Here is a 120744-nt window from a genome sequence, read left to right as displayed (position 1 = left end):
CTTGAAGTACGATCGATATGTGGATGACACGTTGATTGTCTTGGGCCACATGGTAAAGATACACTTGATTCATGTCTAAATAATCTCAACTCACAAAACCATATCTATCCAGTTCACCACGGAAGTGGAGGTGGATAAAACTCTTCCATTTCTGGACACGTATAAGTCTATGAATCCGCTTACCGTGATGACGTCCCTGTTCCACACTGGCACAAGTGCTTAGTCAATTATGGAGATTGTGTTTAAACATAGCCAACGGTTTATAACATTTCCTTGAATGAACATCTCAAGTTTTGCGTCAATTTAAAATCAATAATACGATTTTGAATACGTGTATTAGCATTAACTTATTAGTGAACCCATCATCACTGCTGTGGTTTGCACACCTGATGATGATTGCTTGTGTTGCAGTCGAAACGTCGTGGGAATTTTATTGTTTTATATTTTTATTATTTTATTGTTTCCCTTCCACGTGGTGGTGACTTTACCGAAAGAACCATGAATATGAATCCCTGCAGGCACGAAAGCTTTAAATCAAAATAAAATCCCAATCTGTGCACAGGTGCCCTCCTCGTGAAATGTCGAGCGATTACTGACAACTACACGAACAGGACTTATAAACTCATAATAAAGGTTTTTTGGGTTAGATCGCGTTTATTTATAAATGTGTCGTAACCCTCCACCACCCGACACGGCCAATCAGCAAAGAAAAGTGTCACGTTGACAAAAGACAATTATTTGTCAATTATTTGACAATTATTTGTCTTTTGTCAACGTGACACTTTTCTTTGCTGATTGGCCGTGTCGGGTGGTGGAGGGTTACGACACATTTATAAATAAACGCGATCTAACCCAAAAAACCTTTATTATGAATAATATTGGTCGCGAAAGCCTACGTGTTAAAAGGACTTATAAAATCACGTAAAGTTTGGATTTCACATTTAAAACGATGACTGCTCTTTCGTATTGCGGATACATGTGTTCGGTGTCACGTGTTTATCTAACAATGTGCAGCACAGAGAAGCCACGGTAGCACAGGGCAGCTCGCTGGTTCTGTCGTGACTAGGGTAAGGGACATTTGTCGTCTTCTTTGGTTCTTTCGGTAAAGTCACGTAGAATGAGAATAAAATAATAAATTGATAAAATAAAATAACACAATAATATTCTCACGACGTTTCGGCCATTTATCAATTTATTATTTTATTCTCATTCTACGTGACTTTACCGAAAGAACCAAAGAAGATGAATCATTGCAGTCACGAAAGCTTTAAATCGGTATTTGTCGTTTACTACAAATCGCACCAGGTACTCATTTGAGGCTGAGTCGACCTAGGGGAGGCCTAGGACCGGTTCAGATATTCGTCACCAATGTTGGCGGTGAGCGCGAATGCGAACTCAGGACGCCGGGTTCGTAGTGCAGCGTAGCGCTAACGGCTACCCTACCGCTCCCCACCATACTACTACCTCTAACTGCTAGTTACAACACACGCGCACAAACACACTGCTAACCTAGCTACTGGTCATTCCAGTCCTCATGCTTAAGCACATTGTGAGAAATCAGTAGATCGGTGTGAAAGTAAAGGGTTCATCATCCTGACAGGGTTGTGAGGTTTGACGTCAAAGATCACCCTATCAGAATATTTTTCAGAATCAGAATCTGTGTTTATACTTCAGGAGGAATCCGATGAGCTATACAGCTCTTTTTTCGACGATGCCCATTCGGGGTACAGGGTAAGAAAGTTACACCAACAAACAACAACACGACAACAGTGCAACGTACAAGAGGGGTAAACAAATCACCCAAACAATGTGGTCCCTTGGTACCAACTCCAGCGAGTCTCTCTCCCTCGCTACCTTGACCCCTTGTCCTCCCTATAGCCCAAGGCCGTAATTATAATATATATTGGGAGGGGGGGGGGACATCCCCCCCCCTCCCAATATTCAAATATGCTCAAAAGGTCCCCCCCAATATATCGCTATGAAATAGATGTCTGTTTATATGATTGTGGTTATGGTTGTACTTTATTAATCCCTAATCTCTGCCATTACATACAATGAAACAAAAAAAGTATATAAAAAAACAGAGCAATATATTACGGCAGGGTACACCAGGCAGTGGTGCACGCATCGATCCAGTCTGCTGTGTGGGTCATGATCATAAAACACTGGATTTTGGTGAGACAAATGTGGTTAGGTCTGTGTGCGTGTGGTGAGCGGTGGTTCCAGTGGTTGACTCGCTGCAAACCCGGCAACCTGGGTTCAGAATCAGAATATTTATTCATACTGCAGGGGGAATCCGACGAGCTACAAAGCTCTTTTCCACAGATGTTCAGTAGGGGCACGGGGTAAGAATGCTTACACAAACAAACAATACAAAAACATGACAGTAGCGCAAACGATACAGCCTGCTGTGTGTGATGGTGCTCGTGGTGTTTGTGGCGTGGGTCATAATCATAAAACACTGGCTTTTAATGAGACAAAGGTGGCTAGGTAAGCTGTAGAGTAGCGGTTAGCGTGCTGCGCTGCAAACCCGGTGACCCGAGTTCGATTCCTGCTCTCGGCCAACACCAGTGACGATTTTACCGGAACCGGTCCTGGGCCTCCCCTCGGTCGACTCGACATCAAATGAGTATAGCACCTGCTGTGGTATGTAAACGTCGCCAATAGGGAGACAAAGGCGGCCGGGCGTGATGCTGGCCACCAACCCCCTCGTGTGCTGTGCCAGCCTTCATAGGTGCTGCTCGCTAATAGCACGTGCCCCGCTCGTCTTTTGAAGGCTACCTGGGGTGTCTTTGCCTTCGGTGTTTGACCCGAACTCCTGCCGTATCCCTTATATGTGTTTTTGCCCTTAATAATAATTGCATGCCACGGTTCGTGATTGGAAATTCAGTGATGATTCATAACACTGGCTGTGAAAAACCTCCTACGTTGTTTAGTCTGCTGTTTTCCCTCCCACAAACCTCCGTAAACTAAAAGTGTTGGATTTGCGCTTGTATGTGTGATAATGCAAATGAAACTTACCACAGAGTAACGTGAACATTTCAAGGTTCCGAAAACCCATTTCTTCTGAGAGTCGTATTCCTTTCGAAACGAGGCAATTATAATTGGACTTCACTTTCCTTATAAAAAAAGATTAGACTGAAGCAATTTATTATAAGTTGGCTTTCATGGCTAACAACTCGGGAGCGTTTAGGCTGTTTGCATACTCGTCTTTAAACACTTTCGCTACTTAGGCTCCCTTTGTTAAACCTCAGCTTAAACAATCTACAAGTCTCGGAAAAGCGCTGCTGTGAATCGTTGCAGTACGAAGCCACACGAAACGCATTTGCAGTGGAAGATTCAGGACCTGTTGTAAACAGTCGTTTAAGGTAGATAATGGCCAGGTGGAATAAATAGCCTGGAAAGTACGTGCTGTGGATTGGCCCAAAGTGAGATATCTGGGGTCATTTGGGGCAGTGGAATGAATTATACAGAGAGCCGCTGCTTCCTTGTATGAGGCCAGACTCAAAGTTCAACATCCGTAAGTTTTCCCCCACACTCGGTGATGTTTTAAAGGTGTTGCGTATAGGTAAATATTTCGTTCCCATGGTTAAATGTGGTGAGATGTTAACAAATTCCCCTGGTGTATAGGAGATCTTGGATTCAATCCCGACCCTGTATATTTGGAGTTTGCATGTTTTCGCCGTGGCCATGTGGATTTTTCTCCGGCCCTCTGTTTATTTTCCTCCACATTGATAAACAACATGCGTTAAACAGTATTTGGCTGCTATAAATTTCTACGTGGTGATAAGCCACTTTGTTGAGCTATCAATTGTGGCCGGGTTATTTCTAAAAAATAGCTACACAGCTCAACGGACCTTACCTGGTAAAATTAAAGTTTTTAAATAGTTTAGTTCTTTTGTCACCAATGTTTTCCAACAACCCTTTTATAAGCAGGGTGACTCTTTGACCAGTTTCTTATTTTTGACTCTCCATTAGCAGGATGTGGGCCACTCAATGATGTTGAGTTTCTTGGTGATGTAGATCAGCGCCCCCTTAAAAACCCCATGGGGCATGTGTGAGTGCAGCTTAATAGAACCCTACGCAGGGTCACTCAAAACCTGCTTCGGACACAAAGGACTCGAACTGTTACAGCCTCAATTCACTACACTATACACTACACTACTGTTACAGCCTCGCGTCACTATACACTACACCACTATAGACTCCTATGCACTACTATAGAATGCACAACTGTTACAGCCTCAAGTCACTATACACTCCTATACACTACACAACTGTTACAGCCTCACGTTGCTTCCCTGCTGACGCCTCCTCGGTGTGGAACTCTCCTATCCCTTCGCACATCCGCAACATCAAATTCACTTGGACTTTTAAGAAGCATCTCAAGGCCTCTCTATCTGTTTTGGGTCAGGCTAACGAGCAGCCCTGAGCTTGGGTCTGCGCCTGAGTTTGCGTCACATTATAAACGTCATTATTATGGACTGTGTTCACAGGCTGCCACAGTTATTGCCCCAACACCGCGGTAACGTTGAAGGATTTTTTTTTAATCGTGACCACAAATCTTGATAACTGAATCAAGGGGAGTGGAGGGGGGCAGTGGGCGTCCGATTGGCGTGCGTCGCTCTCATTGGCTAAGCGAATGATGATGCAGGCGGGGTGGGTGGGGTAGGTGCCTTGTGACGTTGCCTTGGCCGGTACTGCTGCCCTTGCGTGGTCTCACTCGTAAACAAAGAGCCGCGATAAACATTCGGTGTTTTTCGGTGTTTTTAGGTGTTTGCCGTGTTAAGCAGCGTCCGCCTGTAGATGTCTGACGCGCACTGACCTAAATACAGCTGATCACCGATTATCCGGCACGCGATTATCTGGCTTCCAACATTATCTGGCGGTCCCTGGCCGATCCGGCAAAACCGCTCCAAAGGCTGTAACCCGGTCCAGCGATCGGTACCGTGTGCGTGATTAAAAAAATAAAACTATCTACGCTTGATTTCAGTGTCAAATATTATATACAGTATCTTATACACTACATACAAACAAGTTAAATAATGAAAATGCTGCATGTATATACATCACGGCACGCAGAGTCTTCGAGATTGGAGTGGTAAGTAGGGTACAGTAAATATAGTAACTTTTAAAAGTAGGATATTTATTTTCGTCTATTTGTATGTTTATTTATGCAAATTTCACATAGTAAACACATAAACATGAACACAACACCTAAAAACATAATTTAATGCAATAATGTGAAAAAAAGCTATTGAAAATAATTATTTAGTTATTATCCGCCGATTTTGAAAATCCGGCGCCCTCCTTCCACCCCCCCCCCCCCCAAAGCCGCAGGATAAGTATCGATGATCGGCTGCGATAAAGTTTGGAGACGATGAGTAGGTGTACTCCGCGTTGTGTTCTGTCCTGCAGAGAAGTGGGCGACTCCACAGCAGCTGTGCACCAGGGGTTTGTGAAACGGCGAAACTTTATTTCAAAGTCGTCTTCAGAGAGGGCAGTGGCATGTCAGCAATAGTGGATCAGAAGCACCCACCACGTCACAACACTGCAGCTAGGTTCCTTTGTTAAATGGGATTCAGCGCCAGTGTTAACATTCGAGACCCAATTATTATTTTATACATTGAAATCAAATTGAATATCCAAGTCTTAATTGTGCATATCTTCAATACCACCAACAACTCAATCAACAGTCAATTGACATTACCGAGTTCCTGTCAGTCGATTGACATTCAAGTACTATCAATTTAGCAGCTATATATTATTGGCGATAATTTAACGTGCAGCTTACCAGGCACTAATTCCACTAAAATATAAATTGGGGACATGTCCCGTACTCTGCTGTTCACGTGTGGCTCAGGGTCCACATCCCTCATCACCGTTGCATTTATGTATAAAAATAATAATTAACTGCACCTGGCTACCTGTAGCTATGCAAAATAGCTTCGTAGGTTCCTATACACTACAGAGTGCACAATTATACGTGCGATTAATCACCGGCTACAGACGCATGTATTCAAAATGTCATAGCTCGATCCATGCTCGATCCATGCTCGAACACATATACACATGTATTAAAAAAATGTCACAGCTTGATTGACTACTGCTCGATCCGACACATGCAAGTATTCGTTATATCCTGTTACAGCGCAAGTGACGATTTAATGGCGACCTGCCCCACAAATAAATGGACAACAACATACACCACTGGACAGACGGCCCCCTTAATATTCACTTTTGGGCTGTATAGACAAACGTTTTAATACGTAAAAACGTCGTTCTTGACTTCATATAAAACAAAATTCCCATCAACCCTTGAAACAATGTTGCTATTTCCAAACAACATAAAGAAGACCTGATAATTTATTTGTATTGTTTGTGACTGCCTGTTGCCTGAAAGTTGGTTTGGTTAGTTTTGCACGTAGTAGGCTTTTGCGACCAATCTTATCCATAAGAGTTTTTTTTGGGTTAGATTGCATAAATATAAATCCCGACACCACCCGACAGTTAGGTTTGGTTCTTTGTTTTGCAATCGTTGTACACGCCAACTGAAGCCTCTGGGTCTCTGCTGTACTCTTGTTGTTCTTGATGCTCCCTTCTGCACACCCCCCCCCCCCCCAACTCCCAAGGGGTAATCACGGAGCAACAACGGCCACCATTCATCGCAAAAGTGGCCAGCATCTTCACCACGGCGGTCGAAATGTGCACTTTGAGGCCCGTCATGTGGCGTGCGGAAGGCTTTGCTGGGAGCAAGGTCGCGTGACAGAGCCTAGTGGTGGTGGCGTTGTTATGAGTTGGCGAAGGTGTGACTGGCAGGGGTCACACGTGGCAAGTCGACCGTGATTTGGTCGTGTTGAGGATGGACGATTGGTAACCGAAATATGTCACGTGGAATTTCCACGCTTGGTTTGAACTCGCAAATGTGATCATGATTTAATGGTCACTGGGTATGAAGACTGCTTTTTTGTTCGTTTGTTTGTTATAGGACAGGAGAGTGAAAATACCCTTATCCACACTGACACAGGGGTTCTTTGAGCATACACCATTAAGTTGCAATCAGTCTTCCGTTTCCCTCTTATTTGAGCGAAGAAGCGTGGGTAAACGAGAATAGGATGAATCGGAAACCACTCGGGGTTTAAGAATGTTCACGTAGAAAATAGGAATATCAGCAGGTCAGATTTTGGCTGGATAATAGGAAGAGTGGCTATTAGGAGGATTGATGCAGTTTCACTCTCTGGTAAGATATATTAATTCATTACCTCAAGTGTTATTATGAGAATTATCTTCACCTTGAATTGGCTAAAAGAACACTGCTGCCTGATATGGAAGGGGGCACAAACAGAGATGATCATGCACGTGCGGCCACCAACCTGGATAACTAATACGTGGCAGTACAGCAAGTAAATTGCCCACCCATTTGTAATTAATTTACCTGTTCTTGCCTCCGGCACCCGTTGGCTCTCCAGGCTACGTGTGCTTCTTCATCAGCCACATGGAAACACTCGTGTGGTGGATTACAGTTTGCACAAGGCACCGGAAATTTGAAAAAAGAGATAGTACTCCTCCCTTCATACAACACCTGGAATAAGTCAGCAGGCTGGAAGGGGGTCCTGAGACAGGACACAACCACTGCAGATTAAACGGGAGCTGGACTCGGAGGGGTGGAAAGAAAAAAATGCTCATTTAGGTCGCCTCTTAATGTTTTTCTTTTCTTTATACCAGCTGCTGTTTTGGTTATATCCCTCTCTCCCCTCATCATCGCTTCCCCCTTACTTAAAAAAAAAGTTACCCTTAACCCCTTCGGCGGGACCCCCTTGTATGGTTTGGGGCAGCGAGAACCGTCCCCCATCTTTCTACCCTCCCCCCCACCTGCTTTTCACAACCGGTTTGGCTTCTGGTTGACGGTGTGTGTGTACGTGCGTCACAACGCGATGCATGGGGCCTGCACATTCCAGAAATAAAAAATGATATAAAAAGTGATAGTACCAAGATCACGTGGCAACGAAGCTGATGGAGACTCAAACAGTCGGAGCACCGGTCAACGCTCGCGTATTTAAAAGGTTGCTGGCAAGCATCGCACTGGAAGACCTTATGGTTTATACATGCGGTGCCATGGTGGATATAATATGTTAACTCCATCGCCTGGTATACATGAGGTCGTGGGTTCGATCCCGACCATGACGCCTGCTATATATTTGGAGTTTGCGGTGTCTCTCTCTCTTTCCCCGTGATCGTGTGGATTATTCTCTGGGTCCTCCAGTTTTCCCCTGCACATTTAGAATCAACGTCACACATTTGAGAGTATTTGGTTCTCTATACATTTCCACGTGATGATGATACGCCACTTTGTTGGGCTATCATTTGTGAGAGCCAGGTCGCTTCTGAAAAAACAGAGCTGTATAGCAACTCAGTGGGGCCTTATACCTGGTATAAGAAAACGTTTAGTTAAGAAAAATTATAATACAACATTTAATACAAAACTCTTCTAAAGCGTCACAAGCTTGAAAAAACGTACGAAGTTTAAATTGTTTTTAAATAGTTGGGACTGACCTCGTACAAGAAAGTAGGGCCTGCCATAAAAAAACTCAACATTCATCGCGTGTCTAGCACTGGACCATTCCATGCCCTGTACTTTGTTTTCAGATTTTATTTTTTTACTACACCTGGGCCGTAAATATGTACGGTAGGTCATGGATCGACTACTGACTGTAAGTGCATTCCTGTGACCTTATATATTTGAGAAATTTACAATAGCTTGCCTTGTGCAAGTTAAAAGAGATAAGTAATGTATTCGTGTTTTAACTACCGAAGCCCCCGCCCCCGTGGAGTAAATCATAAGGAAGTTGCAGTTTAAAAGGACATGATTGGCTCTGCCTTCGTTTGTAAAATACAGAAATTCAAGTCAAGACGACAGAAGATGTTTGAAGAGGCTCGGAGTTGTAAGTCGGGTTTAAGATTTTTTTAGAAATCTGTCCAGTATTTTTTATACCATTCTTTAATACTAAATACTAATTTCGTGCTGTCAAGAGGAAATAGGGCTCAAATGAAATGGACTTTCGGAAACTTCAAATTTCCACAGTACTACTATTTGGTGAGTTTTATTACCACACACACACATGCACGCACAAGGATCAACATTTTCAACATGCGCAAGCTTGCTGGGTGAATAGTTTTGCAAGAAGTACCTGTTGAGGGCGTAACAATACGTATGAGTGACGTAACAATCGAATCTTCAGAATCAAAACCTTAAATTTAATGACTGGAGGAAATCCGATTAAGCTATGAACCCCTTTTGCCAAAGATGTCCAGTAGGACATTGGGTTGGTACCACGCCAGCAACGTGTTTTCTAGACAAAACTCCCAGATTCGAGCTCCTGAGGTCATCGCCACCACCAGCAGCAGTAATAGTTGCAGGCAGTGTCGCACTTCGATGTTTTACGGTCAAGTAATGCAACACATTCTATTTAGATTGAATCGCGAGCGGGAGAGCTGCCCTCATGAATAGCCAGATGTAGTAAAATTATTAAATTGTTGAAACATTTTTATTTTATTTTACCAGGTAAGGCCCACTGAGCCGTTTATCTCTTTTTCAAAAGTGACCTGGCCATCACAAATGATAACTCAACGAAGTGGATTATCATGATCACGTATAAATGTATAGCAGCCAAATACTCTGAACGAGTGATGTCGATTCTCAATGTGGAGGGAAAAACCGAAAAATCCGGAGAAGAATCAATATTACCATGGGGAGAGATTCATGCAAACTCCAAATATACAGCAGGCGTCAGGGTCGGGATCGATCCCACGACCTCCTGTATACCATGCGAGGTGATTATCATCTCCTAGCCACCGTGGCGCCCCCCGGGGTCAGCTTTGACATAAAAGTCAACGTAAAGACTCCCTCCACCTTTCTCACAACCATGGTTAAAACGTGAGCACCTAACCAGTAATTTGGTCTGTTGATATGGTCCAAACGTCGGTTTCTTGAAATCCTTTGCGGTGAACTCAAAGAAGGGTAAGCAAAGCATGTCCCTAGTGGTGGCCAAAAAACTGCGCTCCAATAGACGCACTTAAAATATATATTTTTTAAACGTGACCCCTGGTAAATACCATCTGGAACGTCAGGATGTTACGATGTAATGATCTGAGGGAGGATGTGGAAAAAACATTTTATAGAAAAAAAATACACTTGCCATAGGCACTACAATACAGCAAAGCCCTCAGCCTCTTGCGGGTTTAGCCTTTGTGGTTTTTGAAGTTTCTAGCCAAATGTAAGTGAAGTAAAGTTCGCCGATCATGGCCCCCCTGTGGCCCGACCATTCACGGTTGATTGTTGGGTACCAGATCTGGCATCGTATTGGACAGCCTCTGTCAGCTGGGTGCCTGAATGCATTTGACAAATACAGACTTGGCAGTTTCTTTAACGTGTAAAAATGCGCATGTAACATTCTAAAAGAAAGCAATGACAAAAAAATAAATATTGGGGGGAAATCATAATTTATGTGGCATCCTTTATCGTGAGGCAAATGTGTTTTGAGAAGCTGGAGTATTCTAACTTTTTATCGATTATCCCTCCCGTGTAGGTCTGATGACCTTGGGAGCTGCCCAAGTGGAGGTGGATCGGTTCGGGTCAAGAGGTCACCCTGAGATGTGCATACATGGGGTCGGAACGGCCCTCCAGAATAACGTGGCAGAAAGTAAACGGAGGCTCGCCAGTGACAATCGCGGTGGCCATTCCTGCAGGTTACACGGTTGGCTTCGATCCTGACCTTTTGAGCCGGTTGCACTTCACGAATCTCGACTCAGAACTGAGAAACGCATCCATCCGCATCGAAGACCTGCGTCCAGGGGACGCTGCAGACTTTGTCTGCAACTTTGGCACTCTTGATAACGGAGGCTACTCTTCGGCAAAAGTCTGCCTCTCTGTGAATGGTGAGCCGCTACAGTTTCTGTTTATACAATCAGAAGGTTGCGAGGTCATATACTAGTAACGCGCGCACGCTAATGCGCGCTCACTAACAGGCGCTCGGGAACAGGCACTCGCTGACGCATGCTCGGTAACACGCGCTCGGTAATGCACGGAAATGCACACCCCCGTAAGCAAGTTCTCTCTTCAGCCACTTTTCCCGAATCCTCCACCTCGTCGTCTACCTTATAACTCCCCGCATTCTGGAACCTTCCACAAGTCTCTCTCAGCGCCTCTTCCTCGTTTCCTGCCCAATATATCTTCGCTGGGTTTTCTCCAATCCGCAATCTCTTTTTTCACGCTTTTTGTTGCCACCATCCTCTTTAATTCTCTTACATGTCGTCCCGTGTCCACCCACCTAACCTCAGAGTGCCCTCTGCATGACCTTTACACGCCCAGTACGACACCACAGCGCCATGCGACACCATAATGTCTGTACATGGGACAATGTCTTCCAGGACATGCTAATATTACGTGGCCAGTGATGGTGTTTACAACACCACATACGGAGTTTTACCGTAACGTTGGGGTCACTGACCGGTAGGCCCCCACATGGCTTGTAGCAACTGCTTCAGAGCGCCATGGTGGTGAGATATTAACTACCTTGCCTGGTATAGAGGAGGCCATGGATTTGATCCCGAACCTAACGCCTGTATATTTGGAGTTTACATGTTCTCCCTGTGCTCTGGGTCCTCTGGGTTTCCCTCGACATTTATAATTAACATTATGTGTTAAGAGTATTTGGCTGCTGTACATGTCCACGTGATGATAAGCCACCTCGTTGAGCTATCATTTATGATAGCTCAATCTGGCTTACCTGGTAAAATACAAAATAGTTTAGTTTTGACTCTTGGCTTCACCTCCTTTTTGATCCACCATCACCCTGATCGTTAATTGAATCAACCGTCGTTTAACAGTCTAAACATTCCCGCGGCGAATCTATCAGTGTGGTAATCTTACGCCCCCATGATGTCACCAAAGTGAGGCCTAAGTTTTATTTAGCGAACTCTTTTACACGTGACTGCTGTACAGTTCGATCGCCAGATATGCCAGAACGATAGATAAATATGTTTGCCAATGTTATATATTGTGTGAGCGTAGACGTCAGCATCACATAGCCACAGAGCCATTTGACAGCCTCCTCCTCCTGCACGTGCAGGGAAACAACCACAATAACCAGTCCATGGCACGCCCTGACGGACTTCACAGCCGGAGGCGATGGTGCGCCATTGTTCTCCTGGCTGCCCGCATTTACACAGCGGGGTTGTCGCGTAGTAGTACGATGCCCCATTGATGTTCGGAAGCGGCACACACCCACACAACACCCTGGTCACACCGGAAGTGGTTCAACTGAGCCCACTGGCGCCTTGGGAGATCGAAGCCCGGCACCTGGATAGGTGGATCACTGATTAAGTCCTTGTTGGGCACATCCGCGCATCTCAATTCCTCGTACCCAGGCAGTTGCGGGTATCCCGCGTACTCGGGAGTCTTTGGGCTGCGGTAATGTCCACCACTACTGGGTGTGGGGACTTCAGAAGCACGGGTGGAGGCTTGATGATGTCGAGGTGAGGCTCATGTGGGCCTTGTATTTAAAACAAAAAAATCCCATAGGTTCAGTAATCCCGTGTGAACCCACTTTCAGCCTCACCCATCAAGAGGTTATTATTCTTTGTTGTCGATGCTCAACTGGCAATTCAAACTCAAGAGTTCCCACGGCAGGAGCCAAAATACGATGTCGATGATTTGTTCTCCTGGTATCGACATCGGCAAAAGTGTCATCCTTCCCTTCCGTGCCGCCAAGTTCGCCCTGTGAACGTTTACCTGGAGTTGAACCCTTCCAACCACAGAGATGGAACAGTGGGCAGCAGCTCGTGGGCAGGCGCTAGATGGATCGTTTGGTGATTTAAAAAATCCGTTTGGAATGGCGAGAGCATAGGGGGGAGGCCTTCATTCAGAAGCATACGCTGATGACTTTTCATTGATGATGACGATATGAAGGCGTTATTATAGTGATATGAATAGGGCATAATTATAAAATGGATAATATTTTATGACGTAAATATAACAGGTGATAATGGTGATTGTGCTCAAGTTAATAGCCCTGAGCCACAAATTTAAACTCTATATTCCTATAATGATACAAAGGAGGCATCCCGATATTGACATCCACAAAGTCACCGCATTTTTTCCATGCCCCAGTTCCCCCGAACTCCTCTCTGGAGTCAAACCCATTCCAGCTGGTCGAGGGCAGGGAGAAGGTGACCGTGGCCACGTGCGTCGCTCTGGGAGGACAACCCGCAGCCTCCGTCACCTGGAGCGGCCTCGATCATCATCAGGGCAGCTTCTACGAGACCACAGAGACGGAGCCCGATGGCACGGTGACAGTGAGGAGCGAGTACCGGATGGAGCCCACGCGCGAGAGCCACAGGCGGACGCTCACCTGCAAGGTGGAGCACCCGGCCCTGGAGATCCCGGTTGTTAAGTCCACCATCCTCGATGTCCACTGTGAGTGGAGCACCGTGAATTTATTTATATATAAATCCCCCAAAAATAATTGTAGCTATGTAATATCAAAGCAGTGAAAGTTCGTGGCAAATTTGCAACAGTCTGTGATAGATTGTGGCACTTTGCGGTGCACTGCGGTAATTAGTCGGACCATGCTGGTGTGACGTTTTCACAGAGTGAAAAATTTGCAGCCGGACTTTGCGAGTCCAGGCATGGGCCCGTTTGTGTTGTAGGGGTCGTCAGTAGCAGGGCCCACGTCTGTGTCCTCACACTCGGTGAGCCGTCCATGACAGGGGCTGTGGGGGCATGTGAGTGGGTAGATTTAAACCAAGAAAAAAAAGGTCCTTTGAAGAAATCTCAAAAAAGTAATTCTGCAATCTCAACGTTCACGAGTCCTTCACCAATAATTGGTGGATGCACTCACCGCTCTTTTTAGAGTTCCAAATGGACATTGTGTTTACACAACATGATGCTGATGGAACAAACTGGAATCAAATTGTGCAGCATATCTTTCAAACAATAGGTTATTAAAAGTAAATTTGAAAAAAAAAAACCGACTGGAGAATACCCACAAATAAGGGGGAGGGGGGGATAAACAAACTTATACATAATGACCGAATCACACCATTACATAAGATAAGGGTGCCACGGTGGTGAGATGTTAACTACTTCGCCCAGTATATAGGAGGTCGTGGGTCCGATCCTGATCCTGACAATGCCAGTATATTTTTTTAGTTAGCGTGTCTCTCTCTCTCTCCATCGTTACGTGGATTTTTCTCCGGGTCCTCCGGTTTTCCCCTACACATTTAGAATCAACGTCAGGCATTTAGATTATTTGGCTGCTATAAATGTCCTCGTGATGATAAGCTACTGCGTCAGATATAATTTGTGATAACCAGGTCGCTTCTGAAAAGGAGCTACATAGCTCAGTGGGTCTTACCTGGTAGGATGGGGATGGTTTAGTTTCATTTGTACGTATTTCGGTGATTTCTTTACCTTTCTTGTACTTTGTACTACTATTATGTTTTTGTACTGTTTGTTGTTGTAACGTTCTTATCTGCCCCGACTGTACAGCTGTGAAAAAGAGCTTTATAGCTCATCAGATTCCTCCAGTATAAATAGGATGATGGAAGCACATATCAAGGCGACTCCGTGTAAGCCAGAAAAAAATAGAGACTAAGCCTTTAGCGACGTTTGAAGGAGTTCTCGCGACTGAATCTGCACCCGTCCCCCTTTCTTATCTGCAGATAAACCGAGAGTGACTGTCGTAGAATACGACGGCGATCGGGGTCAGGGGAGACGAGGAACTCGGCTCACCTGCCGAGTGGACGCCAACCCTCATGCGACGCACTACGTGTGGAGCAGGTAAAGCAAATCCTCGTTTAGACATGTTTTCTAAAAGTTGCGCATTTAGCGGAAAAACAATTTTCCCCCTGAATAATATAACGAGAAAAATTTGCCGGGTTACGGCACTGGAATCGCACGGTGCTTTCATATACGCTTCTGCGGCCGTCTGGAACTGCTCTTTTGCTACATTCTTTTTATTATTATAATTTAATGCAAGATTGGCTTCTGGTTACTGAAAGAATACATGATTATAGGGTCACACTCATTACACACAAAGAGCTTGTCACAAATGAACTACATTACCTTGCTAATACCGTCAAGGAAAATAATTACACGAACTCCAGTCAACCTTGCAGCAGCGGCTTTTGCCTAACCATCGAACAAAGACGGTCACCACATCGCGTGCTTTTAGGTGCGCTTCTCTGGCTGTCTGTAACGCTATTACTTCGGATATTAGGAAGCCACTCGGAGCTATGGCGCTTTTAAATAATCTAAAGTGACAAACCTATTTCTTTAGGAATGCTTTTTGTGTTTGGTTTGTTGTTTCGCGTTATAACGGCGCTCGTTCTGCGTTGTGCAAATTTTTTTCCTGATGGAGGGAACCACGTTGTAGTAAAAAAGTGCCTTATCGCGAGAACAGCAATGCATTAAGCGAGGATTTATCGTAAGGGTTCGCATCTTTATTCCTAATTTCCTTAGCCACCTACGCTTCCACTTATAAAAAACCTGCACCCCAGCACTTGGGCTCAGTGTACCCCATTCCAAGGAAAATAAACAATGCCAAAGATCCCCCATATAGCCTAAAGCGATTGTTGGGGCAAGTTCTGTTAGCGAGCACCTATGAAGGCTGGCACAGCACACGATGGGGTGGGTGGTCAGCAGCACGCCCAGCTACCTTTGAATCCCCCCAGTGGCAATGTTTACACACCACATCAGGGACTCATTTGAGGCTGAGTCGACCTAGGGGAGGCCCAATGACCGGTGGTCGTGAGCGGGAAAAGTAGTGTAGCGCGCGAACTGCTACACTACTACTCCCCACCTTATGAAGGTGGCTTATAATGGCCACGTGAAGATACACTGAGCAACAGTTGCCGAGAACCGTGTCTTGAATTCACTTTTCAGCCAACCACAAAAGAAACCGGATTGCTGCCGCAAATGTTCCCTTTTTGAATGTCAGCCCAGCCCAGATGCCGCAAGAGCCCCTTGACTGGACACGGAAGTGGCATTTGTCCATTGTGACCAAGCTGTGATTACATTGTGCTGCTGACGGAGTCACGGCCCAGAGCCCTTGGGGAGAAACTCCCAAATGCGTGGGATGGGGGCTAGGCAATAGGCCAGGAGGCAGGGGCCAGTACGAGGCCAGCAACAGGGAGAAAACAATAACTCACAATGAAATAATAATGCAGGGGGATAAACCCAAAAAAACTGGTAAAATCAAGTTTTTCAATGCACACACTTTTATTTTCACTGTAACGTACAACATAAATTATTTTGACCCCAGATATGTTTAATTTTCTGTTTGCAAGCCACCCACTTTTATTCATGTGTGAATAATGTAATGAATTCTGGGGTCAACATAATGTATTTTGTACTTTAGAGTGCAAATAAAAGTGCGTGCATTGAAAGTCTTGTTTTTTGCATATTTTTGTAATGACTCTGTAGAGATGACATTGATGACTCCGCCTATGCCAACACTTGACCTTACAATGAAAGCATGCACAGTATTGCACAACAGTCTACGTAATGAAAGGTTGATTATAAGCATCACGGCTATTACATTTAGAATAACGATCATGCCGATTACAAAGTAGTGAAATGACATTTACAACAACACGATACGTATAACGCGTTTAATTTTCGTATTTGCGATCATTAAGTACTGTACGACCGACGGTAAGACAGAATGCAAGGCTATAACAATGCTCGCACATGGAGAACAGTGCATATTGTGAGACCGTTTTAAACGAGCACAGATTTAGCACTTTAATTTAAAGCATTTAAAGCAACAATCGTAGTGATAAAACTTTGTCAACCAAAATAGGGATAACATTACGGGATTTTTAAAACATGATCACGGTTCTCACCTGCTCGCTCATCTTTGGCATAACCATGTTGCCCTTAACGCCTCGGAAGGGGCGTGGCAAAGCAAACGATAATACTATTTATGATTATTATAGCTACGTAATTATTTTAATAATAGCAATAGTAATAATTATTATTGTAAGTGTTGGCCTCGCGCTAAGAGGGAACCACAGCGGCCGCTCCGGCGCCATAACGAGCCGCGATTTAAGCGCGGCTTCTCATTGGTCAGAGGCTCCCCAACAGCTGGCGCTCTGATTGGACGGGATGTTTCCCCATGTACCTGGGCGCAACCATTCGTGATTTGAAATGGGGGGTGGTGGGGAATGAACGAGGATTCATTATTTAAATGGTGGGGTAGAAAGTACGAATTTTAATCATTAAAATTAAGTGAAAAACACGAATAGGCCCAGGAACGGCAGGACCTGGACTGGTTCTGTGTAGGAAATTTCAGTTGGTTGCGCTTCTTAGATCCGAAGATATTGTGTCAAATTTTAGAAATAATATAAACAGACAACATGGAAAGTTCAATCAAAGTGTGTAACACTTAGCGCTCAGCAGCCTCACCCAAGGAGAATAGGTCACAAGCAGGGTCATCTAAATGGCAACTAAACTAAAAAAAAACTATTTAAAATTTTATTTTTTACCAGCTTCAAAAGGCAATTTTGATAAGCGACCTGACTGTCACAAATGATAGCTCAACGAAATGGCAGCTTATGATCATCACGTGGACATTTATAGCAGCCGAATACTCTAAATGCACGTTCATTCTAAATGTGGAGGGAAAAACCAGAGGATCCAGAGATAAATACACGCAAACTCCAAATATATAGCAGGCGTCGGGGTCGGGATCGAACACACGACGTCCTGTATACCAGGCGAGGTAGTTAACATCTCCTAGCCACCGTGGCGCCCACTATCTTTTTGCTCGTCCTCTCGCCTTCGTTATTCATGTTGTTTATATGTTACAAGTTACTGAGCACAGGCCCAGAGCACCTCGTGGCCACAACAAACAGCACTTTGAAGGTGTAACAGAAACGAGTTAAATACTTCTTTGGTTCTTTCGGTAAAGTCACGTAGAATGAGAATAAAATAATAAATTGATAACATAAAATAACACAATAATATTCTCACGACGTTTCGGCCACAACACAAGCGGCCTTCATCAGGTGAAGGGGCGAGACTGTCTGGTAGAACAGCGCTGTCCTACCAGACAGTCTCGCCCCTTCACCTGATGAAGGCCGCTTGTGTTGTGGCCGAAACGTCGTGTCCTACCAGACAGTCTCGCCCCTTCACCTGATGAAGGCCGCTTGTGTTGTGGCCGAAACGTCGTGAGAATATTATTGTGTTATTTTATGTTATCAATTTATTATTTTATTCTCATTCTACGTGACTTTACCGAAATAACCAAAGAAGATGAATCATTGCAGTCACGAAAGCTTTAAATCGAGAGTTAAATACTCTCTTGAATTGAACACTGTGATCATAAGAACTTGGGCAACGAGAGACGACGGTGGGAGGAAATGCCAAAGTGGAGGTGTGAGAGGAAATAAGCAGAAAGAGAAGTGGGGTAACCTGCATTTACAGTGAGTGAGTGTATGGGTGAGTGGGTGGGTGAGTTAGTGCATGGGTGAGTGGGTGGGTGAGTGCATGAGTGAGTAGGTGGGAGAGTGAGTGGGTGAGTGAGTGGGGGAGTGAGTAGGTGAGTGAGTGCATGATTGAGTGGTTGGGAGAGTGAGTGAGAGAGTGAGTGGGTGCGTGAATAAGTGAGTGGGTGAGTGAGTGCATGAGTGAGTGGGTAGGTGAATGAGTGTGAGTGCATGAGTGAGTGGGTGGGAGAGTGAGTTGTTGTGACCTTATCCACACTGATCACACTGTGGATGAGAAGAAGCAATCTGGTAGATCGTGTCCTCAGCACACCGATGCTACAATTTACGAATCTAGTGAGAGAGATTAAACACGTTAAAGGCGCACTACGACAGAATGGCTACAATAATGCTCAAATTAACAGAGCACTGAATGCCAAATCACGGTCGCAAAGCAATACTGCTGAAAGCGACCAGATTGTTAAAACAATGAAAAATTCCATATATCTCAGGAGTAACTGACAAATTAGCCCGTGTTTTGCAAAAGCAAAACATTACAGTAAGATTTGGTACAGTACACAAAATTCAAAAACTAGTATCTTGCACTAAAGACGCATTACCTAAACTATCAACAGAAGGTGTATATCGGATTAATTGTTCATGTGGCAGCTGCTACATTGGGCAGACGGGACGTAACATCAGTGTAAGACTAAAAGAACATCAGAGAAATATTAAATTATCTCAAACACAACTGTCGGCAGTGGCAGAACATGCTTGTCAACAAGGACACTCAATTGATTTTGACAATGTTGCAGTGGTGTGTAAAACTAATTATTACTGGCAAAGACTAATTAGAGAATCCATTGAAATTGAGAGGAACAAGAATAACTTTAATCGCTCTGACAGCTACCGGCTTAGTGCGGCCTGGAAGCGCATTATTAAATAATACACATTACATTTTGATTTAAAGAATTACTAATCTACAACTCATTACTAATCATAACCAATGACTGATTACTAATCGATTATATAATTACAATACCCCCCCCTCCGCCTCTAATCACTGCACCTGATATGAGTTAAGTGATGACGTCACCCTGCTGCTCTATATAAAACCGGGAGCAAGCGAGGGCTTTACCATTCTGGCGAAATGCCTGATGATGCTGGATGTATTTACCAGCGAAACGTCGTACTCAAACTGTAAATGTGGATTCACTCTTCAACACACCGGTGGGCTAAAGTAATGAATTATTTGTCTTTTGTCAACGTGACACTTTTTTTGCTGATTGGCCGTGTCGGGTGGTGGAGGGTTACGACACATTTATAAATAAACGCGATCTAACCCAAAAACCGTTATTATGAATTTACGAATGTCGTCAATGTGAGCAGTGACCACCGTGGTGACAGAAATAATGAGGTGACTCTGTTTTACGTTACTTTATTCACTACTGGGCCGGGAGTGTACGATTACAACCAAGGATCTCAGCAGTGCTGGCAACCGAAAGCTTAAACGGGCATTTCCAACTTCCTAAAAGTGACATACAGTGCCAGGGTTTGGAACCAGAATTTCTAAGTTTAAAGTTAAGTGTGTAGAATATTCTTTTGTGAAACTCCTGATAGAGAACGTCATCCAAATACCTCCGGGTTTTCTTTCCATATTTAGAATCAACATCACGCGTTTAGAGAAGTTGGCTGCTCTACATTTCCACACGATGATAGCCACTTCGTTGAGCTATCATTTGTGGCCAGGTCGCTTCTGAAAAAGTGCTATAGAGCTCAGTGGGCCTTTATACCTGATATATATATATAAAAAAAAAACTATTTGTTTAGTTTAAAAACGGAATGTATTGCACTATCGATGCCATTAGTTTTATTGCTGAAAGTGAAAACAAATTACCTAATTTAATTACAGCACTTCAGCTACCTATACCACGCACTGCACACCCAACTTGTTCGCGATGGTTTCCGCTCGAGTCCAAGCCACGCATCGTACCCCAAATCGCCCAAATCTGTTACTCTTCCTTCACCTCTTGAGATCAAAACAAAATGTACTTTAAAAACAAAAAAAACAATGTTAAACTTCAGTGTTTCACATACGATGGTGTTTTAACACATCACGGAGTTAGGTGTTTTACGAACCTCTCGCTTTGTACCGCTGTGTTATTATCTGTTGCGATTGTTTGCTGCAGGGATGGCGCTTCAATCTCCAGTGGTGCCCTTGAGAAGGGAAGCTCTCTTAGCTTCCGACGCCCGCTGGTCGAGTCGGGCTCTGGGTCATTCTCCTGCCGCGTCAATAATTCGGTGGGCTGGGGCGAGGCGGCAATTAAAGTTATAATCAGGTCACGTAGAGGTGCCGGTCTTGCAATGCCTAGAAGCATCTCTACTATCAGTGCTGCGTTCATTACAGCCATCTCTTCCACCGGTTCTGCTTTAACTTCGACCAGCCCTGCCTTAACTTTGACCAGCCCTACCGCCAATTCTGACTCAACTACAAGCCGTTCTACTCTCACTCCTGCCTCAACTACAACCAACCGTACCACCAGACCTGCCTTAACTACAGTCAGCCCTGCCACCGGTACGTAATCGGCTGACAGGCAGCTCTGCCCCAGCTCTAAATGTAACTATAGAACAGAGCCACTTCCATCGCTACAAAACGGCCATCTCTCTCTCTGCGCTCCTATGTCGGCCCGCCGATTTAACTGGGACGGACGAAAATTTGCTCCACCGCGACTATAGAACAAGAAACAACGCATTTGCAACCCGAACTTTCCTCTTGGTATAATTTGGTTTAAAGACTGGAATTTGAAACAGAGACAAAAAGTGTGTCGTTCCAAATTCGTTTTGGAGAAGTCTGTTGCACTACATTCATCCATTCAGGTGCAAGCAGGAGATGTTTTATATATAGCGAGTAAACAAATAGTCCTGAAGGCACCCAGTGTCAGAACAGGAAAGCCAAGCGGACGTTTGAGCCTGAATTAATGCTTTTAATTGGAGATCGCCGTGGTATTGAAAGTTGCGAGGTGTGCGTCTCGGACCTGGCAGCTGCTTTCAGTGCTTGTAGAGGCATTCACTTTGCAGAACGAATGTTATATAGGCTTGCAGGGCTATACTAAAATTTAACGATAAACACTAATTGTTCCAGGTAAGCCCCACTTAGCTATGGAGCTCTTTTTCAGAAGCGACCTCGCCGCAAATTTATATCAAGAATGTGGTTTATTGCGTGGAAATCTATAGCAGCCGAATACTCTAAATGCACGTTGATTCTTAATGTGGAGAGGAAAAAACCAAAGGACCCGGAGTAAAATCCATGTGACCACAGGGAGAAAATACAAACTCCAAATATACAGGCGTCAGGGTTGAGAACGAACCCACGGCCTCCTGTATACTGGACGAGATAGTTAACATATCCTAGCCACCGTGATGATGATGAGAGAAACACGCAAACTCCAAATATACAGCAGGCGTCAGGGTTGAGATCGAACCCACGTCCTCCTGTATACTGGGTGAAATAATGAACATCTCCTAGCCGCCGTGATCATGATGAGAGAGAGAGACTCACAAACTCCAAATGTACAGCAGGTGTCAGGCTTGGGATCGAACCAACAACCTTCTACATACCAAGCGAGGTAGTTAACATCTCGCCAGTGGGCAAGGAGGCAGTGCTACTAAACCCATTGCTAACAAACCTCTGTAGTCCGAGGTCTAGACCACCCACTTTCACAAACCGGCACTGACCAGCGTGACAAAGTGTGGGCAAGCAACCCCACAAACCCCACAGCTAGGGGATTTCCTCATACTAGAGTCCACTGACGTGGGCCTGTGTGTACAAATTGCAAAGTTATCCCGTGTGTGAATGTCTGATAACAGCCGCGTTGCTGTCTTACAGGTGGGGTTGAGCCCTGGGTTGTAGCCGTTGCCGTCGTAGTGCCGCTGATGGCTTTGGTGGCAGCGGTGGGAGCCGTTTACTACTTCTGCTTCCACAAGAAAGGGAAGACATTCACGTGCGTGGGTTACTTCCTGTCGGAACTTGTTATACGGGTGTACTTCGAAGTATGCTTGGGTTACGTTCTTGAACATTTGAACGTAAAGCTAAATATATATAGTGTTCAGTGAGTCTTGTTTATAAAGGGCTGGTGGTGGTGATAGATGTGTTCCTGAAAAGTTCCGCGTTAATCGAAACACTATTTACACCCATAAATAACGTAGCGGTGATGAAGTCTGGCGAGATACGATTGTACTACTACTACCTCTACACACCATGCAGTGAGATGACAGGACAAATAACTGAGGGTATGCTGCTACCCGTGTTGCTGTATCATTCCACTGTATCATTCCACTGTATCATACATAATGAAAATGTCGCTCTTAAAATGTAGCCATCAGAGCTGTGATATTCCACAACTAAGTTTAGATATTAACAATTCGGTCATGTTAACAGTCTTAACGCTGCAAGCGTGAATACAAAAAAATATCCTATCGTCGTCTTCTTCATCATCATTCGCATGACATTTTTTCTTTAAATGAGCAGGCTACAATTGTAGGTTTAATGTAGTACACCATTCCATGGCATCCAGGGTGGTAGCTGAGTGGAGTAGTCCACTCGTTCCACCAGAGTACGCGTGGTTGTATTTGGGTAGCTGATTGGAGTCGTGCATTTGTTCCACCAGAGCATGGGTGTTGTATTGGGCAGTCACGAGCGATATGTCTGATGGTTTGCACCTCACGGCATTTTCTTCAGCTATGAGCCAGTGTTTTATAGCTCTGTGACATTCATCGGAGTAAAATGTGTCAATGAAAATGTACGCTGCAGAGGTAACTCTCCATTTTACGAGCGTTCACTTCACGACACTTTTTCGTTCGCGCAATTGACGATTTGTGGACGCTTTTCGATTCGTGAAGTCGCATTTGCGCGTGAGCGAAATCTCACTGTGGCCACGCGCACCTCTTGTGAGATCGTCAAACAAGAAGGCATCCCGGAGGCTGCTTCACCCATCAGCGATGGTGTCCCTGCGGCAGCGGCGGCGGCAGTAATAACGCCTCCACAACGCATCTCCCTCCGGTCATCCCAATACGTTGCAGGATCTTTTGGCGACTTAGGTTAATATTTGTAGTTTTACATGAATTATTAAACAATCGTTTTCATGTTCATGTTCTTTATGATTATTATTTTTACACGGTGAAGAGTGTTATAGGTGGTGTATATTTTTAGCGTAGAGTTGGAATGACTGTCCTGAACACATCCCTAATTTTCTTTGAATTAAATTAATGGGAGTTAGCCGTTTATAATTTACGGAATTCCGTTCTATGGCGAGTTTTTTTGAAGAACCGCATCCCTCTTTGCAAATCGAGTGATACGCCCTGTACGTGCATCGTGGTGACATTTCTCCTTGCACAATCTCTGCAGGCGAAAGAGCAAAGATGAAAATTACCAGCAGAGGGCTGCAGATGAAACCGTGAGTGTTTGATAAGCGACACACAGTGACACGGATCTACACCACAAATACCTCTCTTTATGAACCACACAATACGTTGCTGATCTGATCAAGAAGCACAGATAAGTACAACAAAGGTTTATTTTCCAAAAGAAGATTTCATCTGTCGCATCGAAGTGAATCAGTATCGTTGGAAAAGAATGTTTTATTTTTCAAACTATGTTTTCCTCTAAATGCTCACCCCTCTAACCCCACGCCCCATTCCTACTCTCAGCAGCAGCAGCAACATCAGCAGCAGGACGACCATCATCAGTACGAATACATCGACGGGAAATTCCCATCCCACAATCTGGAGTTACAACAGCCACCCCCTGGCAGTGCCGAATTCTTCAATGTGCATGCAAAAATCACTTCCAACTGGTATGTACAAGCATTCCAAACAGTGTTATGTCGATTGAAATATCAGACTTTTATCTATGATAGAGGTTTTTTTGGGGTTATATTTAGCATAAATATAACGTGTTGTTAAACCCGCCAACACCGACACAGCCAATTACGTTTTCTATTTTTAAGAGGCGCAGTAGACCCAACAAAAAAGGGACTTCTGAGTGCAGTACAAATAAAAAAAAATCTCTAAGTTAATCTTAACGTATGGCAAATTGAGTAGGTTTTTAGCATAGGCGGAGTTTGACTTCTATTTTTGGGGGGAGGAGCGGACAGGGATTGTTTTGTCCTTCATATTAGGAATTGTGGCTGCATGTAATTATTTTTTAAAATCTTAATTGCAAACTACTGAAAATCAATGTATAAAGGTGTCCAGTTTGGGGTGGGGAGTGGCATTGCCCCACCCCCCGTGCCACCTCCTCACCCCGCACTAAACTCTGTTCATGGTTTGTATCCTTTTTTTAATCAAAATGGGAAATAACCTCAGCGATTAGGAGCAGTTTCTTCGGGCAAGGGAGCCTTCCAAATCTTGAGGGCTAACAAAAGGAGCAAAGCATGGGCGCTTCACTTAGTCGGATATTTATTTTAAATGTACAGTATTTTCATTAAGTTGTATGTAGTGTATAATGTACCATATATAATATTTGACACTGAAATCAAGCAAAACTACCTTTTTTGTCATGCACACGGTGCTGATGGCCAGACTGGTTCCAGCCTTTGGAGTGCTTTTGCCAGGTTCGCCGGATCAGCCCCGGGACCGCCGGATAATGTTGGAAGCCCGATAATCGATGATCAATTACTTACATTTTTTCCATTTTTGTGCATTAATCTTTGAAAAAAAATTTGCATTTAAACTTTTTTAGGAACCACAGAAAACATTTGGATGAGAAAAACCTGAATTCTACTGAATCGGTGGGTGAATTTATAAGCTAAACTTACTACCTGCCTCGGCCATGAACAGTGTCTGAGCAATGTGATATCCATGTGTGTGTGTTCATACATACAGTAGACTCGATTATCCGCGTGTGGTTTATCTGATTTGCAGATTAACCACGCCCCTGAGATTTTGACATTATTAATAACTCATGGATTTCCCATGAATAAATAAATTAATAATAAAACAGTTTTACATTGTCAGTCTTGTAAATGTTTAATACATTTCACGTGCTTAAACTGAACAAAAATATCTGCTCTGAGGTAATCCGAAATCCATGTAATCGCACCAACACTACAGTAGTTGCAAATCTTTACAACAGTGGGCGGAGTTTGATTGAAGTTGATAGGCGTGGTTCTGCTGTCACTTAGTGGGTCAAGTCTTCTGCTGGGTGGGAGCAGAAAAGTGTTATGACTGAGCACACGCATCGATCGGGTCGGTATTAGTTCTAAATTGAAAGAGTATTTTCTTAACTTTACCTATATTAGTGGATTATAGCATAGAGATCCGCGGAAAATTGTATATATTTTTGGGATTAACCGCGATTTTTGAATTATCGGCGGCCATCTACTGAACACACTCCTATAGTGTGGCGGTTAGCGCGCTACTCTATGAACCCGACTATCCGATTCCCGCTCGCGGTGAACACCGGTAACGATTATCTGTACCAGTCCTTGGCCTCCTCTAGATTGACTCAGCGTCAAATGAATACCTGGTGCAGTGGTGTGTGAAAATCACCGCTAGGGAGTAAAAGGTGGCCGAGTGTGGTGCTGGCCACCCATCCGCTCATGTGCTGTGCCGGCCTTCATAGGTGCTGCTCGCTAACAGCACTTGCCACAACAATCTGTGAAGCCCACACGGGGGAATCTTTGTCGTTATGCATGCATTAAATTTCCCTGTTTAGTAATCATAGACTGCCATGGAGAGAGCTGTAAAGTGAGCATCTATTTGGGATGAGGTGGAAGTGGTGATTAGCACAACAAACAGCTCCCCAGTGGTAAAATTGAAATATGCACTAATTTATTTTATGGAAACGTTGACCTAGAGAGGTCCAGGAAAGTTTCGGATTTCACCGCAAACAATTGAACCATGGCTAAACAGATTTCAGTGCTGCAAACCATTTGCACCACCGGCACAGACACAAACGGAGAAAATAATAATCCACTCGTAACATTTGAGTAATTTGTACCGACATTCAACATCTAATTGCGTGCGTTTTGACACCTAATACCTACCCCATTGCAGAACCCACAAAACCAACAGGGCGTTCACTACCAGGTAAGCCTCACGCTCAATGGGCGACGCTAAGTAAAGATGCCTTTGTTGAATATTCTTTCGTTCGTTCGTGTCTCAATCCGTTTGTCATAGTGAGGGTCCCGTAGGCAGCGTGTAAAGTAAGGTTCGTCCAGGCCTCCCTTTCCCTGGCGACAGACTCGAGGACTACATTACTATACACTACTACACGATACACTACAATATACAATACTATACACTACACTACACATTACCATACACTACTCCACTATACACTACTATACATTACTATACACTACTACACTATATACTAACATACACGACAACACATTACAAAACACTACTACACTATACACTAATATACACTACTATACACAGCATCTAGCTCTTCCTGGATAATTTCCAGGTGTTCCCAGGCCAGCTGAGCGACATAATCTCGCCAGAATGTCCTGGGCCGACCTCGGGGTCTTCGCCCAGTGAATACACTATGTAACACGATTTTTGTCCCTGGGTAGTAACTGTTATTTGTTAATTGCTTATGCCTAAAAAGTATAGAAAATGGCTATTATTCCCCCACAAACGTTGCTTTTGTGTGGAATAATAGCCATGGTTCAGGACAAACCAATGGAAAATAGTACCGTGCCACGCACATTTGAGTTGGGAGAAAATGGGACTTGATTTCAGTACGAAATTGTACATTATACCTGTAGCGATGAACTCAAATGAATCAACAAAAATGCAATTATCTTTCCTTTTCATTTCACAGCCTCTGAAGCCGTCCACGGAGAAAACTTACGATAAATTAAACCATCCCACATACGAGAATGTATGAGACTGAGCACTTTCAGCACATTGCACTAAAACGACACGGTTCAAACCAATGTATATGACTTTAATTAGAAGTTGAATTTATTCTGGAATTGTGACGCGCACACGTAATAAGCACTTTGGAGGTGGAGTTGGTGGATACGATAGGATCATGTTCGGTGATGGTTCTATCTTTAAGTCGTCCAAAGTGAGGTGTGGGAGAAGGACAATAAAAACACGAAAAGCAGTTCTAAAAAAATGAGTTTTAAATCTAGGCTTATCCGTGTGGACTTTGGGCATGGATCTCCTTGTATATGCGGTGGGTTTATTCTGGCTCTCCAATTTATAGCCCATATCATGAAAATAACAGAAAATGTACTCAATAAATTTGCCAAACATCTCAAGCAGAACTATGCGAGCATCATTTGTAAGCAGTTTGAGATGCAGGTAGACCAGCACAGCGCGTGTTACAACTTTAATGACTCTCAGACAACACGAAATAGAGGGTTGCTTTATTTTGCTTCACGCAGATTACTTGGTCAGGGATGACACGCAAGTGGCGATGAGGCGAAGACAGCATAGACGCGACGAAAGCGACGAAAGTGATGACGCAAAGACAGCGACAATGCGAAGACAGTGACGGCGTGAAGACAGTCGACCCCGATCCCACGGCAGCCCCGAACCTCGCCTATCTCCCCGTCTTATCCAAGGCGTGGCCCTCACTCCCCCTCTGGCCATGCCCGCATTTTCGAACTCTCTAGAACTTCCCAGATGGTTCCCTTCTCATAAATCCCCTCTGTTAATATTCACCCCTGTAATTACTCCCCGTAACCGCTGGGCCACGTCCTGTACCCACAGTCTCTACACATGCACTGCCTCTATACAACTAATAATACATTCCACCACAAAAAGACTAGAGGCTCTACAGAACTTGCGGAATCAATTTGAATTGACATGGCCTTCCATCCGTCAGTCCCCCCACCATCCATCTCTCGAGCCAGCTAAATGAATCCAGAAAGCACAGCTACAAAATACGTGTTCCTCACATCGGGTGCAACGGCAACGTCATCGCGAGTGAGAGGCAATGTCACAATGACACGGGTACAAGCCAATCGGGAGGCTCGAATATCCCACCCAATCAGGAGGAGGGAGGTTTTTTTAAGTGTGCGTCAGCAGGGCTACGTGCTGACAGCAGAGGTCTCTCTCCGAATCAGTCGAGCGGCATTATCTTTTCATCAGTTGCGTGACGCTGTGTGGAAGCTACCTGGTCTGTCGGTCTGCACGAAGCTTCAGGTTTTCTCGGCTATTGTCATTCCCTCCATTCTCTATGCTTGCGAATCGTGGACTCCCCTAATGGAACATCTTCACCGGTTAGAAACATTTAGGCTGGCCTGCCTACGATCCATCTAGGGTTTAACCAGGCTGGATTGTGAGGAGCTCACATATCCTTGAAAGATCTAGACAAATTCCCATCGGTGAGCTCCTCCGGCAGGCAAGGCTGCATTGGCTGGGCCATGTAGCCCACATGCCCAGCCACCGCATGCCTAAATAACTTTTTTTCGGCCGGATTAAGAGGGCTAAACGGGTCTGCCTTGTGAGGCTTTTTCTGTCGCGAGGGTAGACTGAACTTGTTTTTGGCAATTTTAGTTGGCACGCCGATTTTTTTATTTCCCTTTCATTCTGGATCTGCGAGGCATGGGCATGCAGGATGAATAAAAAATGCTTTTAAAAAACCTGAAGTTACGTGTGCATATTTGCTGGTGCGTACCGCGTGGAGATTCTCCATTGTTGGGTTTAAAAAATTGATATTTTATCTTGGGATTAATTTAATTAGTTGTTCTAATGATCTAATCGGTGTTGGTGTGCCGAGACACCAGTTGCGCACGTGGAGAATGAATCGGTCGTGTGATAACAGTGCACAGTCAACGGGTGTGCTGCGTGGACATTCTTCATTACTGTGTAATGACCGAGAATTGAGGAGGGTGTGGAAAGAGACGAGACAGGGAAGCCAGGGAGACGCAGTTCCGGCGGAGGGAGGGCAGTCCGGATGTGTAGGGTAGGGGAGAGATAGGGAGGAAGTGGAAGACAGACACGTGAGTAAGGAGGACAGCGAAGGACACAAGGGTCAAGGAGGAGAGCGACGGAGACAAGGATCGAGTGTCGAGGAGGAGAGCGAGGGAGTGGGGAATGGAAATGTGGTTGTTAAAACAGACACGCGAGACAGGTGGCTGTATTTTCGTTATTTTTTATTGATAAAGGTTTGTTGTTATTAACATAGACGCGCACGAGAGCGACAAAAAGGACCCGCGTGGCTGTATTTGGTTATTTTATTGACAGAAGTTGGACGGCCGTCTGTGATCTGTGCCGGCCTTCATCAGTGCTCGCTCGCAGCACTTGCCCCAACAGACTGTTAAGGCTATACGGGGGATATGTGTTGTCTTTGTTGCACACGTGTGTGTGCTGGCGTATACACACGTGTGTACTGGTGTGTGCACACGGTTGTGGGTGTCTGCACACGGGTGTGTGTGCTGGTGTATACACACGGATGTACTGGTGTGTGTGTGTGTACACAGCTTTTGTTCGACCAGAAGGGGCTAAACGGGCGTGACACGGGCTAGATAAGGGATGGAATGATGTGGGTATGAGAGGATATGGAGCTGAGTGGACATGCCAATGACTGGTACCAGCGGTGTCAAGAGGCTTGTGAACGATGCTGGCTACTGGACAGTTGGAGGTAGTCGCCATCCAGCAATAACGGAGGGCAGAGGAGCGACGCTCACAACGAGCCAGAACACAGCAAGTTGGCACAGTAGGGAGTACAGCTGCCATCTGCTGGGTCTGTTCCGTGACCTGTGAGCCGAGCCTTCGACACTTCACGTGGCCTCAACGTGCACGTAGCCTGGCACAGGCACCGTTGTGACATCACCGCCACTTAGCGGCTAATGGCGGCTGTTGTGAACACGTGTTGGTGTCAGTGAGCACGTGTGGGTGAGTGCGATTGTGTGGTGTCTGTGCTGGGAAAGGGGGTACGACCAAAGCGTTCCCGTGATCGCGGCGAGCCCTTCTCTCTCGCGGGTTTAGCTATCGCGGTTATGCTACAAATGTTTTATTGAGATGCTCGACGATTCGCAGTTGACCACGGTATTCCTTGTACAGTTTGCATCGTAAGGAGGCACTGTACAGGTACTAACTGCACTCTGCTTGAGATGATGCTCCCATGGAAGAACACGCGTCATCTTGGCTCCAGGTCATCTCTGTCTTGTCTCTTCTTGTCTTAATCTCGTCTCCGTCTTATCTCAATCTTGTCTCCGCCTCATCTCCATCTCGTCTCCATCTCTTTGGCAGATGTAAAATGTCTTACGAGTTTAATTTTAACATTTTTACATTGACACCTGTCCCACATTAAAGTGGGACAGTTGTTTTGCAGAGGTTACATTCCTGATTCAGGTATAAGAATAATTGTTTCATATGTTTATTGAGTAAAACACGATGAATCTAATTTACATATTGTTTAAAAATTTGATATAATTTTCTTAAATAAAAAAGTACGTATTTGGTTTGTGAAGTATTAGGAAATATCGGAGGCACTGCATATTTTTGGGGGCAGATGTGTTCGTTAAATGTTAAAATATTTCTTATTAAATGTTTGTGAAATAATGTTAAATGTTTTGATTTAAATCTTTCGTGACTGCAGTAATTCATATTCTTAGTTTTTTCGGTAAAGTCACGTTGAAGGGAAACAAAATAATAAAATATATATAAAACAATAAATTCTCACGACGTTTCGACCATAACTCAAACGGTCGTCTTCAGGTGTGTTGGTTCGCATAAATTTATTTTTAAACGGCGCATTTATTTATTTACGTTGCGCGTGGCGCTAACGTTTTTTTTATAAATAAATAAATGCACCGTTTAAAAATACATTTATGCGAACCAACACACCTGAAGACGACCGTTTGAGTTATGGTCGAAACGTGAGCATTTTTTATTGTTTTATATATATTTTATTATTTTGTTGTTTCCCTTCAACGTGACTTTACCGAAAAAACTAAGAATATGTTAAATGTTGTTTGAAATGATAAGCGGCTGTTATCACAATTGAGATTTGGGCAGACTTGGCGCCTGAGGAATTCAGCTATGGTGTTGTGACATGGAGGGTGTTTCTGATCCGCATTTTCTGATACGCCACTGCCATTCTGAAGAATTTTGAAAAAAAGTTTTGCGTTTCACAAACCCCTGGTGCTGAGCTGTTGTGGAGTCGCACATTTCTCCAGAGGACAGAATACAATGCAACGTCTATACTCAGTCTCAGAACTATTTTATTGTTGCTGTGGGGGTGAGCTGTGATGTGCCTTGCTATAGCCTCTCGCTGCCAAATGTGTATACAGACATCTTTTCGTGGTCTCCTCTGTTCACCACCAATCTGGGAACATGGGCACATTTAGATGGTGTGTGACCATGTATCTCGCTAAAAAGATAATGCGTCACGGCCAGAAGAATAAATGTCACAGGATAGCAGCCAATAGAGAAAGATGCGCCCTCGATAGTGCAACTTCCATAATTATACCACATGAGCATCCCCGCAACTAAAGTGAACAATCTGCGTTAATTTTCTGTAGCCATATTGTCAGAAAATTACTTCGTTGAAGACAGGACTTGGTTGTCCAAAATATAGGTAAGGGACAACTGGGAACGAATCTTCTGTAGATAAAAGACGCAGATCATCAGTAAGTAGCTCCTGCTGACAAATCTCGTGCGATGAGAACTAATCAGTGGACGGACAAAGACGGCCAGGAATGGTGCTGACCACAGCAAATTGTCCACTGTGCCGAACTACCTCTCCTGGTATAAAGGAGGTCCTGGGTTCAATCGCAAGGTGGCGAGATGTGAACTACCTCGACTGTTATATAGATGGTAAGTTTGATCCCGACGCTGAAGCCTACTGAATATTTGGAGTTTGCATATCTCTCTTCCTGTGGTCGCATGTATTTTTCTCCAGCTCTTCTGGCAAGTCACTTCATTGAGCCTTCATTTGTGACCAGGTGACTTCTGAAATAGACCTATATAACTCAACGGGCCTTACCTGATAAAATAGTTGTCTAATGGGTGCTCGCTGGCAGCACTGTTACAGTCAGTCTGTATACGGTATCGACGGGGAAATTTTTCATAATAAAAAAGTGTATATCTCAGTGGTCTTTGCCTGGTAGGATGGGGATGGTTTAGTTTTATTTGTAGGTATTTGGGTGATTTCTTTGCCTTTATTGTACTGTGCACTACTATTCTGTTCTAGTATTGTAATGTCCTTACCCCGTGCTCCTCCTAGATATCTGAGCTCTATGGCTCATCGGGTTTCTCCAGTATATTCTTATTCCAATATACATCTCATATACATATCAGGTGCCTGTAACGGTACGTCACTTTTGTGACATGAGATTTTGCGGGTTTCGGTCCATAGCTCTTGTACCCACACCGCTGTGGTTTAGTTCATGATGGGGACCCCTGATTCATGTGACCGTGTGCGGAGTATAACAAAGATCACTGCCAGTATACTGCATAATAACGGTGTTTATTTTGAATTCCAAATTTTAATAGTTATTAAATTGTTTAATGGTGACAAGTTTGCTACTTTCCCAGGGGAGTGAAAATATCTGCAAATTATAGCAACCGAAATCACCGTCATAACAGCAACAACAAACAACACAATCCTATAACCCGACAATACCGGTTTCACGGATTGCTTCAAATATGAACGCCGACGGGTGACAATTGCGGAGCAGCCATCCAGGGTACGTATTAAGTGCTCCCCCAGTTCTTGAACAGATTAAATAAAACGTCTCAACGCTCGCAGGAGGTCACCTCCCTTCTTCCCCGCGAGTGTCCCCGGCTGTCAAAGCCTCGCAGTCTTCAGCATTTGGTTTTCTGTGACGATCCACTCCTGAGTGGCGGACAGGTGAACAGAACCACTGTCCACAGTAAGGTGGTTGCGATCGCAAGCCAGCAATCTGCCGTCACCAACAATCCTGGCCCCAAGACGAAGCTCGCTTACACGGCGCACAGGTGAGCAGAGCAGTAGCCCATTGTAGAACTCAAGAGTTGATCTCGCATACGGGCCAGCGACCTGCCATCACCCACACCCCTGGCGCCAAGACGATGCTTGCTGTGATGACACACTGGTGAGCAGACCAGCTGTCAACAGAACCCCAGTCGATCGTGTCCACAGGCCAGCAAGTTTGTCGTCACCACCACTCCCGGCTCCAACTTCAGACCGTCCTCTTTAAGATGGTCGCCTCATCCAAAAATGGCAGCGAAAATTTACCTCCACAACAAAATGGCCGCCTCACCAATACACCTTGGCGTGCCACGGCCATGACGCGATTTGAATATCTGACACCCTACGCCGTTTCTTTTCCACCTGACATTTTGCTCCGCCCCCCAAATTTTCCTCTGTCACTACCTAGCTTATTCCAGACCCATATAGCCCTCACTACAGCAAACCCAAATGTTTTACCCATATAGCCCTCACTACAGCAAACCCAAATGTTTTAACTCGTAATCTCTATGCCGCACGGTCGCCCCACGCGTCCCTCGCTTCTTCTCTCGTCACCTGATTCACCTTACTCAAGCTCCAACCACTCCTGTCAATCTGAACCCCTCACTGATCAAGTGCCACCCTGCTCCCAAAGCCATCCCTCTCTGTCACAGTGCCAATGTTAATTCTGTGAATCGAAATCACAAATTTTAATATTCGAGTCGACAATGATGATGAGCGGATAAAAACATGAGGAATGATGGACCCATCACTAACGACTGCTGCCCTCCAGGGACACAACCAAGGGTGACGGACACCCAACGAATTTTCTGCGTCTTGAATGGAGACGCCGACTGATGTGGTTTGTCTCGTTTGTAGAGATTGCAGCGTGCTGAGGAATATGCATTTCCATACATATGTATGTAGGAGTATATCAAACGATATTAAAAAAATTAGTTCACCAATTGGGCTTACCTGCGGTTGGGAGAATTGCACGCTTCTCACACCAGCGTTTGCTGTTGTGGCGAGCTGTTAACTACCTCATCTGGTATACAGGAGCTCGTGGGTTCAATCCTGACCCTGACGCCTATTGTATATTTGGAGTATGCGTGTCTCTCTTTTCCTCTCCTTTGTCAAGTGGAATTTTCTCTGAGCCCTCCGGGTTTCCCCTCCACATTGAGAATTAACATGCGTTTGTGAGTATTTGGCTGCTATACATTTCAACATAGTCACTTTGTTGAGCTATTATGTGGCCAGATCGCCTCTGGAAAAAGAGCTCGATAGCTCATTGGGCCTTACCTGATAAAATGAAAAGTTTAGTTTAATGGGTGATCGCTGACAGCACTGTTTATTTAATAACTAAGAGTATGACTAAACATTTGAATGCTTTAGGACAAATTATAAAATCGCCTGCTTCTGTCATCGCACCTTCACCACCGGTTCCCCGCCTTACCTCGCTTCATAATTCTCTCCTTGCACTGAAGCTCACCGTAGAACCCTGCACAGCAGCGTCACTCAAAATCTGCATCAGGACACCGAGGTCTCGAACTCTTACAGCCTCACGTCACTATACACTACACTAAACTTTCACAGCCTCTCCAAGCTCAGGGCTTTCGAACACCACTGAGCTTGGCTCCACGTCTCTGAGTTGTTTACTTTTTTGCAAAATCTGGCGCGTTATAAATGCCATTATTATTAGCCAGCTAGACTGAGATAATTACTACATGAAATCCAATGATGTCAGCCACGATTGAAAATCCAGAACTTGCAGTCAACGAAGATGAAATAAAAAAACGTGCCGATACAAAACCATACTTTACCTATGACGAATCATCGTGTAAATTGAATACTCGGGGAAACACGTTGACAGTGCAAACGTGCCAAGTTAACAGTTTTGTTTTGCATCTTGTTGGTGCATGTGTGGCACATTAGGAAGGGACCACTCTTTTAATTATATCCTTGTGCAGCAAGGGAGTAAAAGTGTGGTTCTATGAACGTCCTGATGTGCTGTGCGGTGCGTTAGTGCGTGTGTGTACAGCAGCATGTGATGACTGAGTTGGGCCTGTAGGTGGCTGGCAGGGTTAATGATTAACCGCGCTTGTAAACCCGCCACATGGTTAATGGCGACTCGGAAGAAATGCTGTTGTGTGACACACGTGTTGGTGCATTTTACAGGTAAAGGACCCAAAGGTTGTTTTTGATCGTTATATAAATGTTCTAGACTTGTTCTAGACGTTAAGCTTGGCTTTGAATTGTTCGTTTGTGATATATGCAATTAGAGGGGTTTTAGCACTGTGCATTGTAAAGGGATGATGCACTGTAATTACCTACTGTCATTGTAATTCTTTAACTCTAATACTGTTTAGTCTATAACCATGCCCATGTACCCAGAGTATGACTACTTGCAATGCTATTGAGAATAGAACACATGTAAATAGCAAGCTGTACAATGGTGATATACAGTACGTATACTGTACACATACAGTACATATAATGGGTGTAAGACACCGAGATAAGTGGATGGTATAGATAGACATACAGCTTAGGATTAAAGTAATATTCGAATAGTGATGTGCAAATGTGATTGTCAAAGACAAAGATGGTTTATCAGTAGTAGAATTGGGTGTAAGAGAAAACTGTGAATGATTAACCGCGCTTAAAAACCCGCCACATGGTTAATGGCGACTCGGAAGAAATGCTGTGTGTGACACACGTGTTGGTGCATTTTACAGTGTGACAGTGCTGTTCTTCACAAGATTACAGATTAACCACAATAAATGTGCTTGCCCTCGATTTGGAGCACTTGCCCATGTCCTTCATTTCGAGTGTGCAACACATGCCACGTGTTCAGTGTGACGTTTCCTCGAGTAGTGACGCGTCTTGTAGGCCACGGTTTACTCCGGACACGGTGACGGTGGTGCACGTGATGCAATAGCGGCTCAAGGATTGGACTCGAAGTCACAGCAAGTGTATTTTACAAAGCATCGCGTTGGAGGGACCCTATTCCATAGCTGCGGGCGGTTATACATACGATAGACTCGATTATCCACGTGCGGTTGATCCAATTTATCGATTAACCGCGCACCTGAGATTTTGACGTAAATTACTAACCAATGGATTTTCCCTTATGGCCAAATGAATAATGTTAAAACAGTCATACATTCTTATTCTTAGAAATGTATATTACAAGTCATGTGCTGAACATCACTACCACCCACCCCTTAGTGTGCCGTTAAGGCTATACGGGGGGATCTTTAAGTTTATCCGCGAGATTTATGCACATCAAAGGTTGAGGTGCGACCTTGCATCCCGAGCCCACACCACACCACCGTTTCAGTCAATGACACGGTACATACAGGGACAAAACATATACCCACGAAAGGTCAAAACTAACCCCTGTGATAGCTACATTGGTATAAAAAGAGGCTGGCCGCAATAGGTAGAAACCATAAACGATGAAACCACGATATTCAAGCAGGGTCTCCCGTACGGTATTCTAAAGTAATTGAACCGACTTAAGGCACCTCGCACCACTGCAACCACTAGGGGGCATGATCTTACATGTAAATCATCACGTTCACTTATACATACCTGTTACACAAGTGACACCTTTGTCTCTGGCCTCAGCAGCAGCAACATCAGCAGCACTCTCATCCAACACTCTTTATCCTTGTTGAGTGTCGAGTCGATTCTGGTTGAGGCGACCTGCTGATTTTGGTCTACCGCATTTTGATTCCAAAGACCAGACGTTCTATGGGAGCCAGATATTTTTTTGTGGAATTCCTTTCCTCCTTGACGCATGACGGAATATAAAAAGCGTACATTTTTTTTAATAATTGCGCCTTAAACACTCACATGTTTTTATAAAATGATTTACATAATTTTACGTGAAGTGCTTTAAAAAGCCGAGTTTATTAAGATTATTTAGAGGCCAGGCCATTCCAGTCTCAACCTTGAAACACAGTCACCTCACACACAAAATGGCCGCTCTCTGCCAAGATGGCGGACACCTCATGGCCTCATCCATCCGATGGCTTGTCACCAGAATCCACTGTCTCGGCCTCGCTGTGCGCTGCGTTGCACCACTATCCCAGTAGATAACCTCGCATTCAATAAACCTTCAGAGCCAGGGTGAACATCCGACTCCAAAAGTATTTGATTAATTGAATGAGGTAAAACTGATGGAAACACACAGCACAAAATACAGCATCTATTAATACACTTTGGTTCTTTCGGTAAAGTCACGTAGTTAGAAATAAAATAAAAACGAATCACGACGTTTGGATTGCAACATAAGCAATCATCATCTGGTGGGAAAACACAGCAAAAATGTTTTCTTGCTGATGATGATTGCTTGTGTTGCAATCGAAACGTCGTGATTTGTTTTTATTTTATTTATTTCTAACTACGTGACTTTACTGAAAGAACCAAAGAGTATGGATTGCTGCAGTCATGAAAGCTTCAAATCAACATCTGTTAATACTTGGTAATATCAATAAAATGAATGAACACTGCAGCATTATAACATTGTCTTAGATAACATGAAACTCCACAATAGGTCCTAGATGGACCAGTCACCTACATTATCACTGAATAGCTATACAAGAGAATAAGCTACTGTGTTGAATAAGGGCACATCGTGTAATCACCATACTGCAGTCTAAATGTACAGCACTGCACATACCACTGAACTGTGGATGAGATACTTCTTCATCCTTGCTCTCAAGATCGCATTAAAGTTACATGGGTACAAGTCTGACTCGACTTATTCAATTACAAGTAACATTCACAATAATGCAAGTGGCAGGCTTCATTGTTAAGTAGGCCTCATTTATCGTAACAATTTAACGGCATTATAAAGGCATTTTCAGCATTATAACGGCAATCCTAACATTATAAGAGCATTCCCAGTATTATAAGAACATAAACGAACTTGCAGACAATGCTTCTTAAAGTTCCACAATGAACAGATGCACCTGTCTTCACTGAGACACTATTTGTGCCTCCATTTTGTGGCCTGTGTCATAGCTGACACCCTGCCTCATGGCTTAAGAGAATATGAAATTGTAAGTTCCTGGTCACGTGACCAAACTCAACACCATATCAGGAAATTCCTGTGTACGCACACCCCCACACCTGCCGTGAGGCAGAACATCCACTTCTGGAGGCTATGACTCATCACCGTTTAGTACATTTTTCTCTGTATTTGCAGGATTTCTACCGACTTCCAGGAGAGAGCCCCCCCCCCCTTCCCCCACATTGGACAGTCTGGACTGATGCATTAGTTTGTTATCCTTCCAGCGTACCTTCGATTAGCACGGTTGGCTATGTACGGCGTGAAAGAGTTCCAAATACACACACATCAGGGCCATATGATCCAGGGGACAGGATAGGCTGGACCCCACAAACTTCTTCTCTTGGTTGTCACTCCCGTTACTATTTTTGGTTCCAGGAGCTTTGAGTACTTGATTGGACCTCTAGTGATTTTGGTCCACCTGTTTTCATCCAGTGTCGCCAAGTGAACAGCACGATGAGGTCTAAGCAGTGTGCACATTTGTACTTCGATGTTAATAGTGGGGTACAATATGTTTTAGTATATAGCAGCCTCTCAATTATCCACGTGCGGTTTATCCGATTTGTGGATTAACCGCGCACCTGAGATTTTTACGTAAATTACTCATGGATTTCCCTAAAGCCCAAATTAATTATCTAAAAAGTTATAAAGTTGTTCTTGGAAATATGTATTACAAGGAGAGTGCTTAAACCGTAATCCACGTGATCACCTAAACAGTACAGAAGTTGCATATATTTAGAACAATGGGCGGATTTTTGATTGATTTTGATTGTCAGGGCTCTGCTGTCCACTTAGCAGAGTCTTCTGCGCGGGAGCAAGAAAGTGTTATCACTGAGCATGTGCATCAATCAGTCGATCGTTCGTTTTTGGCATGGAGATTCGCGGAAAATGGATATTTTCGGATTATCCATAGTTTTGAATTATCCGTGGCTGTCCTCCCCATCATTATCGTGAATAATCGAGAGTCTACTGTGTATATATTTACATAGGAAAACATCACCGATTCTCAGGAATTGAGATGTCTGTCAACATTTTTGTTGTTTTCATAGAGTGCGCGGAGACCGGAGTGTCTGTATTAAACCCATCACATGAAAGGGCGCAATGCTAAACTTTGCACGCAGATATATATGTAACCTATTTGCTATACTGTTATATGCCGGTAATTTAGCACTCCTCCCAATACTTACAAGGCTCAGAACATGATCGCATTGTGATCCAAAACATTATTGCACGTGTGTATGTATGTCTGTGTGTGTATGTGTGTGGACTTGCTGATGACTGGTACCAGCGGTGTCAAGGTCGGCCTCTGTGGAGGAGGCTCGTGAAGGATGCTACTGGGCAGTTGGAGGCAGTCGCCCTCCAACAACAACGGAGGACGGAGGAGCGACGCTCAGAACAACGAGCGGAGCGCCGGGTGGCTAAAGCACAGCAGGTTGGCACAGTAGGGGACACAGGTGGTGCATCAGCTAGTCAGCTCAGTCAGTCGACCCGTGGCACCTGGGTTTGCCCCGTGACCTCCTGCCAGCGGGTGTTCGACACTTCACGTGGCCTCAGGGTGCACATGCCTGGCACAAGCGTCGTGGTGACGTCTCCGCCACTTAGTGGCGAATGGCGGTTGTTGTTGTATGTGTGTGTGCTCGCTAACAGCACTTGCCCCTACAATCTGTTAAGGTTATACGGGGGATCTATTTTTTGTGTGTGTGGGGAGCAGCAGTGCAGCAGGTTAGTGCGTTGCTTCACTAATAATTTGGCGATTTGAGTTCGATTTTTGATCACGACCAACACCAGTGATAGCGATTATCTGCACCGGTCATGGGCCTCCCCTAGATCGACTCAGCCTTAAATGAGTATCTGGTGTGGTTTGTAAACATGACCACTGGGGAGACAAAGACAGCCGGGCCTGGTGTTGGCCACCTACCCCCTCGTGTGCCGTGCCTTGCCGGCCTTCATAGATGCTACTCCCTAACAGCACTTGCACCAACAGTCTATGTCTATATGGGGCGGGGGGGGGGGTCTTTGTGTGTCGCCATGGCCGGAAAAAATGTAACTGCCGATTGTACTCCGTGCTCTTGAGTTTTGAATTCCATGTAATGCATGCCGTCGTTGTGTTCCCGAAGTGCTCAGTTTCAAGCGTTCGCGTACGTGGGGTGATTTAATTTGCCATAGGCGTTCTCTGCATGCGGCTTCAGAGGCTGCAAAATAAAACAACACATGCATTCTCATTTAGAATCAAATGTGCGTGAAGGTGTGCCTATTGGTCTCGATTGGTGGGGCCCCTGAGCCCGAAGCTACAGAGGTCATGTTTCTGATTAAATGCTCACGTGGAGAAGTTCCGGATTATAGTGGTACACGTCGTCGATGATTCTCATTGACCAACAGGCGCAAGTTTCTGTGGTCCCGCCATAGCAATGTGGAATTGGCACCACTTGATTCAGGGCCCGCAATGGAAATGAGCACTAAGCCATGCTTTGTCTAAGCGGGGAGACGCTTTGACAGTTGACTTCGACGTTTTTTTCAACAGTGCATAGACGATAATTAATATTTCTTAAAGTCATCCTTATTTATCATTTCACTTGGTGTGTGAAGCTTACCTCGTAGTGACTGGCCTCTTGGTTAGGTGGGCTCTGCAATAGGATATTTTGTGGAAAGCACACGATTAGGCATTGGATTCTGCTGCAATATTTTTTGGAGCAGAAATTACTTTAAAATCAAATGTTATCAATGCAGTAGCATTATTGTGTCCGTGTGGTGCTGCAATAGTCCACATTGCACAGCAATTATATTTTGCCTTGATTAAAACCGCATCTTCGCAATATATTAAAAGCGTCGTCTGAACGTATTCTGGACCTCCCCTAGGTCAACTCAGACTTAAAAAAAATTATCCTGATTAAATAATTTGTGAGACAAAGGAAGCTGCATTGGCCACTCCATCCTATAGACCTTCACAGGTGCTCACATCACTTTTGCTGTCAGTCTATGCCAGCTGATTGGAGATTGGTTTATCTCCAGCACAGCTTGTAAGACAGTTGGTAGACATATCAAGGTTAAAAGGTCACACTGATATAAAACATCGAGAAGTTAACATTGATGCCACCACTCTCTGCCATCGATGCTCTGTCTCTGCTAAATATATCAGCTGTTTGCGCAGTTAACACTTAACCTGCAAGGTCTGCTCTGAGTGCGTCTTGGCATCTACCCAGTTTTCTGGCTCCTGGATGCCACTCCAATGCCCGTCTCAAAAACCTGCCCACCCCACCATCCTGCACATGCGCCCCCCACGAATCGCAATCTCCTTGAGTGTCTAAAAACACTTCCCCCACTTCCCCGAATATAAACTTACAACCTGTATATCCTATCCTGTCATTAAATTATTGGTATGTTATGCACGCACACAAACTCAAAAACCCGAACACTTTTGTCACAGTGACCAGAGAATAGAACACATTAGAATTCATGAGGTCTTTAGTAAGAGAAAAGGGATGAATTAAGCGTTGTTAGATGTGTAACCAGGTAGTTTCTCAAAGACATTTGAAATTTCTGATTGTATTAATATTGATAAAACTCCTCTACCCGAGCTATAAGTGTTCTGATACTTGCATTGTCTTTGTACTGTTCGCCTTTTGGCGTTCTCTTGTCTCACACTGGTGGCGAGACAAGGCCACAAAGAAGGCTGTCTCTGGTGTAGGCCAATCAGTTTGAAATACATTGCATATATTATCAAAGCATGTTTGTTTGCATATTTTTCCACAAAGTACGTGTGGTTAATGGAGACTTGGTCTTGATGCCTTGCAAAATATATCTATTTGGTCTTTGAATATCTTAACACAACTCCTCTTTATTTTACAGAAAGGGTATAACTTATTATAATTATTATAATTTTTCATCATTTCTGATTATATTCACTGTGTTGGTAGAGGCAGAACTCCGATTTAATCCACCCACCGTTTCAGTAGAATTCATTATTCTCTCATCCAGATGTTGCATGCGGTTCCTGAAAAGAGTGAAGTTTTTGTTTGTAAGCGATAATTATTTTTTAAAAGTGAAACTATGAGTCATTTGAATAGTCATGTTTGTCCGTCTTCCACAGTGGGGGTGTGCTTCCAACATTATCAGGCGGTCCTGGGCCGATCCGACAAAACCGGCAAAACCGCTACAAAGGCTGTAACCAGTCAGGCGAAAGGCTATGCGTGTGTGGCAAAAAAGTAGCTATGCTCGATTTCAGTGTCAAATATTATATACGGTACATTATACACTACATACAAATTAAACAATGAAAATACTGCACGTATATACATCACCCCGTGCAGAGATTGCAGTATATACAGTAACCTTTAAAAGGATAATTATTTTTGTCTATTTCTATGTTTTTTTGTGCCAATTTCACATAGTAACCAAATTAAAACACTACAAAAATATATAACAACACAGAAAAACATAATGTCATCTAAGAATGTTCAAAAGTAAGCTATTTTTATTAATGATGTAGTGATTATCCCGCGTTTTTCTTTAATGTTGCATGGAAGGCAGGTACAATACATCTGGATTGGTAAACTTGGGTTGTGATTCCAATTTTTAAGAAAGGGGACCAAAGGGTGTGCTCCAACTACAGAGGGATCACGCTCTTCAGCCTCACAGGTAAAGCCTACGCCAGTGTCCTGTAGAGGAGGCTCCTCCCAGTGGTTGAGCCTCAGATTCAGGAGGAACAATGCGGATTCCATCATGATCGTGGAACAATGGACCCACTCTTTTTCATCTCACATATTTCAGAGGTCATGGGAGTATGCTTCTTCAGTCTACCTCTGCTTTGTAGACTTGGAGAAGGCATAGGACCGTGTTCCCCGCAATGTCTTGTGGGGGGTGCTGCAGGAGTATGATGTACCGTTGCCGATTTTGTGTGCTATCCGATCCCTCTATTCCCAGAGTGAGAGCTGGGTCCGTATTCTTGGTGTTAAATCAAAGTCGTTCACTGTGGGTGTTGGACTCCGCCAAGGGTGGGTCTTGTCTCCACTCCTGTTTGTGATTTTCATGGACAGGATATCAAAGGTGCAGCCGAGGTATGGAGAGAGTATCCAGTACGGTGGCATGCAGGTGGCATCGCTGCTTTTTGCAGATGACGTCCTCTTTTCCTTGTCAGTCTGTGATCTCCAGTGTGCACTTGAATGGTTTTATGCAGAGTGTGAAGCGGCTGGGATGAGGATCAACACCTCCAAATCCGAGGTCATGGTTCACTCCCAGAGATCGCAGGTACAAGGGGCCAAAATGAGGTTTCTCCACAAGGTTCTGGGCTCACTCTCCATGATCAGGTGAGGAGCTCGGTAATCCAACATAGCCTCAGAGTCGAGCCACTGCTCCCCCTGGAACTCTACCAGGCAGCACATCCCACTAGGAGAAGATCCTAGGACTGGCCCAGGACACGCTGGTGGGACTATGTCGCTCGGCTGGCATGGGAACGCCTGACAATTGGAAGAGCTAGAGGCCCTCGCCAGGGATAAGGAGGTCTTGATCGCCTTGCTCAACATGCTGCCGCCGCGACCCTCACCAGGGCAAGCGGATTGAGAAATGAACAATGTCAAGCAATAATAATCATATCACCAAATGCTTATATATGGAAACAGGTTAATGCTTCATTATCCTACTGCTTTGGCCAATTTTTCAAATTTAAACTTAGTCGTGGACATGGTCGGCTCTGAGAGATCAGCACTTGGCATTTGGTGCCGATGGAGAGATGGTGTCACGGTGGTGAGATGTTTACTCCTTCGCCTGGTATGCAGGTCGTGGATTCGACCTGATCCTGACACCTATATATTTGGAGTTTGAATGTCTGTCTCCCCATGGATACGTGGACTTTTTTCTGGGTGCTCAGGTTTTTCCCTTCACATTTAGAAACACATTTAGAGTTATTTGGCTACTAAACATTTCCACACGATAAGCCACTCCATTGAGCTGTCATTTGTGGTGGCCAAGTCGCTTCTGAAAAAGATCTATATAGCTCAGTGAGTCTTACTTGGTAAAATAAAAATAGTTTGGTATAGTTTGTTTGCTTGGTAAACCATTATTCATAGAAGAGACACCTATTTAACAGGTTCTGTTGGTTCGTCTTGTGCATCGTTCCCTCGACATGATACGTGAGTCTTTGGCTTCGTTTTTTTTACCCCTACGCCACGCGTCACTGCGTTGCCAAGTGTTAGCAATGGCTCGTGGGGTTGCCAAACGTCAAGAGGTGCAACAGATTGTCAATGGACATTTGCTGGGGCGTTTGCTCCTTTTGCCCTCTTCCCGTTCAGGTGAACCACGTGCAGGTTATGGTAATTGAACTCTGGTGGGGGTTGCAGTCATACGCACACAATAAAAAAAGCAATGATAATACATTTTGGAACGAGCAAGTACGTAATTTGCATAGCTGCTGCTGACAGATTAGCCAATGGGGAAGTTATATGGCAGTGGTTAGTGGTGAAAACCATGAACCGTATTTAACTGAGAAACAGAGATTGAGAATGGTGTCACACTGATAGACTGTGTTGAACTCTGAAACTTCTTTCAATAATTCTCAGTCGGAGTGACGTTCCTCCAGAATTATTTCCGAATTTACAAACATTTTGACACAGGAAACTCACGTGACAGGACTGCCTTTCTTGCGGAAGAAGTAAATGGCTCCGACCACGGCCACCAACGCCATCAGTGGCACTACGATGGCAACAGCTATGATACAGGGCTCATTGCCATCTGTAAGACAACAACAACAACAACAACAAATGCTTTTCATCATCACAACACTTGTGCCATGCTAGTTGCATGGCGCCCCTGCCATAGGAATGTGTTATTTCGACCACTGGCTCTGCAGGGTTGGAACTTGGAGATGCACACCTCATTTTTGCACCTCTCAATGCTCATTTGAGCAGCAGGAGATCACTTGGACTTGGTGATTTGTAATCTGCCTCAGCACATCACAGGATCTAATGACGCAAATGCATTTTCTGAGTGTGTGTCTTCAAGCTGACCCGGTCATGTTGTCTCATCACAGCCTCTTGTGGTATCTCGTGGTCGCTCAATCTATCTCCGACGAAAATAAAATAGACCACTTCATTGAAGATTAATGTTCTTACTAACCTCGTTAATGAAATAAACACCGCTTACTGATTGAATTCACCACCTCATTCCCTAAAGTTTTTATGAATATGCAGATGTAGGTGCCACTGTCTGAGGCACACGTTGATTGAGATCGAAATATCGTTACTGTCATGGGCAGCAATCACCAGATAAAATAACATCAGCGTACATAACATGGTTGACCAATAAGGAGCCATCCCTCTACCGTACCTGGGCATCGATCAGCCTCCCATTGTATCTGTACCAGATGGAGATTCCTCTGGTACTGCCATGGAGTGCTTCTCAAACTATTTGGTCGAAAAAGTCGTTATATAATGTAGGCACCAGAGAACATCCCAGTCACACCCCAAGGTGAACAGGAAATGGCTCTGACTACCGGTCAGGTAGTTTTTACTCGGGCCTTCCCACCATTATGAAAGTCTTCGTTGGTTCTTTCGGTAAAGTCACGTAGAATGAGAATAAAGTAATAAAATAAAGCAATATTCTCATTCTACGTGACTTTACCGAAAGAACCAAAGAAGATGAATCCTTGCAGTCACGAAAGTTTTAAATCGAAATTATGAAAGTCCTTAATGATTGTGAGCAGACAGTCAGCGACTCTGAAACCATGAAAAATAACCCAGAGCCCAGGCCAATTCATGGTATCATAGGCCTTGACCAGGTAAATAAAGCAGAGATATAAGTCCTGTTGCAATTCTCTTCATCTCTGAAGTAGCAGACGGACAGAAAATATGGCATCTGCGCATCACCACGCTCGCCTGAAACCATATTGGGGCTTTGCAAGCCTCTCCTCAGTGTGCCTGGTAAGGCAATGTTGAATGATCCTTACCAGGACCTTTCCTGACACACTGAGGAGGGAGATGCCTCTGTAGTTCTTACAGTCTGTGCGGTCCCCCTTCTTAAAGAAGGGGACCACCAGGGCATCCTTCCAATTCTGCAGAACCCATCCAGTGGTCCAGTCTGATATTATGATTTCATATAGGGCAGTCTGCACACAAACACCACTCTCCTTAAGCAGTTCACTTGGGAGACCTTATCTGCCTGGCGCTTTTCTTGGTCTGAGACTGGATCGCCTTCCGTACTTCCTCAACAGATGGCACTTCAACCAGCCAATCACAGGGGTTGACTACTTATTCCAATATTTGAGACACCACAGTGTCAGCAGGGTCATCTCCATGTTTCCCCATTATGTTTCTGAGTTGAGGGATTTTCCCTCCCCCAATATTTCACACTAATGCTCAGCAAACCTACAAACCTGTTCGTAGGGGTTGGAGATCGGATCACTTTTCTTTCCTCGAAGTATGGTGATAGGTGTGGCGCTGCAGGTTACTTTTTTCATGGAATTAAAGAGTGATTTGTGATTGCATTGCTACAAAGGCAGATTTGATCTCCTCAGCAACCCACGACCACCACTCATCCTTGAAGCGCAACAATGCTCTCTGAACCTCCGAGTAAAGGCTGTGGTAAGCCTCCTCATTCTCCGACGTAGGATGCTGTAGATGGTGGGAGTGGGCCTGTCGCTTTTCTCAGTCAGTCAGAACACCTCCTCCATCAGCCAGGGTCTCTGGGGAGGTTTGGACCGCATACCCAATGCAGTCTTTGAAGCTGCATGAGCCACAATCCTAAACCTTGTCCATTTCCTCTCGGCATCAGGAGGAGAGAGGGACGATGGCAATCCCAGCTGCAAACGATGATGAAATTCTCGCTTGCTGAAGATCACTCAGATCCAAGCAGTGGATTGACAACGTTATTTCCAAATTAAATCAAATTTAAATCGAATCAACCAATCCCTGAATGTCCGCCACTCGCCAAGTGAACGAATGCCCAGTTACCCGGCGGTGGCGTGGGCTGACCTTGCGCGTGGGTGATGTTGACTTCGATCTCGCCAGCGTCCGAGCCCATGTAGTTCACAGCAATGCACTGGTAAATCCCGGAGTTACTCACAGCACGATCTAGAGTCAGCGTGTTGTGGCCAGAGCCATTCATATGTGTACCATTCCTGCAAAACACAACAACACAACAGAAGCGATAACATCAGAAACACATTTTTGTAACATTACGCCCAATTCCCCTCCCCACACAGTTGTATATCGATTTTGCGTGTATATATGTTGAATGTCTGTTGTTACGTATGTTATGTATGTTTGTTGTACGTATCTTGTTACATATATTATGTATGTTGCATGTTACATAGGTTATGTATGTTTTATATGTAATGTATGTTAAGTTTGTTATGTATGTGTGTTGTATGTATGTATGTTGTATTATATGTTATTTATGTATGTCGGTATGTATTTTACATATATATGAATGTTACATATATTATGTATTTTCAGTATGTTATGTATGTTGTATGTATGTTGCTACATATGTCATGCATACATGTTGTATGTATGTTACGTATGTTTTGTATGCACGTTGAACTTCTTTCCCACGGTACGTAGCCAACCGTGGCTAAATCGGAGGTGCGGGGGTGGTGGGCAAAGGAGGACAACAAACTCCGGCATCGTGGCGTGAGATGAAGAAGCCATTCGCAAATCTCATAGAGCAGTGCCAGCACCCCCCCCCCCCCATCGCGTGAGAGAACGATCCGCGGAAGCGGACGTCGGAGAGCTACCTCCGAGATGCCCTTCGAGCGACCTCTGGGCGCTCACACAGTCAGGGGCGCAGCAGCACTTCCCCCAGCCGCCGTGCCACTTGGGAGCAACGTTCGTAGCACGTGACGGTGGAACAGACACATTATTTTGATTCTCAGGAGCTGGAATTTATCCAAATCAAATTTCACAACCATTTCTTTTAATAATAATACAAGTTATTTTTGGGTTAGATTGCGTAGGTACAAATGTGTCGTGAAACCCGCCACCACCCAACACTGCCAATTTAGTAAGGGTTTTTCACATAAACGAAACAGTTACTAGTTCAGCACTAACCGTTTGCATTTTAGAGACCTAAACCCACAACAAAATTTAACAATTCGAGTAGACCTTGACGTTTCGTGTTCAATTGTTTTTTTAAACGTTATATTATTTGGTGTGGTCATCGCTGAACGGGGCTGAGATCGTCAACTCGCTACACTCAAGAACCCACTTTAAATCCCGGGGACCGTGGCTGAAACTTGGAATTCCAACGCAAGGGATTTCTGCACTGCCAGTTCAGCACTGCACGACTTCTGGCCGGCTCAATTTTTGCATAACGTGCCGTTGGGATGAATGTTTAAATCATCCTCATTCATCCTGAAGCACGGAAAAGCAAAGAAACACAAAATACACCCAACGCATGGAAAAATTTTCATAACGCAAATCGGACATAACGCGATCAAACGGAACTCTCATTGCACAAGTGGGAATAAGCAGTTGCGCGGCTGCCTGGGCATAGGATCATCATCGCCCAAGGCATTGGGATCATGCTGGATGCTTCTAGATGCTACCCATGCACCTCCAGTCTTGGTTCGGCCCTGCGTTACACATCTCGCACGTTATCGTGGACTGTGCTTTACCCCCTATATTACATATTTATTATGACGTGATTGTTCCATATAACGCAGCGTTCTTCAGGAACACAACTACGACTGCTACTGTCCTTATAGAACAGACTGTCATGGAAAATTCTAGATTTAAAGCTTTCGTGACTGCAAGGATCCATACTCTTTGGTTCTATTCGGTAAAGTCACGAAGGTAAAAAATAAAACAAAAATCACGACGTTTCAGCCACAACACAAGCGGCCTTCATCAGGTGAAGGGATCAGGCTGTCTCGAGGACAGCGCTGCAGTGAAACACAGCCACGCTCAGACCGCGACCTTTAAGCTGTGTGCGAGGAAACAAGGTGCCTTGACAAAGGAATTAGCATAAAAATTAGCATTTGATTGGCCGACTTAGCATAGAGGTGGTGTACATGTGGGTGCACATGCCGGTTGGCGCGGGGGGGGCGTTTACCTATTGATGGTGTGAAAAGGGAATTTAAGAGCTGCGAAAGTTTGGGGTACCACTACTTGAAAAATATACTGTACCATTGAAAATTAGTTTAATGTTTGGTTCGATTTAGAACATCTTTCCAATGGTTGCTTAATTTGAAACCATCTTCTCGGTTGAAATTGTGTCTGTGTTTGTAGATCTGAATTGCCTCGTGAACAAATCTCTGATAAAAAAAAACCCGTGGGTTTGCAAAGAACCTTGGTATCGAAGAAAATTATATCGTGATTACCCACAACGCATTGTGGGTGATCACGACGTTGTGGGTGATCACGATATAATTTTCTTCGATACCAAGGTTCTTTGCAAACACACGGGGTTTTTTTTTTATCAGAGATTTGTTCACGAAGCAATTCAGATCTACAAACACAGACACAATTTCAACCGAGAAGATGGTTTCAAATTAAGCAACCATTGGAAAGATATTCTAAATCGAACCAAACATTAAACTAATTTTCAATGGTAAAGTATATTTTTCAAGTAGTGGTACCCCAAACTTTCGCAGCTCTTAAATTCCCTTTTCACACCATCAATATGTAAACGCCCCCCCCCGCGCCAACCGGCATGTGCACCCACATGTACACCACCTCTATGCTAAGTCGGCCAATCAAATGCTAATTTTTATGCTAATTCCTTTGTCAAGGCACCTTGTTTCCTCGCACACAGCTTAAAGGTCGCGGTCTGAGCGTGGCTGTGTTTCAATGCAGCGCTGTCCTCGAGACAGCCTGATCCCTTCACCTGATGAAGGCCGCTTGCGTTGTGGCCGAAACGTCGTGATTTTTGTTGTTTTATTTTTTACCTTCGTGACTTTACCGAATAGAACCAAAGAGTATGTCATGGAAACCCTATCGCGAAACACTCCGACTGCGTGGCGTTTTTTGCGGTTTGTGCGGTGTAGCTCGGGAGAAGCACGCGAAGCGATAGGCAAGACATCGGAGCGAATGATGCACCATGTGTGGTACGCATTGCAAAGTGGACCGGAGAGCAGCAATCACCATTACCATCATGTCGTGAAAACCGGATGTCGGATTGACGATTCCTATTTACTATTTTTTCATTATTTTTAAAAAATATTTATCTATATTTTACCAGGTAAGGCCCCAACTGTGCTTATGTAGCTCTTTTTCCCAAGTGACCCGGCGATTACAAATGATAGCCTGACAAAGTGGCTCATCATAATCACGTGGAAATTTAAAATCAGCCGAATAACTCTAAATTGCGTGATGTCGATTCTAAATGTGGAGGACTCGGAGAAAAATCCACGCAACCACGTGGAGAGAGAGAACACACAAACTCCAAATACACAGCAGGCGTCAGGAGTTGGAATCAATCTCAGACTTCCTGTATACCAGGCGAGGTAGTTAACATATCCTAGCCACCGTATCAGGTCGCATCGTGAGAAACGACATGGTGGCAACCTTTCTCACACAGCAGAACCCTCACCTCATCCACGAGTACTTCGCGCTGGGATTGGCGTCGGCACGACAGCTGAGAGTGACCTTGGCGCTTCCCTCTTGCATGGGGCCAGTGACTCCACTGACCGTCACCTCCGGCTTGTCTGCAAATGGTAGAATACGCAAACTTTCCCACGTCACTACTACTTCTGTAGTGTTTCTGTGTTGTTTGTTATTGTTTGTTGTTGTAAACGTGCTGACTCTGTGCCCTGTACTGGACACCTGCGAAAAAGAGCTTCGTAGCTCATCGGATTCCTCCAGTGTAAATATTCTGATTCTGATTTGGCCAAATTTGGACCACAAAAATTTACCTGCAAATTTGCTCAACTGGGATTCCACGCACACAGCAGTAACATCACCCCCCTCCCGCCCACCACTGTGAAACTACTGCAGACTATATCTGTGAAACATCGCGCAGTCCTACATGATGGTCCTGAACATCATAAACGGTGCGAACACCAACGATTTGCTACATTCTTTTTGTTATTTTAATTTACTGCATGTCCGTCCAGTGCTCGTGGAGCTGCATTGGCTTCCGGTTGCTGACAACGAATACATGATTATAAGGTCGCACGACAAAGTGTTCGCCCCAAATGAACCACAATACCTCGTTGATCTCATCAAGGAGCACAAACCATCATCACGTGATCTCCAGTGGTCATCCTCGCAGCAGCAGCAGCGGCTATCGGCTAAGCCATCGAACAAAGACGGTGGTCACCGTATCGTGCGCTTTCAGATTTCCTTCTGCGGCCGTCTGGAACGCTCTTCCTTCCGATATTAGGAAGCCACTGGAGTTATGCATTTTAAAATCTAGATTGAAAACGAATTTATTTAAAAACATCTTTTTGGCGTTTGTTGCCCTTCCCCCCGCACCTTCGATTAGCATGGTTGGCTTCGTACGGTGCGTGAAAAAAGTTCAATATACTTACATAGATTTAAGTGGAGCTTTAAAAACTAACCCATTGTCAGGGATGGTAAAATACCTGGTACATCTCAAGTGTGAAACGATTTCATCGCCCAGTACTGACGGACTAATTTGCCATTTGTAGGCCAGCACTGAATACACCTTGTGCCACATAGCGACAGCTGCCACTGGGGGTCCCCAGCAGTGTTCAAACGCAGGGATTAAGTTTGGGTACCCCCACCTCTTCCAAGTCATCTGGTTTGTGTGGAAGAGTAGGCCAAGTTTCTCTCGAGTGGGAGGGAGGTCCTTATGTCAGCAGTGGTTTGAGCAAGCAATTGCAGGGCTGTGCCTTTACCCCTTATTATCCGTATGCAGTGGTACATTGTCTTGTGCTTACCAATACTCTGTAAAAACTATAAACTAAATTATTTTTATTTTACCAGGTAAGGCCCACTAAGCTACATCGCTCTTCTTCAGAATCAACATAGCTATCACAGATTATAGTTCAACGAAATTGCTTATCACCATCGCATGGAAATGAATAGCAGTCAAATAACTTAAACGCGTGGTGATGGTGATTCTAAATATGGAGGGGAAAAATCGGAGGATCCAAAGAAAAATCCACGCGACCATGGGAGGAGAGAGACATGCACATTTTCAAATTTCCAGCAGACATTAGGGGTCTGGATTGAACCCACGACCTCCTGTATACCAGACGAGGTAGTTAACATCTCCTAGGCAATACGGTGTGGTAGGAAACACCACTCACAGTGCACATCGAGAGCGACGATTTTCTCGATCCGATTGACATTCCCAGGCTGCGTCACGACGCACGCGAGCGACGCTTTGTGCATCTCCTTCGTCGGCTCCAACCGCAGCTCCCGCGTCACGCTGATGGTGCCATTTTTGTGATCGATGATGGTGCCCGCGTCAACCTTCATGGCGTCAAAGTGAAAGTGGCTCCCCGAGACGTTCTTCAGGGTCCAGGCTACACTCGCCGCGGGGTTCCCGTTGGCCGCTACGCAGGTCGCCGCCAGCTGAGACGCGCCGCCACCGGACACCAAGGGAGCCGGGCCCAACGCCAACGTCACCTCTGGCGTCACTGAAACAATGGCGACGCAAGGCGGCGGAGGTCGTGAGCACAGTGTCTGGGTTTGTTGTCGTCTCTGTCCGTAATATCACCGTCGTCGCCGTCGTCATTGTTGTCGTCGGCTATTGCCAGGTGGCTCGGTGGTGGAGCGGCTGGTGATCTGAAAGGTTGCGAGTTCAAAACCTGGTTGTGGGTTTCACTCAGCCCACCATTCCCTCGGGGGTCGATACAACATATACCACTTTGTGGGCGAGTCAGTGGCGGTTGTCACGTGGATGAACTCAGCCCTGCCCTAAAAATGTGGATTTTTTTTCGCCACTGGCTCTGCAGGTCTGTAGACTGGAGATTAGCACCGCCTCTCAATGCCGATTCCAGTTGGTAATTCCCATCATGACTAGGGCTGTGGATTTCGTGGAGTCATTCTCTTCGTGAAATTATGTTATTAGATTATAATATAATGAACTTAGTTTTATAAAGTATATTTAAAATGAGGATTCTCAAAGCGTTGCACTTGTTAAAAATTAACGATGTTGACACTGACACACCTGGAAAAACCCAATCAAAATAACAATAAAACCAAAAGATAAAACCGAAATGAAAAATATATAACTGATATAACTGATTATTGGTGGAAGCCAGGGAAGTTACTATAAAAAAGGTTACAATATCCAAGAAGTCCAATATCCAAGAAGTCCAGAAAAAATACAAAAAGCTTTTGAAGAAAAATCATCTTTTCATGGTTGATTGTTTTACAGATATATATAAAAATGTTTAATTCAACATCCCTCCTCACATCATTAAATTTCAACATCCTGACCTTCTGGACGGTTTTTACCAGGGGTCACGTTTTAAAAAAGAAAAATGTAAAAATAAACCCCCAAAGATGAAGTGGCTGGGGTGTACCCAGAGAGTCGGGAGACACTCAGCCAGCATCGCTTGAGAGCCTGGGATTAAAATTCGAATCCAGTATCAGCTGCCACAACCCTGCTTAGACCAGGTGGCCCGGGTGACTTAGAGAGTTACACACACTCACTCTCTGGTCTGGGTACCACTGCTCTGGACGGCTAGGTTATTGTTCTGGACTCAGGTGTTTAAGACTGGTCTAAGGTTGTAGGAATGGATCCCATGTACGTGTGTTGTATTCTTCTTCCTTGTCTGAGATTTTCGATGAGATAGCTCCAGTGCTGAGATTGGGGCCTGAATGAATTCACCCGTTGAGTATGGGGGAGGCGGGAGGATCGTGATTCTTTCACTAAACTCGATGTCGTTTTCCTGGCCCGCTAACTTGATAGTCCTAAATAAAAAGCTCTTGCCGTGTCAGTCCCCCTTTTCGGGGTTGGTTTAAAAGAACCGACGGAGTCAGGGCTCCAGATGTTGTTGGGGAAAAGCTCCCCACAGCCTTGGGGCATAGCAGCATGAAAGCCAGCCATTCTTACTTGTTACATGTTGGTGTTGGAAAATCTGACTTATATGCTTTTTATATTTATTATTTAGTGACTTTTTCACCCTTTTTTAATCATATTTTTGCACTCCTGTCGTTGTAACCCGTGCCCCACTTTCATATTCCACTTTCCTGTGGCAGGGCACAGAATGTTCGTATTTTATTCAACAACTGTACATGTCAAATTTCGATTTAAAGCTTTCGTGACTGCAAGGATTCATCTTCTTTGGTTCTTTCGGTAAAGTCACGTAGAATGAGAATAAAATAATAAATAGATAAAAGAAAATAACACAATAATATTCTTACGACGTTTCGGCCACAACACAAGCGGCCTTCATCAGGTAAAGGGACGAGACTGTCTGGAGGAAAGCGCTGGAGTGAAAAAGCCACGCTCAGATCGCGACCTTTAAGCTGTGTGAGAAGAAACAAAGCGCATTGAGAAAGGAATTAGCATAGAATTTAGCATTGAAATGGCTGAGTGATTAGCTTGTGACTGGTCACAGAAATGGCTATGTTAAAGTTAAAGTATACACATCCGTAGAGGCACCCCTTGACAAAGGAATTAGCATAGAATTTAGCATTGAAATAGCTGAGTGATTAGGTTGTAACTGGTCACAGAAATAGCTATGTTAAAGTCAGAGCATAACCATTCACAGAGGCACCTAGTACAAATCAAACAGGAGAATTTATCATTGAAATAACTAGGCGAATTTAGCATTGAAATAACTGAGTGATTAGCTTGTGACTGGTCACAGAAATGGCTATGTTGAAGTCAAGGCCTACACATCTGAGCTATTCACAGTAACTGGGTATACACTACAATATATAATGAATACTATATAGTGAACCAATAAAAAACTAAAATATAAATTACCTCAATGTTATCAATAAACTCTATATATTCTCCAATCAGCTAAGCTACCAACAATAAGTCGTTATATATCACAATGCTATATGGCGAAAAAATGGGTAGATTCTTACCCTCAACTTAAGCACCACGGATAGCTACGAGCCCCGTTCAAACGGACGAGTTCATCCATGGTCGGAACAGAGGAGGGGGAGAGAGACAGCTGCGAGGCGCTGTTATACTCCATGTTGTAAACCATACCATTAACCGTGGTATGAGAGGTATTATGTGTCAATGCCAGCGAAAGAGCAGCGGTCTGAAGGTCATTGTAAAATACAATTAATTAAGAACGGAAAAAAACTGTACGTGTCATTATTTCTACGATGTTTGTTTGTGAGTCTCAATACCCTATTTTCAGGAGGGTGTGGCCACGGTGGCGAGATGTTAACTACCTCACGTGCTATACAGGAGGTCGTCTGGCCCACCCCTACTGGACGTTTGTGAAAGGAGAGCTTCTTCTGTGGCCTCAGTAAAATATTCTGAACAATGACATGAACTACTTTCTTTTCTCGTTAACCTCGTCAACGAAACGAACCACTTTGCTACCGATTGAACTCACCGACCACGATGAGGTTGATCTTCGCCTCCAAAAGCCCTGTCATTGTCATGAATTTGCAGATGTAGGTTCCGCTGTCCGAGGCACGCAGCGTGCGGATTAAGATGGTGGCATCGTTGTTTCCTTGGCCAAGGAAAGTCAGGCGCCCTTGTAACGTAACATCAAACACGTGACTTTTATCATCATGGCGACTTGCTATGTACACACGCTCTTGATTTGTTTCCTTTTCCCATGTTATCCGTCTGGCGGTCTTGCTTCCCTTGTAGACGCAGCGCAGCTTCGCGTCTCCTCCGCTCCCACCGGACGCTTCACTGTCGTGGTCGATCTTCGATGTAACACTCTGGGCACCTGCACAGGCAAAGGGACAAAGACATACATATACACACACATATACACATACATATATACACACATATATACAAAGACATGATCACATACACACAAAGACATAAACACATACACACAGAGACATATACACAAAGACAAAGATATCCCCCGCGTAGCCTACACGGCGTATTGGGACAAGTGCTCTCAGCCAGCACACAAAGATATATACATACACACAAAGAGATACACACATACATGCACACATACATACGCACATACATTTACGCAAAGAGATACACACATATATGCACACAAAGACATACATACAAATGGATACACACATACAAAGACATACACAAATACATACATACACACAAAGGCAAATATCCCACGTATAGCCTAAACAGGGTATTGGGACAAGTGCTTTCAACCAGCACACGAAGACATATACACACAAAGAGATACACACAGACATACACAAACATATACAAAGACATACACACATACATACAAAGACATACAATCAAAGACATACATACACATATACATACAAAGGCAAAGATCCCCCGTATAGACTACACGGCGTATTGGGACAAGTGCTTTCATCCTGCACACAACCGCCGTTCACCACGAAGTGGCGGTGACGTCACCACGGCGTTTGTGCCAGGCCAGGTAAAACGTTTAGGCCATCACGTGAAGTTTCGAAAGCTCGCAGCTAGCAGGAGTTAATGGGACAGACCCAGACGTTTCAGGCAATGGGCGTCCTCCATAGCGCATACATTTGTTGTTGAGTGCGACTAAGACGTTGGAGTTTTTAGCTGCTCTTGTACAACGCAGCAGCAGCATCACCACCACCAAATAATGAATTAAACATGGAGCATGCTGCTCTGGGCATATTGAGCAAGCCATCATCTTTCGACATTTTCCATCCCAAGGAAGAAAGATAAAAAAAAACAGCTGACGAACTTCAAACCTGTCACTTATTGTCTTCAGTTTATAAAAAAAATAAATGTAACGTTAAGGTAAGACGTGGAATAAATAGAGAAACCTCTGTGTACCCCTACCAGCCCTATCCCTTGTCAGCTGTGCACTCATTTTTTTTATTTATGTTGAAAAGTCATTTCTTTATAACTACCTTTTTGTATTAGTTTGTTGTCCTTCCCCCGCACCTCCTATTAGGGCGGTTGGCTACGTATGGTGCGAAAGAAGTTCAACATACCTACATTAGCGTGTATACACATGGGGAGTGGTGGAGGAACAGTTAGCGCACTGCACTATGAACCCGGCGACACGGGTTCGATTCCCGCTCATGGCCAACACCAGTGACGATCATCTGAACCGTTCCTGGGCGCTCCCCTAGATCGACTCAGCCTCAAAAGGGTGCCTGATGTGATGCATAACACCACTGCAACTCGGGAGACAAAGGTGGCTGGGCATGGAGTTGGCCACCCACCCTCTCGTGTGCTGTGACGGCCTTCATAGGTGCTCGCTAACAGCACTTGCCCAAAGAGTTTTAAGGCTATACAGGGGATCTTTATATTTTGGTTGTATACACACCGTGTGTGTGTGTGAGACAAAGGCACTCAGGCGTGGTGCTGGCCGTCCAAACCCTCATATGCTACAGGGCCCTAATAGGTGCTCGCTAACAGCAATTGCCTCAACAGTCTATTCAAGGAGATACGGGGGATCTTTGTATACACAGGAGGAAGTCGTGGCGCAGCAGTTTGCACACTCGCTACGAACCCAGCGACCCGAATTCGATTCCTGCTCACTGCCAACATCGGTGATATCGGTCACAGCGGCGAGACGTTAACTACCACACCTGGCATAAGGAGGTCGTGGGTTTCATCGCGACCCTGACGTCTGCTGTATATTTAGAGTTTGCGTGTCTCTCTCCCCGTGTGGTCCTGTGGATTTTTTCTCCGGGTCCCTCGGGTTTTCCCTCCATGTTTATAATCGACGTCACACGTTTAGAGTATTTTGCTGCTGCTTTAAATTTCCACGTGATGATGATGATACGCCACTTCTTTCAGCTACCATTTGTGATAGTCTGGTCACTTCTTAACAATAGCTGTATAGCTTGGTGGGCTTGCTTGGTAAAATGATATATATATGTACTGTTCCTGGGCCCTGCCTTGGCCGAATTGACCTTAAATGAGTACCTGGTGTGGTGTAGGTACGTAAAAACTGGAGGGACAAAGGGGACCGGGCGCGGTCCTGGCCACCCACCACCCCCTCGTGTGCCACATCGGCCTTCATAGGTTTCTACTCGCGAACAGAACTTGCCCCAACATTCTGTTAAGGCTATAGGGGGGATATTTGTCTTTACGTGCGAATACATAGTGTGCCGATGTGGTTGGATATGTGTGTCCGTGTATTTGTGTACACGAGTGTACTACTAAGAGGTGGGGTCCTTACCATCAGCCCCACCAAATTTGGGTATTTTTTGTGGCACCAAAAACTCCATCACCTCAACTCCCCATTGGCGATGGTGCAGCTGTGGAGAGAGTGGAGAGGTTTCCATATCTGGCTCAGTGTGCTTATGGACCAGCTCCGGTTTGACGGCAGAGGTCTCAGTCCGAATCAGCCGAGCAGCATTTTCTCTTAATCGATTGCGTAACGCTGTGTGGAAGCTACCTGGTCTGTCGCTCCACACGAAGCTTCAAGTCTTCTCGGTTACACTTAATGTCCCACCCTTCTCCCCGCATCCATCCTGGGTTTCACCAGACTGTATTGTGTGAGGAGCTCACAGATCCTGGTATAAATCTGGACACAGTCCCATCGGTGAGATACTCTGCTAGGCAAGGCTGCGTTAGCTGTGTCATGTAGCCCGAATGCCCAGCCACTGCATGTCCAAACAGCTTCTGTTTGGCCAGATAGATGGGGGCTAAACGGGAGCGCCACGGTGTGCAGAAGAGATGGAGTAATGTGGTACTGGAGGATGTGGGAGCTGAGTGGACTTGCCAATAACTGGTACCAGCGGTGTCAAGATCGGCCTCTGTGGAGGAGGCTCGTGATGGACGCTGCTGGGCAGTTGGAGGCAGTCGTCCTCCAGCAACAACGGAGGGCAAAGGAGCGACGCTCACAACAACGAGCGGAGCACCGGGCGGGGTAAAGTGCAACAAGTTGGCACACTAGGGGGCACAGCTGGTGCATATGCCAGTCATCTCAGTCAACCCATGGCACCTGCAGGATCTGTCCCGTGACCTCTTGTCAGCAGCGAGGTTTTTGACAACTTCACGTGGCCTCAAGGTGCACCTGGCCTGGCACCAATAGAACCGTGGTGACGTCACCGCCACTGAAGTTACGAATGGCGGCCGCAGTTGTACGCGCGCGTCCGAATATTGATGGGACATTTCAAAACTGTGAAGGAGGCGTAAGTGGCTGCTTCTGTATTTTAGATCAAGACTTGGGTTAGAGGAAATTAGTCAACGTGTGGCATTTTACACGAATAAAAATGCAACTTCCATTTCCATGTTCTGCCTCCCTACCCCCGCATGTGACCCGTTCACTTCCTCTAACGAAGCAGGATATAAAAAAAAGAGGTAGAAACCTTGTTCTTCAATGCATACTTTTATTTACACTTAAAAGTAGAAAATTAATTATTATGACTCCAAAATTTATCAAATTTGATGTACTGAATATAAGTGAGTGGCTTCCTTTTCATTTTTACTTTTCTTTATGCAAGCCACCCACTTTATTCCGCATATCAAATTTGATCAACTTTAGGGTCACAATAATGTATTCTCTACTTTTGAGTGCAAATAAAAGTGTGTGCATTGAAAAAATAGCTTTTTACCTTATTTTTTTCAGTGAAAACTATTGTAACTATTTAACTGCTATTTTATTTTACCAGTGAAGACCCACTAGAGCTTTATAGCTCGTTTTCAGAAGCGACGTGGCCACAAATGATAACTCAATGAAGTGGCTTAAACTGTGGAAATTAATAGCAGCCAAATTCCTCGGAGAACACGTTTCTAAATGTGGAAGGAAACCCCGGAGGACCTGGAGAAAAATACACGCGACCACGGGGGGAGAGGGAGACACAAACTCCAAATATAAAACAGGGGTGAGGGTCGGGATCGAACCCACGACCTCCTGCATACCAGGCGATGTAGTTAACATCTTCGAGCCACCGTTAGTCTGGTAGGCAGGCACACAAGTGATTCGGTAGGTAGCTAGACAACTCCGTAGGTAAGTAGTTAAGGTACGTCGTTCTGCAAATAAGCCGTCCGGTGTGGTCGACAAATCCCTGTGCAGCTGCGACCCCACACAACGCAACACACCTGAAGCGAGTGTCACGGTGAATAGGGCATTTGTCTTTAAATCGACATCTGAAAAACTGATAGCAAACTCACCCAGAGTTGCAGACAGGAGGAGCAGCAGCTGGACGGCTATCATCACACGCTGTACAAAGCAGAGTGTTTCCATGCTCGCACGTCCGCCTTTGTCTCTCCTCTCTCCAACACCAGCACACACAGACACTAGAAGTCACTCGCTCGCTCGCCTTTCTCTTGGCTCTCACTTTGTATGCAAGGAGGAGGGGGAACGAACAATCGAAGCGGGGAAGAGGCCACGTGACGTGGAGGAAATTATTCCCCGGTTGAGTAATCGAAAGATATAGATTCGCTCCAAAAGTAATTACAGTGATCATGATCAATGTCGATGTTAATGTTGATGGTGCTGATGATGATGGTAGTGATGGTGATTAATGTTGATGTCAGTGGTGATGGTGCTGATGATGATAGTGATGGTGATTAATGTTGCTGCGAGTTGTGATGATGGTGACGGGTAGTGGTGATGATGGTGGTGATGTTAATGGTAACGATCAAATTACCGTTTCTTATTTCTGACATATCCTTACAGCTGTTGCACAGTTGACTCCATGCCTCCAAGCTCTGCTATAATTTTTCCCCACCACCATCTGGGTACTACGGTGGTGAGATGTTAGCTACCTCGCCTGATATTCAGGTGGTTGTAGGTTCAATCCCGATCTTGACGCCTGCTGTATATTTGGGGTTTGCCTGTCTCTCGCGTGGATTTGTATCCGGGTCCTCCGGGTTTCCTGCCACGTTCACAATCAACCTTACGCATTTTACAGTTTTTTGGCTGCTATAAATGTCCACGTGATGACGATAAGCCACTTCATTGAGCTATCATTTGGGACGTCGAGGTCGCTTCTGGAAAAGAGCAATATATAGCTCAGTCGGGCTTTAACTTGGAAAATAAAAATAGTTAAATAGTAAATAATATAAATGGCAATCTTGATTTGAAGCTTTTGTGACTGCAGGGATCCATACTCTTTGGTTCTTTCGGTAAAGTCACGTAGGTATAAAATAAAATATATCACGACGTGAGAAATTAGCATGTAAATGTAAGATCGGAGAGCGGCCTCCTCGACGAGGACACAGAAGTGGCTATATTAATGTGATAAATTAGCATGCTAATAATGCTTTCCCACCTGATGACGGACATTTGTGTTGTGCCCGAAACGTCGTGATATGTTTTATTTTTTTGAGGTTTCTACACGAGTAGAACGTGGGGTTTCTTCACGAGTATAAATATTCAGGTTTACACATTAGTAGATATATTAAGGTTTCTACATGAGTAGAAAGTGGGGTTTCTACATGAGTAGAAATATTGAGGTTTATACTTGAGTAGAAATGTTGAGGTTTCTACATGAGTAAAAATATTGAGGTTTACACATGAGTAGAAATATTTCCAAATAAGACTTTGAATCAGGAACAAGTGTTCTGACCAAAGTGAACTGTCGACATATGACGTATGAAACGTTTAGCAAACAATTTCGGTCGAATTGAGCAAGCCATCATGTTTGACATTTTCCATTCCGAGGAAGAAAAAATAAAAAAAACCCAGATGACTAACTTAACATCTGTAACTTTTTTTTTTGTTTTTCGTTTATGTATTAAAAAGTGTAAATCGAGAGAAATCCCCGTCTGTTTACCCCCCTACCAGCCCTATCCCTGTCAACTGTTCAACCCCTAGCGGTCCTATATACTAAAGCCATATATACGCAAGCCATATATGGCGCATGATGAGAAACATTGTCTCCATGGAAGATCTACAACTGGTTAGCGGCCGTCAACCCCACATTGGCGTGAACACTTTTAAACTCGCTGCTGAACTGTCCCTCTTTGGTAGCGCCCAGTGTTTATCGACGGCCTGCCACAAGCTACGATCATTAACATCATCATCGAGTGAGATAGACCTCCACGCTTGATCTGGCCAAGGTCAATAAAGCCATGCGTCAAAACACAACCTGGAAAAGCATGTGGACTCAGAGAGAATCCCACCTGTTGAAGTCTACAACATATCTTAAACTAAACAAACATTTTTTTTTACCAGGTAAGACCCACTGAGTTATGTAGCTTTTTTTCAGAAGCGACCTGAACTTTAAAGATGCCCAGATTGTATATACAAGAAGAAGGGTGACCATTCCAATTGTCACAATTGCCGTGGTATCTCACTTCTTAATAGTACTGCTGGAAAAATTCTGGCAAGTGAGTGTTGTGTTTTAATATACATCTCATAAATATCGCGTTTTGTATGTACATTATTTGCATTATAAAGCTTTATTGAACACTGCATCACGCCCCAAAGTTAATATATGTTTATTTTGTAAATGTTGATATACGCTGAAAAATGAATTAAGGAACCTAATCGAGACAGAGAAAGGGGAACCACACAAAACAGGAAATATGGGCACATTTAAGAAAACTTTTTCTTGCAATAACATTTAAATGGCGTGTCACCATGCGTCTCACTAGAAGAATAATCATGACTGGACAAGACCGATCTTATCACGCCACCGTGGGCTGCCACAGTAGCTAGGAGATGTTTACCTCGCTTGGTATACAGGAGGTCGTCAACTGAGCATTGTCCTTTGTCAACGTGACACATTTTTTTACTGAATGGCCGTGTCGGGTGGTGGAGGGTTGCGACACATTTATAAATAACGCGGTCTAACCCGAAAACCTTTATTATGAGGTCGTGGGTTCGATCCCGACCCTCACACCTGCTGTATATTTGGAGTTTGCGGTGTATTTCTCCCCATGGTCACATGGACTTTTATCCAGGTCCTCTGTTTTTTTCCTCCATATTCAGAATCAACGTCACACGTTTAAAGTTTTTGGCTGCTATACATTTACACGTGATGATAAGCTACTTCGTTGAGCTATCATTTGTGTTTAGGCAGGTCGCTTCTTCAGAAGACAGCTACATAGCTCAGTGGGGCCTTACCTGGTAAAATAAAAAAGGTTAATTATTTGTGGAATGACGAGCAAAGGAGAAAGAGAAAATGTGCCCTCGAAAGCATGACTACCATGGAGGTGGTGCGATAGGAATCGGGCTAACGTGCCGATTCCAATCTCGCACAATCTCCGTTGTGGCATTGCAGGGATTTGGAGCAATGGCAACATCGTACATTTGTGACTTCCACGTCGACTTCTGAAGATTTGACAGATTTTCTGGTGATGCTGCTATTGCTGCATCGGCAATAAACTAAAACTAAAAATTATTTAGTTTTTATTTTGAAAGGTTAGGCTCAACTGAGCACTGCAGGACTTTGAGTTATGGCGATATCGTTGGGGGGAGGCTGGATTTATCTAACAGTTGATAGAGCAGGGCATTATGATAATGGATCATTCAGATATCTAAGGTTATTTGAAAGAGTATCACGCGGTTGAGGGAACGTAAATTACAGACCCCTAGGTCGACTCAGCCTCAAATGAGTACCTGGTGCGGTGTGTAAACATCATGGCCACTGGGGGAGACAAAGGCGGTCGGGTGTGGTGCTGGCCACCCACCCCCTCGTGTGCCGTGACGGCCTTCATAGGTGCTTGCTGAAAGCACTTGCCCCTACAGTCTGTTAAAGCTACACGGGCGATGTTTGTCTTTGTCCGCGAGATGTTTGCACGATTAAATGATTAGCTGGTGATGCTGCTGCTAGGGTGGCAATGGTGCACAATCAATAATGAACAAAGGCACGCTCAACACGTTTGTCAATCACACTGCGTGGGACTTAAAAAAAAGCAATTGGTAGTTAATTAATTATTCGTGGGGGGGAGGTGGCGCCGGATTCTCAAAAACGCCGGATGATCACTTTAATAATGATTTAAAATACCAAATTTTTGCACATTCTTGTACTACATATTTTTTAGGTGTTTTGTGCATATATTTTCGTGTTTTACATTTGTTTACTATATAAAATTGGCATAAATATACATACAAATAGACAAAAATAAATGTCCTACTTTAATAAGTTGCTGTATTTACCGTACCGTACTTGCCACTCCAATCTCGAAGACTCTGTGTAATGGGGTGATGTTCGTAGTACTACTACGCTGTTGTTCAAACAACTTGTGTTTGATGATAGCCGGACTGATGCAGCTTTTAGACTGGTGCTCTTGCGAACGCTATATTACACGCACTTTTCACAGGATCGCACTGCGTACATTTTGTGTTTTATAACCGGAGTTATTCGTCAAGAAAAATGTATACACGCGCAGCCATTTCCATTGTTTAAGTTGTATGAAGTGTTTAATGTACCGCATGTAATATTTGACACTGAAATCAAGCATCGCTACTTTCTTTTGACACGCACACGGTGCTGATCGCCGGACTGGGTTACAGCCTTGGGAGCGGTTTCGCCGGATCTGCCAGGGACCGCTGGATAATGTTGGAAGCCAGATAATCGGTGATCAACTGCATTTGAGTTTCTATTGAAAACTCACCTCTTCAAACTGGCCTTCACACCCTGGTTCTGTTCATTTCCTCCTTTCCATACACGGCGACATTTGGATATATATACAGATTAAATGCGCCTTGGCAATGTAAGTTGTTATTATCATTATTGTTATTAACTGAACACAGTACATGACATAGGTCCCTCCCTGAGCTTGGCCAGTTTGAGTCGGGTGGCGAGTGATGGAGAACGGTGCAGGGTTGGATTGCAGATCCCCGATATTCGTTTTTTTATCATAAAATATCAGTCTCGGCATTTATGCCACCGATGTGCCCCGGATGTTTTATGCGTATAGAATGAACCAACGAAAAAAATCGCTTCTTGTTTCCTGTAAATGTTATGTTTGCCAGTTGGTGTGGCTAGTTTGCCACCACCACCTCGTGGGCCACAGTGCCGACCTTCATAGGTGCGAGCTAACAGCACTTGCCCCAACAGTCTGCTCAGGCAAGACCATACCTGGCAACCCATACGATTTACCCGTATTCTTGTACAGGGAAATTGAGTTCAGGTCTATACGGTGTACAGCCGTTTCAATATTGGCAAAAGTAACATTTTGTCAATTTGTATATGTTTCTCCATTGTGATGGGACTTTGACAGATGAACGTTGAGATTTATAAGGACACGGGGTGACCAATCAGGTCTGAATTGATCTGTAATAAGTTAGGCGCTGATAAGGGCTTGATAAGTATGCAATACGGGGGGTCTTTGTCTTTGTATTGCTATTTGCTAAAGGATTCGGAAGAGGGAACTCTGATACTCTAAGCGTGAGGTGGAGAGCAGCTGAAATGTGTGCACTTCAGTAGCTAGCACGTTCGGGGTCGTACAATGCTGGCAGCGCATGCGTGATCCATCATTAGTTCCCAAAATATTCTCCACACCATCAGTCTGTGCGCGTAGCCTATTAAATGTGTCTACAACAAAGGTATTTATTTATGTGCGTTTCAACATGCATCAAGCGTTTTGCTTGAAAATGCAAAGGAGCTGTGTTTTATCTATGAGACCTTTTTGGACAGTATCAAAAATGATGAAAAATGAGAATAGGTTTTACCCTTTCTGGCAATAAAACAGCAGGTGTTCAAATAGATATATATTCTTGGTTCTTTCGGTAAAGTCACGTAGAAGGGAAACAATAAAATAATAAAAATATAAAACAATACAATTCTCACGACGTTTCGACTGCAAAACAAGCAATCATCGTCAGGTGTGAAAACCACAACAAGAAAATTTGAAAAAAGTGGCGGTTATTTTGAACGTTAGCACCACGGAGAGAGATTTGACAGTTTGTTCAGATGGACGAGTCCATCTATTGATTTAAAGCTTTCGTGACTGCAGTAATTCATATTCTTAGCTCTTTCGGTAAAGTCAGGTTGAAGGGAAACAATAAAATAATAAAATATATAAAACATTAAAAAAATTCTCACGACGTTTCGACCATAACACAAACGGTCATCATCAGGTGTGAAAAACCAACGGCAAGAAACATTTGAAAGAAGTGTAGGTCCGCATTTATTTATTTTTAAACGGTGTATTTATTTATATAAAAAAAACGTTAGCACCACGCGCAGCGATTTGGCAGTTTATTTAGAAGGACGAGTCCATCTATGTTCGGAAAAGAGGAGGGGGGAGACGAAAAATTAATGTATGCTGTCTGAAAGCCACCGTAAGCGTGAACAATCAATTAAGACCTGAAATGGTTGATCAAATCCTTCCAATGATTGCTACGCCAGAATCCATCTTCTCGGTTGAAATTGTCTCTGTGCTTGTATATGCGGATAGCCTCATGAACGAATCTCTCATGGTAGCTAGATGGCTTACAAAGAACCTCTGTCTTGGAGAAGTCAATGTCATGTGAGCCTACTGAATTATAACAATGATCTGCCACGGCCGAGGTGTTGGTCCTGCCGTGTTTAAGGTCTGCTTTGTGTTCACGCATGCGGTCCGAGACATGGCGTTTGGTTTCTCCAATGTAACTACTACCACAGAGGCAACTTAGTTTGTAGACACCAGGGTACTGTATGTCCGGAATCACATCTTTTACAGACGGAACCAGATCACGGATTTTATGTAATGTGTTGAAACGGACCTGGATCTTGTGTTTATTCAAGATTTTGGAGATATTTTTTGTGATCCCCGCAATGTAGGGTAAAGTTATGGTTTTGAAAGGCTCCTCAAGAGCGTCCTTCTTCATGGTTTGAGTGATAACTTTGCGGATTGTATAGTCGGAGTAACCATTAGCCTTAAGAGCTTGGTGTACGTGCTTGAGTTCACTGCCTATATGTTCCTGGTCGGATATGCATTGGGCTCTATGGTACAGAATCTTGATAAATAAATAAATGCAAACCGCCACTTCTTTAAAATGTTTCTTGCCGTTGGTTTTTCACACCTGATGATGACCGTTTGTGTTATGGTCGAAACGTCGTGAGAATTTTTTAGTTTTATATATTTTATTATTTTATTGTTTCCATTTACCGAAAGAGCTAAGAATATGAGTCCATCTATGTTCGGAAAAGAGGAGGGGGGAGACGAAAAATAATGGATGCGGTCCAAAAGCCACCTTAAGCGTGATCAATCAATTAAGACCCTAAATAGTTTATCAAATCCTTCCAATAATTACTAAGCCAGAATCCATCTTCTCGGTTGAAATTGTCTCTTAAGGTGGCTTTCAGACCGCATACATTATTTTTCGTCTCCCCCCTCCTCTTTTCCGAACATAGATGGACTCGTCCATCTGAACAAACTGTCAAATCTCTCTCCGTGGTGCTAACGTTAAAAATAACCGCCACTTTTTTCAAATTTTCTTGTTGTGGTTTTCACACCTGATGATGATTGCTTGTGTTGCAGTCGAAACGTCGTGGGAATTTAATTGTTTTAAATTTTATTATTTTATTGTTTCCCTTCTACGTGACTTTACCAAAAGAACCAAGAATATGAATCCCTGCAGTCACGAAAGCTTTAAATAAAAACCCAAATAGATACTTTTGCAAGGCATCAAGTCTGTATTCACCACCTGAGTTATAAGTGTTCTGATACTTGCATTGCCTTTGTACTGTTCGCCTTTTGGCGTTTTCTGGTCTACTAGCACTGGTGGTGAAACAAGGCCATAAAGAAGGCTGCCTCTGATTTAGGCCAATCAGTTTCAAGGACAATGCATTAATTATATACAGCGTGTTTGTTTGCATGTTTTGCCACAAGTATCTGTGGTTAATCCAAACTTGATGCCTTGCAAAAGGTATCTATTTGGTTTTGAACATCTTATCACCTATTGTATTGCCAAAAATGGTAAAACCTATTTTTTCACTTCCCAATGCGGTATTGACTGCAATATTGGTGTACTTATGTCATGCTGATGACAATACTATATTCTATCATAAAAAAATCGTGTATATTTTTAAACATTCTTTTTTATACGTTATGTTTTGGCTTGGGTCTAATTGTGCACGCTCAACTGACGTTGGCTGTAATTGGCCTTGGTCCCTTACGTTATGGCAAGCTTCGGGGCCACTTCTTGGAGTCGTGGAATTCTGCCATTACTAGTACATTTCATAAATGCGTATTTTTTTATATTCCTTATTTAAACTGTTTTCTTCGCTACAATCTTCCACTGTTTGAATGGCAGTACTAAGGAACTGAACTCCACCTAATCTGTAGTCTAATTTGAACTGCCATTAACGAAGAGGAGCCTTTCAAAACCATCACTTTACCCTACATTGCGGGGATCACAAAACATATTTCCAAAAGCTTGAATAAACACAAAATCCAGGTTCAATTCAACACATTACATAAAATCCGTGATCTGGTTCTGTCTGTAAAAGATTTGATTCCGGACATACAGTACCCTGGCTTCTACAAACTAAGTTGCCTCTGTGGTAGTAGTTACATTGGAGAAACCAAACGACATGTTTCGGACCGTATTCGTGAACACAAAGCAGACCTAAAACACGGTAGGACCAACACCTCGGCCGTGGCAGATCACTGTATAATTCAGTAGACTCACATGACATTGACTTCTCCAAGACACAGATTCTTTGCAAGCCATCTGGCTACCATGAGAGATTCGTTCATGAGGCTATCCACATATACAAACACAGAGACAATTTCAACCGAGAAGATGTATTCTGGCTTAGCAATCATTGGAAGGATTTGATCAACCATTTCTGGTCTTAATTGCTTGTTCACGCTTACGGTGGCTTTCAGACCGCATCCATTATTTTCGTCTCCCCCCTCCTCTTTTCCGAACATAGATGGACTCGTCCATCTGAACAAACTGTCAAATCGCTCTCCGTGTTGCTAACGTAAAAAAAACCGCCACTTTTTTCAAAATTTCTTGCTGTGGTTTTCACACCTGATGATGATTGCTTGTGTTGCAGTCGAAACATCGTGAGAATTGTATTGTTTTATATTTTTATTATTTTATTGTTTCCCTTCTACGTGACTTTACCGAAAGAACCAATAATATGAGTCTCTGATTCTTAGATATCTGTTTAGGGAGGGTCCTGTGCAGGGATGTTTGGCCAATTCTTGAAGTGAGTGTTTGGAGTTGTGTGGGATGAAGCCGGAGTACCCGAGGAATACCCACACATACGAGGGGATAATGCTCGAAGTTCCATACAGATAGATTCAGTAATCCATCTGTCCGTCAGGCTTTCTGTACCGTTGGGGCGTGGCATCTCTCGCTAAGGTGATCCATTATATAGTTACAGTGAGGGAAAAAAGTATTTGATCCCCTGCTGATTTTGTACGTTTGCCCACTGACAAAGAAATTATCAGTCTAAAATTTTAATGGTAGGTTTATTTGAACAGTGAGAGACAGAATAACAACAACAAAAATCCAGAAAAACGCATGTCAGAAATTTTATAAATTGATTTGAATTTTAATGAGGGAAATAAGTATTTGACCCCCCTGCAAAACATGACTCAGAACTTGGTGGCAAAACCCTTGTTGGCAATCACAGAGGTCAGACGTTTCTTGTAGTTGGCCACCAGGTTTGCACACATCTCAGGAGGGATTTTGTCCCACTCTTCTTTGCAGATCTTCTCCAAGTCATTAAGGTTTCGAGGCTGACGTTTGACAACTGGAACCTTCAGCTCCCTCCACAGATTTTCTATGGGATTAAGGTCTGGAGACTGGCTAGGCCACTCCAGGACCTTAATGTGCTTCTTTTTGAGCCACTCCTTTGTTGCCTTGGCCGTGTGTTTTGGGTCATTGTCATGCTGGAATACCCATCCACGACCCATTTTCAATGCCCTGGCTGAGGGAAGGAGATTCTCACCCAAAATTTGACGGTATATGGCCCCGTCCATCGTCCCTTTGATGCGGTGAAGTTGTCCTGTCCCCTTAGCAGATAAACACCCCCAAAGCATGTTTCCACCTCCATGTTTGACGGTGGGGATGGTGTTCTTGGGGTCATAGGCAGCATTCCTCCTCCTCCAAACACGGCGAGTTGAGTTGATGCAAAAGAGCTCCATTTTGGTCTCATCTGACCAAACACTTTCACCCAGTTGTCCTCTGAATCATTCAGATGTTCATTGGCAAACTTCAGACGGGCATGTATATGTGCTTTCTTGAGCAGGGGGACCTTGCGAGCGCTGCAGGATTTCAGTCCTTCACGGCGTAGTGTGTTACCAATTGTTTTCTTGGTGACTATGGTCCCAGCTGCCTTGAGATCATTGACAAGATCCTCCCGTGTAGTTCTGGGCTTATTCCTCACCGTTCTCATGATCACTGCAACTCCACGAGGTGAGATCTTGCATGGAGCCCCAGGCCGAGGGAGATTGACAGTTCTTTTATGTTTCTTCCATTTGCGAATAATCGCACCAACTGTTGTCACCTTCTCACAAAGCTGCTTGGCAATGGCATTGTAGCCCATTCCAGCCTTGTGTAGGTCTACAATCTTGTCCCTGACATCCTTGGAGAGCTCTTTGGTCTTGGCCATGGTGGAGAGTTTGGAATCTGATTGATTGCTTCTGTGGACAGGTGTCTTTTATACAGGTAACAAGCTGAGATTAGGAGCACTCCCTTTAAGAGTATGCTCCTAATTCTAGATTTAAAGCTTTCGTGACTGCAAGGATCCATACTCTTTGGTTCTATTCGGTAAAGTCACGTAGGTAAAAAATAAAACAAGAAAAATCACGACTTTCTGCCACAACACATGCGGCCTTCATCAGGTGAAGGGATCAGGCTGTCTTGAGGACAGCGCTGGAGTGGCTGTGTTTCACTCCAGCGCTGTGCTCGAGACAGCCTGATCTCTTCACCTGATGAAGGCTGCTTGTGTTGTAGCCGAAACGTCGTGATTTTTGTTGTTTTATTTTTTACCTACGTGACTTTACCGAATAGAACCAAAGAGCATAGTATGCTCCTAATCTCAGCTCGTTACCTGTATAAAAGACACTTGGGAGCCAGAAATCTTTCTGATTAAGTGGGGGTCAAATACTTATTTCCCTCATTAAAATGCAAATCAATTTATAACATTTTTGACATGCCTTTTTCGGGATTTTTTTGTTGTTATTCTGTCTCTCACTGTTCAATAAACCTACCATTAAAATTATATACTGATCATTTCTTTGTCAGTGGGCAAACGTACAAAATCAGCAGGGGATCAAATATTTTTTTCCCTCACTGTATAAGAATCAGTTTGTATCTCCCACAGTTATTGTGTACCTTCTTAGTGAACAGTCCACATAACACAGAGCTACCTCCGAGATCTTTTTAAGTGACCTCTGCTCCACACAGTAGAGTAGCACTTAACTGTCATTTAACCATCTCTGTGTCTCTGTCTCTCTGCCTCCATCTTACTGTGTCCCTGTGTCTCTGTGCCCCAGTTCCACCGAATGTCTCCCTGGAGTTGAACCCATCCCAGTTGGTCGATGGCATGGGGCTGGTGACCGTGGCCACGTGCGTTGCGCAGGAAGGACAACCCGCAGCCTCCATCACCTGGAGTGGCCTCCATCAGGGCAGCTCCACCGAGACCACAGAGATGGAGACTGATGGCAAGGTGACTGTGAGGAGCGAGTACCGAATGGAGCCCACGAAAGAGAGCCAGGGGCGGACCCTCACCTGCAGGGTGGAGCACCCGGCGCTGAAGCCACCTCTAGTGGAGCTCTCGACCACCCTCGACATCCACTGTGAGTGGTGGGCATGATAAATCAATGAGTCAGAAAGTCTGGTTGTCGCGATTGTTTAAATATGCTTAGATTGGTGGTCATATCCATTGGCAGCCCTGAGTCCATTCGAGACATTCCACTTTGTTATTATAGATATAAAACGAATTTATTTCGAATAGATGTTTGTGTTTAGGCTGTTGACGTTTCCTCCACATCTCAGATTAGCACGGTTGGCTATGTACGGTGAGAAAGAAGTTCAACATACATACGTACATCATGCAAGAGTAACAATGAGCATCATAATGTTGGGGGGGTAACACTGTGATTAGCGCGCTGCACTGTAACTGCCCCCTGCCCCAGATCTTTGAGACGTGAGGTATTTGCTGAAGAAAAAAAACGCGGATACATTGGAGTAATGATGTAACGTCCTGTAGCAGTGGATAACCCCCTGGCTAAGTTTCTGTGAAATCTACAGTTGCCTCTGATAAGAGTGAATCAAAATTGGTTTCTTGTTTTTGTCCTGAATACCCCTCAAGTGATTCTCCACCACTTTTATAACTGAAGTTTGCACGTGAATTCGACTCGCGCAATATGTAGGAACTTGTGCATGTGCCCCCATTCGCAGACAAACCAAGTGTGAGCATCGCTGGCTACGACGGCGATTGGTACGTGGATAAGGAAGCAGCTTCGTTGACTTGTGAAGCAGACGCGAACCCAAACATCATGCACTACCTTTGGGACAGGTAAGGGACCACAAGAAACTGTCAATACAGCTACCTCTTGTTTTATAGCGTGTAACTCGGTTGGAGTTAAGGATAGAGCAGACTATAGAACCTCATTCTCACATCCACATATTTCACTGGTTACCATACATTATATTTGCAATACTACCATACATGTATTACAGATAATGACATCCTATTTAAAAAAAAAATAAAGTTAAACAAAAATATTTGTACACGTAGTGAGATGTTTGAATGTGGCGGCGTAACTGGGGCTTGTGGAGGGGAGGAGTGGAGAGAATTGGTGGGATTACTGGAGAGAGAGAGGGGGGTAATGGAGATGATGGCGTGATCGAATGTGTGCACCAGGAAAAGTTCACGTCGACAAGATCTTCAAAATAGCACACGAGAATGAGATGCTGATGCCGCTTCCCACGCTTGTGGTTGTTGTCATACTGCTGCACTTCAGGCAGCATTGCTACTGAACTTTGCTGCCTGACTAACGATGAGCTCGCAAGCGTGTCCCGTACACCATGGCCAACGCGGTAGAGCACGTCATTTCAATGATAGTGCGCGAAAAACTAAATTAAGTGTAAATTAATCAAACGCGCTATTTCACAATCGCGTTACATAAACGCGCATAAAACGCGAGGCGACTGTATTTGCCATTGTTACAGCCCTTTCTCAAACAGTGACTAGATGTAGTTCTTCCACTCCCTATTCCGTGGCTGTTATGCAACATGTTTTGCCATACTGCTAGATTGAAAACTAATTTCTTTAGAACTGCTTGTGTTTAGTTTGTTCTCTTTTCCCCGCACCTCAGATTACCACGGTTGGCTACCTATATGGTCCAAAAGAAGTTCAACATACATACTGTACATCTAATTACATTTCTCTTCGCAGTTTTTGCAGCAGTGTAATCACACGATAATGACCACGTGTCGTGCTCCCCGTGTTGTGGTGTGGTTGCTCTTAGGCAAGACGGCTCCCTGCCCAACGGGACGGTTGTGAGCGGCAACTCCCTGTCCTTTGAGCGGCCGCTAGTGGAGTCAGACTCTGGGTCGTTCTCCTGCTGGGCCAATAACTCTGTGGGCTGGGGCGAGGCGGTGGTTATCATTACCATCCGGTCAGGTACAACTACGGCTGCTACAACCACCGCTACTACAACAACTATATCCACTATGCCCATGGCAGCCACAACACCAGGTATCAGCGCAGATACATCAGCAGCTGCTTTCCTTTGTTGACATCCCACCGGCCCCTCATAGGTTTGTTTTTCCTTTGGTGTGAAGTCTGTAAATCATGAGAACACATTAAAAACATTTGGGCAGGCCAGAAAAGCAAATAGATTTAACAAAACAAACACACACAAAGCTCTGGTTGCGTGTACTCTCAAAAGCTTGGTCTCTGACAAAATGGCTGCAGTTATTTTGAACTGGTGGTTTTGCATCAGGCAGACATATATTTTATACATGTGTAGTGTGTTACTCACACCGACACGTTGTAACAAGTCACCTGCTTACACTTTATTCACATATTCTTGCACCAGTTGTAGGCAATCCTATAACTATCTATCCCGTCACTTATGTTTAACTTCTCCCCACTCTTGTCTACCTTCCACGTCACTCATGCTGCACTCAGCAGCGTCTCTTTAACTCTTGTCAGGCCGGCGCCTGTCGGCCCATCAATCAACCCTTAACTCCCGTCTCCCTGGCAACACCTCCAGTCTCAACGTGCACAACCAGTCGACCCCGTTTGCACCTGCTTCACCCCTTAACAACTGGCGGTTTGTCCGTGCAACTCCATGTTGCACACGCGCACCTGTTTGCCCTCAGTTGCCCTCAGTTAACTGTGCACTCCGCGTATTTCACTCCTCTACACGTGTAATGACAGGGTGACACCTGCTGGCCTGTCAGGGTAATTAAGGTTATAGCTGGATTACATAATGCCTTATTATGAAGGGGCGTATCCGGGGTAAAGTTTAGGGGCAGTGTCAGTGGGCATTCGCTTGGCAACGTCACGTGCGGTGAGGTAAAGTGTGGGTACTCCCCACCTTTCCACCAAGACGTCTCACTGGCGCAGAAAAGTAAGCCAACATACCCATCAGGAGGGGCTCTCAAAAGGAGGGGGGAGACGCTTCCACCAGCAGTGGCGTGGGTGAGCAAATTGCATGGCTGTACTGTTACCCAATTTAACATCTATGTAAGATTAAAAATGACCCGCAGATGTGTTTGTCTTTTGTAGGTGGTGGTGATAATGGTGGTGGTGGCGGCGGTATAGAGCCCTGGGTCATAGCTGTCGCCGTCATTGTGCCACTTTTGGTTTTGGCTGCAGTGGCTGGATCCGTTTTCTTCTTCTGCTTGAAGAAGAAGGGGATTCAAGCAACGTGAGTTCCCAATGATTGATTTAGATCAAGGTGATGAGTGTGTTCCTGCTCATGGACAAGAGGGTTGGTTGGACCAGTGTTGCCAACTGCTTGAAGCAGAATGTAGCAAAAAATACAGGATGGTCGCCAGAGCAGTGTTGTCACCTATTTATTGTATTTTACCAGGTAAGGCCCAATAAGCTATATAGTAGTTTTTCAGAAGCAACCTGGCTATCACAAATAAAGTGGCATGTTATGTGGACAGCAGCTAAATATGCTAAACGCGTGATGTTGATTCTAAATAAAGAGGGGAAAAAAACACAGGTCCCAGAAAAAATGCACGTGACCACTGGGAGAGAGACACCGCAAACTCCAAATATACAGCAGGTTTCAGGGTCGGGATTGAATCCACGACCTCCTGGTATTCAGGTCAAAAAGGTTCCTAAAGTAAACAAAAACAAACGTAGACTTTTCATGGGAAGAAGAGTTTACAATATCAGAAGATACATCAATGTTGACCTCTACAGCCATTGCTGCACAGCCATCAATGGTGCTATGGGCGGCAATGTGTCCCAGCGGGTAGCGCATTCGCCCCCTGCTGTTGCAGAGGTTGCACGGTTCGAATCCAGCAGCGGCCCTTTTTTACATACCGAGGCAGGTGTAGGTGTATTAACCGTGACGAAACCGTGCGCCGCCAAGATTCACCGTGGACAGCACGGCTCGGGATTTTGTTGTTATCAATGTCTAACGTTTGTCTGCAGGAGCAAGAGACGACATGGCAGAGACGCTTCAGAAAGTTCCACACACCGACCGGTAAGCGGCGTCCATGCTCGACACAAACGACGATGAGCCGGAGTGATTCCCAGTCACGGCGATTCCCACCCGGACTGAATCCCAGCTGCAGCGATTAACAACCGGAGTGATTCCCAGCTGCAGCAATTCTCAGCCGCTGCAAAAGGAGAGTCGAAGTGTCGCGATGCTCGCCGCCCTTTTTTACAGCCCTGCTGGAAATTCAAGACTATGAAACTAAATTTTGATTTAAAGCTTTCGTGACTGCAGGGATTCATATTCTTGGTTCTTTCGGTAAATTCACATAGATTGCTTGTGTTGCAGTCGAAACGTCGTGAGAATTTTATTGTTGTAATAGGTTTTTACCCTTTTAGCTGGCACGAAAAAAACTGACACCTTTATACAAGGGATCATGTTTGCAATAACCACAACACAAGCAGTCAAAAATGCAAATAAAAAGAAACAACTCTGATAATGATATGCACTGTCCTTGAATTTGATTGGTCCACACCCGAGACGGCTTTTCTTATAGCCTAGTCTCCACTGGTGTTGGACCAGATGACACCATAAGGCATACAACTCATCGTCGCTCCGTCCTCGTTTTTGACGCCAAGCAACAAGGCAAATTCCACTCTACTCAATGGAATACAACTCAGACCTGTGCTTTGTTACTACAGATTAAGAATGGCTTAGCCTTTGCCCACCACGTGCAAAGTTCTGCCTTGGTTCCCACACAGCCAGCACAAGTCCGTGATCATCCATGTTGGCGACGAAATCCGAGTAATAACCAATCACACTAAGACTCTGCTGGAACTTCGGATTGGCAAAATGGCCTGGTTTTATGGCTGCTGTGGAAAATTATATCCACCACATCTTACTAACCCTGAAAGTTTTGAGCAGTTCATCATGCTCGTGAAGAAAGCCGCCAGAGATGCGATTCCGCAGGGATATTGGAGGTCCTACACTACCGGATGGACTGCGGAAAGTGGAAACCTTCTCCGAGAACATCAAAGTGCGAGTGACCCAGAGATTGTAACAGTCCTTCTGGAGTGGCTAGATTCTGCCAGACGAGCAAAGTGGGCAGCGTTAATGAAGTCTTTTGACTTCACGCACTCCAGCCGCAGAGAATGAGGGTTACTGTGGAAGCTCGGAGCGCCACCTGGACTCCTAAGGAAACAGCTAATGGGATAGCTGTGCGCTTCTCGACAATGCAAAAACAATCGAAAGTCAAATACAAGAATGCGCTGTAAAACAAGCCACAACAGATATACTCTCCACCAGTGACCAAAACTCTCCAGTGTCTGCAGCTGTACTTCCAGAAGAAATAGATGCCGCACTAGCGGCGGGTAAAGCCACAGGAAAAGATGGTATTTACCCGGAATTCCTAAAATATCTCAGCAGCAAATGAAGAACCTGGCCGGTGAAACTTAAAAAAAAAATAATCGCCACCAGCAGGCTACCAAGACTTTGGAGAAAAGCAAAAGTCATTGTTCTACTTAATCAAGGAAAACCTGATGATGACCCGCACAACTACAGGCCACTCTCTCTTTTTTATACACCAACGACATGCCGGTCACATTAAGCAGCAAGTTCATTTACGCTGATGATCTAGAACTGGCTAGCCAAGCAAAGCCATTCAAGATATCTTGAACACTGACCTAAAGAAATTGGAAGATTATTTATATTCCTGGCAACTTAAGCCAAAACCAAACAGGACACCATCCTCAGCATTCCATCTCAGCAACGCGGAGGCAAATGGTACACTGAAGATCGAGTTTTGTGCTAAGATCATCCCCCGTGATGCACTCCCAATATACCTTGGTGTGGTGCTCGATCATTCTCACTTTCAGGAGACACATTAAGCAGTGGAACAACAAGATAAAACCGGCACGAACATCATCCATAAACTGTTGGGAAATAGGTTGGGGCTGTGATGCACGAACACCATGAACTGAGATTAGGAAGCCACTGGGAGCTATGACACCTGTAAATAATCTAGATTGACAAACTCATTTCTTTGGGACTTATTTTTCCATGCACTTTGTTGTCCTTCCCTCGAAACTCCGATTAGCATGGTTGGCTATGTATGGTGCGAAAGAAGTTCAACATACATACATGAATAAGTACCTGCAAATATGTTCTGGTGACATTCAATCAGTATACTTGACGAGCATAACTCAAACGCACACCACCACCTTCATCATCATAAACTTTTCCTTTCCTATAGTTGCTTAACATTTGTAAGGTTTGAGGGTTGCCGAAAAGAAAATCCTATTCAGGAATAAATAAATAGGCATCTACTTATCCAATTTAACAGCTCCGTATGAGTTCAAATAGCACACTCGACTGTAAACTAACTAAAATTTTTATATTACCAGGTAAGGCCCACTGAGCTTTTTAGCTTTTTTCAGCTCAAAGAAGTGACTTATCATGATTGCGTAAATTATAGCAGCCAAATATTCTAAACGCACTTTTATGACTGTGGAGGGAAAAAGCAGAGAACTCGGAGAAAAATCCATGCAAACTCCAAATACACAGTAGGTGTCAGGATCCATATCAAACCCATGACCTCCTGTATACCTGGCGAGGTAGTTAACATCTCACCAACGCAAATGCTAAACTCCCATTGGAGAGGAAATGTCAGAGGGGGGAGGAGCTGACTTAGAGCATGCCCAATGGAATTTGAAGGTGGAGAACGCTCAAATCTGATTGGTTGTCAGGGAAGACTGAATGGATTTTTTTGGGCGTACGGTTGGTGACCGTCTTAGAGGAGATTAATGGGATCAAATGATTGGCCTACGCCAGAGATGGACTCCTTCATGGTGTCGTCTCACCAGTGTTAGGCCAGAGAACACAAAAATGCGAAATGGCACGAAGGAATGCCAATATCAAAGTATCAATAAGCTCGGGTTGAACAGTTATAGATAGGTACAACAAATGTTTATTGTACAAAAGCAGATTTCATCCATCGCATCGAAGTGAATAAACATCTTCTTAGTTTTTTCGGTAAAGTCACGTTGAAGAGAAACAACAATTTTTATTGTTTTATATATATTTTGTTATTTTGTTGTTTCTCTTCAACGTGACTTTACCGAAAAAACTAAGAATATGAATTACTGCAGTCACGAAAGCTTTAAATCAAAATTTGAATAAACATCGTTTGGGAAAGAATTGTAAAAATTTTAAACTATGTTTTCCTTTTAATGCTGACCCTTCTAACCCCACCCCCCATGCCTAGTCTCAGCAGCAGCAGCAACATCAGCAGCAGGACGACCATCATCAGTACGAATACATCGACGGGAAATTCCCATCCCACAATCTGGAGTCACAACAGCCACCCCCTGGCAGTGCCGAATTCTACAATGCGCATGCAAAAACCACTTCCAACTGGTATGTACAAGGATTCCAAACAGTGTTATGTCGATTGAAATATCAGACTTTTATCTATGATAGAGGTTTTTTTAGGGTTATATTTAGCATAACTATAAATGTGTCGTTAAACCCGCCACCAACGACACAGACAATTAGGTAAGGTTTGTCACGTAAACAAAACATGCCAATTCGTTACTAGTTCGGCACTAATCGGTTGTGTGTTAGAGAATAAACCCACTACAAATACAATTCGTGTACCGTTTTGCTGGTAATTACAACAACAACCAGCATCATCAGAGAACAGTCAGAGTTGTGGAGAAATCCTGTTATGGGTTTACTCTGATCTATTATTGTTATTATTCTTTTTTTATTTTACGTTTTCTTTTTTAAGAGGCACAGTAGATCCAACAGAAAGGGGCTTCTGAGTGCAGTACAAATAAAAACAATCTCTAAGTTTATCTTAACGTATGGCGAAGTGAGTAGGTTTTTAGCATAGACGGAGTTTGACTTTTATATTTAGGGGGAGAGGTGGACAGGGTTTCGCTTTGTCCCCCACATTAGGAATTGTGGCTACATGTAATTTTTTTAAAAAAATCTTAATTGTAAACTACTGAAAATAAATGTATAAATGTGTCCAGTTTGGCGCGGGGGGGGGGGGGGGTTGGCATTTCCCCACCCCCCATTCCACCTTGTTATAGTTTTCTATATCTAAATTGGAAATAATCTCAGCGATTAGGAGCAGTTTCTTCGAGCAAGGGAGAGTTCCAAATTTTGAGGGCTCACAAAGAAGCGAAGCGTGGGCGCTTTGCTTAGATAATTTGTTTAACCTACAGCATTTTAATTGTTGAAGTGGTATGTAGTGTATAATGTACCATATTTTATATTTGACACTGAAATCAAGCAAACTACATTTTTGTCATGCACACGGTGCTGATGGCCAGACTGGTTCCAGCCTTTGGAGCGGTTTTGCCGGGTTCGCCGGATCGGCCCAGGGACCACCTGATAATGTTGGAAGCCGGATAACTAATGATCAATTACTTAAAGGTTTTCCTTTTTTGTGCATTAATCTTCGAAAAAAATATATCAACTATTTTTAGGAACAACCACAGAGAACATCTGTATGAGAACAACCTGAATTCTACTGAATCGGTGGGTGAATTTATAAGCTAAACTTACTACCTGCCTCGGCCATGAACAGTGTCTGAGCAATGTGATATCCATGTGTGTGTATTCGTACATACAGTAGACTCGATTATTCGCGTGTGGTTTATCTGATTTGCGGATTAACCACGCCCCTGAGATTTTGACGTAAATTAACGTGTGGATTTTCCATTAATACCTACATTAATAATCTAAAAACAAGTTAAACATTGCCATTCTTGGAAATGTTTATTACATTTCACATGCTTAGACTGAACAAAAGTATCTGCTCTGAGTAATCCTAAATTCATGTAATCACACCAACACTACAGTCGTTGCATATCTTTACAACAGTGGGTGGAGTTTGATTGATGTTGATAGGCGTGGTTCTGATGTCACTTAGTGGGTCAAGTCTTCTGCTGGGTGGGAGCAGCAAAGTGTTATTACTGAGCACGCGCATCGATCGGGTCGATATTCCTTCTTAAATTAAAGAGTATTTTCTTAACTTTACCTATATTAGTGGATTTTAGCATTGAGATCCGCCGAAAATTGTATATATTTTTTGGATTAACCGCGATTTAAAATTATCGGCGGCCATCTACTGAACACACTCCTATAGTGTGGCGGTTAGCGCGCTACTCTATGAACCCGACCATCCGATCTCCGCTCGCGGCTAACACCGGTAACGATTATCTGTACCAGTCCTTGGCCTCCTCTATGTTTACTCAGCGTCAAATGAGTACCTGGTGCTGGCCACCCATCCGCTCGTGTGCTGTGCTGGCCTTCATAGGTGCTGCTCGCTAACAGCACTTGCTACAACAATCTGTGAAGCCCACACGGGGGAATCTTTGTCCTTATGCATGCATAAAAATGCCCTGTTTAGTAATCATAGACTGCCATGGAGAGAACTGTAAAGTGAGCATCTATTTGGGATGAGGTGCAAGTGGTGATTAGCACCACAATCAGCTCCCCAGTGGTAAAATAGAAATATGCACTCATTTATTTAATGGCAGCGTTGACCTAGGGGAGGTCCAGGACAGTTTCAGATTTCACCGCGAACAATTGAACCATGGCCAAACAGATTACAGTGCTGCAAACCATTTGCACCACCGGCACAGACACACACGGAGAAAATAATAATCCACTCGTAACATTTGAGTAATTTGTACCGACATTCAACATCTAATTGTGTGCGTTTTGCCACCTAATACCTACGCCATTGCAGAACCCACAAAACCAAGAGGGCGTTCACTACCAGGTAAGCCTCACGCTAAGTAAGGATGCCTTCGTTGAATATTCTTTCGTTCATTCGTGTCTCAATCCGTTTGTCCTGGTGAGGGTCCCGTAGGCAGCGTGTTAAGTAAGGTTGGTCCAGACCTCCATTTCCCTGGCGACAGATTCGAGCACTACATTACTATACACTACTACACTATACACTACACTATACAATACTATACACTACACTACTATACATCACCATACACTACTCCACTATACACTACTATACATTACTATACACTACGACACTATACACTAACATACACGACTACACATTACAAAACACTACTACACTATACACTAATATACACTACTATAAACAGCATCTAGCTCTTCCTGGATAATTCCCAGGTGTTCCCAGGCCAGCCGAGCGACATCTCGCCAGAGTGTCCTGGGCCGGCCTCGGGGTCTTTGCCCAGTGAATACACTATGTAACACGATTTTTGTCCCTAGTAGTAAGTGTTATTTTTTAATTGCTCATGCCTAAAAAGTATAGAAAATTTATATTATTCCCCACAAACTTTGCTTTTGTGGGGAAGAATAGCCATGCTTCAGGACAAACCAATGGAGAAGAGTAGTACCATGCCACCCACATTTGAGCTGGGAGAAAATGGAACTTGATTTTAGTACGAAATTGTACATTATACCTGTAGCGATGAACTCAAATTAATCAACAAAAATGCAATTATCTTTCCTTTTCATTTCACAGCCTCTGAAGCCGTCCACAGAGAAAACTTATGATAAATTACACCATCCCACATACGAGAATGTATGAGACTGAGCACTTTCAGCACATTGCACTAAAACAACACGGTTAAAACCAATGTACACGAGTTAATTAGGAGTTTAATTTATTCGAGAATTGTGACGTGCCCACGTAATAAGCACTTTGGAGGTGGAGTTGGTGCATACAATAGGATCATGTTCGGTGATGGTTCTATCTTTAAGTCGTCCAAAGTGAGGTACGGGGGAAGGACAATAAAATAAAAACACGAAAAGCAGTTCTAAAGAAATGCGTTTTAAATCTAGGCTTATACGTGTGGACTTTGGGCATGGATCTCCTTGTATACGCGGTGGGTTTATTCTGGCTCTCCAATTTATTGCCCATATCATGAAAATAAAATGTACTCAAATTTGCTAAACATCTCAAGCAGAACTATGCGAGCATCACTTGTAAGCAGTTTGAGATGCAGGTAGACCAGCACAGCGCGAGTTACAGCTTTAATGACTCTCGGACAACACGAACTGTAGAGGGTTACTTTATTTCGCTTCACGCGGATTACTTGGTCAGAGATGACACGCAAGTGGCGACGAGGCGAAGACAGCATAGACGCGACGAAAGCGACGAAAGTGATGACGCAAAGACAGCGACGATGCGAAGACAGCGACGGCGTGAAGACAGTCGACCCCGATCCCACGGCAGCCCCGAACCTCGCCTATCTCCCCTTTTTATCCAAGGCGTGGCCCTCACTCCGCCCTTGGCCACAATCCCATTCTCGACCTCTCTAGATCTTCCCAGATGGTTCCCTTCTTCTCATAACTCCCCTATGTTAATATTCACCCCTGTAATTACTCCCCGTAACACACATACACACACAGACATGTAATTATCGGTGATCAGCTGTATTTGAGTCTGTATTGAAAACTCACTTCTTCAAACTGGCCTCCATGCCTAATTTTGTTTTTATTTCCTCCTTTTCATACATAGCCAAATTGGGATATGTATACAGATTAAATGCATCTTGTAAATGTAAATATTTTTCATTATTTTTAACTGAACAATACATGACATAGGTCCTGGGCTTGGCCAGTTCCGAGTCGAGTGGCGAGTGATGGAGGACGGTGCAGGGTTGGATTGTAGATCCCCGATATTCGGCTTTTTAAATAAAAATAAAACATTTGTATTGGCATCTATGCCACTGATGTGCTCCGGATGTTTTATTCATATGTAATGACCGAGATAACAGACCACTTTCCTGACACAAGCGTACGGTCAGACAAACAATCAGAAAGTAGTCCAAGGCCTCCCATTGGTGCTTAGATGCCTTCACAGTGATTGGTCGGGAGGAAAAATTGAAAGGGATTGGAGGAAAGATTTGATAGGTCAAAAGGCGGGAAGCAAGGGTAGACTGCAGAAGAACAGTTGAGAACCTTTGGTGGGGAAGGGTCAGGATTGGCCAAAGGGAGTGGGGTGGTTGAAGCTTCCAGAGAGGGGGGCTTGGGAGGTATAAAAGGAGGCAGCACAAGGAGAGGGAACGTTGGAAAGAACACGGAGCTCGTCTCATGAACCAAGCCTGGCCATCGTTCGTGCTGTGTCTGAATAAAAGGCTCTTAAGGAGTCACCACGTGTGTTGGCGTCACTACACAGGTCCAATGAATCAACAAAACAATCGATTCGTGTTTCCTGAAAATGTTATGCTTGCCAGTTGGTATAGCTTTTTCACCATCCACTCCCTCGTGTGCCACAGTGCCGGCTTTCATAGCTGCGAGCGAAGAACACTTGCACCAACAGTCTGTTAGGCTATGCGGGGGATCATTGTATTGCTATTTGCTAAAGGGTCCGGTAGAGGGAGCTCTGATACTCTATTCTAGCGTGAGGTTGAGATCAGCTGAGGTGTGTGCACTTCAGTCGCCAGCACGTTTGGGGTCGTACAACGCTAGCCGTGTCCCATCAATACCTCACCAACTCTTCTCCACAGCATCAGTCTCTGGACGTAGCCTATTCAATGTTTTCTACAACAAAAGTATTAATGTGCATTTCGCAATGCATCAAGCGTTTAGCTTGAAAATGTAGAGAAGCCGTGATTTATCTACGGGACCTTTTTAGCCAGAATCAAAAAAGATGAAAAATAAGAATAGGTTTTATCCTTTCTGGAAAAAAACAGGAGGTGTTAACATGTTCAAACACCAAATATATATCTCTTTTGCAAGGAATGAAGTCTGAATTAATCACTCGAGCTATAAGTGTTCTGATGCTTGCGTAGAGGATGTTCGGGACATACTCACACACAAACATCACACAACCACGGGTTACGGGTCACGGGAGGGCTGCCGTGTTCGACACGCAATCCAATTATTGAGTGGAGGAAGTCTGATCGGATTGGCCCCAGAAGGGTTAGCAGTGGGGAAAACCCGAGAAGGATTGGCAAGGGGGGGAAACCCTGGGAGGGTTAACAAGGGCGAAAAGCCCAAGAAGGGAATGAGTGTTAAGAAAGGGGGGAAGACGAACTCTATAAGGGAGAGCATTTGGAGGGTTTGGTTTACGATGATGAGTGGGAGTATGGTGTGAGTTGCCTTGCAAATAAAGATCCTGCCTAACCATCTAAAATCTCCTCTTCACTTGAATTGCCTTCGTACTGTTCGCCTTTTCATGTTCTCTGGTCTGCTGACACTGGTGGTGAGACACGGCCATGAATAAGGCTGTCTCTGGTGTAGGCCAATCAGTTTCAAGGACAATGCGTATATTATTAGAGCGTGTTTGTTTGCATGTTTTGCCACAAGAACGTGTGATTAATGTAAACTTGATGCCTTGCAAAAGGTATCTATTTAGTGGTTGAACATCTTAACACCTATTTTATTGCACGAAACATTAAAACCTATTCTTAAGCGGTGTTTTCTTTGCTACAATCTGCTGCCTGAGTGGCAGTACTAGACAACCGAACTCCACCTAATCTGTAGTCTCATTTGAACTGCCATTAATTAAGCCATTGCAGGTGATAGAGGATGCGGGCTGTCCTTCCTGAGGGACACACGTGGCCACATTAACCCTGCACCATGATCCATAATATATCTTTTTGATTGAGTTAGATCGCGTAAATATGAATGTCGTTAAACCCGCCACCACCCGACACAGCATGATTAATATAGTTTGTCACGTAAACAAAACGTGCCAATAAGTTATGAGTTCAGCACACCGGTGAGGAGAGGAAATCCACATTTACAATTCGAATATGACGTTTCACCGGTAATTATAACCAGCCTCATCAGGTGACAGCAAGAATTGTGTTGCGACCTTAAATGGAGGGGGTAAATGTGATGTCAGAACTTGTGAACCAATCAGGTGCGAAGAACAGAGGGGTGGGGTAGAGTCCGACCGAAATTCGGTTTCGGCACCGAAAGTTGTCAAATGGCCTCTTTCGGCATACTTTCGGTTTCGGCTGAAAGTCAATTTTCTTACTTTCGGTCTGGTTTCGGTTTCGGCCAAAACTGATATTGAATTTCGGTCGTCATCCGTCAACCGAAGATCTATTTTTAGAAAATAACGCTAGTGCTACGTCTATCACGCTGCCTTTAATTTCTGTAAATTCCGTAATTAGTCTTGTCCAGAAAACTAGTTTTGCAGAAAACTTCAACATTATTAAAATTAATTGAGTGCCCCAGTTGGCATGAGTGTTCTGCAACTGCCGACAGTTATGTTTGGGAGTATATTTAATATTTCTTTGGTGTTCTTTTAGTCTCATGCTTATCATTCGTCCCGTCTGACCAACATAAGTTTTTTTTCCACAGCATAAATTAATCCAGTACACACCTTCTGTTGTAAGCTTTAGTACCAGATATTAGGTGTTGTATTTTTATGTACCGTGCTGAATCTCAATCGGATGTTTATTTTTTTCCACAAATATGGCGAGTTTATTAGTTGCTCCCAATTTCAACAGTATTTTTAAAAAATATATTGTTTGATCAATTTCAGCACTTGCGCTATTTGATTTCATTTTGGCATTCACTGCCCTATTAATTTGTGCATCATTGCAACCATTAAATTGCAGCGTTTCTTTAACATGTTTAATCTCCTCAGACTATCACCATCTGCCACTTTCTTAGCCCGATATATGAGCATCTTCATGAGAGAGGATTTGTGCGTTATTTTACCAATTTGGTCATGCCCAAGCAGAATATCCAGGAATGGGAGAGTTTTATTCACCTCCACTTCCATGGTGAACTGGATGGATGGGTTTTGCGAGTTGAGATGATTTAGGAAATTAATTAAGTGTATCTGTACGTGTATATTTAAATCGGTTCCATAGTAAACTAAACATCTACCGCTAAGTGGCACGACCGTTTTAGGCAAACCATTTGATAAACTTAGCCGGTTGTTTAAAAGTTAAACCCCTAAACATAAGACGGAAACAACTTAATACTTAAGTATGGATCATCTTTACAAGCATTATCATGCCTTTCTCCCATTACAGACAGACAGAGATATGGAATTTAACACGTTCAACCTTATCCGGAGATCGCAAAACAACGAGACAAATGACAGCTGAATCTCAAATAAAAGCCACAACCCTGGTAGCGACAAGTAATAAAATCGCTAAGTGTGCTTTACTGTTCTGCCCATATGTTTATGACCACCCCCACTAGCCCAGCGCATCTCTTGAACAATGTTTTCCGTGTCTCGCTGGTTAATGAGTGACGAGGGTTTATCAATTAAGGAGGCGCATGGTTAATCACACAGTCCCAAGTCCACGGCGCTGCCATGAGTCCGAGTGAGCTCGGGTGGTGCGCGTCGTGAAAACCAGTCGACCTCCAGGCAGGCCGGATGAGTGGAAATTCAAGAACTTGGTGCTGCCCGTGTGAAATATGAAAGGGCCGCTTCGGCTATTGGTGCTTTACGGTAAGCCTGCTTTGATAAACTCACGACTCCATGGGATTTTCATTTCGCGTGGCTCTATATCGGTGTTTTAGTTAACTTATTGTACTGGAGTGATGGGGCTTTTTTCAGTGCAGCTCCCGAACATTGGAACGATTTGCTTTAGCTCGTAAGACAATCAGAGTCGTGAAATATATTTGAATATATTTAAGTCTGTCTTGAAATCTCACCTCTTTCAACTCGCCTGTACTCTACCGCCGAGTCCTGGCTGTTTACCCTGCACGTTCTGTTTATTTCCTGCTTTCCATACACGGTGGTGGCACGTTGGGATTTATGGATTAAATGCGCCACTTTACAAATGTAAATGATTATTACTCAGCTGTTCTAAAATTGATCCCGACCCCAACTTCGTAACCTTCTTTACCGAGTTTTTAAAAAAAGCTAAATTCTGTTGTTCACATTTCATTGGCATTGTAGTGTCTATGTTATAACGTGTGTATCTGGTTAATCTATTGAAGGTGGATTGTTTCATATCTGGACCGTGACAGATTGTGGTGGCTTGGGGAGGCGTTAAGATTTCATGGAGTGCCAATTACTGACTGTGATGAAGCTTTATAATCAAAGTACAGTCCGTTCTCCTATAACCTGTGTTGTTTTCATTATGCGAATTGGATATAACGCGATTAATGTATTCGGGAACATTTTTTCTTATAACGCAGATGCGAATTGGATATCACGCGATTAAGTGAATGGAATTACATCGCACGAGTAGGAATAAGTGGTCATACGACTCCCTCGGTGTAGCATCACACAAGGTGGGATGCTGCTGGATGCTTCTAGATGCTACCCAAGCGCCTCAGTCTTTGTGAGATGCCTGTGTACGCATCTCACATGTTATCGCGGACTGTGCTTTACCACCTATATTATATATTACAGCGCGACTTTACCATAACGCCGTGTTCTGCAGGAACGCAACTGCTACCGCGTTATAGGAGAACACAGCTGTATTTAGATCACACAGAAATCACCCTAGGTGCTAACTCCAATCCCTTCTCCCTCCCCTTAGATTACGAGGTGGATAGTCGCTGTTGGTAAAGGATCTTGGTTTATGACCCAGCTTTACACATTACTAAGTGTCGCCCACTCGTAATGTGCGATGGGGCTCATCTCCTGGTTCGCTCGTTGCTGCCGCATGAAGCCAAAACTCCCATTAATTAGCGTTGATCAAACATCTCAAAGCGATGGTGGTGGCTATGCACGTGCAATCCAGCACTGTGGAGGGGGCGAGGGTTGGTGGATCACAGAAACGTTGTGATGTGAAATTCACTACCTATGGGTGTCGAGCCGACATACCGTGGCTCAATAAACTAAATTATACAACAAAACTAATTTACGTTGAACTTCTTTCGCACTGTACGTAGCCAACCGTGTTAATTGGAGGTGCGGAGGAAGGACAACAAACTAAACACAAACAGCAGTTATAAATAAATTAGTTTTCCATTTAGATTTAAAAGTGCATAGCTCCAGTGGCTTCCTAATATTGGAAGAGCGTTCCAGATGGTCACAGAAGTGCATCTGGAATCATGTGATGCGATGTGCTGTCCGGGAGAAGGGACAACAGTGCCATGTGTGTAGGAGTTCACATACATCCTGTCTCTCGATCCACTGCTGGATGAAGCTCTTCCTACACTTTGCGGGTCGTGATGGTTATTTGACCATACTTCACCACGCTGGTCAGTACGGGTTGGTGAAGGTGGGGGGATGTACAGGATAACAATAGATTTGCTACACTGCCCTCTGCCAACCACTGCCTACAACACCAGATTGTCATGCATGGTAAAACTATAAACGTTTTATTTTACCAGGTAAGGCCACACTGAGCAATGTAGCCCTTTTTCATAAGTGACCTGAACACAAATGAGAGCTCAACGAAGTGGACATATCACGTGGAAATTTATAGCAGGCAAATACCATAAACGCATTTTTCTAAATGAGGAAAAAAATCAGAGGACCCGAAGGTGAAATCCACGCGACCACGGGGAGAACATGCATACTCCAAATATACTGCAAACGTCAGTGTCAGGAACGAAGCCACGAGCTCCCGTACACCAGAAAAGGTAGTTAACATTTTGCCATTGTGACGCCCAAAATGGCAAGATGGTGATCACCCATCCAAGCACTTATCCAGGCTCTAACCTGCTTGGCTTTTATGATTTGATAGGGTCAGGCGCATGCCGTGTTGTTTGCTCAACAGCGTATATGAGGCCATTATACTGTTTTTCAGTCATCCTAACAGTGCTATATGATATTGTGTTACTTTACAATTGCAATGCAGTCTGAAGGAAAGTTGAATAAAGGTATAAGTGTAATCATGTCTGGGTAGAAAGGATGAGCAGATGCTACAAATTGCCAGTTTTGCACAATACAATGCTTTTACCAGATGGGCATTGCATGGTATGCAATTTTAAATGTTTAACCGTTCAAAATAAAGATGTATACTGGTACGTATTGGAGGTCTGAAGACAACAGCCTGATGGATCGGTCGCTCGTGGGGTCTTTAGAAAATAGAATTTCAGACTGCTGTGTACTTCACAACCCTATAATAATCGACTCCACTTTCTCCATTATATCCCTGCAGGTCTGGTGACTGTGGGATCCTCCCATGTAGACGTGGAGCAGTTCGTGAATGGGAGCAGGGGGAAAGAGGTCACTCTGAGATGCATCTACACGGGGTTAGAGACCCCTGGGAGTATATCCTGGAAGAAAGGAAACGGAGACTCCTCAGTGGGTATCGCCATTGCCCTTCCCAGTAGTTACAGAATTTACAATACCAGCGACTTATTTGGGCGACTGAACTTCACAAACCTCAACTCTCAACTGATGGACGGATCCATCCACATTGAGGACCTGCGTCTGGGGGACAAGGGAGACTTCACCTGCGCCTTTGCCACTACTGATGACCCTCAACCTGAAGCAACAATCAGCCTCACTGTGACCGGTGAGGCGTTTTTTTATCATACACACTATGTATCAGTTCCACATTTTTTTTTATAATTACTCCTTTTCCTGCAAGCGTATTTGTAGCTCTCAGTAGGAAAAGCTTCGTGAAAAGTTCCCTTGTTCTGACGACGCTGTTCTAAACAAAACCTTAATAAAGTCCAAGTCTGTCCTTGCTCATACGAGCATAATGATGGTAACAGTGGTAGAACCCTAGGCAAGTGGGCTATCACCACCCCCAGCCCCTCACTCAAGACTCTGGCAGCTGGTACAGGACAGTCCTCGCTTAACGCATGGTGGCGTTCACACTATAACGCGTTTTCATGCTGTGGTTCGATTGCCTGACCCACAACTAGAAGTTTGCTTGTTCAAATCCAGGTTGGAAGTCGAATCGGCCTACTAGAGATAGGCTATCGCCATAGGAATGGAAAATGTCCACTACTGGCAAAGGATGCCATTCAAGTTGAGCAAAGCCCCACGTTCATTGGAGCTGAGAGACCGTTTCACCCTTCATAGACTCACAACCCTTCCCACTTTTCATAGAGGCCACTGGGTCCACCAACTTCCCATAGAAGCCCTCCACTGTTGGCCATCATCATCATCATTATATGCGGCTGATGAATCCATGTCATTCCTCTCCATTCCAGTGCCTCCTACTCCACTCCAACAGTCCACATTTTTCTCGGTAATCCTATTATTTCTGTTCACTTCCATGAGTGTTGCCATTGCTTTGCTAAATTCCCGTTTGGTGGCACGGCGAATATAACCTTCATCCCTTCTTATTCGAGAACAGTCCATGGAAGCAGATAACCGAGCGACCTCTGAGCTTCCTTTAAGTGACCTCTGCACCACACAGTAGAGGGCAGCACTTAACTATGTAACCGTCTCTGTCTCTCTGCGTCTCCGTGTCTCTGTGCCCAAGTTACCCCGAAGGTCTCCCTGGAGTTGAACCCATCCCAGTTGATAGACGGCATGGGGCTGGTGACTGTGGCCACGTGCATTGCTCAGGAAGGACATCCCGCAGCCTCCATCACCTGGAGTGGCCTCGATCAGGGCAGCTCCAATGAGACCACAGAGACGGAGCCCGACGGCACGGTGACGGTGAGGAGCCGCTACTAGATGGATCCCACGTACGAGAGCCACGGGCGGACGCTCACCTGCAGGGTGGAGCACCCGGCCCTCGAGTCTCCAGTGGAGTTCCCTACCACCCTCAACATCTACTGTGAGTAGTGGACATGTTAAAAAAAGTCAGAAAGTCTGGTTGTCGCGATGTTTGAATGAGCTTGGATTGGTGGTCGTCTCCATTGGCAGCCATGAGTCCATTTTAAACATTCCACGTTAATATAGATTGAAAAATAATTTCTTTAGAATGGCTTTTGTGTTTAGTTTGTTGTCCTTCCCTCGCACCTCCAATTATCACGGTTTGATACATATGGTGCGAAAGACGTTCAACTTACATGAATACATCGTGCAAGAGTAACAATGCCCATTATTTACCCAGAAATGTATCTTTTATTCTTAGGCTTCTGTTTAGGGAGGGTCCTGTGCAGGGATGTTTGGCTATTTCCCGTAGTGAGTGTTTGTATTTGTGTGGGAGGAAGCCAGTGTACCTGGGGAATACCCACACATACAAGGGGATAATGCTCAAAGTTCCACACAGATAGATTCAGTAATCCATCTGCCCATCGGTCTTTCTGTTCTGTTAGGGCGTGGCATCTCTGGCTAAGGTGATCCATAATATAGTTTTTAAGAATCAGTTTGTATCTCCCACAGTTATTGTGTCTCTTCTTAGAGATCAGGCTACTTTAAGTGACGTCTGCTCCACACATTAGAGGGCAGCACTTAACTGTTATTTAACCGTCTCTCTGTGTCTCTGTCTCTCTGTGCCCCAGTTCCCCCGAACGTCTCCCTGGAGTTGAACCCATCCCAGTTGGTCGAGGGCATGGGGCTGGTGACCGTGGCCACGTGCGTTGCTCGGGAAGGTCATCCCACAGCCTCCATCACCTGGAGTGGCCTCCATCAGGGCAGCTCGAGCGAGACCGCAGAGGTGGAGCCCAAAAGCAAGGTGACTGTTAGAAGTGAGTACCAGATGGAGCCAACGCACGAGAGCCAGGGGCGGACCCTCACCTGCAGGGTGGAGCACCCGGCGCTGGAGCCACCTCTAGTGGAGCTCTCGACCACCCTCGACATCCATTGTGAGTGTTGGGCATTATAAATTAATAATAAGTCAGAAAGTCTGGTTGTCGCAACTGTTTGAATGAGGTTAGATTGATGGTCATCTCCGTTGGCAACCCTGAGCCCATTATAGACATTCCACGTTGTTATTATAGATTGAAAACTAATTTATTTAGAATGTATTTTTGTGTTTAGTTTGTTAACCTTTCTCCTGCATTTAAAATTAGCACGGTTGTCTATGTACGGTGAGAAAAGTTCAACATACATACGTATGTTGTATGTATGTTGAAGGTGTTTGCTGAAGAATAAAACGCAGATACATTGGAGTAATGATGTAACGCCCTGTGTCAGTGGATAACCACGTGGTTAATGGGATTAATTTGGTGGGTGATTCCTGTTATCTGCAAGTTTTTGTGAAATCTACAGTTCCCGCTGATAAGTTAATGAACATTGGTTTTCTTTTGTTGTCCAGAATGGCCATCAAATGAGGTATCACCACTTTTACAATTGAAGTTTGCTCAAAGTTTGCTCGTGAAAGCGACCAGGGCAACGTGTATGGACTTGCGCATGTGCCTCCATTCGCAGACAAACCGAGAGTGAGCATCGCTGGCTACGATGGCGATTGGTACGTGGAGAAGGAAGGAGCCTCGTTGACTTGTAAAGTGGACGCGAACCCTAACATCACGCACTACCTGTGGGACAGGTAAGGCACCGCAATAAATTGTCAATACAGCTACCTCTTGCTTTACGGCGCATAAATCAAAACCGTGTAAGTTAAACGTAATTTTCCAATAAAAATCTAGGAAAACAGTTGGACTTAAGGGTAGAGCACACAATCGAACCTCATTCTCACGTCTACATATTTCACCGGTTACCATACATATTATATTTACAATATTACCATACATGGATGATAGATAGTAACAGTTTATTTAAAGAAAACATAAAGTAAAACGAAAATGTGTTTCCACGTAGTGACATGTTTGAGTGCGTAACTGGGGCTGGTGGAGGGGAGGAGTAGAGAGAGTTCATTGAGTTACTGGATAGAGTGAGAGGGTCGCCTTCATCAGATGATGATGGTGGTGGAGTTGGTGGCACGTTTGAATGTGTGCGCAAGGCAAAATTTACACGGAGAAGATCTTTAAAATGGCGCACGAAAATGAGCTGCTAATGCTGCTGCCCACACTTGTGCTTGTTGTCATAATGCTCAACCTCAGGCAGCATTGCTATTGAACTTTGCTGCCTGACTAACGATTAGCTCGCAGCGTGTTCCGAACACCATGGCCAACGCGGTAAAGCACGTAATTTCAATGATAGCGTGTGAAAAACACAACTAAGTGTAAGTTAATCAAACGCGCTATTTCACCATCGCGTTACATGAACGCGCATAAAACGCGAGGCGACTGTAGTTGCCATTGTTAGAGCCCTTTCTCAAACAACGACTTGATGTAGGTCTCTCCCCCCCCAACCATTCCGTGGCTGTTATACAACATGTTTTGCCATACTGCTAGATTGAAAACGAATTTCTTTAGAACTGCTTGTGTTTAGTTTGTTCTCCTTTCCCCACACCTCAGAGTACCACGGTTGTCTACATACGGTCCGAAAAAAGTTCAACATACATTCAATTACATTTTTCTTAACAGTTTCTGCAACAGTGTAATCGCATGATACTGACCATGTGTCGTGCTTCCTGTATTGTGGCATGGTTGCTCTTAGGCAAGAGGGCTCCCTGCCCAACGGGATGGTTGTGAGCGGAAACTCCCTATCCTTTGAGCGGCCGCTAGTGGAGTCAGACTCTGGGTCGTTCTCCTGCTGGGCCAATAACTCTGTGGGCTGGGGCGAGGCGGTGGTTATCATTACCATCCAGTCAGGTACAACCACCGCTACTACAACCTCCGCTACTAATATAACAACTACTACAACAACTACATCCACTATGCTCGTGAAGCTCTGCGTTGTATGTACAAACACTCTCAAAAGCTTTGTCTGAGACAAAATGGCTGCACGTGCAGTTCTTTTGAACTGGTGGTTTTGCATCAGGCAGAGAGAGCTCTTGTTCATGAAATCTAATTTTTTAGTCATTGTTAACACCTCTCAAAGCTTGCTTTGTTGAAGACTGTCTGCTTATTCTTCGTATGGCTGATGTTATTGATGCAGAGTTTACTTTAGTTACAATTCAATTGGTCAAGAAATCTCAATACAGAACCAGTCGAAGCAATTGACCAGAATTAAACACCCACCCCCCCCACCCGGGACGTTCATCTGTAGAAGGTAACTATTAGAAGCCAACAACCAAATTTCTGTGAATGTGCTCCATCTCACCAGATCTCAGAAACTAAGCATCGTCGAGCCTGCATAAGGTATCATAGTGCAAGTACTGTAACACTCTGTACCAGTGGGTAAGTAATTTGTTGCACAGAACCTGACTTGTACATTCACACTTTTATGCTTCCCACCTTCATCAACTTACACTGACCACCATGGTGAAGTATGGTTACGTAACCCTCAGGAAATCCAGTACAGGTTTGGAGAGGCCTACATCCAGCCATGGATTGACAAAATGGCTGTGCCTTCTTAGTCTGCATCAGATCAGTGGCATTGGTTCAATATAAACAAACTCCGTGCCGGTTTTGAAACTTAGTGTCTCATCAGCGGAATCAGGAGTGTTTGAACAAATGCTGGTTAGCTCTTGCACTTTTTTGGTCACCCATCCAAACAATAACCAGGCTCAACCAAATGTAGCTGTTCCACCCTGTCCCTCTCCTCCCGTCGTGAATGCTAACGAGGGGGACAGGTTGGCTAAATAGACAACAGCAACATAAATAAAAATAACAAAATTCGGAGACAACGAGTAGGTACTCCATAATATAGTGTTTTTGTGTTAAATCGCGTAAATGTAAATGTGTCGTTAAACCCACCACCACCTGACACCGTCAATTAGTAAGGTTTTTCACGTAAACAGAATATGCCAATTTGTTACTCGTGTAGTGTCAATGATTCAGAGACAGAGTTTATAGGAGGCACCTTCTTTATTAACAACTTCCACGGTCTCGTCCACACACTCTCCACAGTAGCTCAGCCTAGCCTTCACTTGCGAAAGGGGGGGGGGGGATATTAATGAAAGGCATATAAATTACAATCGGTTCCATTGCCAGTTGGATTATTTATATGGTAATCAATGTACATTATGCATGCACATTATGCAAGTCTATTGTCTGCATATAGGTAATTCCCATTGCGAGTTGAAACGATGTAGAAATTCGTTAAGCGTATCTTTGCCGTGTGGCCAGACCACCAGTGTGTCATCCACGTATCTAAACCAAGCAGATCGGTTTTAACGTGCTTGAAGCTATTGCTTCTAAATATTACATGTACAAATTCGCAATTACAGGAGATAAAGGGGAGTCCATTGCTGCTCCTTCCTTTTGTTTATAGAAATCACCTTTCCACAATAAATAAGTATTCTTTAGACAGTGTTCAGCTATGCTCTTTGGTTCTATTCGGTAAAGTCACGTAGGTAAAAAATAAAACAACAAAAATCACGACGTTTCGGCCACAACAGAAGCGGCCTTCATCAGGTGAAGGGATCAGGCTGTCTCGAGGACAGCGCTGCAGTGAAACACAGCCACGCTCAGACCGCGACCTTTAAGCTGTGTGCGAGGAAACAAGGTGCCTTGACAAAGGAATTAGCATAAAAATTAGCATTTGATTGGCCGACATAGCATAGAGGTGGTGTACATGCGGGTGCACATGCCGGTTGGCGCGGGGGGGGGGGGGGGAGTTTACCTATTGATGGTGTGAAAAGGGAATTTAAGAGCTACGAAAGTTTGGGGTACCACTACTTGAAAAATATACTGTACCATTGAAAATTAGTTTAATGTTTGGTTCGATTTAGAGCATCTTTCCAATGGTTGCTTAATTTGAAACCATCTTCTCGGTTGAAATTGTCTGTGTTTGTAGATCTGAATTGCCTCGTGAACAAATCTCTGATAAAAACCCGTGGGTTTGCAAAGAACCTTGGTATCGGAGAAAATTATATCGTGATCACCCACAGCATTGTAACAATGATCAGCTACGGCAGAAGAATTCGTTTTGCCGTGTTTCAAATCTGATTTGTGCTCGTGCATTCGGTCAGAGCAATGTCGCTTTGTCTCCCCGATATAGCAATCACCGCAGGTACAACTCAATTTGTAAACCTCGGGGTACTGGAAGTCAGGAATGACATCCTTCACGGATGGGATCAGATCACGAATTTTGTGTACTGTATTGAACCGGACCTGGATTTTGTGTTTGTTTAGAATTTTGGAAATCTTTTCAGTAACGCCTGCTATATATGGTAGTGTGATGGTTTTGACCGGAGTATCAAGTGGTTGTTTCTGTATGGAGGGAGAAACAGCTTGGCAGATGGTACGGTCAGAGTATCCATTCCTTTTGAGGGCCAGGTGTACATGTTTTAATTCACTGGTCAGGTGGTGTTGGTCCAAAATGCAATGAGCCCTATGGTATAAAGTTTTGATTAGATAATTATTTTGGGGTGGGTGGTGGTGGGAATCAGGTTTCAAGTAGGAATTTGTGTGGGTGGGTTTCCTGTAGACAGAATCCCCCAATGAGCCATCAGGTCTCCTCTCAAACAGAACATCTAAGAATGGTAGCTTGCCATCTTTCTCCACTTCCATGGTGAATTTGATGGCGGGATGTCTGGAATTGATGTGGTGTAGGAAAAGGTTCAGAGCTGGGAGGCAGCGCTGTCCTCGAGACAGCCTGATCCCTTCACCTGATGAAGGCCGCTTGTGCTGTGGCCGAAACGTCGTGATTTTTGTTGTTTTATTCTTTACCTACTTGACTTTACCGAATAGAACCAAAGAGTATGGATCCTTGCAGTCACGAAAGCTTTAAATCGAGAAGTGTTCAGCTAGTCGTGGGATATATTTGGCTAAACCTGTGTTCATTACCAGAGTATCGAATCATTTAATTGACTCTTTGACCGGAACCCTCGTGAACAGAGAAGTCACATCAAAACTTACGAGAATATCATTAGGATTAAGCTAACTATCTTTAATGATATTTATGAAAATATTTTGAGTTTTTAATTAACGAATTTTGAACTTCCTGTATGTTGAAATGTTCGTACCGTACGGGGTCAACCGTGCTAATCGGAGAGGAAGGACAACAAACTAAAAAAAAATCAGTTCTAAAATAAATTCGTTTTCAATTTAGATATAAAATCGCATAGCTCCAGTGGCATCCTAATTTCGGAAATAAGAGTGTCCCTGATGGCTGCGCAAGCGCATCTTAAAGCGTGTGATGCAGTGTGCTTCACGGGATAAGGAACAAGAGTACCATGTGTGTAGGAGTTGAGATACAACCTGTCTCTCGATGACCTATTTTGCCACTCAATCGATTACATGTAGCAGCGCACTACGCGAAAGGTTTTAGCTTTGTTATGTTTCAGGAGGTTCAAGAGTATTATACATTTTTGATGGAAAACTCTGGCCTCCAGATTAGTTATTTATTTTGGCTTTTGAACAGGTAGCAACTCTGATTTTATTTCAGGCCAATTTGGATTGCAGGTGAAAGTTACAAACATACCTGGAGTGCCGTAGTTTCTGACATGTCCCGACATCTTGTGTCCTCTCTTGCATGATTCTGGGACCACCAGTAAAGAAGGATGGTCAGTTGTTCAATATTGTATGAATTTATATCATAGACAATGGCATCTCGTAAGTTTTCATAATTCTTCACCCGAAGTTGGTTCTCGTTAGGTTTGAAATATATAAGTCTCTCATTTTCACTTTTTGTGTACATATCAACGACAAACTGGTGGAAGAGAGGTCCACATCGCAGCAAGTGCTTTGACTCTTGTTCTTTACCATCAGTCGGAAGGCATAAATCTGCATGGCAGTAACGTTGTGGCCTTGAATTTCCTGGAAGTGGTAGCCATCCTCGCCAAGGGAAACAGAGATGATATTGCAGAGGATCATAGGCTATGTTATTCTCTCCAATTATTTCGATAGAATATGCACCAGCAGGAGTTTTCTTATGCAAGACAATATCCCTATTCTGGAATTCATTGCCAACTATGAGAATTGCAAACTCATTTGATGTCGGGAGATTAAAGCAGCACTCATGCTCATCAGCAGGTGTCCTGACCGCTCTGATGAGAACTTTGTACTCCTCTGTTGTCATGTTTTTAATGGCTGTTTTGAATAGTTTGACATCGGGATTATTTTCATGCAACATGTCCTGCAGAGCCATGACACATCCACATTTTTGTCTCGAATATTGCTCTGTCGCTGCCTTGCTTGTTCCTGTGTGCCTCTGATGAAGTAAATTTGTAAGGAACTTGTGTTGCTCATTGGGAAGAGGCAGCAGAGAGCCAATGTTGTGGTGGACCTAACGTTGAACCTTGAATTTTCCATACACATGTTTCAGTGTCAATGTGGTCTGCCAAAAAGGATGACATTTGGAAAGCAGAGTTGTATCTTCTGAGGTTTATAATAAACTACTGAGAATTGGGATGAGTGTCCAACACCAATGGCTTGAGTGGCTCTGGCAGCTCAGGCAGTATAGGTAGATTTACTTTGCTGTCTCTGCAGTGGGTGCCTTTTGTCTCTCCCACTTTTTGGCTCCACGTGTGGTGCAGAGCATTGTCATTCCTTCAATACAGACCAAGGCATGTGACGCACACTGAATGTCTGGGTCATGAAAGAATGCTGCTCCTTTCAACTGCTGCCAAATTCTGGTTCTAGATGCCGCCTATCTTGTCCTCTTATCTTCCAGACGTGCCTGTGTTACCTCAGGATTTTCAGCCGCCATTGAAGTGGAGGCTTTTGTCCTCTTGTCTTTCAGACGTATCTCTCTGGCTTCAGGTGCCTCAACTGCCCTAGAAGTTGAGGCTCTTGTCCTGCCATAGGAATGTGTAATTTGAAACTATCGTCTCACAACGGCCGACATGTGAAATCAGGAGCGCTTATGAAAAAAAATAAAGAGAATCTCGGTGAGCGTTTACATTTTATATTGTCTCCTTATTTTTGTAAAGGGTTCTTGGGTATCTGACATCGGCCATGTTACTGTCTTACAGGTGGTGGTGGTGATGGTGGTGGTGGCATTGAGCCATGGGTTATAGCCATTGCCACCGTAGTGTCGCTGATGGCATTGGTGGCAGCGGTGGGAGCCGTTTACTACTTCTGCTTCCACAAGAACAGGAAACCTCTTAAGTAAGTTCCTGGCAACAAAACACTTATATAGTAGTCACTCCGTTCACAGTGGCCATCGGTTAACGATTTTTGCGGTTCTCGTTTTGATTCCCATAGGAGCCCTGTGGTAAAGTTGACTAACGGTATGTGTTAACGTTATGCCCGCAGGGTGCCAATATAAGCCAATCTGAGTGCTCATAAGTGCGGATGAGCAGAGTCCTCAGCCAATCATCGACGCGAATCTATCAACGTTTAGACTTCGACTTGCTTTGATTAACATTACGTTTTCTGTTTCAGAATGAATGTAATTCCTATATTCGATTAACAGTTATGTCAGTAAACAGTAGTTTTCGTTGAACGGATTAAAAAAACGTTATCGTAATAGGTAAATGCATATTTAATGAGAAACGTCACGACAACTGAATTTAGCCCCGTCTGTCAGGTCTACCTCTAATAATCCATGTTCTTCAAGTCAATCTTAATATTTCTTCCTGACCACAACTCCCAACCGTCAAACCCCCCATTGGCTGCCCAATCATCAGCTGAGCCAACCATTAATATCGCAGGCGTAAAACAGAATTACAAATGTTGGTAAAAAATGATTCATCTTGTTATTTTCCAATCCACCGCTGGGGGGTGACTTACCCATACTTCACAAAATCTGTCAGTGCGGGTTGGTGAAGGTGGGCAGCATAAATAGGGGAGTATAGAAGTACTGTACAACACGAGATTTTGCAGCACCCGCCCTCTAATATTCACTACGTGGCCCAGGGGAAGCAGCCCCCCATTGTTGAGTAATTGAGGTGCATCCCAGCATACCGAAGCTGCCATATAATCGATGATCAACTGTATGCCCACATCATAGGAGCAAGGAGATGGTGAAGATAAATATGTCTGCCTATCGCCTGAGTTTGTAAACTTTACGAGTTGGGGTAAAACACACGGTGATGACCCATGGCACTACCTGACAGTGCAGTGATGCATGTCAAAAGCGTCCCTTATCGATATACAGCAGACTCTCGATTATGATGGGGAGGATGGCTGCGGATAATTAAAAATCGTTGATAATCCAAAGTTTCATAAATTAAAACTCACAAAATCAGTGATCAGCTAAATCACTCAATTAAGCACAACTGACAATTTCGATTTAGATAGAATACTAACAATTGACCAAATGATGCGCGTGCCCAGTGGTAACACTTACCTGCTCCCGCACCCACTAAATAGATAGCAGAACCACGCCAATCAACATCAATCAGATATATAGATATATCCTTTATTGTCATTGTCACCAGTACAAATAAATTTAAAGTGATCACCAGTCAGTGCATCATTCATAAATTTTAATAAATAAAACAAGAAATAAAAATAAAATAAAATCAAAGATAATCAATACATTTTATATATAAAAACTGCCCAAGTATACCCACATACCCACATAAAGGTACATTTTGTCATTGCACATCCCTATTTTACAGTCAATTGTAAACAGTATTACGTAATAATTAATTAGCAGTATTGAGTGTGGTAATTGCTGTAGGATAAAGGCTGTTTGAATCTGTTTGTCCTTATTTTGACTGATCTGAATCGTCTGCCTGATGGCAACAGCTCAAACAGAGAGTGTCCAAGGTGAGAAGAATCCTTTCTAATGTTCTGCGCTTTTTTGATGCAACGGGAACTGTGTAGTTGTTCCAGTGTGGCGAGTGGGCAGCTGGCGATTTTTTGGGCCGTGTTGATGACCCTCTGCAGCGCTTTCCTCTGAGCCACTGTGCAGCTGGTGGACCATACACAGATGCAGTATGTAAGACTGCTCTCGATGGAGGCTCGGTAGAAGGACACCAGTAGTTTCTGTGTGATGTTATTCTTTCTGAGTATTCTCAGGAAGTAAAGTCTCTGCTGGGCCTTTTTCAGTAGCTCAGAGGTGTTGGCGCTCCAGGTCAGGCCCTCCCCAATGTGGACTCCCAGGAAGCGGAAGTCTGCCACCCTCTCCACACAGTCCCCGTTGATGGATAGTGGTGGAGTGTCCGTTTTCTTCCTCCTGTAGTCTATTATGAGCTCCTTGGTCTTTGCGGTGTTAAGGAGCAGGTTGTTGCCCTTGCACCATGCTGTCAGCCGCTCCACCTCGTCCCTGTAGGCAGACTCATCTCCCCCAGAGATAAGCCCCACCACTGTGGTGTCATCAGCAAACTTCACAATGGTGTTGCTATGGTGGACGGGGGCACAGTCATGTGTGTAGAGGCAGTAGAGCAGGGGGCTCAGTACACAGACCTGGGGGGAGCCAGTACTGAGGCTCAGGGCTGCGGATGTATGACGGCCCACTCTGACCCTCTGTCTGCGGCCTGAGAGGAAGCTATGTATCCACATGCAGGTGGAATGTGGAAGCCCAGTTTTACCACCAGTTTGTGTGGGAGGATGGTGTTGAACGCAGAACTGTAACACACGAAGAGCATCCGCACATAGCTCCCCTGCTGCTCCAGGTGTGACAGTGCAGCATGCAGTGCTGTGGCCACGGCGTCCTCCGTGGATCGGTTTGCTCTGTAGGCAAACTGGTGGGGGTCAAGGCTTCGGGGCAATGTTGCAATGATGTGACTCCGGACCAGTTTTTCAAAGCACTTCATCACCACTGGCGTCAGTGCTACTGGCCGGTAGTTGTTGAGGCTGGAAATGTGGGGGTTTTTTTCGGCAGGGGGACTATGGTGGAGGACTTTAGGCAGGGTGGTACCGTGGACTGTTCCAGAGACAGGTTGAAAATCCTTGTGAAGACTCCAGCCAGCTCGTCAGCACAGTCCCTCAGCACACGTCCCGGGACGCCGTCAGGTCCCGCAGCCTTCCTCGGGTTGACGGCCCGCAGCGTGCGCCTCACCTCGTGCTCCTCTACTGTGAGGTGCAAGCTGCTGTGGACCGTGGGGCTTGGTGATGCTGTCCCTGGTGGTGTCACCTCAAAGCGGGCAAAGAAGAGGTTCAACTCCACTGCCAGAGCGGTGTCACCATCAGCAGCTCCGAGGTTGGCCCTGTAGTTGGTGAGGTGCTGGACTCCCTGCCACACCTGCCTGCTGTCGTTACTGTCCAGGCGTTCCTCAATCATCCTCCTGTAGTCTGCTTTGGCCTCACGGATGCCTCTCTTCAGGTTAGCTCGGGCTGTACTGTAGAGAGCTTTATCTCGGGATTTGAAGGCGATGTTCCTCTCCTTCAGCAGCTGCTGGACCTCCCGGGTCAGCCAGGGCTTCCAGTTGTGGTAGACCCGAATGCGTTTGTCCACAGTGACAGTGTCTATGCAGTTTTTAAGGTAGCACAATACACTATCTGTGAACAACTCCAGGTCCTGATGTTCGAAGACCCCCCAGTTGGTCCTATCAAAGCAGCCCTGCAGTTTTTGTGATGGTAGGAGCCGTTTTCTTGATGGGGGCGTATGCAGGGATCAAAAGCAGGGGACAAATGGTCAGACTGGCCCAGGTGTGGTAGTGGTCTAGCCCTGTAGCCTAGTTTGATGTTGGTGTAGACCTTGTCCAGAGTCTTAGTTCCCCTAGTAGCACACTTAACATGCTGGTGGAATTTAGGGAGTGCTGCCCTTAAGTCTGCATGGTTGAAAGCCCCTGCTATAATCTGCACAGCGTCAGGATACTTGCTCTGCTGAATGCTAGTGCTGCCATGTAAAAGTCCAATAGCTGAGTTAGCATTAGCATCCGGTGGGAAGTAAACAGCAGTTATCATGACCACAGTAAACTCTCTTGGGAGGTAAATGGGCCTGCATTTAACAGTCACATACTCCAGATCAGGTGAGCAGTGGCTGTCTACAGTCACTGTGTTAGTACACCAGCTGTTATTCACGTACACACAGAGCCCCCCTCCTCTGCTCTTACTGGAGTCTACTGTTCTGTCATGGCGCTGTGCTGTGTAGCCTACTAGCTCAATAGTAGAGTCCGGGATGGATGAATGAAGCCAGGTTTCTGTGAAAAGCAGAATGCAGCTGTCCACTACATTGTTCGCTGTAGTCTGTAGCCTCAGTTCATCCATTTTGTTCGCGAGGGATCTGGCATTCGTGAGAAATAGGCTGGGTAGCGATGGTTTGAGTGGCTGCCTCCGTAGCCTGGCTAGCGCACCGGCCCTGCAGCCTCGCTTCTGCCTTCTCTCTCTACGCCGCCTTCGCCTCCTCCCCGCCGGGATGATAATCCACGGAGAACCGGGGCTCCTCGCTAACGCCACCGAAATCTTGTGAAGACGGAGAAACTCACTTGTAACACTCCGTTCGTAACATAGTCCGATCTAAAGGAGATCGTGCCGGCTAAAGGTGTTACTCGCCCGAAAAAATGTACACAAAACAAGACATAATGCGTACATAAACAACCATACAAGGCACCGACCGGGTAGACACTGAGCTGCTGCAACTGTGTGCACCGCCATCATGCTGTCAGACTCTGCCCACTGTTGTAACGATATGCAACTACTGTACTGTAGCGGCGATCACGTGGATTTTGGATTAACCGAAGCAACATATTTATTCGTTTAAAATAAGTAACTTGTAATACACATTACCAAGAATAACAATGTATAAAGGTTTTTAGATTATTAATTTGGGCTTAAGGGAACATCCATGAGTTATTAATTAATGTCAAAATCTCAGGTGCGTGGTTAGTTCCTAAATCACATAAAGCACATGCAGATAATCGAGTCGACTGTATAGATTTAACATGCACACGTGTCCCGTTTGTCCATCACGCTTCAAATCACGTGCACGGTACATCATACAAAAACATAAAACGTGTTTCTCTTGGCGAGGACATTGCCACAAATCAACTTTGCAAAATTTACATATTACCTTGGAAATTCCAAACAAATTAAAGTCCAACACAAACAAATCATAGCCGAAATATTCTAAGAGAGTGACTCATGTTACATTAGTGGAATCATCCTGAAGTTGGGTTCCCCATCAATTCATACTTAAACGTCATTATCCCTTACGCCATACCGAATGGCTTCAGCCCATATAGGGTGACATCACCCGTTAGGGGCTGAATGACGACGTGGTGAAATCACTGCATGTAACGCCGACTCCTCACTCAACGTGTGTGCCGGGGAACAAGGACTTGTTGAAGTAATATCCCTCGCAAATACACGGGCAATGCTCGTGTACATGTCTAATACACGGCAGACGCCATATATCAATAAGGAGTCTCTTCTTCAATCCACTCTCTGACCCATACTTGATGGCGCTTCATGCTCTGTGACGAGCGGTTCGCTGAGTGTCAATCGCCCTACACATACGGATTCACCTCTCAAGAGTTGAGATATGCCATAACTTAAATTCTGGATGTTGGCAAATGGACCAATACCAAATTGGCTATTTAAATATTAGACAATAAACAGCCGACTGCAGCTGTATACATTGTTTGTTTGTGGGACAATGATTATGAATGAAATGACACTGCTCATTGTAGAATGGACACTGTAATTAAAACTAATACGGCATATATATATACACACAACATTGCGATTTTACGTTTCACAATCCCTGCAGGGGAAAGGGTGAATATGAAAATGACCAGCAAAGAGCACCAGTTGAAACGGTAAGTGTTCAATTAAATGACATCCATTGACACATATTACAACAGCACAAAGGCACTTGCACATCTTTGGATAATATACTACCTGCAAAGTGTTCATGCAAGTGTGGTCCAGTCCATTCATTCAATGACTACTGTTGTCCCTCGATTTAACAATATTAATTGGTTCCCGGAGAAAAAACATTTTTAATTGAAATTATCGTTAATCGAATATAGGATATTCAAGTTAAAGGCTTAATTTGTTACAAGACAATCGGAAGTTGACCTTTTTCACCCTACAAACATGGTTACAATATTTAAACACGTACATTTGCATAATTAAACGTGATCAGAATATATTAAGTATTCAAGAGATAGGTTTATATAAGCAACACACGTCAAACATTGAAAATCTATCAGCCAATTGCTCTCAAAACGCTCATAAAAGAGCAAGTCGCTGAATGGCTGGGTTCTGCTGAGTCGTCCACTTTAGATGCACTCCGATTGGCCTAAATTGGCGGGTCCACGTGATATCGTTAATAAATCGTTAATCGAAAATGTATCGCTAATAGAAACAATGGGACTCTATGAGAAGTGGATCGTGAATCGAAACATCGTTAATCGATGGCAACTTAAACAGGGACAACTTTACTTGACTCGCCTAACTCAAAATTGAACCAGGACGGTCATCATCACTACTGCCTGTAATTGTGCGGAATGCTTTCATGTTGTCTGTCGACCAAGTCGCCTCTTGAAAAAAAGAGCTTTATAGCTCTACGGGCTTTACTCGATGGGAAATATAATGCCAATTCTGATTTAAAAAATAGGCCTACAGTACAGTTAATATTTTGGGAAAAAGCTCCACCTGCTGGAAGAGCTTCTCACAGGATCTCAATTTAGAGCTATGGAGTACAACTGCAAAAACCTAGGCTCGTTGTGATGCTGAGCTTTTTCCGGTTACAATCAGAATGATTCACCATGGATCGTATATTCAGCTACAGAAAGCACACTTTGAATGCCAAATCCAAGGTCAACAGACGAAACAACATTTTGTGAAAGCTTAAAAAATGAAAAGTGGGGAGCACATCGATCCACTCTCCACACCACCTTAGCACTTTGTTTCTCTGTGGTTGGATATGCAGGCTCCACCTGGGGTCACTCAAACAATAGTAAACATGTCGACATCCACCCTAAATGATACGTGCAGAATAACAGGGTGCCTGAGAACGAACCCTGTTCAAATTATTATGCTCCACTGCAACCACTCTGACCACATCACCGGAATCTGCCAGAACTTCCCTCTGGAAAGAATGCATGCGATAAAGCTGCTGAATGGAGCCAAAGATGAATCACCCCCAGTTACAGTTCACGTCTGAGCTCCAATTCCATATAGCTCACATTGTGGAGACTAAACAGACTTAGTGAGTTGCGGCAGACGCAACTGTCTAATGGAATCATGGGGGCGGCTTGTACACGAACAACCAATGTGCTTGTCAGGAGAACCAAACTACACAGACCGTCTCTTGAGATACTCTGCAGCACCCATAATGCACTCATCAAGATTTGACAATACCAACACCAGAAGTGGTGGCCTGGACAGAGTATTGGGAAAACACCATATAGGTTGGACAGCAGACACGACGAAGGAGAAGACCAGTCAAAATGAGTGGCTTCTAATCTTAAGTAGGTCAACTTTGCTGCTTGTCCTCTGCTTTGAAGAGCCTATTTTCCTTCCATGGCCCTTCAACCAGAGTGAAACGTCGGTCATCATGCCAAACACCACACACACAATAACCGCCATTCGCCACTAAGTGGCGGTGACATCACCACGGTGTTTATGCTAGGCTATGTACACTTTAAAGCCACGTGAAGTGTAGAACGGCCGCTGGCAGGACGTCACGGAACAGACCCAGCAGGAGCCATGGGTTGATTGACTGAGATGACTGGCTGATGCACCACCTGTGTGCCCTACTGTGCCAACCCACAAGTACAATGAAGAACAAAAACATTGGATGACAACGGAGTGGTGCTACATCACTTCCTGCCATATAATTTCTGTGACCCGATATTCCTGGAATGTGACTTTTTGGTGGAATGAGTGGAACGCCATGGGTTGCGAGATTTGATATGGAATTAGTCATTGCCGATTGACTAGCTATCAGCAAGACCAACGCCTCCACCCCACTGTAGTTGACCGAATTATCACGCACGATTTATACCTAGGCTTTCACGACCAAATGCTATGATGTAAGTAAGTTTCTTTTTGGGTTACATCGGGAGCCTTTGGTAACAGCTGATAATGCTGGATGTATTGCCCAGAGGGAAAATATTGTATATAATTGTCACAATGTAGCTTGGGGTTTTTCAACATTGCGGTTTGTTGCTAAACCAAATCGATTGGAATATTTGCTAAATTGACAACTCGATTTGATTGGCGACCGGAGTTCTATTCCCATTCACAACACCAGGGTCAATTATCTGAATGAATCCTGGGCCTCCTCTACGCCGACTCAGCCTCAAATGAGTACCTGGTGTGGTGGTGTGCAAACATCGCCACTGGGGAGTCAAAGGCGGCCAGGTGTGGTGCTAGCTACCTACCCCCTCATTTGTCGTGCTGGCCTTTATAGGTGCTCGCTAACAGCACTTGCCCCAACAGTCTGTTGAAGCTATACGGGGGATATTTGTCTTTGTGTGCAATCTTGGGGATTCATTGAGCAAGCCAGCATCATGAATCAAGGTAAGTGAAAATAAAACAGATGTATTTTTATATTTGTTACTTTATTTAACTTTTTTTTACTATACAATATTTCTGAGAGTATTACATGCAAATGTAGAATATTTCTTATTTGTGAGTTTAACAATGCTTCGTCTTTTTGTGTTGAACCAAACACACACCTTATAACACTGACAGTACGTGCATTTAAATGCAGCACATTTTTGTATCCCGACTTACGATCCGTTCGACTTGGGAACCAGCCTCAGGAGGAATGGAACCCTGTTCGTAAGTCGATGACTGCCTCGTACCTCTCAATTCTATCTCTTCCCCCTCTCATTCAGCCGCAACACAAAGAGCATCCGTACGAATACATCGACAGCAAGCTGCCATCCCGCAGTGTGGTGTTAGAACGGCCACCCTTGGGTGGTGTCACAGCAATGCCTGAATATGACACTGTGCCTGAAGAGCTCTCTTCCTGGTATGTTCTAGCATTCAATCCGTTTTTCTATTTCAACTTCAAAAGCAGCCTTTCATATGTTTGTTTGGATGGAAAGAGCTCACCAAATATTGTGTGTGAATTGGACGACTCACGAATGTATCATTAACAGTTAGGTTTGATCAATAATTTGGCGAAAGTATACAAGGTTATTAATTGTCATTTCGCGATACAAAAAATGAGATCTAGGAAGGGAGTTACCGTGTACCCCCTAGTGATCTCCATTGGCACTTAAGCTGTTTATTCTTCACAGGAACTGTACATTATATATATACACTGTAGTCTTCAGCAATATGCCAGGCGTGTTTCCACGGTTATGAAGCTCAACGCATAACTGGAAGGTTGTAAGTTCAAATACTTCCAAAAAAGAGCTTTAGAGTTCATCGTAAATCTTACAGGATAAATATTCTGATTGTGAGTGTATAAAATTAGTGTCACTTTGCGAGCTTCAGAGTTATGGTGATTTATATCCGTGAAATATTGAGTTTTCTGGGTTAGATCGTGTAAATATATAAATGTGTCGTTAAACCCGCCACCACCCGACACAGCCAACTAATAAGGGTTGTCACGTAAACAGAACACGGTGCGTTGAAGAGCAAAGCCGCAACATTTACAATCTGAGTTCGACGTTTCGCCAGTCATTACAACCAGCATCATCAGGCGGCAGCCAGATTTGAGGAGAAATCCTCCTCCTGTTTTGTTCCTAAAAGAGTAGATGTGATGACGTCACTTGTGAGCCCTTCGTGAGCGAAGTGGGGGGAGGGATTAATGAATGCATGTGAATGACAATGGGTATCCCTTTCCGATTGGGTTATTTCTATGGTAATCAACTACATCGTTTTTGCTTTGTAAATGTAATGCTCTTAAGTTCATTGCAAAAAAAAAACATCAGATCGTAATGGTTTGAAGTCGTGTACTTTGTTAAATTTTTCCCAATGTTGCATATACGTTGGCAATTGGAAGTGCTACAATTTGATAAAACAAAGTCAATGTAGAAGTTGACGTGGTTATTTGTCTTCAGAAAATTATAGCGGAAGACCACAATGAGCTACTCATACTGTTTGTGTTGTTATGTAACTATAAGAATGACGCGTAGATTTTACAATTTTTTTTATTAATTCACCTTTAAAAGAAAACTTTACTCTTTCAGGAACCGCATGCAACATCTGGATGAGACAATAGTGAATTCTACCGAAACGGTGGGTGAATTTATTCTGCTGCCTGCCTCTTCTAACACAGTGAATATAATTAGAAACGTGAATGTCGTTGAGATCCAACCAGTTTACTCAGCTTCATTGCATCCCATGTCTCTTACTAAATACCTCGTGAATCCTAAAATGCGTTTGCTCTCTTCTCTATTCATGGTGCAAAAGTTTTCAGGATCCTGAGTTTGGGTGCGTGCATAAGATGCTAAGAATTTATTATCAGTAATTTAGCCGGATAAAGAGTCGGGAGACAGGGATCCAGGATAAGCGGCATAACCCCTACAGGCGAGATGGGAGCCGGACTAGGAGGGGTGGAAGGAAAACACGCTCGTTCGCGTCGTCTCTTCTGTTTTTCTTAATGTCAGGCGCGTTTCGGTTACATCCCTCCCTTCCCTTGTCATCCCCCCCCTTAAAAATACCTTTACCCATTTCTTTAAGACCCCATCTCATTTGGGACAGCGAGGGGTCCCATTCCCCATCTCTCTATCCCCTGCTTTTCACAACGGGTTTATTTTATGTTGACGGTGTGTGTACGTGCGTCACGACGTGATGTAACGGGCGCCCGCGCATTGCCTGAATAAAAGTATAATTAAATATTGTAAACGATAGTGTAGAAAATATATAATAATTTCATGTCAGGATCGCATATGCAACTTGTAAGTTCATATTGAAAGAAAAAAAGTGTTTTAGACAATCACGGAGGTTGCGATTGATGGGGGCGCATGTGCAAGATGGTCGGGGGGTGGGGGTGGTCAGGATATAATTGATACGGGCATTAGAGTTACACTCAGAGGCCAGAAACCACTGGATAGACTCCAAAGCCAGATGGCAGGATGCAGTAAGAGCAGACCTTGCAGGTTCAGTGTTCACTGCGGAAACAGGTGAGAGATTATAATCTATGGCAGAGAATGGTGGCATGAATATGAAATCTTCCTCCTCGATGTTTTCGCTATTGTGACCTCTTAACCTTGATATGCCTACCAACTCTCTTACATACTATGGTATATGTAGACCAATTTACCGTTGAACCTGGGTGTAACCAGCGGCCACTTTTGAGTCGTCGCTTCCTTGCTCTCTTGCCGAACAGGGTAGAGCCTGTTCTCCTATAAAGCAGTAAAGCAGTATGGGAAAATTGCTTTTTAATAAATAATATAGGATAAAGCACAATCCGTGATAACGTGTGAGATGCGTACATAGGTCGAACAAAGATTGAGGCACGTGGGTAGCATCTAGAAGCATCCAGCAGCATCCCGCCTTATATGATGCTACACCGAGGCAGCCGTACAAACCGCTTATTCCTACTCGCGCGACGTAGTTCCGTTCACTCCATTGCGCTATATTAAATTTGCATCCGTGTTATGAAAAATGTGTTCTCTAACAAATTAATTGCATGATATGGAATTCGCGTTACGAAAACACGCATGACACAGCACATAGAACAAACTGTAATCCTGCGTGCTTCTGTGACCACGTGGGTCAACACTCGCACCAATTGAATACCCTGTGCATTAAGAGCTCCTATGCATTATTCCTGCATAAATATGCAGGAATAATGCTTGCTGCGTTGATAACATTTGCTTTTTAAACTTCTGTTCCAAAGAACATTGTGTCTGAATTGAACCCCTAATCGTGTACTTTCCATGAAATATCCCATTGCAGAACCCACCAAACCAAAAGGCCAGTAGTCACTACGAGGTAAGAGCTTCATACACAGCGAGAAATCTGTTAACTAACGATGACTTGGAACAATGTAATATATTTACATTTAGATGGACTATACTCTTTGGTTCTTTCGGTAAAGTCACGTAGGTATAAAATAAAAGCTCACGTAGGTATAAAATAAAAATAAAAACTTAAAATCTAGGTGGACTGTTGAAAATAGGCAATGCCAAAGCTAAATGTTAAAGTGTCTATGCTCAGACAAACATGGCTCGGTGATTATCTCCATTGGTGGCCCCGAGTCACGTGGCGCCAATTCCACGTTTGTTTGTATGTATGTTGGACTTATTTCGCACCACAAGTAGCCAACCGTACTAATTAGAGGTGAGGGTGGAAAGGCAACAAACTTAACACAACAACAAGCAGTTTTAAAGAAATTAGTTTGCAATCTAGATGACAATTCAAAAGTGCCATAGCTCCCAGTAGCTTCCTGATATTGGAAGGAAAACGACGTTCCAGACGGCCACAGAAGCGCATCCAAAAGCGCACCCGATGGTTGATGAGAATAGTCGATGACGTCTGCCGCTACAATGTGGAAGTTCTCCATGTGGATGTTTTTTTAAATACCAGATAATCAATACTTCATTATTTACAATTTATTATTTTTGTACATTCTTGAAAGACATTGTTTTTAGGTGTTGTGTGTATGTATTTTCATTTGTTTTAAGTTTGTCTACTCTATGAATTTGGCATAAATAAACGTACAAATAGACAAAAATAAATATTCTATGTTTAAAGGTTACTGTATTTACTGTACCGTACTTACCACTCCAATCTTGAAGACTGCACCCGGTGATGTACGTACTATACTCTTGTTTCAACAACTTGTGTTTGACGATCGCCGGACTGATGTAGCCTTTCGACCAGTGCTCCTGCGAATGCCGAATTACACACACTTTGTGCCTGATGGCATCGTGCATATTTTCAGTTTTTATTAACTGTAGTTATTGGTCATGAAAATGTATATGCGTTCATTATTTTCATTATTTAAGTTATTGTATGTAGTGTGTAATATATTGTATAGAATGTTTGACACTGAAATCAAGCGTAGCTACATTTTGTCATCCACGTGGTTCCGATCGTTGGATTGGTTACGGCCTTTTGAGCGGTTTTGGCATCGGCCTGGGACCGCCGGATAATGTTGAAAGCCAGAAAATCGATTATTGTATTTTATCGACGCATCGCTTAATGAGAATGCAAGTGTTGTTTTCTATTTTATTTTGCAGCTTCTGACGCCGCATGTGGAGAGCGTCTACGACAAATTAAACCACCCCACGTACATGAACGCCTGAAAGTGACCACCTCGGGAACCATGCGCGCACTTAAAAACGACGGCATTCAGCACTCACATGGAATTAAAAATCCAAGAGCCCATGGGGTTCAATCACAGATTACATTTATCCGTGGTAACGACAGACAAATACAAAGATCCCACGTATAGCCTTAAATACTGTGGGGGCAAGTGCTGTTAGTGAGCACCTATGAAAGCCGGCACGACACACGAGGGGGTGGGTTGCCAACACCACGACCGGCCACAGATAAACACACACATGTGACATACACACAACAACAACAACCGCCATTCGCCACTAAGTGGTGGTGACGTCACCTTGACGCTTCTGCCAGGCTATGTGCACGTTGAGGCCATGTGAAATATTGAACGCCCCCTGGCAGAAGGTCATGGGGCATACCCAGGTGCCACGGGTTGAATGACTGAGATGACTGGCCGATGCCCACCTGTGACCCTACTGTGCCAACTTGCTGTGCTTTAGCCACCCGGCGCTCCGCTCGTTGTTGTGAGCGTCGCTCCTCCCCGCTCCATTGTTGTTGGAGGGCGACTGCCTCCGACTGCCCAGTAGCGTCCTTCACGAGCCTCTTCCACAGAGGCTGATCTTGACACCGCTGGTACCAGTCATCGGCAAGTCCACTCAGCTCCACAGCCTCCTGTACCACATCGCTCCATCTCTTCTCCAGCCCGTGCCGTGCTCGCTTAGCCCCTTCGATCCGGCCGAACATGAGCTGTTTAGGCATTTGGTGGCTGGGTATGTGGGCTACATGACCCAGCCAACCCAGCCTTGCCTGCCGGAGGAGCTCACCGATGGGACTTTTCCAGATCTTTCAAGTATTTGTGAGCTCCTCACACAATCCAGCCTAGTTAAACACAGGATTGATCGTAGGCACACCGGCCTAAATGTTTCTAACCGGCGAAGATGTTCCATTAGGGGGGTCCATGTTTTGCAAGCATCGCGAAGGGAGGGAATGACTGTGGCCGAGAAGACCTGAAGCTTCGTGCTGACCGACAGACCAGGTAGCTTCCACACAGCGTTACGCAACTGATGAAATGATAATGCTGTTCAACTAAATTGGAGTAAGACCTCTGCTGTTAAACGGGAGCCGGTCATGAACACACTGCCCAGGTATGGGAAATTCTCCACTCTCTCCACAACTGCCCTATCACCAATTGGGAGTTGGGGGTGGAGTTACTGATAGTACAAAATACCCAGGTAGGTGCTTAGTTTTGGTGGGGCTGATGGTAAGGCCCCACTTCTTAGTGGCAAGCTCCAGGTTCAGCAGCAGCACCTCCAACTCCTCCTCTGAGTGAGCAGCAATTACCAGACATTGGCATACATAGCATGGTTGAGCAATACGGAGCCATCCCTTGACTGCACCCAGGCATCGATCAGCCTCCCATTAAATCTGTACCAGATGGAAATTCCTCCAGTACAGCTATTGAAGGCTTCACGAACTATGTGGTCGAAATAGTTGTTAAATAATGTGGGAGCCAGAGGACATCCCTGTCGCACCGCAAGGTATACAGGGAATGGCTCCGACTCCCAGCCACGTAGTTTTACCTGGGCTCGCTCACCATCATGAAGGTCCTTAATGATCGTAAGCAGAGGGTCAGGGACTCAAAAAGCACAAAAAATAACAACCCAGAGCCCAGGCCTACTGATGGTATCATAGGCTTTGACCAGGTCATTAAAGCAGAGATGTAGGTCTTATTGGAATTCCCTACACCTCTGCTGTAGCAGACAGACAGAAAATATGGCATCTGTGCAGAACCGCCCTTTCCTGAAACCGCATTGGAGCTCGGCAAGCCTCTCCTCAGCGTGCCTAGCAAGGCAATGTTGAATAATCCTTGCCAGGACCTTTCCCGGCACACTGAGGAGTGAGATGCCCCTGTAGTTGTTACAGTCTGTGCGGTCCCCCTTTTTAAAGAGGGGGAACACCAGGGCATCCTTCCAATCCTGCGAAACCCATCCAGTGGTCCAGACTGTTGTTATGATGTCACATAGGGCAGTTTGTGCACAAACGCCACACTCCCTCAGCATTTTGCTTGAGAGATAATCTCTGCTCAGTACCTTTCCTGGTCTCAGGCTCTGGATCGCCTTTAGGACTTCCTCAACAGATGGCACATCAGCCAGCCACTCACAGGGGGTGACTTCTTCCAATATTTGAGGCACCGCAACCTCGGCAGGGTTATCCCCACTTTGTCCCTGAGGGATTTTCCCTCTCCCAGGACATGACAGAATGCTCAGCAAATCTGCAAACCTTTTCCTGGGGGTCGGAGATTGGGTCACCGTTCTTTACCCTAATGATGGTAATAGGTGTAGCGCTGCAGGTAGCTTTTTTGATGGAATTAAAGACCAATTTGTGATTGCGGGCCATTGAGGCAGATTCAATCTCCTCAGCAACCCGCGACCACCACCCATCCTGCAGCGCCTCATGGCCCTCCGAACTTCCGAGCGAAGGCTGCGGTAATCCTCCTCATTCTACAATGTGGGATGCTGTAGCCAATTAGAGTGGGGCTGTCGGTTCATCACAGCCAGCCTGAACACCTCCTCTGTCAGCCAGGGTCTCTGGGGAGGTCTGGACTGTGTATCCAAAGCAGCCATTGCAGCTGCATGAGCCACAGTCCTAAACCTCGCCCATTTCCCCTCGACATCAGGAAGAGTGGCGGACGACGCCAACCCCAGCCGCAAGCGATGATGAAATTCTCGCTTGCAACTTTCATCAGCTCGCTGAGACCATGCCACTAAGGATTTGAATGGGTCCTGGGTGTACACCCAACACCGGAGTGGAATAATGGCAGGCACATCTTACAGATGACAAGTCAATGGTCAGTGGGCAGATCAGCTCCATGGTAAGTCCTGGTGTCAAGGACATGGGCCCGCATTCCCTGTTCCGTCACTCTGTAATCCAGCAGATGTTATTACTTGAACCTGGCATGCATCCATGATGTTGTGTGGATGCGCCGATGCCGGAAAAGCATGTTGGTAATGACAAGCCCATGGGCTGCACAAAAATCTAGCGGCCTCCTGCCGTTGTTTTTGAGCTGAATTAGCCCATGCCTTCCAATCACTCCAGACCAGGTGCCAGCATCATGACCAACTAGGGCATTGAAGTCACCCAACAAGATGACTATCCCGAGGGGCCACTTTAGCTAGCACCTGTGACAGGAGGTCATGGAAGGCATCTGACTCATCGGCCTCACCTGCATCCCTCCACGGATGTTCATCTTCGGTGGCAGCATAGTAAACACGACCACTACTCCTCGCCTCTGATTGATGGGAAGGCGAGGCCAAAGTAGCCTGGGGCTGACAGCTTCCAACACCTCACCGCCATTCTCCCATGCCCCCTTCATTCTTTTGTTCAGAAGAAGAGCCACTCCCTGTTGTTTGGCAGTCTTCTTCCCCGAGTAGAGGAATGTCCACCCGTTATGGTGGCAGGAGCCAGAGCCAGTCCACCGGACCTCCTGAATACCACAGAGATCCAGGCGGTACTGCTCCAGCTCCCGACAAAGGAGTGGTAGCCTCTCCTCCGCAGTGAGCATTCGAACATTCCACATGGCTACACGTAGTGGTTTTTTGTTTCTGCAGAAGCCCCGAGGGTAAAGATTCAGTCTCCTGGCTCCGCCAAATGGGGTTTGGCCAGGAGAGGTCATAGAAGCTTGTCCCCCAGGGCCTCCGGCACAAGGTTATTAATAAAAAAAATTCAGTCGTGGTTTGGTGGTAATTAATTGAAGGTAGAGGGGTTACCAGCCCCTCGCACCCTTCCAGGGCCCCCATTTGGCCGCTGCGGTGGTTACAAACGCAATGAGGGGAATGGCCAATTTTATGTGGCCCTCCCCCTATGGCACTGCCCACCACAGCATTGCCATCTGGCACCACGAGGAGATAGGGGCTTGTTTTTGCCGAACTACACACATACACATATGGGTGATCAGCTGTATTTGAGTCTGTATTGAAAACTCACTTCTTCAAACTGGCCTTCACTCCCTAATTCTGTTTTTATTTCCTCCTTTCCATACATGGCCAAATTGTGATATGTATACAGATTAAATGCATCTTGTAAATGTAAATATTTATCATTATTATTAATTGGACAATACATGACATAGGTCCTGGGCTTGGCCAGTTCCGAGTCGAGTGGCGAGTGATGTAGGACGGTGCAGGGTTGGATTGTAGATTCCCGATATTCGGCTTTTTAAATAAAACATTTGTATCGGCATCTATGCCACTGATGTGCTCCGGATGTTTTATACATATGTAATGACCGAGATATCAGACCGCTTACCTGACACAAGCGTACGGTCAGACAAACAATCAGAAAGTAGTCCAAGGCCTCCCATTGGTGCTAAGACGCCTTCACAGTGATTGGTCGGGAGGCAAGATTGAAAGGGATTGGAGGAAAGATTTGATCGGTAAAAAGGCGGGAAGCAAGGGTAGACTGCAAAAGACCAGTTGAGAACCTTTGGTGGGGAAGGGTCAGGATTGGCCGAAGGAAGTGGGGTGGTTGAAGCTTCCAGAGAGGGGGGCTTGGGAGGTATAAAAGGAGACAGCACAAGGAGAGGGAACGTTGGAAAGAACACGGAGCTCGTCTCATGAACCAAGCCTGGCCATCGTTCGTGCTGTGTTTGAATAAAAGGCTCTTAAGAAGTCACCACGTGTGTTGTCGTCACTACACATGTCCAATGAACCAACAAAACAATTGATTCGTGTTTTCTGAAAATGTTATGCTTGCCAGTTGGTATAGCTATTTTATCATCCACTCCCTCGTGTGCCACAGTGCCGGCTTTCATAGGTGCTAGCTAAGAGCACTTGCACCAACAGTCTGTTCAGGCTATACGGGGGATCTTTGTATTGCTATTTGCTAAATGACAACAGAGGAGTACAAACTTCTCATCAGAGCGGTCAGGACACCTGCTGATGAGCATGAGTGCTGCTTTAATCTCCCGACATCAAATGAGTTTGCAATTCTCATAGTTGGCAATGAATTCCAGAATAGGGATATTGTCTTGCATAAGAAAACTCCTGCTGGTGCATATTCTATCGAAATAATTGGAGAGAGTAACATAGCCTATGATCCTCTGCAATATCATCTCTGTTTCCCTTGGCGAGGATGGCTACCACTTCCAGGAAATTGAAGGCCACAACGTTACTGCTATGCAGATTTATGCCTTCCGACTGATGGTAAAGAACAAGAGTCAAAGCACTTGCTGCGATGTGGACCTCTCTTCCACCAGTTTGTCGTTGATATGTACACAAAAAGTGAAAATGAGAGACTTATATATTTCAAACCTAACGAGAACCAACTTCGGGTGAAGAATTATGAAAACTTACGAGATGCCATTGTCTATGATATAAATTCATACAATATTGAACAACTGACCATCCTTCTTTACTGGTGGTCCCAGAATCATGCAAGAGAGGACACAAGATGTTGGGACATGTCAGAAACTACGGCACTCCAGGTATGTTTGTAACTTTCACCTGCAATCCAAATTGGCCTGAAATAAAATCAGAGTTGCTACCTGTTCAAAAGCCAAAATAAATAACTAATCTGGAGGCCAGAGTTTTCCATCAAAAATGTATAATACTCTTGAACCTCCTGAAACATAACAAAGCTAAAACCTTTCGTGAAGTGCGCTGCTACATGTAATCGATTGAGTGGCAAAATAGGTCATCGAGAGACAGGTTGTATCTGAACTCCTACACACATGGTACTCTTGTTCCTTATCCCGTGAAGCACACTGCATCACACGCTTTAAGATGCGCTTGCGCAGCCATCAGGGACACTCTTATTTCCGAAATTAGGAAGCCACTGGAGCTATGCGATTTTATATCTAAATTGAAAACGAATTTATTTTAGAACTGATTTTTTTTTAGTTTGTTGTCCTTCCTCTCCGATTAGCACGGTTGACCCCGTACGGTACGAACATTTCAACATACAGGAAGTTCAAAATTCGTTAATTAAAAACTCAGAATATTTTCATAAATATCATTAAAGATAGTGAGCTTAATCCTAATGATATTCTCGTAAGTTTTGATGTGACTTCTCTGTTCACGAGGGTTCCGGTCAATGAGTCAATTAAATGATTCGATACTCTGGTAATGAACACAGGTTTAGCCAAATATATCCCACGACTAGCTGAACACTTCTAGATTTAAAGCTTTCGTGACTGCAAGCATCCATACTCTTTGGATCTATTCGGTAAAGTCACGTAGGTAAAAAAAATAAAACAACACAAATCACGACGTTTCGACCACAACACAAGCGGCCTTCATCAGTGAAACAGAGCCAAGCTCAGACTGCGACCTTTAAGCTGTGTGAGAGGGATTAAGGTGCCTCGACAAAGGAATTAGCATAAAAATTAGCATTTGATTGGCCATGATGATCAAGGCCGCTTGTGTTGTGGCCGAAACGTCGTGATTTTTGTTGTTTTATTTTTTTACCTACGTGACTTTACCGAATAGAACCAAAGAGTATGGATCCTTGCAGTCACGAAAGCTTCAAATCTATACGGGGGATCTTTGTATTGCTATTTGCTAAAGGGTCCGCTAGAGGGAGCTCTGATCCTCCATTCTAGCGTGAGGTTGAGAGCAGCTGAGGTGTGTGCACTTCAGTCGCCAGCACGTTTGGGGTCGTACAACGCTAGCCGTGTCCCATCAATACCTCACCAACTCTTCTCCACAGCATCAGTCTCTGGACGTAGCCCATTCAATGTTTTCTACAACAAAAGTATTAATGTGCATTTCGCAATGCATCAAGCGTTTAGCTTGAAAATGTAGAGAAGCCGTGATTTATCTACGGGACCTTTTTAGCCAGAATACAAAATGATGAAAATAAGAATAGGTTTTACCCTTTCTGGAAAAAAAACAGGAGGTGTTAACATGTTCAAACACCAAATTTATATCTCTTTTTCAAGGAATGAAGTCTGCATTAATCACTCGAGCTATAAGTGTTCTGATACTTGTGTAGAGGATGTTCGGGACATCCTCACACACAAACATCACACAACCACGGGTTACGGGTCACGGGAGGGCTGCCGTGTTCGACACGCAATCCAATTATTGAGTGGAGGAAGTCTGATCGGATTGGCCCCAGAAGGGTTAGCAGTGGGGAATACCAGAGAAGGATTGGCAAGGGGGGAAAACCCTGGGAGGGTTATAACAAGGGCGAAAAGCCCAAGAAAGGAATGGGTGTAAAAAAAAGGGGGGAAGACGAACTCTATAAGGGAGAGCATTTGGAGGGTTTGGGGTTGGTTTACGATGATGAGTGGGAGTATGGTGTGAGTTGCCTTGCAAATAAAGATCCTGCTTAACCATCTAAAATCTCCTCTTCACTTGAATTGCCTTCGTACTGTTCGCCTTTTCATGTTCTCTGGTCTGCTGACACTGGTGGTGAGACAAGGCCATAAATAAGGCTGTCTCTTGTGTAGGCCAATCAGTTTCAAGGACAATGCGTATATTATTAGAGCGTGTTTGTTTGCATGTTTTACCACAAGTACGTGTGATTAATGTAAACTTGATGCCTTGCAAAAGGTATCTATTTAGTGGTTGAACATCTTAACACCTATTTTATTGCACGAAAAATTAAAACCTATTCTTAAGCGGTGTTTTCTTTGCTGCAATCTACCGCTGCCTGAGTGGCAGTACTAGACAACCGAACTCCACCTAATCTGTAGTCTCATTTGAACTGCCATTAATTAAGCCATTGCAGGTGATAGAGGATGCGGGTTGTCCTTCCTGAGGGACACACGTGGCCACATTAACCCTGCACCATGATCCATACTATCTATTTTTGATTGAGTTAGATCGCGTAAATATGAATGTCGTTAAACCTGCCACCACCCGACACAGCATGATTAATATAGTTTGTCACGTAAACAAAACGTGCCAATAAGTTATGAGTTCAGCTCACCTGTGTTGGAGAGGAAATCCACATTTACAATTCGAATATGACGTTTCACCGGTAATTATAACCAGCCCATCAGGCGACAGCAAGAATTGTGTTGCGACCTTAAATGGAGGGGGTAAATGTTATGTCGGAACTTATGAACCAATCAGGTGCGAAGAACAGA

The 120744-nt window shown here is 44.4% G+C and overlaps 4 protein-coding genes and 1 long non-coding RNA gene across 7 annotated transcripts; 4 read left to right on the top strand and 1 right to left on the bottom strand.

Moving 5' to 3' along the window:
• Nucleotides 1–10661: 10661 nt before the first annotated feature.
• Nucleotides 10662–27757, top strand: LOC142906272 (nectin 1a-like). The gene is made up of 10 exons (XM_076053751.1): nucleotides 10662–10935; nucleotides 13115–13474; nucleotides 14722–14839; nucleotides 20676–21061; nucleotides 22373–22487; nucleotides 23891–23939; nucleotides 24193–24338; nucleotides 25226–25274; nucleotides 26542–26574; nucleotides 27317–27757. Exons 1-10 carry the CDS (start codon nucleotides 10662–10664, stop codon nucleotides 27380–27382), a joined length of 1596 nt encoding a protein of 531 aa, XP_075909866.1. The 3' UTR covers nucleotides 27383–27757.
• Nucleotides 27758–35268: 7511 nt separating this feature from the next.
• LOC142906252 (uncharacterized) lies at nucleotides 35269–52795 on the top strand. The gene is made up of 3 exons (XR_012930077.1): nucleotides 35269–35560; nucleotides 39748–43762; nucleotides 52711–52795. It is a non-coding gene; the product is annotated as an uncharacterized LOC142906252 (long non-coding RNA).
• LOC116955829 (nectin-1-like) lies at nucleotides 37279–60764 on the bottom strand. Its single transcript, XM_032977145.2, has 9 exons — nucleotides 60573–60764; nucleotides 55891–56235; nucleotides 52663–52995; nucleotides 50979–51093; nucleotides 47420–47565; nucleotides 45074–45182; nucleotides 42402–42450; nucleotides 41051–41083; nucleotides 37279–40651 (listed from the first exon to the last, which is right to left on the bottom strand). Exons 1-9 carry the CDS (start codon nucleotides 60643–60645, stop codon nucleotides 40586–40588), a joined length of 1269 nt encoding a protein of 422 aa, XP_032833036.2. The 5' UTR covers nucleotides 60646–60764; the 3' UTR covers nucleotides 37279–40585.
• A 10487-nt stretch (nucleotides 60765–71251) lies between these two features.
• On the top strand, nucleotides 71252–84580 carry LOC116955948 (uncharacterized). The gene is made up of 9 exons (XM_076053665.1): nucleotides 71252–72101; nucleotides 72706–72823; nucleotides 73779–73933; nucleotides 75047–75188; nucleotides 75929–75980; nucleotides 79195–79346; nucleotides 80426–80477; nucleotides 81694–81726; nucleotides 82456–84580. The coding sequence occupies exons 1-9, from the start codon at nucleotides 71849–71851 to the stop codon at nucleotides 82519–82521; spliced, it is 1023 nt and encodes a 340-aa protein (XP_075909780.1). The 5' UTR covers nucleotides 71252–71848; the 3' UTR covers nucleotides 82522–84580.
• A 2254-nt stretch (nucleotides 84581–86834) lies between these two features.
• On the top strand, nucleotides 86835–117323 carry LOC142906251 (nectin-3-like protein). Of its 3 annotated transcripts, XM_076053663.1 has the most exons (12): nucleotides 86837–87360; nucleotides 89975–90334; nucleotides 91256–91555; nucleotides 92226–92528; nucleotides 93094–93211; nucleotides 94225–94379; nucleotides 99590–99725; nucleotides 105220–105268; nucleotides 108302–108438; nucleotides 109607–109655; nucleotides 111321–111356; nucleotides 112607–117323. In XM_076053663.1, the coding sequence occupies exons 3-12, from the start codon at nucleotides 91453–91455 to the stop codon at nucleotides 112670–112672; spliced, it is 1152 nt and encodes a 383-aa protein (XP_075909778.1). In that variant the 5' UTR covers nucleotides 86837–87360; nucleotides 89975–90334; nucleotides 91256–91452; the 3' UTR covers nucleotides 112673–117323. The 3 variants fall into 3 exon arrangements, with proteins under 3 accessions (XP_075909777.1, XP_075909778.1, XP_075909779.1); XM_076053662.1 differs by lacking the exon at nucleotides 112607–117323 and having other exon boundaries at nucleotides 86835–87360; nucleotides 111321–112523; XM_076053664.1 differs by lacking the exon at nucleotides 112607–117323 and having other exon boundaries at nucleotides 92226–92411; nucleotides 111321–112523.
• Nucleotides 117324–120744: the final 3421 nt, after the last annotated feature.

This window comes from Petromyzon marinus, chromosome 62 (genome assembly GCF_048934315.1).
Source record: "Petromyzon marinus isolate PM22_M1 ecotype Great Lakes invasive population chromosome 62, UKy_Petmar_22M1.pri1.0, whole genome shotgun sequence".
Taxonomy (NCBI): Eukaryota; Metazoa; Chordata; class Hyperoartia; order Petromyzontiformes; family Petromyzontidae; genus Petromyzon; species Petromyzon marinus.
This window is presented reverse-complemented; position numbering and strand designations above follow the sequence as displayed.

What these genes read in the sequence shown, in the direction of transcription:
- LOC142906272 (XM_076053751.1), top strand. Translation starts at nt 10,662, where the DNA reads ATGGGGTCGGAACGGCCCTCCAGAATAACGTGGCAGAAAGTAAACGGA. An exon ending in AGTCTGCCTCTCTGTGAATG is followed by an intron (nt 10,936 to 13,114) that starts GTGAGCCGCTAC and finishes AATGATACAAAG; the next exon opens with GAGGCATCCCGATATTGACA. An exon ending in GCAAAAATCACTTCCAACTG is followed by an intron (nt 24,339 to 25,225) that starts GTATGTACAAGC and finishes AAACTTTTTTAG; the next exon opens with GAACCACAGAAAACATTTGG.
- LOC116955829 (XM_032977145.2), bottom strand. Translation starts at nt 60,645, where the DNA reads ATGGAAACACTCTGCTTTGTACAGCGTGTGATGATAGCCGTCCAGCTG. An exon ending in CAACATCACCCACGCGCAAG is followed by an intron (nt 45,183 to 47,419) that starts GTCAGCCCACGC and finishes GTTGTCTTACAG; the next exon opens with ATGGCAATGAGCCCTGTATC. An exon ending in AAGAGGCCAGTCACTACGAG is followed by an intron (nt 40,652 to 41,050) that starts GTAAGCTTCACA and finishes TTTATTTTGCAG; the next exon opens with CCTCTGAAGCCGCATGCAGA.
- LOC116955948 (XM_076053665.1), top strand. Translation starts at nt 71,849, where the DNA reads ATGGGGCTGGTGACCGTGGCCACGTGCGTTGCGCAGGAAGGACAACCC. An exon ending in AAGAAGGGGATTCAAGCAAC is followed by an intron (nt 75,189 to 75,928) that starts GTGAGTTCCCAA and finishes GTTTGTCTGCAG; the next exon opens with GAGCAAGAGACGACATGGCA. An exon ending in ACCTGAATTCTACTGAATCG is followed by an intron (nt 80,478 to 81,693) that starts GTGGGTGAATTT and finishes ACGCCATTGCAG; the next exon opens with AACCCACAAAACCAAGAGGG.
- LOC142906251 (XM_076053662.1), top strand. Translation starts at nt 91,453, where the DNA reads ATGGATCCCACGTACGAGAGCCACGGGCGGACGCTCACCTGCAGGGTG. An exon ending in TACCACCCTCAACATCTACT is followed by an intron (nt 91,556 to 92,225) that starts GTGAGTAGTGGA and finishes TCTGTGCCCCAG; the next exon opens with TTCCCCCGAACGTCTCCCTG. An exon ending in ACGCACTACCTGTGGGACAG is followed by an intron (nt 93,212 to 94,224) that starts GTAAGGCACCGC and finishes GGTTGCTCTTAG; the next exon opens with GCAAGAGGGCTCCCTGCCCA.